We start from the raw sequence: 144,179 nt of genomic DNA, 5'->3' as shown, positions 1-144,179 counted from the left end.
TTAAATATTTGTACAAAAAAGAATGAAATTTTCTTTTTGTTTTTTTTTTCTATTTCCTTTACAAATTATGAAAGCTGGAAACAGATTAAAAACAATGAGAGTTATGTAATTAAAAATAAAAATATAGAAGTAAACATACCCTTAAGTTTTAAACTTTTTCTCCTTTAGTTTCATGATTAATTTTTATTTTTGGGGAAAAATGTGTTCACACATGTATTAAAAATTCATGAAAAAAAAATTATATTTGCTCTCACAGGAGGAATTCTATCACTGACTATGTAGACAGTTAGTCATCATTCTTGATCACTTCAGCTAGGTAGTCAACATTATTTTTCACTACAATTAATTGATCTGGTATTCGTTTTCTCTTCCACTAAAAGAAACATTCACTAACATACAAAAATTGTCAAACTTTAAGATTGTCCTTGTTAGCATAGGATATAGACATTATGAGTTTGTACTAGTAAATACTTTTGTCGGTGTAAAAATTAATATATGATCAGTAATTAAATTATTTGTATAATACATCATACCTTTAATGTAAACTCTGAATTTTAATACTAATATTTTAGTTTTATCAGATAGAAACTATATATATATATATATATATATATATATACACACTAAAGATGTAATCCTAATGCTATTTTTGCCTTTAATGGTAAATGTCTACATGACAATTTTTTTTTTTGTAATGGTATATATTATAGGAGTATAGGATATTGCGAAACCATTAGGGAATTTTCTCATATAAAGTATGATTTTGTAACAGGATCTTATTGTTGCTGGAACTGATACAACTTCCTACACGATGGAATGGGCAATGGCTGAGTTAATCAACAACCCGGATACAATGTCAAAGGCCAAAAGGGAGCTTGAGCAAACCATTGGAATAGGAAACCCTATTGAGGAATCAGACATTGCAAGACTCCCATATTTACGTGCAATTATAAAAGAGACCTTACGCATGCACCCTGGTGCCCCACTTTTGCTACCTAGAAAAGCCAACGTAGATGTGGAGATCAATGGCTACACCATCCCACAGGGTGCACAAATCATAATTAATGAATGGGCCATTGGAAGAAACCCAAGCGTATGGGAAAACCCTAATTTATTTTCACCCGAAAGATTTTTGGGGTCAGAGATTGATGTCAAAGGTCGACATTTTCAACTCACACCGTTCGGCGGTGGGCGACGAATATGCCCTGGCTTGCCGCTAGCTATACGAATGTTGCATTTAATGTTGGGATCATTAATCAATGGCTTTGATTGGAAATTTCAAAATGGTGTGAACCCAGATATTGACATGGGTCAACCCTTGCGAGCTGTTCCATTTAGAATAAACAAATAAGATGTAACATATATATATTTTTAATAGATACATTTGTGCCGATAAAACCACACATTATTATTCTTGGATTCATATTTCATATATACACCGAACAATTAGTTACATTTGTTGTACGTCTCTTTTCCTAAATATTGAGATATATAGTACTATAGGCTGCATCTTGTGCTGATTTATTATATCTCGAAAAACGAAATTAAGGAAATGTATTGTTTGTTAGAATTGTATAATAGCATGATAGTAACCATAAAATAGTCAAAATCCCCTTACTAATCTTATAGAGTAATTCTCGAATCTTAGCTTCTTTTTTTTTTAAGCCTAATACTTGTTTCTTAGATTAAATTATATTGGGGATGGAGATGCTATATATACTTAATCAAGGAATGAGGATCATTAAAAACTTTTTTTTACCGAAATGATCATTATAAACTACAACGTTAACTATTATACCTGCATCTTCAAAAAAAAAATACAGTATATATTATATCATTAATAATTTAATATAAAATATCATTTTTATCTATCCAATATTATATAATTATATATTATTTTAATTATTTGTGTTAAATTTATACTGCACCTGTTGCAATTTCAATTCAGCCTACAAATCAAATCCGTGAAAACCTTCTGCCAGCTCCGGTAAGTGTATGTAACAAATACATACAGGTAGTAAGTCACTCGTAGGTAGAGTAGAATGCAACTAAATCTGGACAGGGCAATATTACACGCTTTTAAATCTCTTCTCAACCTAGCGACTAGTAAGATATTTAGTGCAGGATCATATTTTGCTTTTCATATTGATCGTCTTTAGGAATGAGAGTGGATCACATTTTCATAGTGACACTTTCTTCATATATAGTTCAATACTATATTCATGAAATTTTTTATGGCATTCTGCAGTAGCTCTAGCTCAATTAGGATGAGATATATTATGATAATCTTAAATCTTTAATGACATTATATGTCTATTTTTTTAATGGAACATATGTTTATATTTTGCAATACTTCATAAGGGTCCCTATGTATTATTTAGTCATGAGCCTATAAAATGTCAAGACCCACCCTATCTTTAATTACTTGTCTATGATAAGTATATCTTCTTGCTTTGTTAAGAAAGCTTAGGAATATCCATAGTAGAAATATCTTCCTTTTCTCTTGAAGGAATTGTTGATATATAGAAGGTCCATTGGCAGAGCTACGTCTTCAACTTCAATCTTATATTTATCTATGATCCAGGTTTTATCAGTTTACGGCTTCTTCATATATATATAAGAAATGTAGATATCTCTTTTATCTTTGAATACAATCCAATATAATCTTAAACGCATTTTTAGAGCTTAAGGTAATTCCTTCACAATTATCCCCTTTGTTTATGAAGTATCATTTTCAGTGTGTTACGATTTTGTTGTACTTCATGTGGGATTTCTTGTGCAATTCTTCGTATCATATGAAGTTCCATTCTATAATTTCACTTGAGCAGAAGATGGTTCTTCTGACATGTGAATTATTCTGCACATGTTGCCTTTTCATGATAGCTTATAATTGTTCTATATATCAAGAACAATATTCTTCTTGTTCTTGAGCATTGATTCCTTCACATGGCTAAGACTTTCTTCTTCATGTAATGAACTTAAGGAGTTCATCTCAGTAGCCTTGGATATTCTGAATTCTTTTAAGACCTTTCTTGATTCAAGTCTGTCAGTTTTGTAAGTAACTTACATTATTCTTGAGTTCACTTCAAAAGTTGTTCTCTACTTAACATGTCTTTCTCAATGCACTCGAGGAAACTCATTGGTAGACTTTTACTCCCAAAGTTTATGATTTACCTTCAAAAGAATTGCCATAAATAAAACATAAGGGGTTTTGGACTCAACAAAAGATAAAGTAATTAAAATTCCATTTTTAACATATTAATGATTTTTTGTCCTATTTTTGCATGTCATATTATACCATGACACCAAAATATCATTATATTTATGCATGTCATCTATCACACTAGTGTCATGTCATCATATTAATGTTATCCTTTAATATCATATCATCAAAATATTTAACAAAAGACACCAAAATTGTTGGAACAGAAAACATTTAATATCTGATTTTTAAAATGTTTTATGATAAGGAAACATATTAAAATATATACATCTCCATCTATCATTACTCAGAATTATCCGTTATAATTATTATCCATATTTTACTCTTAACTAAAGACGTGAAAACAATATCAAAATCCAAATTTAAAATTACAATTTCAATACTCTAATTCAGGATAATGTGGAGGAGTCTCTAAACGTGTGTTACCGCAACTCAAACGCAAATAGAAACATGCATTAATTTTTTATAACACCCAGAATTTCTAAACAAATTCTAATAGTTTTTAAAAGGCTTAATTGTATTTTTTACCTTTGATTTTTTATTTTTTTTACAAATTTTACATTTAATTTTTTATTTTTAGCAAAATTTATCCTTAATTTTTGTGTTTATTAATGAAAAATAACTGAAGTCAAATTTGCAAATTTAATTGTGGATAAAATGTGCTAATTCAAAAAATTAAAAGTAAAATTTACAAAATATTAAAAAATTAATGATAAAAAAGTAATTAAACCTTTTTAAAAATTACAGCATTAGTATTTTGCTGGATTCACAAATGAGATGAATATTGTATTGATTGCCACCGTGATTTTAGGTGTTGCAGTGAAGGTGACACTGAGCAACACTTACCCATCCCATGGAATCCGCAACATCATGGAGTAACCCTCTCCCACTTTCCAGTCTCCCTTCCCCTTCGCATTCACGCCACCCCTCCGCCTTCAAATTTATGGCTTTTTCAACTCTTCACACTTTCTCACTCCCTTCCCTTTCTTCTCCCTCTTCTTTCCACCCATTTCCCCTTTCCTCTCTCTCTCCAAAACCCACTTCTTTCAACCCTCGCCCTCTCTTCCCTCGCACCATGCACGCCTCGCGCATCCAAGATGCCGTTGGAGGGGCACTGGCCCTCGTCCAATCGTCCCCCGCTACGTGGCAGTCCGCGCTTCTCAGCAACGCGCTGATCTTTTTCTTGGGGTCTCCGATTTTGGTCAGCGGGTTGTCTCTTTCCGGGATCGGTGCTGCGTTTCTGCTCGGAACGCTCACTTGGCGCGCTTTTGGGCCTTCTGGGTTCTTCCTTGTTGCCACGTACTTTGTTATTGTGAGTTCAGTTTTTCTTTGTTACTGAGCTTGTTTAGAAAGTGTTTTTTTTTTTTTAGTGTAAAGTTGGGTTTTTTGGGGAGTGGTTTGGAGTTTGGGAAATGGGTGTGCGGGTTTGCTCGAATTTTTATTCTGGGGGTTGGGAATTTGTGGTCTTTGGAAGTGAGAAATGAGCAGATCAAATTTAGTTATTCGTTGAAAGTGGTGGTTTTTTAGTGGAAAGTTGGGTTTTTTTGGGGAGGAGTGTGGGTTTTTTATTCCGGGGTGGGGAATTTGTGGTCATTGAAATTGACGGATGTTGAGATCAAATTTGGTTATTCGTTGAGTTGTGAAAATGGGTGTGGGGGATTTTCCTTGTTTTTGTGTCTGGGGTTGAGAATTTGTGTTGTTTGAAATTGACAACTATGGATTGAAGATCAAATTTGGTTGTATGTTGAGTTCTGAAAATGGGTGCGGGAGATCAAATTTTCTGTTTGACTTTATTTGGGGGAGATTAATTGAGGGGAAAATGGTTTTGCTTGGAGTTATGTGCAATTCTGAAAATGGGTGTGGAGATTTTTCTAGATTTTGATTATGGGGAAAGTGATAAATTTTGAGAGAAGGATTGGTTATTCATGGAGTTCTATGCAATTCTGAAAATGGGTTGTGAGAATTTCCCTTGTTTTTGCTTCTGGGTTCGAGGCTGTGTTCTTTGGATTTGATTTGTTTGGGGTTTGTTAGGGTACTGCTGCTACAAAGGTCAAAATGGCACAGAAAGTGGCTCAGGGGGTTGCTGAGAAAAAAAGAGGAAGAAGGGGTCCGGGCAGTGTTATTGGATCCAGTGCTGCTGGTTGCATTTGTGCTTTCCTCACGATTTTTGGTGTTGGGGGAGAGGCATTTTCTCGGCTTTGGAGACTTGGATTTGTTGCCAGTTTCTGCACTAAGTTGAGTGACACTGTCTCAAGTGAGATTGGGAAGGCATATGGCAAAACAACGTGAGTGGTGAACTCTGGTGTGAATATTGTTTGTTATGTTGTTATGAACATCTATTTATGAAGCATTGTCACAAATTTTTACTTGTTGGCTTTTCTAGAACCCCCAAGTTTTTAAATGAAAATTGCAGCTGATGTGGCCACAACAGTGGTCATGATAAGATCACAGACCCCGGAAACCATGACATTGCAGTTGAAATTGCAATTGCAGACTGTTTTTCAAAACCTTGGAACCCCATCCCTCCCCTGTCCCCTGTTCCCTGTTGATGTTCTGTTCCGTGAACTGATGGAAGCCCTTGAAGAAATCATAATTCTGTGTTGATGCAGATATTTTTAAGCTATTTTGTAATTTTGGTTGATAAATTTGCAACTGGAAACTAAGGGATACCACTCCATTTGTGGCAGTGCATGGATTAGGCAGGCAATATCTATTGCCTTGTGAATTCAATGCATCACATAACCTTGTATAATATTTGCTTGTTGTACATTTTACTTGATTGCCAATATTATTTTTGGTCTGAAATTATTATAGCAGTTTCTCATCATTCCTGGTAACTTGAGATCTATGTTCTTCTTCCAAAAGATGTACATATTTCACTTTATGTTTTTTCAACATTTCAGTTCTAAAATTCCTCTGGCTGTCTGGCATAATATCCAGGTACCTTGTTACAACATTCAAGGTAGTCCCAAGAGGCACAGAAGGGGCTGTTAGTGTTGAAGGAACCTTGGCAGGGATTTTAGCATCCATAGTTCTAGCATTTGTCAGTTTTCTCATCGGTGAGGTACTTCGCTAATTTTGACTTTGTACACATCTATGCTTATTTTGAATATGATATGTTTTTCTCTTGCAGTTTTGTAGGAGTTTCTGAAAGAAGAAAAAAAAAGATCATTTCCTCAAAAATAATCCCAATCAAACTTGCTAGTCTACAATTAATAAATGCTATATGGAAAAACCAATAAGCTTCAAGGCTTATTATGATCACTGTTTCAGGCGTTATTATGATCATCCCATTACCCCGAAACGGCTTTTAAATAACAAAACATTAAGCTCATCCCTTGAAATTAAATAATAAAATCAGTTGAATGATCTGTGAACGAATATTCAAAATTGTGGTAAGTGGTTAGTTTGTGATCTAGAGATAAGTTAGTTGTTTTTCTCAGAAATGCTTGCATAAGAGAGGAAGGTGGATTGGTTTCAGTCCTAAATGGTATTTGCGATTTTTTTGGGAAGTCTATTCCCTAGCTTTGCTATTTTTTTCTATGTAGTGTTTCTGTTAAGAATGTCCAGGAAGAGTAATTGTTACTTGTTGGTGCTAATAAATTAATTTGCTCTTATAATTGGCTGGAAAGTACAGTTTGTATGAGCATCTCATAATGAATGTGGTATAGATATGCAGAAATAAGTATCTTGTACAACCAAGCTGAAGAGCTGAGGTGCTTCTTTTCCTGAAATTTAGCTTACATTGCCAATCTAGAATCTACATCCTTAGAATATTTTATTCATTCCTTGTCTGCTAACTCTGAACTAATCAGATGAGATTCATTTGACATATAACATAAACATAGTTAAGCTGTTAGATCTGAAGTTGATTCCTCAGAAACACTTGACTGTTGTAAATATGCCTTGGTTTGGTTTCATAGTGAACAAAATCAAAGGAGTTTGGTGTTATGGAAAAGATTGGGAAGAAACAAAGGAGTTCAATAATATTGCATTTCCCTGTTTTGGTTTTGTGAGGCATAGAATATATATGATTTCTATATGCATAGAACTATGTGAATGCCTTCTTGTGTTGTGGAGTCAGAACTTTAACATAGGGGTGAAAACTAAAAACTGAAATTTAAACATTTAATGCAAGTTATGCATCCGAACATGATAGGTTCTACAAGTTCATGGAACACAACTTGTCTCCCATTTTTCCAAACTATGCAGAGATTAAGAATAGTGGTTCCCATAAAATGCTTAAATAAAAGTCAATGTAGAAATATCCCTCTTTTTCGGATTATGAAACTTATCAACAGATGACACCCTTCCCAACTGTATTTCTCCTCTTTTATTTAAATCACCTCAACTGCAATGTCAGTGAAGAATAATCCTTACACATGTAGTTACTACTTTAAGGTCAGTTGCTTAGGAGTTTATGAACTTAATTTGTGCAATTGTGCTTCTGACTTGCTTTATATTTTTATTATTGAACAGGTTGGTTCACATGAAGCAATTATATGTGTACTAGCTGCTCAGATTGCTAATCTTGGTGAGAGCATAATTGGTGCTGCACTTCAAGAGAAGGAAGGATTTAAATGGGTTGGTTCATAAAAGCAGTGTGATACTTCATTTTCAGAACTGTTATAAATCTGTCTGATCTTGCCTACTTAAGTTCTGTACTTCAAGTTTTATTATCCAAGACGGTTCAAAAATAAGTTCTTAAATGCCAATTTTCCTTAGAGATCAAATGTTGGTCTAAATTCTAAACAATTTGAGAGATTTGGCAAATTCAAAGTGAATACTTGAGCTCAGCTAGTATTATTTTTTTTTGGTGAAACGAGCTTGGCTAGTATGTATACACATACATGATACCGATCTACATGAGTTACTATGGATTAGTAATGCTCAAAGCTGGATTTCATTTTTACGCTGAGATTTGTTTCACCAGCTTAATATGTATATCTGGTAGCAAGTATCTAGATGTACTCCACTAGTTATTTATGGTTACTTTACTGTTTTCTGCAGCTTAACAATGATGCAGTCAATGTCATCAACATATCAATGGGCAGTATCATAGCAGTCTTCATGCAGCAAGCACTCCAGATCTGGGGTTCCTAAACTTGATGCAGGGTTTTCGAGGAGCTCAATCATATTAACATAGTGACCATCTTGATAAGTGCTTATCTAGGGCACGGATTTGAACAATGGAGCAGTTTGGATAAAATGATTATTCGTTTATTTGTCATTGAAAACTGACTTGGATATTTATACTCCTGGATGTTTGAGTGCCATATGAGAAGCAGCCTTCTCTGACACAAGATTCATCTGCAAATTTAAAATGGCTAGAAACCCGTCCTTCTGATCATACCCAAACCATGTTGGTTGTTACAAAGGTGTGGCAATGGAAACCACAAAACTCAGTAAGCTGTAGCCATGATTCAACTCTTGTATGGGAAGTAGTGGTTCTTTCAAAATGTAGATGTGAACTTCTTCTTCTTGATCTAGAACAGTTTCAACCAAGCATTTCTGTCTATCGTTCTTGTTTGTCCCTTTTATTTTCTGGCTGTTGGGAGGGTAAGATTGGGGGGGAGGGGTCTTTGTTTCTGGCCTTGATCCGTTTTTTTAAATGCATGCACTCACTGAAATACAGTCATTGAAAGAATAGTTGAAGATATTGGTCATACTTTCATTCTTGTATTGTTAATTTTAGATATTGATTTTTCTTTGTTCCTGGCCTTGACCCAGATATTTTAAATGCTTGCTCCAACGTTGAAGGATCAATGTTTTTGTCAAAACTCAAAATGGTTGTAAATTACATTTAAATGATTTTTAATTTGTGAAATTAATTTTGATTAAAATGGAGTTTATAATGAAGTGATTTATGTTTCAAATTTTCTACAAAAGATAAGTGGTAAATTTTAGTACAAAATTCCCAGGCAAGATTTTTGTCTTCAAGGAACATAAACCAAACATTTTATTTTCACAATTTTGTTTAAAGCCACAAAAAGGAAGTAAAATCAATTTTTTGGTCCTTCAAATTTCTCTTGTTTTGATGTGATCATCCTTATGCTTCATTTTAATTATATTTCTTTTAATTTAGTCCTTTTTTAAAATTATAGAAGCCTTTTACCGCTGAAAATTAAGGTGTTTTTCTCAATTTGTGGCAGTTTTTAAATTTTACTAAAATCAATATCTAGACAAAAAGAACCAACTTGAAACTAGAAAGTGAGAAAGAATAGGAATGAAAAAAAATCTAAAAAAATAATAGTAGAAGAATAAAATACTAATTTTACCTTAAAAATACGAAGATGATTACAGGCCTAATATTATAGCTTACAATCAACCAATCATAGTAACATGACAAGTTGCAGGCCATTGCTTCTTGCAACCCATATTTTTCTAACTACACCTCTGTTAAATTTATTGTTTTCTAAATCCCTAAAATACCCTTCACGTTCCTTTGCACCCTCTTCCATAGCCACCGACAGAGGAAGCTGAGATAAGAGGCACCGGAGACCGTCGCAAGAATAGACGGCCACCAACCCCTTCCATAGCCAACCAATTGCCTTCGAAGCACAGATTCTAAATCTTCCCTTTCGTTGGTTTGTATGTTAAACCCCTTCCAACCCTGGAATGTGTGTTGTTTTCTGGATCACATGATCCGTAGGTATCATTCCTACATTTTGGATTGATTAGGTGATCTAGAATGCTAAAAAATAATAATTGAGAATCCTATTATGGATTACCTAATTCGAAGAATTAACAATTAATTCCGTATTAGGTAATACAGAATATAAATTTTGGTTATGAATTGTTCGTTCCAAATTGTAAAAATGCATATTCTAGATTACTTGAGTAAAAATTAATGGTTAATTCACATCTTCTGGATTATGTAGTTCGTAAGTTCTGAGAATTAATGATTAATTTTTACGGAAAATCAAAACGAGTATCCAATGCCAACATCCATTCAAGAGAACCTCAGAACATGGTACCACTCAAGTATAAGCTAGTGCTATAGATATGATGTGCTCATATCCAACCATGTGTAAGATATGCATAAAACAGTTAATTGTCGAACAAAATTACCAGGTTTAAATTGACACCTAAAATAAGATATTCTATAGGACGAAATTGTTATTTAAGTTTTTTATATTTTTTTTGTATTCAAATAAATTTTTGCAACTCACGGATATTAAATTTAGTTAAGAATAGTTTTCCCTTAATCTACTGTGAATTAATTATTTAATGTTAATTTCGAATTAGAAGAATTAATCTTTAAGCTCATTTCGTGATGTTTTTGGTAATTTGTAATTTCTAATTTAATACTATTGTATAGTAGTAGATATATTCTTCTAGAATGAAAATCATTTATATCCAATCTAGTTTTTTTTTTTTTTACAGAATACCGAATCTAGTTAAGGGGTTATATAAAAAAGGCAATATTTTTTTGCAGCAATCATAAAGTTCTATCCATACAAACAATACATTCATTAGTAGAGGTGGAAATGAGGCAAGTCAAGTCAACCTAAGTTTTATTAGGCTTAAACTTAACTCATTACCTGACTTTTTTAAAAGGCTCAGCTTACATAAAAGTCTAGTTTGGGCTACGGGCCTATTTAAAAGTCTATTTAAAGACGTCTTTAATCAATTAATTGGTGAAATACTAACAAAAAAAAAACTTATAAAATTTCGTATAAGTAATGTACAAATCCAAAAATAATTGATAAACAAAATCATATTGAATTCAAGTTATTAAAACACAAAATATATCAAACGAAAATAAAAAAAAAAAGAACATAATATTAAAAAATATATGGATTAGAGATGATTTATACTAATATAACCAAATAAAAATATTTAAATTGTCTGAAAATGTCTTTACAAAACATTTTTTTCTTTGGAAGTATTAATCTGGTTGCATTATCCTTTTAATTTAAGTCTTTTTCTTTTCGAAAATTGTACACTTGCAAGTGAACTCTCTAACCACTTTATGTCACTCCATTCTCTCATTCATAATGTCATAAAAATGGATAATAGTTATTATTATTACTTAAACAAGTTGGCTTGTCAAGATTAACAAGTTTTTTTTATAGTTTGACTTGGCCTTTTTATCTAACAAACTTTTTAAAAAGTTTGAACTTGACATTTATAGTAAACAAGTCAAATCAAGTCTAGCTTTAAATTGATCAAGTCATAGATCCCTGACAAACAACTCGACTCATTTTCATTCCTATTTGTTTGGCTAACATCTCTTTAATAAAATTTAGCCACGGATTTTTAAGCTCCAATATCTGAATGGAAGTACAATTTTCACACAAGTTGTTAGATATTACGTCGCCTTAGTAAGGTCCATCATCATTGGATTTGTCTTTGTCGAGGAATCTTATATATTATTGATTATGGATATGAAACTGATTTACTCAGCCATATCCATATGTTTATGATCAATATTTGTGCACGACCATAAAAAATGATCAAGATTTTATGACCTCCAGGTGCATGTGTTCAAAATGTCACCTCTCGCTTTCGAATTTCAATATTCCAAATATGCAAACACCAATACTGCATTCCAGCTCTTTTTAAGGAAAAAAATATTTTTAGTTTAGATAAATGTAGTTATATAAGTTTGATCAGAATTCTTTCATTGTTATTTTTTATATTTTTGTGTTTATAAAGTTAAAAAATTGTCTTTAATATTACTTATAATGCCATGCATTTATATGTGTTACATGTTATCTCAAAATATACTATTATTATGTTAAAATTATAGTAGAAAGTATGTATGCTAACGCTGTAAAGAATTTTTATATTATTATTATTCAATCATAAACCTTAATATAAAATAAGTTTGTTTGTTGTAACAATTGTCTTGATAGTCATACCCATTAATAATGAATGGGTTAATTAAGTTTTTACTTCTTTAATTTTTTTAAATTCTGATTTTTAGTAGCTTGAAATTTTTTCATAACTTTTAGTCTTTTATTAATTCTTCGTTAGTATTTTTAGTTTTTCATTTATTTTTAATGTTCAAGATTAATTCATGTTTTCCCATTCTTATGCTCTCCTTTATTTAATATTTGAGATTAATTTTGAACAAAAATAAACAAACAAAAGACTAAAAATACTAATAAATTTAATGAAGGATTAAAAATTGTCAAAAAGAATTTAGGGATTAAAAATTTAATTAATTCATAATAATTTATGATTGATTTGTAGTATAATTCTTTTTTGCATTGATTATATATAGAAATTAAACTCTAAAATTATTGTTAGTGTGAAAAAAACTTGACAGAATTGTTGGTGTGACTTGATTATATATATATATATATATATATATATATATATATATAAGTGATAATAAAGATTAAAAAACAAATTAATAAGGACTATTGGACTAAAATTAATAATGAAATTGGGGTAAAATCTTTTTAACCATATTTATATTAACTATAAAAATATTTAGTTTTTAATAATAAAATGAAAGGATTTAAATAATTGGTCAAGCAATTCAACATGCATGCAAATCAGATTTAAGACACAATGATGTTTGCATGATTAGTCACTTTTTGCTCCACACATGCGGAATATGACTTGTAGACTACAGCTGCTTAGCACTGTATTTGTCTTGGTGTTTCATTCTCAACCACTCGATATATGAATATATAAGAATATGGGGCAAAAAATACTCATTTATGTATGGTTGCAACTATAACTCATACTGTTAAGGATTATTTTGTCCTACGACATGTAGGGTGTCAAGTATCAGCATTTATTATCTAAGGGATATTTTTTAGGTGAAATAACGTTATCATATTAATGGAGTTGCTCTAATTATTCCCAGGAATATCGTTCTTGTAGGTCCTGTAGACTGAGATTCACCCATTGCACATTCAATTTCAGATCTTTGATTAGGCTTTTTGTTTGTTTTTTCTTTTTGCTATTTCACATGGATCACAATACCAAATAGTAATGCAAAGAAAGAAAAGGATAATTTTTCCACTTGGTCGTGGTGATTATTTAAGCTTATTTTTCAAAACGAATATTTTTTTTAGAGTATACCCTTTTTCTTTAAAAATATTTAATTACATTACCTCTTCTTCTAATTTTAAGTTATATTATTTTTCCTTGAAAGTTAAATTATGATTGTGTTGCACTTTTTTTTTTTTGGTATATTGTGTTGCACTTTAGTTTATATCTTACTATAATTCTCAATATCATTGTTAGCTAATCTTGAACCTCTATTATTAACTTTAATTTATCTCTTAAAAAGATATAAAATAAAAATTTTAAAATCAACAGTACATTTGAAATTTCATTTCATTTTCTAAAATTATAAATTAATGGACACTACTTATCATGTTTATGAGAGAATTTATTCCCATAATAAGTTGTTTAAAATTGTCTACCATTGACAACAAAAATTGTATGAAAAATGCCTCAGAGGTTTTTTTTCATAATTATTTATTATTATTAAGAAATTTAATTGTATTAATTGAATTAAAATATTTAACACATTTTATCTATCAATGAAGGAAAGTACAGTTTATAAAATAAATAGAAATATAACACAAATGTTTCAGAAAAAAAATTATAATTTCTCATTTTTTTTCAATATATAGTTTATAGGTAAAGTTAAATTATTCTTTTGGTTCATTTTTTATTTAACTTATTCAATTTGATTCTTTTATTAATTATTATTAAAAAAATCAATTTGGACTCTTAGTTTTCATAATCGAGTCAATTAATATTATCACTTCCGTCAGACACTAACAACGTTAACTCTTAGAATATATGTAAATTTCATATTTTTTGTCGGTTAAGGCCGTAAATGTCAATTAGATAAAAATGACAACATTGACTCAATTAATTTTTTTAATAATAAAAGGAATAAGTTGAATAAATTAAATAAAAAGCAGAGAAAAAAATAATATAGCCTAAAAATTATCAGAATAGTTATTTCTTCAAAATAAAGTAATCCAAAAGTCAAATTCATCATGTAGTTGGGCACTTTGGAGTCCTGGAGACAAACTTGAGTTATCTTTCTCACTAGCAAGGTGCAATCAGAAATCAAAAGAGGTTTATAATCGAGTGAGTGGCTAACAGACAAGGCATCACTTTCCACAAATGATGAGTCGTAAGTTCTCATCTAACTTAACCTTAAGTCTTTCTCAAACTTTATCAATGGCAAACAAAGAAAATCATATAATTCAGACCTATGCAAAGCACATTCCATGTATAGCACTAAAGTCACCAAAATTATCAGAAAACCTTTTAGCTTACTCTCACATTTTTAGCAAAGTAAAATCTGGATTAGTTAACCACGATTAACTTTTTCAGCAAATATATTTTCCTTTTGGTGGAATCATATTCAAGAAATCCTTTTTATAGTACAAAAATTCTTGTGGTTAGATTTGGCAAACGAGTGGTGTCATTGTCATCCACATTAATTTGACACAAACTCAACCATTGTTACTTGTTTTATTAGGATTTCTGCCTGTTTTCATATTGTCCGTCATCCAGTAATGAAAATACTCTAGGTAAATAATAAACTATTATTATTATTTTGAAAAGATTATTATTGTTTAATTAAAATCTATTATAATGTCATTTAATCATAAATTATTATGTAATTAAGGAATGCAAATTTTTATAATAATCATTTAGAAAATCATGCCAAAAATATTTTTTAATTAATTATTAATGTAAAAAAATTACAATAACAATGTATAAAATTTAATCTCTTTAATCATTCTTGGCTTTGAGTTAATAATATCTCTCAAGAAACTCCATGCTTTTAGCCATACCCTTGGTGTTTTTAAATGAATGTTTACAAAATTAATTTTGAATTAAATTATTTTTAGAAAATTAGTACTAGTTAAAATTGAATTATATGACTGGATGTTTTTATCCTTAAAAACAAATTAATAGTAAAATTCAACATAAATTTAATTTATCTAATACAAAAATTACCTAAAGTTATCTTAACTCAATTATAAACTCAAAAAAAAATTTAATGTAAAATCAAGCATGTAAACATCTATCTAAAATCATGTTAATTAGTCTCTTAATGTAACTTTAAATGATTCGACATAAAATCAAACACACACCAAGGCATTGTAAGAAACAAGTTGGCATAGAATTAGACAGGATAAATAATTGTGAAGGAACAAAACTCTTGACACAAACAATCCAATATTGAATCATATCACTATTATAATCCAATAGATGATGCATCTACATAGGATCCTAGAGCGGAAATGATAATGTTACAAAACCAAACTTAATAGTAAAAGCCTTCTAAACTCCCATTATTTGTTGCTGCTTTGCTAGGAAAATTTCCAATGACATGTAGAGAGTTTGATTACTCCCTAGAAGAAACTGAGACAGCCAAGAATAGAAAATGTAACTAATCAAATGAAACTTCCACTGCAACATGAGAGAACTTATAATCATACCAAAAATAAAAGGAATAATCAATGCCTCTAAGTTATTAGCAAAGAGTAAACAAATTAAAGCTGCCTCCAGCGTCTCAAACAAATACTACTAATCTGAGATTGTTGAATGAGAGAGAAGCTTATGTCAGGAACAAACAGAACACTATCAGATGAATATTGAGGGTCTTTTGGCCAGCATAACCCAGAAGCAGTAGGTGGGGAAGGGATCTGAGGAACTGTCCACGACGAATCTGGAACACGTTCCAAATAGTCATCCTCCTCCTCCATATCCTCTTCACCAGACTTTAAAACAGGAGAATCAGAATCCCCAAGCTTACCACCATCGGCCTGCACATATGCATCAGAAAAGGAAGAGGTGAAAAAGAAAATTACAGTATCATACAACCATAGAGAGAAGACTGTATGTTACATGGAAAGTTGATGAAAATATGTTTAAAATGTCAAACACAAATAAACATGGACACTGATTTAGGCAAAAATATAGAGGTGGATATGATGTATGCCTATAGTAATTTGCCTATTTATCTGTAGATGGTGAGCAAACAAACACACAAGAAATGTAAAAATAATCAATTAAATAAGAATAGTCACAACGCCAATAACCGAGCGGAACAACGTTGTGTGGTTCATGTAGCTAACCTCATCTAATAAGATAAGGCTGTTGTTGTTGAATAAGAATAGTCACAAGGAAACAAAAGTTTTGAATAATTTGAATGTTGAATAAAAAAAAATAAAAAAAAAACTGCCTTTGACAAGTGTCTGTCAGTAAGTGTTTTTTTTAACAAATATGTCAGTAAGTTATGTACAATAACTCCTTTCCATTCTCATCCAAATAAGATCATGTTTTTTAAGCACTCAAATGCAAGAGGACTATTGTTTCTAGATCATGGATCACCATTGAGGATGATAATTCCCTAACGTCCTAGAAACATAATTCATTGACACCATTAAAGTTTTGATTTATTAATCTTCACAGCTTGCAATATTTAGTTTGGTAAAATGGGCTTACAAATAAGGGAGAGAAAGAAACCAAGCACAAGCACTTCAATCAACCAATCTGTCAAATTCCACTTTTTGAACTTTGGAATCTACTCATGTAACACCTTTTCTGACCACAAATATTCAACATATTTATAAAACCCGTACTAGATTCATCAGTTGTTTAGTCATGTGACCAACATGTTAACAGGGCATATACCCTTAGAAGACAGGATCGTCCCCATACCTGTCCTTTCTCTGGTATGTGGGTGTGTGTGTGTGTGTGCATGAGTGAGGGGGCACTACCATACAGCCTGCAATCTCTGACAAAAGATGAATCTGAACTCTGGAATACTAACCCAGTAAAAAAAATAAAGCATTAAATGATAGAAACTCTACAAAACCAATGATCAGGGGATACTTGCCTAAGAGGGAATATTTCAACAAATATGAACATACCCTTGATGATCCTTCCATGTAATCATAATGCTGACTGAACTCGTTTAAGCCAATAAATTCATCAATAGTCCACTGTGAGATATTTCCATCTGTAGAACCACCACCAAAAGACACCTTGGCTGGTGGAAACTCCCCAACTCCTCCAACTTCAATGGGTAGCACTTCATTGTAATTTGATGGCTGGGGCACTGTGGAAACCTTTCTAGAGACAGAAGAAGACTTTGTATCTGAAACTTTCTCCCCAGAATCTGACTTCAAAGAAGTTAAGGAAGCACCAGGGTCTATAGCTTCAAGGCCTACTCTTACACCAGTGAGAAGAAACCTCTGATGACCAGAGACATAAGCATTTGCAGTGTGTATTGCCACATCACATTTTCTGCAGAGCAGAGCCCGATCTTCTAGACAGAAAAAATAGCCTAATGCTTCCTGTGAAGAGTAGAAGACTTTACCATCATCACAAGATGATCCAAAATAAAAAATTTAAACTGAACCAGTACAAATAATAAAATAAGAAGGATGTGATTAAATGCTGACAATGGTTTCACTAACAGAGATATTTCAAATTTCATGTATAAGTCAAATATTTCCTATAACAATAAAAGCAAAAATGAGAACAGAACATTTTCAAACCTTTGATGACCTTAAATAAATACAAGGAATGCTTTATAACAATACAAACAGAAGTTATTATAAATCCTAAAAATGTAAAATATCAATAAAAAAAGGAACTCATTTTTTAGATCATCTTTCATCAAGACTTCAATTATATTCAATGTTAATGTTCTCCAATGAAATTAGCACTGGTTTGATGGTCAAAATAGGCTAAGGGTGGACAAGATAAGAGAACAGGATAAGAATAGCAAAGGATATGGCCAGGAAAAGCTCTAACTCTATCATGCGTTTGATGCACAATACATAATCTACGAAATAGTAATATAATTTTTATTTAAATGAAAAAATTACTCTTATAAAAAGTAATGGTAGTGGTGAGATTGGTGATAGTGGTAATGATGATGATGTCAATGGTAGTGATGGCAACAATAACAGGGGTGGTAATGATGGTGGCTGTGGCAACATTGATTGCGGCAATGGTGGTGATGATGGTTGTGACAATGACAGCACTGATTGCAGTCACAATGGTGGTGGTGGGGCCAGTGATGATCAATGTTATGGTTGTGAAAGCGGTTGTCGAGGTTGTTATTGCTGTAGTAATGGTGATAGTAACAGTGATCGCAGCCTACATAAATGGTGGCGATAGCAATGGTAGTGAATCTAGTGATAGTGGTGGTGGTAGTGATCAAAGTGGCAACAATAGCAATGGTAGTGAATCTAGTGATAGTGGTGGTGGTAGTGATCAAAGTGGCAACAATAGTTGTGACAGCAGTAGTGTTAGTGATGGTGTAACAAAGAGTTGTGTAATATGAGGTGGGGTAAAAGGAGAAAATTTTCTCTATCCTATCCTCTTTATTCCTAAACCAACTCCCTTCTAGGAAAACTTTTAAACTAATGAATAGGATATGATATGTAAACAAGTTAAGCTTGTCCTATTCAAACAACTCACCAAACAATACATTAAAATAAGATATGATAACTTCTTTTTTATTTTCCCATCCTAAGCACCAAACTGACCCTTAATTTAATGGATACCATTTATATTCAATTCAATCAAATTTGAAAGGAAAATAAAACATTAACAAAACCTGGAAGAATATATTTTTCACTAAACCTCACGAGCTGATATCACTGAGCTAAATAACGAGCAATAGTATCACATATTGATTGCAAAATCAGCAGAAAAAGTTATTCCAATCCTCAATAATCCCAACACTATTCATGATCAAACTTCCCACTTCCCAGCACCCTTTCCCACATATTTAGCACGTCTAATTGATTCCAAAGAGCAGAAAATCTCCCTTCTACACAACCCCACCAAACTAAAAACAGAGTAATAATAAAAAAAACCACAAAAGCAACACACCTGACAAATGTCACATTTGGGCATATGAGAGGAAGAGGTAGAAAGAGGCACTCTCTGGTGCTTGCTGGCAAGCTTGTTAGCCGCATGAACCTTCTCATCACACTCCCAACACAGCGCAGCCTCGTCAGCACAACACAGAACCTTGGCCTCCGCAGCCTCACACACGTTACACTGAATCTTCATTCTCTTTACCCCCAACCAAACCCAATTCCAGTTTCCACCCTCCCACACTAAAAGTTCCCTCCTTTCCCTCAAAAGCCACCTCCTCTTCCAAAAGGGTCTCTAACTCTACCCTCTACTCTACATAAAACAATCAAATTAAGGCAAACCAAAGTTAAAATTTTAACACTTTTGGAGAGAGAGAGAGAGAGAAAAAAAAAAAAAAAGATAAACCCCACTTGGAATTGAGAGAGGGTAAAGAAAGAGAAGAAGAGGTTTGGCGCACCACGAAGACGAGGAACAGGGTTTAAGAAGTGAAAGAAATAAAGAGAAAAAAATGAAGGATATTTTTTGCGGCCACGAGGTTCATGTACACGTGGCAGCAAACGGGTAGTGTCGTGGCAGAGGAGACCGCCTGTGCTGGCTTCAGTAATGTTACTGTAAGAAATCAAAATCTTAAAAAGAACAAAAATCTAGGATTTTTTATATTTTTTATTTTTACAATAGTGAAATTTTTGGCTGAAATTTTTTGGATATAGTTTTGGATATTTTTTCTTCTTTTTTTTTCCTATCTGAGGACTTTTGAGCTTTATATTTGTGCTAACCGGTGGAGGATACACATCCACTAATTTTGGCAAATGTTTGCATTCATGTGAACAAAATGAGAGGGGTATAGGGTTGTGTCATGTCCCGTTGTACCCTGAGAAAATGGAATGGGAGTTTTGGGGGAGCTTGCAAGGCGTGAAGTGAGACCCCATTGTTTAAGCAAAAGGAGGAAGGGGACGAAGATTATTGGTTCTGGCATGAGTGGAGATATTTTGAAGCACAAGAAGAGATACACCATTGTTTTAGGCGAAAGGGAGGGAAAGAAATTGAAGTTCAAAGCTTGGGATCTCAATGGGTGGAGTGGGTTGAGGCAAGAGTGGGATATTTTGTTACATTGATAGTGAATATTCAATGTTTTTGATAGTTAAATGGAACTAAACTTGTTTTGTACCACAAAAAGAAGATAGTTTAATCGAATGTTTCTTGAAAAGTTGAGTGTCATTAACATGTATTTTTTTTTCTAACCATTTGATATCTAAATAATTTTTGATATCTAAATAATTTTCTCCTATCTAACCATTTGATACCTTTAGTTATGATTTTATTTTCAAACTTTGGGATTAAATCCCGAATTTTGATTGAAAAACTCAAGAATCAAACCAGTTATATCAGTAACTTTTGATTTAACATTATGTTTGTTTGAGTTGAAAGTGAAAGACGATTGAAATGAGATGAAAGTTGGTTTTCATTGTTGTTTAATTGGAATGAATTAGAGATGAAAAAATAAAATCACGTTTGGAATGGCTTTACACACCACATCCGCTACAAAAACTACGTCCAAAGCTTCAATGATCGAGAAGTTGTTTCTTATTACTTCAAATGAATGTGGAGAGAGAATGGCGATCCATGTTGATTTTTTTTTCCACACACACTTAAAAAATTCGTGGGACTCACTAAATCGGAGAAATCGACAATATATTTCCTTCATTACAAAACAATCACTCCTTTATTTCTCATATGCTCGCAACTCTGGTGGCATCAACTGTTCACCCATGAGCTTTGTTTTATTTTATTTTATTTTCAAACCGTGATCTTTGTCTTCTCCTGGAGCTCTCTTCACAAACTTTGTTAAACAAAATCAGTTGTTTACAAAGGCACTTAATCGATTATGCCTGGCTTTTTATTTTTTTAAAAGTTTTCGTATAAAAAAACAAAATAAATACTATTTGTTAGTTGGGGTAAAATGATTTTTTTCTTTTCTTACCTACCTATTTCACTTCAAATATTTAATCTTTTTTCCATTTTCTTTCATCTAAACTAAACAATCTTACTTTTCACTTTTTTTTTTTACTCTCTTTCATTTCTTTTCATTCATTTTCCACACTTTCATTTATTTGATTTCCACTTTACAAAATACAAGCTAAGGGACCATTACATGTAATTTTTTATGATATTTTATTTTATAATAAAATGAGAAAATTGAATAGAAGATCAAAAGAAAAGAGAAGAAGGGGGAGGGGGGGCAAGTTTTTTTATTTTAAAAAAAGAGGCACATAAAGAAATGCTTTTAGGCCTTGTGATCAAGCTGTTTCTTTTCGGTTATCTGGTCAGCTTAAACTATGCACCATTTTTTCCCATAAAACTAGGCCTTAAAAGTCCCTATATCCCAGGACTAATTTTAGGCTGAAACATAGACCCATCTACCTCGGCTTAGTAGTCTCATTTACTGTCATAGGCCCACAGATCATAATGTCTCGGTTCGTTTTCTACATCCATTATGGCAACGGAGTGATGTCAATCAATGTGTATGCTAATTATTAAATCATAAAAAAAATTACAACAGAAATTGCTGGCAACTTTTTTCTTTTTTGGCGATAAATTGCTGGCTACTTAATAAGGCTTAATACACAGTTTTACCACAATTTTGAGCTGTATATATAATATGAATCTTTGGCTGAATAGTCATTTCATTGATGAGGTATAAGATTTTACGTAAAAAAACTTTGGAAAAAACACAACGGTGATCTGTCATATTATCAACATGGTCCAAATAAAGACACATTACATTAAAGCTCCTAGGCTGTGTTTATTGAACATGATGTAACAAACCAAATCCTGTCCAATCCAAACACGCTCGCACATCTCAGTTTACACTTCATTGCAAAATAGGGGCAAAGATTGCATTGACATTGATAATTCCAATGCCTTATGGTTGGGATTATGATGTACTCCTATATCAGCCTTTGAAAGGCATAAAAAATGTTAATCTGTAAGTATTATGTAAGTTACCAAATCATTAGGCAGTTGCAGGATTGGTAGGTGACTGGCACATTTGGTCATGTAATTCTCCATTGCAAGAACATTCTTTACAGCTAGCTATTAGCACCAAAATACAATAGCATGTTCTACATGGGCCTGTTTTTAACTTTAATAAAAGGGATATAGCAAAGCTCTCATTCATTATAAAGGATAAAAGATGAGATGCACTAAGTAGCAAAATGCCCTGGCTATCTGTGAACCACAGAATTTTCTTTCCATTATGAAATATACTCCCCTTAGAGCTTGAGTGATACGTACATTGGAATCTTTATGCTCCTCAATTTTAAAGTCTAGTCAGCTTCGAATTTATGGCCTGGATATTAATGCATGAGATTCTGAATTGCATTTGTAGCTCAAGCCTTAAAGAAGGAATGGAACACTGCAAGCTTACAGCCATGTCAGCTCATGTGGCCTTATATTTTTCATTACAACAGACTACTCCTCCAACCAAATTTGCATATTCTCCCAATGACGATATGCTGTGAAATTTACTTGACATCTCTATAAAAACTTATGAGGCAAGAGAACTTTCAGAACCGGTGCTTTGGAAGATATGGCAATGATATCCCCATCTTTGAAAGTATAATTGACATGAGAACCATCAATATATATCACACCTTTTCTACAAGTCCATGTGGCCACTATTGTCTGGTTACGTTTGATCAACCCATGCATATAGTTTGAGGTTGCCCCCAGTGAAATAGGTTCTCTTAACATGTATTGGAGATCCTGAGATAAAATGGGCATTGGAAATCCACCTGCTGATTGCATTGCAGCAGTTGAACCAGTGGCTGTTGAAACTCTTAGACCACTTGATCTGCAGTTCACAAGAGGAGAACATGGCTGGTCACCCTCTTTGATTCTGCAAAAATACATGCTTAATTGGCTTCTTTTCTGAAAATTAATGAACTGATATGGAAATAAGATGTATGAGTTGAAGGGTTTTTTTTTTTAATTTCTCATAGTGAAGCTCTTACCTGAAGGAGAACCTAGAAACTGAAGCAGGACATGGATGCGCAATTAAGATATCATTGAGAGCATATGTTGACAAGTCTAGTCCATTCACAGACATCATGATCCTCGTTAGCTCAGAAGGAACAATTTGACCTTCAAGTATACTGTCTAAAACCTGAAAAAGATTTTAAAAACTAGATAGAAGAAACATTATACTGAAAGCAACAAAATCTAAAGATAAAAATAATTTCTAATTCCTAATTTTAACACAAGTCACAAGTTTTGTCTATATTTTATTTATTACACTTTGTCCCATTTTCACTTTTCAATTCCCCATATAAGTAGGACTGTAGGAGAATGCTCGGCATAAAATTCATGTGTAGAGACAGAGAGAAAATCCCTTAATTTGCATATATCATGTTATCATATTGGGGAAACAAAAAATTGTATGTTTTAGGACATACAAATTTGAAATTTGATAACTTTTATTTTATGAAGAGATTCCCATTCAAAAGATATCACTTGTGCTGCAGGCTTGCAGCTCATCAACTTATGGACTACCTTGGTATCAAATTGTAAGTTTTGTAACAAAATTGAAACCTGCATCAAAGTTGAGTAGCCAAAAAAGTATTTATAAAGGAGGGAAATGGATGCTGGATACACATCTATGAAGGTTTTCTCATTTCTCACCATTGATTAGAAGTACATTCTGAACCTCTCAAATCAGTCCTATCTCTATTCCATGCTAAACTGGCTTTGACAGGTAAGTCACAATATAAGGATTAAATTGGTTTCACAGGAGTAATTACTGGTTCATCATTATGATAAATTAACAATAGTGTCATCAAATTTTAACATTTCAAGTTACTGCATATTCAAACTTTCATTCAACACATGCTTACTGCCACACCTGAAGGAGTAGCAAGGAAGAAAAAAATCATTACTGTTAGTATTTCCTCCACAGGCAGAAAAGAATTAATCTCACTTGTTCAAAGTTTTCAACAGTAGCAGCACAAAGATGGCCCGTGCTTCTGTGAGCATCAAACTCACTGCCGAACTCTTCCACCTATTGCAAATGAAATATGATCAAAATAGGCCTGGTCAGGTTGGTTATTTATCAGCATAATCCAAATGATGATCAAATAAAATATTTGAACAATGAAGCTAATATATCAATATTAAAACCAAAACTACATGTATATATACCTCATCAATCTGTGTAGGGTCAGAATTCACTCCAAGAACAGGAATTTTGTCATCCATTAAATGGCTGGCCTGCAGAAGAGTTCCATCACCACCAACTGTAACAACTAGGTCAACATCATTGATGGGCTGTGACAAATTGTTACGGTGCACAGCTTTCCATTCAATTGACTTTTTTTGCAGAATGGCTTGACAAAAGTTTATTGCATCATGGTGCACCTTTCTCCTATTCTCCAAGAACTGTAAGATCTGCAATTTTTCCAACAGCATTCAAATTTCAAATAACACTAGTAAGAACTACAATTATACCAAACATCCAAGTAAACATGCAAGCCCCAAACCCTGGAAAAACCCCTTATTAACTAACACATCAAGTAGGAATCAAAGCATAAAAATCAGTTTAGTAGTATACTATATTCTTGGAGAAATGCTAGCAACATGTTCTTTGACACACTCTTTCTTATTGGATGAAATTTATTGAAAATGACAATTTTGTGGGTCTCACATCATATTTAATGGTTCTCTCTCCTGATGTTGTAGTTTTCAATAAATTCTAACCAATTAGAGAGAATGTGTTTGAAGAAGGGTGTTAGAGAGTGTGTTCCTAGGACTCCTCATATTCTTATCCTTTTCTTCTAACATACACACACATAGCAATTTAGAAGAGCTAATCTTGACCATTCATGTATGGCTAGTTATATAGTCAACATTAGCTCGTCTGATGAGAGCGCACTATCACCTGATATCCTTCACACGCACGTGCACAACCACACACACACACAGTTATTTTCATGATTCTAGTTCATTCATAAGAAATTACTACCCCATGTTTTACCGATACAAACAAACACATAAACAAGCATTGAGCATTGAACTAAAGCTTTACTCAGTAGAGACGCAGGTGGGCAGGAGGGAAATGACAATGTATCTGCAAAGATAAATAAAAATGTTTGATCTTTACATTTCCCACCACAACCCATTTCACATTCCCACAAGCACATCCACACCAACTCCCCACATAGGCATTTCATCAAGCAATATGTGTGCACAAGGGAAAGTGCAGAAACCCTTCAGGCTTCAACCATGGTCTCCTATAAGAAGACTCAAAAACGCAAACAAACCCATCACGGGAAGTGGGTAACCAAGAATTCGAAAGCCGAAAAGGAACATGGTGGATGAAGCATCCGATGATGAGAAGAAGGCATTACCTGAGGGTTGATGTGGGAAGGTGGTGAAGATACACTTAAGGGTTTTAGTAGCAGTAACAGTCTCTTTAGGATCATTTGCCTTTGCTTTTGCTCTTTTGATTCTCCTCAAAACGTCGGCAACTTGAAAATTGCAATCGCAGGAACATACAAACTAGCACTACACCTTTGCTCGTTACCTCGTTAGTTATGCATAAAGATCTTTTTTTCTCAACAAAAAAAAAAAAAAAACATATATTATATATTTTTTTTATTACTTGGACTAAAACAGAATACAAATTTTTGAATTAAACTATAAAAAGTGTGATTTTCACGAAAAAAAATGCAAAATTCCTTTCAATTTGATTCTTTTGAAATATTGATTTTTTATTTTATTTTATTTTAAGATACAATTCTAAAACTTTTTATTTATTTATTTGATATATAAAAACCTATCTCATTAGATTTATCATACATAAATCTTAATATCAAACAAGTTTCATAAAAAAAATATACTTCTATTTATTTATCTTTTCATTTAGATTCAATTTGTTTTTTTAAAATAATGATTACCTTTTATTTGGAGATACAATGTTAAACCTTTTTATTTATCTATTGGAGATGTGAAATTTGTTTTATTAAATTTATAATACATGAATCATTGAGCAAATTTAATGTTTCAAATCAAAAAAGGATTTGTCTCAAAAATAAAATAAAAATGATAATGATTTCAGAAAAAACTATTTTTTTTAAAATGACTAAATTGAATATTTTAAAATAAACATCAAATTGAATTTTAACAGATAAAGTACTAAAAGTATGCTTTAGCATATTACTTTGTGTATTGAATATGCTTAATATTTTTATATAATTTTATTTCCTTAATTTTAATAGTTTATATTTCATTTTTATAATTTATTCATTACTTAAATTAAAGGGGTGTATTGTTATGACTTAAAAATTATTTTTCAAAAGATATTACAATATTTTGTGATTGGGATTTAATAAATTTATATCATAAGAATAAGAATTTTAAATATTTAAGAGAATTTTATGAATTTATAAGATTTAAAAATATTTTATAAATTTTTACATCAACACGACATTTTTTTAGGCATCAACATGACATTTTTTTAAGAAAAAAATTATGAAGTGTTGCACATAAATATCCTCTGTATTGTCTTTAATAAAAAGAGAAGAATTATGTGTGGGAGAAAGAAAATAGGGACTTAGATTTCTCAGCATAATGTCGAAGACCACTCAAGATGATGTATGATTCATTGTGCACGAGTGTATCTTTAAAATCCTAAACTTGAATTTTAACTTCAACGTGATTTGAATTGATGCAACCTTTGGGCTGAGATAGCTTAGTTATTTTCACTCCTACTTTTGTCTTTCAACCCTTTCTTTTTCTTTTCTCCCTTACTCTCAATATTGAATGCCATATGCATTTAATTACCCAGCACCAAACATACCAAAAAGTTGCATCGAGACTCATTTATTTGTATAACATGTTTGGTCTCACGACATCATTTTTCTTGTTCAATGGGAGAAATAAAATCCACGTTTAGTAACATAACTTTTTTTTTAAGAGTTTAGTAACATAATTGACGTGATCTATTATCTTATAGTCAATTTCCAAACACACATGTAATATAAGGTGTTGTTATGCGCTTCTATATATTCATTCTTAATTGATATGCATCACGCGCATTTTTAGGACCATAATCATTGGTCAATTTTAACTAAAATAGAATAAAGGGAATCACAATTAACTGTTGTACTGTATCCTGAAGCATTCCATTATTCATGTCACTCTTCCCTCAAGAAACTATAATTATGCTCCCACTCGACATCTTTTTAGTACTTCCCAGTTTCTGCTCCATACCTAAAGATTATTGATTTGTGGCTGGTAGGCCCGTGTGAAAATTATCAGAATGAAATGGCCTCATAGTACTAAATGGTTATATGACAGGACTATAGAGCTTTTGAAATAGGATACACTGCACAGACTTTTATGGAAAAATGATGCTTTGCACTCGATTTTTTTTTGCAATCTTTTTATTATACCTCCTTTATTTAGAAAAAAAGGTTTGTGTCTGGTCAAGTATGTGATTCTCTATATTAATGTAAGAACGATAAAAGAGAATAATGTACAAATAATAATGTTCGACTTGTATGTAATGGTACAAGTGATTAAGACTTCCTAATAATATCAGAAAAAGGAATAATGCACAGTATGGTAAGAAATGTATAAATTAAAGAAATACATAAGCTATGGTTAGGAATCAATTGAAAGAAAGAAATGATTTTTTTAAAGTTTTTTCAAAAGTTATCTTTTAGAATAAATGAATCCAAGTTCACCAGCACTTCAATATAATTAAGCTATTGATTTTTCAATAATATTATTAAGCATTCATGTCTAGATAAGAATTTTGTGATGATAAAATATGGTGAAGTCCTACATCGAATAAAGACAGTGTCAAAATAAATTATATAAGTGAAAGTAATCCTCATCTTATAAATTGATTTTATAGCATTGAGTTAAGCTCATGAAAAATCTGCTTTTGGCATAGTATCGTATAAAGAGAATTAAAACTCTTTTTTTTTAAGGTAGAAAATTGAAGCTCCCTTGAAAACATATTTAAGTGACAAAACATAAATTAAGGGGTAAATTCTGATTAAGTTTGGTTTTTTGTGTCTTACTTTCAAGTTGCCATTGAGCTGTGGTTTCATCCAAAATCTAAATCATCCCTTTCAACTAGAAGAACATTTCAGCCAAATTGTCAAAAAGGGTTTGTGCAGTGAAGTAGGTGATAACAAGAAATAGCGGAGAATAAAGGTCACATTTGGCTACCATGAAACTAACTGTTACCAGAAAACGGTGGCAAGATTGAATGGAAAACGATTAGTATCCATATACTTTTTTTAAAAAAAAAATCAAACAAACTAATCACATATTAGGATCCCATTTGTCAAGGATATTCTGAACAAAGTTAGAGGCTAGGTGACTGCTAACTTTGAAGAAAAATTAAAAAATGACCCTAAATACATGACGTGATTTGGTTACCAGTCTCTCTTTTGTTTCTCTATCTGCTTCTTATGTTCACTGTTCAACTCTTGTCTACGACTAATCGACTACGTACCATAATTTTGTTCAAGGCTCCACTCGAACCTTATCCAGATGCCTAACATATGGAAGGTCCATTATGATAGTGGTGTACTTTTTCAATGTTTCTAGTAAAATTGTTTGGTTTCTTTAAGCAAACCTCCGAGTTTGAAAATTCTATGGTAAAAAAAATATAAATGGCATAGAAAGAGAGACTCAATTAAAGGTGATAAGTTAAATTTTTTAATAATATTAAAATTAATGGATACTCCACAATGTTGTGGTCATTAAAAAAAAAATCTTGAACACTATTTATTTTAGCTGTTTTTTTTTATCATATACTACTTATTATATTTATATCTTTATATCTTTCTTACTAGGTGTTAAGTAGGTTTTTTGTTGTTAAAAAAACATTTTTGTAATTAATGAAAAAATCAACAAAGGAAAATTTCTCTTTAGATCAGTACATTGATTGACTAAGACCTACTGCATGTGAAAAGTGAAAACCACTGCATTGATTAAACAATTAAACTACTCTTAATACTTGAATTGAACACAATTTATAATTACTTTTTCTTATTATTTTTAACAATTAGGCATGCCTCTTTTGATTCATAGAAATAAATGGTTTTAGCTTTGAAGTACTTGTAAAATAATCTTATTTGTATCCAATTATATTATTTCATTCATTAGATGTTGAATATAATTATTTGCATAATCAAACTTATGAAACAAAATTATTTTTTATTATAAAAATTAAAGGGTTTTTTTTTCAGTTTAAGATAAATAAAGCTAGCTCAATCAAATTTAAAGAATCCTTAAAAAAAATATTTATATTTATCGCGTCTCAAATAAGAGAGGAGTTTCATTCTATCAATCTCTTATATTTTATTATAATATGCAAACAAATATTAAATACATCAACAACAATTTATACAAGTGGTGATCATTGTGTATGTGTCTCTTAACAAAAGGAGAATATCTATTATGTGTGTACTTAGGTCTCCGGTAAAGACTTATCATTATTTTCAGTGGAGACAACTTCTTATCAATTTCATGATTAAAAAAATAAAAATATTAATTAGCATAAAATAAAAAATTTATTTCGACGTAAAACTACCAAAACGCGCTATGGTCAATTGGTATTGTACGATCTTGTTTGTTGGTGAGGAAGACCTAAAGTTCTGGTAAGGGTTCCTGTCACTTCAAGCAGCAACAGAACATTCCTAAAATCCCTATTAATTACTTTGGTTAAGAATGATGATTCTCATTGTTGACTTTCGTCGATCTATCCATCTCCACCACCCTCAACCTTGTGTCTGTTTTTCAAATTAATGGCTAGTTTTTTATCATGATCACACTATCTTGAATTTTGTATAACATTCTACATGATGCCTTGTTTTACCTAATTTCTACTTTACACCTAATATGTCTTAAATCTGAACTTCTAGAACAAAAATGTCTGATATAATTCCCTTTCAGATTTTCTTGAAAGTTGTTTTTTTTAAATTTTCAGAAAACTACTAAAATAAATTTTTTTGAATATTTTTATTTTTCTTTGAAAAATTACATAATTATTGTAATTTTTTAGATATATATTTTAATTAACAACACTTTCTGTTTTTTTTTTAAGTAAACAGTCCACTAAACATATGAAAAAACATGAATCTCAATTTTTTGAAAGAAAAAAATAATGTCCACAGCTATCTCTTTTTATTTTTATCTTTGAAATAATGATATAATTTTAAGTTAGCATGATTAATTTTTTCGGTTCTAATAAATACTAGGTTATATTATATACTCATTATAAAACAAACCATCAGTTGAAATTTCTGAATAACAATATTGCTTTTGATGATATATGCATGATTGAATTATTCACTTATTTAAAATATATTTTAGTCTTTGTAAATTAATATTAATTTTGTTTTAGTTTTTTAAAAATATTTTAATTTAAGTATAATTTAACTCTTATTGACATATATATATATATATATATATATATATATATATATATATATATATATATATATATTTTAGTCCTTATTGTTAATGATAATCTATCCATTAATGGTGTTTTGGAATTTGGTTGATATATAAATCTATCATTATTCAATCTTCACTATCTCACAAGTTTTGAGGGTGGGACAACTACTACAAGACCATCTCATTAGGAATAACAAAATGAGTTGGTATGTTCCGTCTTGGCCTGCCTTGCCGTTGACGCACCAAAAATGGGGTGAGACCGTCTAACCCGCTTAAGTTTGACGGATTAAACATCTTAACCCATCCTTTAAAAGAAAATATGATACATATACATGTAGAGTTTTCACTGTGAATAATTAAGTTTCATTTTCCTCTCAGCAAACAAGAAAAAAAAAAGTAACATAAAGTATTTAAATCACACAAAATACCAATAATCTTTAATAATAAGTCTACCAAATAACTAAATCACAACACAGCCTACCAATTAAGTAGTCAAATGCCCAAATCAAACACAAAGTGTCTTTTTTTCTATTATAACTTAAACCCTAAACTAAAGTCCCTATCCTTTTTTTATTTTTTTAATACTCATATATTATAATTATAATATAACTAATAACTATTATTTTAAACAAACTAATATCAAGAACAAGCAGACTGACATGCTAGCAAGTTTGGTGGGACAGACACAGTGAGTTGGTGGGCCGAGAACCCCACCCCGCCCTACCCAATTAATAGAGAGTCACCAGGTCGGCATGTCCCATTTTGTCATCCCTACACCCCCAAAGTCAATCTGCATCAGGATTAACTTTACATAAATGATATTCACAAGTTGGTTGGTTGATTTTAATCTCATGATATTAGTCGTGAAATCATATACAACAGTGTCATATAAATCACATGCATCGTAACTATCTAAAGACTTTCTTGCCAAAATCACTCATACATAAGGCGAACTCCCTCACCTCACCTAGTATGGCACTAATCCTTATTTTTTACATTGCTATCATCTTTTCTCTAACTAACTCAAACATCAAATTCTTTGTAGGAGACTATTATGAGAGAGTTCACCATTGCCATATTGAAGTCCTCCTCCACCACATTGAATGTTCACAACAAATCACATTAGTCATGCATGTGTGACTGTGTTCACACCTTTGATTCGAAAATTAGACATTGTGTAATAAACAAAATATTTATCATTTTTATATCATATGTACTATATATAACTTTAATTAGTTTAAATATATTGAGTTCTTGTAAATATATATATTTTTTATTTTAATGCTTGTAAATATTTTGTTTGATTTTAATTATTTCAACTTTAAAAATATGCATTTTTAGTCTCTACCATTAATGGTAATTTGTTAAGTGATAAAGTGATTAATAAAATGTTGTATTATCAATACCATATCATTAAAAAAATATCATACGAAACAATAAAATGATAATCTTTTTTATTGCACTTCACTCCTAATTGTGCGCATCTCTCCAACTGAAATTGTCCAATACTGGAAAGGATATATACTCATTCCAATCACGCCACCATTGAAGGGAGATTTAATTTCCAACGAAGAAAGCTTTTAATTTGAATTTAAGCTCATTTAATGCAACGTAAAATTGTAATTTCCTTGCAAGTAGATTATTGTTAATTATCAGACATATAAGTAAGTTGTTTCCGAGTATTTTTTTGTACTTTGTCGACTAAATAAGTGAAGTTTCCATTCTGATGAATATATATATATATATATATATATATATATATATATATATATATATATATATATATATATATATATATATATATATATATACACTGACTTTTTATCCGAATAGTTGTCTTGTTTGCGTCTATTTTTGTGTCAAAAGTGTTGTTCATGATTTCTTTTAATCGATGTCGATACTTATCAAATTTCTTCAACCATTTTGAATCATTTGAACTCCTTCAAAGCTTTTGAGCTACAATTGCTTGTATTACTTTGAACAAAATATTGATCAGATGAATGAACTTAATTTAAGTAAAACAAATTAACTACAGTCAAATCTTGTATTTCTGTGTATTTTAGATCATGGTAACCGTGCTTAATAATATTAGAGGCTTTTGTTCCAACAATATATTTAAGATGCTTGGGAGTGGTGGTTTGAGTGATGATGGGTTGGAAGAAGAAGATGAAGCTAAAGAAAAAGGAGTGGAGTAGGAAGGGTGATGGGCATGAGAATGATAAAACATAAAAATATGGTGTCACATGAAACTAAAGATGAGGTGAATAATGTTTTAATGATGTGATAGTGATCGTATGTCATTCTATTTGTCACATTATTATTTAATAAATTATTATAAACAATAAAATTAAAAATATTTTTGAAAAAAATGTCAAAAGTAAATTAAATAAAAATATTTGTAAGGACTACAACCAAAATTAAAATGATATATTCTTTTTATCCTTTATTATAAGATTTTTTTATAAATTTATTTTTTTTAAGATTACTTTCTAATTTCTAGATGCATTATCCTTCTTATTCTTAATTATTTTCTTTTCAAACATTAATGAGAAACAATTAAGTGTATAGAGAGATAAAAAAAATTATAATTTTGGAATGATAGTACAAATAATTAACATATTTAACATGATTAACTAAACTAATTATTTTAAAAAAAATTAAATTAATTAAAAGAATCTTATAATTAGAAATAAAGAGAGTAACATTTACATATATTAAAACTATATTTAAATTAAATTTATAGAGATGGTGATGTAACATTTTATTGGTTACAATTATCAGTAGAATGAGTATCAAGGAGATTAAAAACACATTTTTTTAAATGTATCAAAATAAAAATATAAAACACGTTTATAAAAAAATACATGTACAAAAAATAAAAACATATTTACTAATTCATTTTTAAATATTTTTTTATAAATTTTTAAGAGAGGTTTAAAATATAATTTATGGGTTGAATTTTTCTATTCCTATAAAAAAATTATTTTATTTATTATAGATTCTGTAAAAAAAATGCTCATTTCTAGTCTTGTTTATTTTTCATCATCAATATACTCTTCGGGTGTTAAAATAAACAATGGACTAAAAATGAGTAAGAGATGTACTATAAATGGACAAAATCTTTAATAGAGATTAAAATCAGAAATATAAAATTTTATAGGGATAAAACATATTTAACCTTAAAATAATTAATAGCCATAGGTTTTGTTAAATGTTTTCAAACAAACAAAAACTATATTATTCACACACAAAAAAGAACTATGTATATTAATATTACCAACGCTACGTTCGTAAGTGTGAAATGATTTTATTCGTTTATAATATTATTTTAATTAATAATCATTTGAATAATTTATAAAAATATCAATTAAAAAAATAAATATATTTAATATTTTAAATATAGAAATCATATATAACATTTATTCGTTTAAAAATTAGGAAAATTGTTCATAAAAAATATATCGTGCTATAATTTTATATTAATAATAATAATAAATAAAACACATTGGTCGACATTGGTCAGCAATGCAAGAATAATATCATAAGCATGTAGACATATAGGATAAAGTAGGATTGTTGGGCATGGAAGGGCAGAATGAATTGGATTAGCAATGAAGCGAAGATTATTGATAAATGTATATCTGCATCGATTGCATGAATCTTGAGTACGTCAGAGAATCCAAAACAAAGCTGAAAGAATCACTACACTACGTGCATGGAATATGGAATATAATCTATCCTGCGCCTCAAATCAAGGTCTCTCATCATAGTGTCGTCTCCCCTTTGGGTACGACTCAGCTCAACTTGGTTTTTCTTGCTCTTTTAGTCCACAACATTACTAGCACCACCCATGCCAACCAAATCAATTTTTGGCGAGACATTTTCTAGTGTATCATTGCGATGCATTCATGCGTGTTTGGTGTGTCCTTTGTATTTAATTTGAGGAAAAATAAGTCTTAAAATTTTTAAAAATAACTTAATTGTATTTTCCGTCTCTATAATCTTCGATCCTCAATTTTGTTCTTTTATACTGTTAATTTAATCTTCTCTTTGGTATGTATGTATTTTTTTATTGGGATTTTTAGTTTTACCATAACCAAGAGGGATTAGTTTTTTCTAATTCGGAATTATGATGTAGTCACTACTACAAAATAAGCATTTAACGATGGTTGATTGGGACATTTAACGATGGTTACAAATTGTCTTTATATTAAAAGTTGAGATTTTTAATGACGGTTATAAAATAATCATCGTGGAAAAGTCAAACTTTCTAAGACGATTAAAAAATATTTTTGCATTTTTTTTTATTTTAATGAAACATTCAATGTTTTGTAGTTAATTAAATTTCTTTTTTATTCTTTATTGTTGATTTGGAATTGAACACTCCAAATTTTAATATATTATAGGATAGTGATCATATGCGTGTAATTGATTGACCTAGGAAAAGATTATTTCTAGGTAACTTGCATGATTGGTTATCAAAAATTCCAATAAATTAATTAATTGATTTCCCTTGTTTTGATTTTAATCGTTTGATCTAATGCGATATTTTTATGATCGGTTGAGTATTGATTAGGACAAAGAACGTTATTAAATCATGACCAAAGATTAATAATTGAATTTGGAAATACTTGTAATTGACATTATTTGGGGTTTTGTTAGAGCTAGAATTGGGGAAAATTAAAGTAAGTATAAAATCACAATCCTAGGTGGTTTATTATAACTGTTTTCACATCAATTATTTTATTTTTTTATTCTTATTTACTAAATTGAACAATTAATCACAACTATCTTTCATTTAATTTAATCTTAAATGCTTATATAGTTTTACAAAATTAATTATTTGAGAATATAATTGATCCTTTATGTAAGATACATTTATGCTTGTGCAAGTATTATTTTTACATCATGAAACTTTGATATTGTTTTTACTCTTTTGTTTTTGCACATCCCTATTACAATGACTAACCTGAATGTGTAAAATTTCCTTATCATAAAAACAAAACTAATATAGGAGTTGATGTTTTTATAAAATTTATTGAAAATTAAACAAGGTGTAGGAAATTTTCTACATGTAGCCCGTGATAACTAGAAAATATAAGGTTCATGTGTTATTCATTGTGTATGTGGAAATAAACAATTTAAGAAGAATGTTCTAACATTACTTCCATATGTCTTAATTTGAGAACTATATTTTTCATGAACCTAGCTTCGAACATTACTTCAGCGCGCCACCTACAAGAAGAGATAATGATGTTGGGGTTTGAAAACATTAAAAGATAAAGATAACAAGAGAAAGAAATAACATTATCTCATGAAGTAATAATGTTGGGATGCAAAATAAGAAAACACCGATGAAAAACAAACAAAAAAAAGAATGAAAACAAAAATAAGAAAGGAAGATCCGAACAAATTAAAATAAGAGATGTATAATAAGAAAACGTAGATTGAAGTCATCCATATATAAGAGAGGAAGATTGATGGTTGTCAGTTTGATTATCTTTTCTATAAGACATCTTTGAACTTGAGAATGAGAGTTTGAAAATTTGAGCAAGAAAGAAAATTTGAATGTGCTACTAAAAACGTCAAGATTCTACATTATTAGTTGATGGAAAAAGTGAAAAAGTAATTTTTTATCTGATTTTTTAGATAAGTCAATTTATTTAACCCATTAACATGTGATAGGTTGAGTTGAGTTATTTTTTTTTAGCTTACCACAAAGTAAGTTAGGTTGAATTAACTCTTTTTGATCCATCTATGACGAGTTAATCCAAAAATAAATGAAATTGATCAATTTTAACATCTCATGAAGAAACAGAAAAGAATAAAAAGGAAGATTATTATTTGAATTTGTATTTATAAAGGTTAATTTTTTTATTTTATTTTCAACTAAACTATATATATATATATATATATATATATATATATATATATATATATATAATTTTTTGTCTTTAGTCTCTTCTTTATTTTTTTTAATAATCCAAAGTAGTCGGTAAAGTCATAAACTATGAGCCACACAAGTTCCCATTTAACCACGCACAAATTTAAAAAAATGGTGCAAACTCTTTTGGCTTTTGACTCAAAGTTCATTTTAGGTAAAGATGAGAAAAAATAAAAACAACATCACCTTTCTGTTTTTAATAAAATAAAAGTTGTAAAGCACACGACCTAATATGTATTATTATAAAATGATTTTCTTTAAACTCATAACTTTTTACCATTGATGGGTGTAGTTTTTTTTTGTTGTTGTTAGAATCTTTAAATTATGGTTTAGACAAAACCCCTAAAAGATAAGATATTCAAATCGTGCTTTAGGGCTTTTAAAAATAGAAAGCGAAACATGCACTGTATTGAAAACACATTCCTAAGCAAGAATCAAAATAAAAGTTAGAGTCAAATTTATACTTTATGCATGGCTAAAGTTATGAAACAGAAGTGGCACTAAGTAAATTAATTGGTCTGAAGAAACGCTAGTCATACATAAGAAAACGTAAAGTTTCTTGATTGTGGATTAATTAATTATATAATATGCTATATGTAGATAGTAATAGGGAAGGAGAATTGAGAAAGTAGTAGGAGACACGAAAAAGTGGAGGGGCTGGTGACCTCACGTGAGGGGCGAACAAAGAGTTTGAAAGGCCATAATGAGATGTAAAGGCAGAGAGGGAATTGAGAAATGCGAGGGGGAAAGGCTAAGGGCAATCACATCGTTGCGATATGGCGTATCCCTTTGCTTTTTCCCTTAAAAGCTAGCTCCACCATACACAACTAGACAAGCTCTCAAGTTGGAGGAGCATTTTCAAATCCCATGAATAAAGATCCTCCTGCAAATCCAAGTGGATTCCAGACACCTCACCTCCTCAATGCTGCACAACCCTCCTCCTCATCCTCAAAAGCTTCTCTACAAACTTTGCTTTCATTAAACACTTTTATTTTCGACAAAAGGTGTTCATTTTTGTTATTTTTTATTTGGAATTAGGCTTTTACATGCTAATTTTCATAATAAGACATTACTAGTTTCTATTTCAGCTAGAAACACGCTCGAACGGACATTCAACTCAATTCTAGCTTGTTCTCACAAGTTTTCTCCTTCCATGAACTTAAGATGTGTGCAAACAATAAATCAAACACACACTAGGGAGATTATTAAGATGAAACTTGAATGTTAATTGAAGAATAATACATACAATTCACAATGATTTGTATGTACGTAAGTTGTCCTTTAAATTGTTTTTTTTTTTGTATTTTTTAGATTGTTAATTTATTAAAAATTAACAAATTTGTTACACATCATAATTTGTAAGTAAATTACAATGTACAAATAATTTATATTATCAATACGCGCGTCGTTTACTTTTAGTTAAAATATTTTTTTTTTGCTGAAAATAAAATATCTTCATGAGACTAATTTTTCAAAAAAGTATATTAACATTTAAGAGATAAATTCTATTTCCCACCTATTGTTCTATTCATATAACCAAGAATCAAACTCATGTGATATGTTTAAATTAAAATTTTAAGTTACTAATATCCTGCATCACACTTTTGTGAATCTCTTATTTTAAAATATATTACTATAATTCAAATACAAATCAGAAGTCATATATAAGATAATGTCTAATTAGTCGATAAAATAAAAAATTTCATATTAAAAGTATGTGAAAATTAAATCTTATATTAAATTAATTTTTAAAGTTACAAGTACGAGTATTGAGTGACTTAGTTTTTAAAATTTAAAAATATTTGTTTTATTTTTAAAATTATGAAGTATTAGTTATTTTAGTTTGCATTATTATGTATAAAAAATCATTTAGTAATATTAAGAATTATAAATTTATAATTTATTTTTGAAACTTTTATAAATAAATATATTTTTAATAAATTTATAATTGAGTTGTGTTTAATATAAATCAGAACTTGAATAAAACAAAAAAAAAATTGTTTAAGTCAAATATAATTTGGAGACAATAATCCAAACATGTTTTAAGATTCAGACTTTTTTGACAACTTGGTAAACTTTGTGTTTTTTTCTTTCTTTAGAGGTGATTTCTTTTGCTCGCTTTGTGGGTCTAGCACCTTTTTGAATGTATCCCCATCTCATTATAACACATGATCTTTTTAGTGTAATGGATTGTACGTTTGTCCTTCACCCTGTTTCACTTACGATTATTTTGTAGCATGTGACTAAACAAAAATTTATTTCTCTCGACATTCATTTGGGATTTGTATACTAGGTTCTTGAACTTCCTGCAAACACAGATAATTTCCTCTTTCCCCCCAATAATTTTTGTTTTCTTTCTCTTGTTTATGAGAATAGTCACACGCTGACCAAGTTTCCCAATTTCCCACAATTTCTATTGGGACAAGTTTAGTTTGAAATGGCTAGGGATGAGAAGACATCCCTTCATATATATTGATTTATGAGTTTAAGTTTGATGTGAAAATTTTTATATGATCAACTAATTAAATAATATTTATAATGGTTTTAAAAGTAATTATTATAGATGTAAAAAAGTAATTATTGTAAAAATGAAGAATTTTTCAAGATAAGTTTTCATTAATTTTTTTTACATTTTGAATAATTTTTTTAGAGTAAGTTACATTCATATTCCCTCAACTACGGACTTATTATATGTGGACTTCCTTAATTTTTAATTACCATAAATCAAATTATGAGTTGAGTTAAGTTGTATGTATCCTTAATTCTTAATTACCAAGAATTAATTATGAATTGAGTCAGGTTGTATACTTTAATTTTAGACTCATCAATAAAGTAAGTTGAATCGGGTTGACTTATTACTTTTTGAGCAACTTATGGTGTGTAAACCCTAGTGAGTCAAGTTGTTCACTTTGACACTCTGTACTTGCTTGGCAAATTAGGGGGTTTACCCATTATAACATAATTCATAAAAGAAAAAAAAATATTTTAAAAGAATAATTAAAAAATGCATGCATACAAACATTATCTACCATCTCTAGATCTACACCTGAATATAACACACTTTTAATTAATTAACACTTATAAAAAAAATTAGTTAATTTAGTTTGCACCATTAAATTTGTTAATCATATTATTGAGATACCCTTTTCTAATTATTTTTTACCTAATTAATTAATTTTTGTTAGTCATATTATTCAATCTTCATGAAAGAGAATACATTTATCTTATTAGTTATAATAGTTATTGTAGATTACTTAACAGTATTTTGATAAATAAAAAAGTAATTAATACAAGAGACAACCTAAAAATCTCATAAAAACTACTAAACAAATTTTAAAAAAGTATCATCTAAAATATTTCTAAGAATTTTAGATATGATAAATTTTTTTATAAATGCCATATATATATATATATATATATATATATATATATATATATATATATATATATATATATATATATATATATATATATATATATTACTCCTTAAATGGAGTTACTAGTAAATCTTTATTTAAGAAAAAGGTTAATGGGTTACCCTTAACTCGTTTTCTTGGCGGATCATACGAGACATGTCAAAATGAGTTTGTGGGTTAGAAATCCCTTGTTATTATTTTTATTATTATGTATAAAAAAACCTTAAATGAATAAAATTTATGAGTAACCAATTTTTTCACTCCTAATCCTAACTTTGTGGAAAGAAGAAAACGACATATATATGTTAAAACTTAAAAGATAACAGGAGACAATTTGGAAATAGTATACAATTTAAAGCACTCCTATGATAGTAAAATCAAATTTGTATCGAGTTGTTTTTGTTATTTCTCTACTTTGTTAGGTTGTTTCACAACACCTTTCAGTTAGCTGAAAGTTTCTTTTACCAGTTATTTTCTTTTTCTAAAAAATAGATTCGTTGATATAGCAACAATTTATTTTTAATAACTTTTAAACATTTCTAAAATTCTACTCTAAGCATCATTATAGCTTACCTAGCTAGCACCTAAATAAGAATATTTCCTATTTTAAAATATTTTTATTTAATATTTTTTTCATAATTATCTATTTATTTTTAAAAACTAATACGCTCACTTTTTTATATTTGATTTTTCTAGTACTTGTTTTTATCATTCTCTCACTGTCACAACGATGTTTCATCCAATTGCCTCATTATTTACTGTTGCCAAACTATTTTTTTTTATAATTGTTTCAGTAATACATTAATTATTACTATGTTTACTTTCATTTTTAAAGAAAACATTTATATATATTGGAAAAAAATCAAATTATAAATAAAAAAATATTTTAAAGAAATACTATTTTAAATTTATTACTATAAAAATAAATCTTTTAAATTATAAAAATTAAAAGTTTATTTAAGTAAAGTTTAATATTTCTTTAAAAAAGGAAAGAAACATGGGGGCAAGGCTCCCCACTTCTTCAAGTATATCTGATATGAAAGCACACCTATATATGCAAAGCCAAAGATGGCTATGGAAAACCATAAAAGTAGCGAATAGAAAAATGAACAAAGGTAGAAGAGATAGTGTGTGAGAAGTTACAAACTTCTCATTAGCCTTTCTCATTAGAAACAATTACAAGCTTTGTAGAGCTTTAACAGCTTATCTAATTGCCAACTAATTCAGTTATATTCTTCTGTTATAAGGAAATAAGTAAATAACAGAAGCTACACTAAGCTAATTCCCTAAGACATAAGGTCCTAACCTAACTATTAACGATATCCATCCCTTCTGATTGTGCCTATAATCACACATGGACACTCCCATAACTAAGATATGGTGATATCGTTGGATAGTTCCTAAAATAGCGGCAAGAACAAAGAGTGTTTGGAACCACGTCTTGCGCTAAGTGACGTGTGTTTCAGCATAATCAACTTATACATCTAAATGCATTTCATGATCTGGGTTTGTCTGATTGCGCAGCATTTGTAAATTGAGTTATTAATAATCAGTTAGTAGTTAGTTATTGACTTTCAGAAAGTTGCATTTGGGCCCAATTTTTCATATTTATTAGCTAGATCTCAGTTGGGTCATTGAGATTTGAGAATAACTGAGATGTTGATCCAGAAGAGGAAAAATTTAATTACAGAAAATGAAACGGTGGTTGAAAACCAACTTTATTTTATCACATCAATTTTCATTCACTATATACATACATACAAATTTGGTGCTTATTAATATCTCACCCCCTCTGGTAAGTGAAATCTTTATCAAAAACACATAACTCAAGATCCATTCCCATTCTTCCAACTAGAGCAATGCCCTACGAGGCTATGAGGCATCCCAAGGCACACCATAAAGGATGCTGAAGTTGTAAAGCAAAAGAATATGCCCTAAACAAATTGTACATAGCTCCCTCTTTGGAATTTCCAATGGATGAGTTCTGGTATTTTTTGTTCTTTTGCCGTTCTTTTACACACTAAACAAACTAGTAGCTAATCAGTAGACTAGAGAGAAAGAGAATAAATTGAGTGGAGGAAAGTGCTTGTTTTTGAAACAATAGTAATACGTGACATTCTATCACTTTAAATATTTTATTAACACTCATTATTATTTTTTATTTTCCATGTTGGCACTTTATAATTTTTTGCTTTCTGTGAGTATGCTTAGGTGACGTTTTGTTTTCTATTTTTATTTTCTCAAAATAATTTTTATTTTAAAATTTTTAATATTTAGAAAATATATCAACAAGAAAATACTTTAAGATGCTCGTGTGTTTTTATTTTAAAATAAAAGACTGAAAAGGTTCATTTGTTGTTTTCAATTGGGCATGTTTTTTAAAATATTTTCAAAAAAATATGCTTTCTAAATTTAAATGAAACATATTTTCATTCATATTTCTGTTTTATTTAAAAATGAAAAGAAAAAACATTCAAACCAAGTGTCAACTAAGTTATTTAAAACATGGTTAGACACTAAATGTCCATGCCTTGGTGAATAAATATTAAAATCTCATTGCATGTTTGGAAAAATGTTTGAGACATAAAAGTCACATACAAAGAATAGAAGTCACATAAAACTAAACCTAATAGTATTTGCACAGAGGTAAAAATCACGTAATTGACGTACAAACAAATATATCGTTAGACTTCTCTTTGTTGTGTCACATTTTTCACGTATTTAGATACACATCAAACTATAGATCAAAAAATTTGATTCGACAACTGGGATCTGGTGGCATAATCAGCCCAATTTAATTATTGGATCAATTATGCATATGGCTCGGGATAACCCAATCCATTTGAGTTAAACTTGGCAATACGGATTGATTTTTAAAATCCGTTTCGCTTGAAAAAATGCTCCAAAAAAATCCAGGACTTGCGTAATTGTATTATTAAATTATTATTTTGTGCATTTGTGTTATCAACTTTAATATTTTAATTGTTATTTTAGATTTTGGAGTATGAATGAATTTTTCCTAATCAAATAATGTTAGTTATATACTTATATATAATAGATACATATATAATTTTAATTTTTTTAATATATATCAAGTCAAACCGGATTACTTACTGATCCACTAGTTGGACTATTGATCCATTACCTCAACTAGATCACTAACTCGATCGAATTTCATAGCTTTACATCAAATGCACTTCGATCCACTCCAAATGAAAGCTCATTTATTTTTGAAATTTGGAGGTGAAGATTATATTATTTGTCACATTTACACTTTTCTATTTTATTGTATCTCTCTTTCTATCAAATCATGTCACACATATTATACTTACACTTTTCTCTTTTAAGGTGTTTAATAACACATGGGTGGTGTTCATCCATCTTTATCCTTCTTTCTATCGACCATTCTTTCTAAAACCAGATGTCACAGCCGTAGGTGTGTGTTAAATTAAATAACAATATTGTAATTACATTATGATTAAGAAAAAGGAAATTTAAACTTTTAAAAAACAATAAAAAGCAGAACAAATTCCCTCCAAGTGATTGGGCAGGAACAAAGCAGGGTTACTCTCTACTCCTTCGCCCCCCCACCCACACCTCTCTGCCCCTGCCAAAAGAAATGCGTTCGTGACCATGCCATGTCTGCTACTAAATGCGCTCTCTCTCTCTCTACTTTTCTATTTAAAACCCTTCCGTTTCTCTATTCCTCTTTCAGAAGAAACCTCAAAAACAAACCTCTCTTCTCTTTCTCTCTCTCTCTCTCTCCGCAAATTGCTGAACCTCTTCCGTCCTCACTTCAACGCAGAAGCGTTCGTACTTTCTAGAACTTGGCGTCATTCAGGTCAGATTCCTCTCCCTCTCTCTCGCTGTATATCTCTGTTTGTGTGATATTATTGGGCGGTGTTTGAATCAGAGAGTTAGATCCGTCGAAGTGCTAGAGATTGTTGCGTTTCTTAATTTTCTTTTTAATTTTTTGTGTGATGATCTTGCTTTGGTTTTCTGTTTGACTTGAATGAATTCTGAACTAGCAAGAGAAGTTTCTGTTCGGTTGCCGTGAAAATTTAACGAAAATCGAAAAGGAAAGAGAGAAAACATAAACGAAAACGACCTCTGTTTGTTTGCCGTATCTCTGTTTTATTTGCAAGCGTTCTTCAGTTTGATTTTCTCGGTTCATTGAAACGCAATTTTCATGCTCTGAGCTAGAAAATTCTAGTTTCTTTTTCTTTTTTAATTTCATGAATTTAACTTCTCCCATGCGTCATTATCACTTCTAGAAATGTGATAAATTCGAACAGAAATGTGAATTTTCCAATTAGAATCAGAAACATCGTTGACGCGTTATTTAAGCTTCTGCGAAGTGAAGGATGAAAAATCCAGAACTCAGTTTATTCACTTATTGTCAAATTGCGTCGAAATTGTGTTTACACGAGCTTCTCCGGGTAGATATTTTTGGTAGATATTGGAAGAAGGAGTACCAAAAATGACGTCACGTAGAGGGTTTGTGGTCCCCAAGGGTGTTTGTTAGTTTGCTTCTTTGGCCTCTGAGCGTTCGTATCCGCGAAAATTCGCCCACTTGTTCCTGGAAATGCCCTTTGAGACCTTTTCTCAGTTTACTCTGTGAAGCTTGTTTCCAAAACTTGTTTTGGCTGTCCTGTGAAGGATGGAATGGGAACTTGGAAAGAGAAAAAAAGAAGAAGCAAACACCATATTATTATGATGCTGAGGATAAGCTTTTAAGTTAAAAAAGATGATGGCTCTTGTAATTTCTCTGTAGATCGAGCAGCACATGTGACTCACTCAGGGCACCCATGTGGTGCAGTTTGTGGATGCCAGGAATGATGGACCCTGAAAAAGTTATAGTTGAGGTTTCTTCCGTTTTCTATTTAAGATATAGATTAGTTACAAGTAGTTTTCTCTCGAGGTTCAACACACTGCCTGGTCAAATCATATGTGACCATGCATAATCTGCCTGTCTATTGTTTATGGTAATGGGAATGCTTTTATAGAAAATACTTAGGAATGTTTGGATTTTTGCTTGTTCTAAAAGTATGCTTGAGAGTAAAATCATTATAAGAGTATGTTTGGTTATTCTCCAAGAATATGTTTGAGAATAAAACTTTGTCTAAAAACTTAATTTTTGAGAAGTATGACTTAGGATTACAAACTTGAGTTTAATCCAAATTTAAATTTATAAACTTTAATCCAAACATCTAGTAACAAGATTTTAAATTATGGTTATTGTTTCCTTTCATTTTTTTATATTACAGGAAATTATAGACAAATACTGTTGATGCAGTGGCAATTATTGTGGTTGCATGAAAAAATCTTCACATTACTGTCGAAATTACAGTCGCAGCTCTTTATAAAACCCTGGTTAGTAGCTTAATGGTTTTAATACAGTAATTCAGCTTCATCCTCGTCATTAGAGGCTAAAGTCTTATAATATAAGAATAAGAATTCAACTTAGGTGATCGATAAAGGTTAGGATGAGGTTAGTCATCCTCAAAGTTTTAGTAGTCAAATCAGGAAGCTTAGATATGCAAGCTATCATTGGAGGGGAAAATGGTCATACTTATTGGAGTGCTAAGCTTCGTGTGCTTGGTACTGAGATATGGATAAATTTTACTGGGCCTCTGGATTTTAGTTCCTCCCCCTTCAGCTTACTAATTACTATTGGAGAGATGGTACGTACTACGTAGAGATGAACTGTTCCGTTTGATTTTGGCTTCCACCGGGGGCTTAGTTTTCGTTATTATGCTCTGCTGAGTTTTCTTTACCCACCGTACCAAAAAGGCTGTTCCATTCGTTCCAATTCATATTCGCTTTGATAATTAATAGGGCATGATGGTGAACCATACTGCTAGAGAGAATAAAAATCTTGAGAGTCAATTATCAATGGATCTTTTAGATCTGTACTGAGAGTATAGACACAAGCAAGTTGACTGCCACTGGCTCAGAAGAAAAAGTATAACTGATGAATTAATGTACCAGCTTAGTATCTCTTGGTCCAGGAGCTGCGGGGTGAGGTATAGCACTATAGCCTGTAGACTCATGAAAAGGACATGAGCTGGTGTAACAATCAACAGTATTTTCATACAAACTTTATACAACTTTTTTTAGGCTATTAGTATTTTTGTTCTCACTTTTTTCATTTTTTACCCCACCTTATTTTTTCCTCGTTATATTTTCTCCTTCTGTCAACTAATATTTAATATTTAATATTTAATAAAATACTAACGTGATAGTATCATCTTCACTGTGACATAAGTATTTCTATTGAATATTGAATTTTATTTAACCAATGTAAAAAATTACACGATTAAAATATTGAAAGGATTAAATTTGAGAAAAAGAAAGAAAGAGATGAGTTTTGTAAAATTGAGAAAAAATTTTATATATAAATAAAGCAAAACAAAAGTAAAAGAAAAATGTGAAATAAAATGTTCCATCTGAAGAAAAAAATATAAAAAACAATATTATACAAGTTGTATAATTTTATTATATGAGTAATCTTTTCATAACTATTAATTATGCACAACTGTGGACTAAACGTATGTTTTTACATACACATATTTAAATATGTTTTACAAACGTTTTAAATATTTCATTTCACTTTTTTTTTTAAAAAAATCATTTCATATTGGGTATGATTCTCCTAATATTAGCATTTATTTATTTATTTTTAATATTTTTTCTCATAAAAAAGTCTCACTTAGTTTTTTTTTGTTTTTTTTTAATTATTAATTTTATATATTTTTTATTTTTTATTTTTTAAAAAATATTACGAGTTTAATATGGAAATATTTTGGTAAAACATTTTAAAAAAATAAAAGAATTAAGGAATCAAATAGAAATTTTATGAATTTATTAAGGAATAAAAATAATTAATTATTAATAATAATTTCATTTCAGCATTTGAGTTCACAAATTTTTATTATATAATAAATACCTTTCTCACAAAAGGACATAAAAGGATAATGCGTATGATTTTTATCACTTTATTTTAAATCATAAATGAGATAAAATATATTTCAACATCCATTATCTGCTTCTTATTCAAATTGGGACATAGTTTTTTTTTTACGGTAAAATTGGGACATAGTTAAAGTGTGACATTTTTATGTATAATAATAATAGTAATAGTAAAATAAATAATTTTCAAAAGAGAATGTGAATTTCTTTTTTATTATTGTATTCATGTGAATCATTTGAGGATTGAATGCTTCACAATAGATAGTTCTGTTCCTCTTTTCTTTCCATTTCAATCCACTGCAAAATGTGACATACATTTATCATGACTCAGTGAGGTTATAAGATAAAGGAAGTATTTACCAAGAGTTTTGATTTTGGAATACCTTGAACAGTATAAACAATGCGTTGACATTTTTTTTCCTCCCGCTCTTCTTGAGGTGTCTAAGTACTAACCTTGAAATATTTTTCTTTTCAAAAAAGGAAAGGAAGAACTTTCTCTTTCTTGGTGTTGGTCATCATACGTGCAACTTTCTGTGTTCGACTGTTGTGCTAAAAACTGTCATTTAAACTCAGATGCTTCGACTAATTATCATGTTCATAAGGAAGTCAAGTCAACTTTTCCCGAGGATAGAATGCAGTCGCATTCCTATTTCGTCAGCTCATTCTTTCTCATTATATTCATTGACCGAGGGAAGCTTAATTCCTGAAATTCTCTTGAAAAAAAGCTGTACCGTAGCTTGGTTGGGTTAATATCCAAAATATATATGGAATTAGAACGGTTTTTCCATCGTGAAATGTCCTTTCCAGTTTCCACGACAAAAGTGTACTTGTGTTAAGCTTGTTAAAGTGCTTTATACGGTTCTTACCAAAAAAGGAAATGCTTAAGACGGCTTGTTTTTTTAATTTTTACTAGAAAGATATACCCTATTGTTCGGGTCTTGACGCATCCTTTCTACAATTTGGGATACATATAAACATATTAGTAGATATGTTTTTGTTATTTTGTTTGAAAGTGAGAATGCTACAGTTGCTAGGGGGAATTGATACAAGGACATTGATGTATTCAACATTCTGTGTTTTACACATTCCGATTCGAAGCATGTATATCACTTAATTTGGAAATATCTAATAAAGGCTCACCCGATTTTAAGGTGAATCGTAGTTGAGGGTGAAGAGAGTAAAATAGGATGAAAAAAGAAAAAGTAAAGAAAGTGATAGCTATAAATTATGTGACAAAAAAGACGATAATAAGATGGAATAGTAGGAATCCATCCATTTTGTGAAATTATCATTGGATGAAATTCTGACCCTTTAATAAATTTTATTAATATAATATATTTTTATTATAGAGTAGAGATTTAAAAGAATTGACAGAGATTTTAACACTTGAGAATCTCAAATTTGTTTTTTCACTTTAGAGGATTTTTATAGCAAGAGTACTTTAATTGTTTGGTTGAACATCATTCAATAAGAGGTGCATCCGAACGCACTTATATCGATCCGACCATCAAACTTGTCGTCCCAGGAATTACTAGTAACCTAGCTAGTATGTATTGCCCATTAGCCCCATATTAGATTGTCGAGATAATGATCTCACTGGGTGATGAGATCTTCGGCCATGCTGTCTACATGTCTTTTGTATGGGGCCATAAAATTTGTGGTGCCTACCCTACCTGCATATATCTATGACAAAAATCAGTGGTTTATTGGAATTCCCTGGTCACCATGTATAGCTTTTACGGGTGACCATTCCTTTTGAAAGTTTGATTTCACGTATCTGGCTACGGCAATTTAATAATGCGAACTCCCTTTGCCTTCATTAGGAGAGAAAAAATTGATAGCCCTGCAAATCTTTCTGTTAATTATTACTACTTTTGTCGTTTTTCCCTGAACCAGTGGACCTTTTTCGCCCTTTTTGTCACATGTAATATGTTTTTTTTTTGTTAAACATGTAATATGTATTTCTCAAAAAAAAAAAAATGTAATATGGTTTGTTATCGTGGTTTTCGGGTTCGTTGTTTTGTTAAGATTCTAATTTTATTTCTCTTGGATTAGTATAGCTCTAATATTTACACTAGCTTAGTATAAGACAATGTTGCATTAAGTATTAAAAACTAATATCGTTTGGCGGTCGGTTTCACTTATTATGATGAACATTGGTTGAGTCTTCCCCTAGAAAAAAAGATATTTGTTCCTGGAGGCTCTTCCTTTCTGGAACATGCTCACCTTTTTGTTGGATATACATGCATTTTTAATAATATGTCTGATTTGATATGACTATATATAATTCACTTTTTGTTTATCTGAAATACAAATTCATTCATACTTTTATATAAAAAAGGTACAGACTTAAATTAAATGTGCATGTTGGTAACTATTTATTGGTCGGTGTACATAGTTCCCGTTATGCTTGTGACATCTTCCTGACCTTATCGTGGAACGTGTCTCCCCTCAAAACAATTCTTGTTACAGCTAGTTAAGATATTTGAGTCTTTTTTTTTTTTTTTTTACCAATCAGATATTTGAGTCTTATGCAGTTATATTGCACGTTAAAATATTAATTAACAAGTAATTGCCAAAATTTCAAGGTTTATTTTTAATAAAAGAATAATATAGTTGAATAAACTAGTTAAATTGGTTAAAGATTTACAACTGCAAAAAACAAAAATATTTAATTTATAGGATTTTGAACATTTTTAAAGTTTTTATTATTTTGTAATTCAAGTTTGTACTTAAAATTATTGAATTTGCATATTTAATTTCTCTTGTTTCAAATTCTTTAGCCATCCACGGACCACGGTTTCTACTCATTTAAATTTTCTCGTAACACATAATTCTGTCGTAGTTTTGTTATTAGAAAAAAGTACAAGAATGCTGAGAAAAGGACAGGGGAAAAAATTGTTAAGTTTATATTTCTAGTATATACAAACCAACATAGTGGAATATGATTAATAAATAACTTTCTCTAGCTCAAACATATAATTAGAAGTTCAAATTCATATATGTGTTAATTGAAATTGGTTAATACCATTTTTAATAAGTTTTATAAATAGAGCACCACTTTTGTTTGCACATTATTCAATCAATTATATAATGTTTTTCTGTGATACTTCTTTACTTTGATTTTTATGGTGTATGCATGGTCACATATTGATGTTACATGTATCTTTCCCTAAAATTTTGTCAAAGATTATTTTTAACCTTCAGCCGGAGTATACTCTTCATATACCCAAAAATATTTATAAAACCCTTTTAAAATTCCGCTTTGACGGATACTATGTTTATGTACCATTGGTGATTATTAGTATTAACTGACGTATGTCAGTCGTTTTTCATGTGCTGGCATGACTTGTTGGTAAATAGTAGTAACGTAGTAACAGTTTTAATTTATTATATTTAGTTTATTAAAAGAAAATTAGAATATATATTTTTCTTTGTTCTAAGATTTTGGTATGTCAAAAAAAGAGGGAGGAGGTTTGACGTATTCTTTTTCTTTTTAATAAATAAAAACCCCTACAGGAACCTGAAATTCATTTTGGGTCTGTTTAATAAGCAAAGAAGAGGTAAGAAATAGAGTGAATGTTAATAGGAAAGAGAGAAAGAGATGAATAATATAGGTAAGAAATAAAGTGAATTTTGAGGGGTTTGGTTTAAGAAAAAGAAAAATAATGAAAGAAAAAATACAAAAGAGAAAAAAAATCCTTTTGTGAAAATCGATTATTATATGCTTGGGGCTGTTTTAAACATCTTGTAAATTTTTTATTTGTGATGTGTAATTTATGATGGTTTTGACCTGAAAAAAAATCATAAAATATGTAATATGTGTTTCCCCTTATCCATTATTGTGCATTTCAATACACCTTTTTATATTTCTTTCCACTTATTTTCATACAACCAATCTCACCTTTTCATTTTTCATCTATTTCTTTTCTTTCTTTCCTATTTTTTCACAATTCTCACTTTACCAAACAAAAAATATAACAACATAAAGTGAATATTAACTTTTTTTTCTAGAATTTTATTTGGTGTAGATCAGTCATATTGAGATTTGACCCTATAAATTCATGTATACTATCACAATCCTTCCCGCACTAGCCCAACCTAGTAGATATCTTGAATTTAGTTTAGATGTTTGGAAGTCTATATTTTTTTAAATAACTATTTTATAACATTATTATTATGTAGGATAAATTTATTAATTTTTATAATAATTATTTTAAAGTCATCTTAAATATGATTTTTAATTAATTAATAATAAAAAATATTTACATAGAAATACATGTCAATTAAGCTTTTAACAAAAATTAATCAGCACTATCGACATAAATTATTTCAGATCAATATCATAATAAAAAAATATCAATTAAGCTTTTTTTTCTAGTTAATGGAGAATAAGTTTGTTTAATAAACCCATAGAATTTTATTGCACAATCACAGTCTAAATACATTTTTTTATTAATATATGAATAATTATAATTGTACTTTCTTTTCCACTTTATTTTTTTTTCATCTATTTTCTTTTTTCTGTCACATCATTATTACATTTGACATTTTCTCTCTTTATCCTCTTCTCTCCCCAACTCTCTTCTTTCCTCCTCAATCAATCCCAAACATTCCATTTTGGGGTGGATAATAATCAATACCCTAACTTAATCATCATCTAAGAAAAAAATCATCCTATTTTTTTTACAGATAAGGAAAATGATTTTACATTTCTGAAAATGAAGATACTGTATTTTAAAAAATAATAATAATTATCTACTAAAAAAAGTACAATAACATATCATTAATATTTTCTTTTAAAAAAATATTATTAATTAAAAAATAATAATTAAAATTGTCATTAATGTTCATTAACTTGCAAGTGTGAGTGTGATTTATTCTTTAAAGAGGATATAAAAAAGGCCAGAATACACGTAAGTGTGATGGGGTTGGAGGTTAAGGGGTTGGTTCTAGGATCATTTTCACGGTGAGGAATTTATCCATTTTTCCGAGTGAAGTATTTTCTTTCTGTTTGTTGGGTAATTTATCTACTTTTCTGAGTAAAATATTTTCTTTCTGTTTTCAACACAATCTTGGGTGTCACCTGCATGGCCGTGAGGCTATATGTGCCTTATAAAGCTTACACGAGGATTATACCACTTTCTCTTTTATTTCTTCTCTCACTTTGTTATTTCTTTACCATTTGATTCTGCAGATTGCCCACTCTCTACGTACCCGCATTGTCTGACTTATAAGCCCTTTGCCCCTAAGTAACCCAGCTGGAAATTGACACACTAAGCCAGAATTGTCTGTTTGCTTTCAGCGTCCGCTGATTTCCGAGGCGTCTCCTTAGCTGGCCTTTTGAACTTGTTCCTGTAATTTTCACTATTCTATTAAGTTTTCGCATCAGATGGACAGCTCTTACTTCTCGACTTTTTTCGATATACTACTACCATTCGGGCAATATATTTGTTTTTTTTTTTTTTATCAAAAAAACTACACGGTATTTCGACATCCTCCTCTGTTCCCATTTCTCTGCTTTGTTTGTATTCCATTTCCATGAATGTACCAACCCCAGAGATTCCGGTAATTCCCATTTGCATATATAAACTAGTGAATGTGAAAATAATTTCCAACTCAACAGGCCACCCTGTTGACCCCTTCTTGTTGCCTTCTGTAATTTCGTGAATTCTGTTTTCTCCTTATAGTCTATAATTCATTTTAATTTTCAGTAATTAGATTCTTAATTTCTTTCACTACTGTTATACTTTTATTAGAGGCTGAATTGGGGATGTTTTGTCATTTTGATATTTGCAAACAAAATGCAGGGGAGGAAGTTTGGCTACTTACTACGATATTGATATTCAACGCCAATGGTTGGATTCCAGAGTGACCATAAGCCCGGGAACAAGTGCAATGGTAATTCTAATAGTTTTCCGGTTCCGGATCGTCATGTACGACTTATGAGAGGAAGAGAGCTAAGAAAAAGCAGCAAGGCATCTCCTGATAGTAATAATATTAGTAATGTGGTTAGTGAATATTCTGAGCATAACCTGCGCTTAAGAGAAGATAATAGTAACTCTGCTGCTCCCTTTGAACGATACCTGGAAGGAGTGGCAGCAGCAGCAGCAGCAGCACGGGGCGCAAGGGAAGATGGGAGACCTTTCAGACAACGGCTTTTGGTGGTGGCCAATAGGCTGCCAGTCTCAGCAATAAGGAAAGGCGAGGATTTGTGGTCTTTGGAGATAAGTGCTGGTGGCCTGGTGAGCGCTCTCTTAGGTATGTGACCATATAGTACTTGTTCTGTGCCTTTACCTTTTTAGTTTTATCATTTTCAGGGTATAATGTATCTGCTCTGAAATTTCCATATGATTTAAAACTATAATTGGATTTAGAAAGTGGGTTCGAAAGTATACAATTATTTCATTTTTGGGATGAACTTGGTCCCCTAATTTACAAAGAATAACACCACCAGTTCTTTAAACAAAGGTGTGAAGGAGTTTGAGGTGAGGTGGATAGGTTGGGCTGGGGTCAATGTGCCCGATGAGATTGGACAAAAGGCACTTACAAAAGCTTTGGCCGAAAAGGTACTTCAGTTTCTCCATTACAATGTTAGAAATAACTTTTGCATTTACTATTGTGCTGTTTCATCAGTAGATTTTACTTATTTTAATCTTTCTCTTGCTTGTTACCTGTGTCGCAGAGGTGCATTCCAGTATTTCTTGATGAAGAGATTGTTCATCAATATTACAATGGCTATTGCAACAACATTCTGTGGCCCCTTTTTCATTACCTTGGACTTCCACAAGAAGACCGCCTTGCTACCACCCGGAGTTTCCAATCTCAGTTTGAAGCATATCAGAAAGCAAATCAAATGTTTGCTGCTGTTGTAAACAAACACTATGAAGAGGGTGATGTTGTTTGGTGCCATGATTACCATCTTATGTTTCTTCCACAATGCTTAAAGAATTATAACCGCAAAATGAAAGTTGGCTGGTTTCTGCATACCCCGTTTCCATCTTCTGAAATTCACAGGACATTGCCATCTCGCTCAGAGCTCTTGCATGCTGTTCTTGCAGCTGATTTGGTTGGGTAAATTGCAGTTTGCTCCTTTATTTAAGATTTTTTTTTTATTTGTTTAATTTTTGTCACTTAAAAGAATGAGTTTGATATGGGCATGCAGCATGCTTTTGCAATAAGATTGTTTCATGTGGCCCCTTGATGGTTTTGGCATGGGGAATTGTGCATAAAACTCCTAGAGTGTATGGCTATATGCTTATTTGGCAATAAGTAAGAATTTTTGCATGTGCTGAATTCACTGTTGGGACAATAAACCACTAGTTATGAATGAGGGGGCAGTCAACCACCTACCTAACTTGAAACATGAACTTCCATGAGCCATGGAGTTATTGTGAAATTCTACAGCATAGTTTCATTATTAATTTCCTTTCTTACTAATCAATGGGGGATAAACCTAATAACTGCAGTTGAAATGTTGGTAGTTTCCTTTTTGAGGTCAAACCGTTGGTTAGAGTAATGCAAAACATGTGATTTGAAACAGTTTGATGGGGCCTGGTTTGATTTTAAACTAGTTGAAGTCAAGGTGGAATAGTGAATATACATTGGTAATAATGCCCCAATAATTATGTTGAAATGACAGTATACTGCCTCTATGACAATTTCCAGTTTTATTTGACACACTTCTCATTTCTTAGGCTCTAACTTTGTGATTCCTTTTATGCTATATGTTGTATTTTCCAGTTTAATCATTTTCATTTTCTTATGTTGCCATTGCTGCTGACTTGGATAAGTGTAACTTTTGTTGAGTAGTTTTCACACCTACGACTATGCACGACATTTTGTTAGTGCATGTACACGCATTCTTGGACTTGAGGGCACACCTGAAGGGGTTGAGAATCAGGGGAAGCTGACTCGAGTTGCAGCAGTATGTGCTCACGAAATTCATCATTAATGCTCATGCTTCATATGTAAATTGAAAATTAGTTATTAAAATTTTTATAACAAACTTCCATAAAACATTTTGATTTGAATGATTCTTCTCTATATTTAACCAATTAACATGATGAGCTTTAAATTAGAACTACTTATTTACTTCTTTTACCCCTGTATGTCAGTTTCCAATAGGTATAGACTCAGAACGATTCATACGTGCGCTTGACCTTCCTCAAGTGAAGGAACACATCAAAGAATTACAAGAGAGATTTAAAGGAAGAAAGGTGCATCTTTCACTTTGTATTAACTGCTTTTTTTGGTTATACTTACATCTTATATTGTATTGTTCATCTAGGTCCTATTAATTGAGATTGTCCCTGAATTTTTTTTCTATTATCAATTAAAGATTATATAGAGTAATGAAAATTTGGGAGAAATTAAATACTATTAATTATAGATATGGAATTAGGTGATTTGCACTGGAGTACATTGTTATCATTTGAAATAAATTAGATAGAAAGGAAACAGAAAAAGGCTTCTAGGGGCATATTGCTGGCCAGTGGCCACAAAGAACCACCATCCTTATAATTTATTCTCATAGAATCATGGGAAATGCAACTTCATCTCAGAGTCCTTTCGTTATACACATACTTTTTACCAGTTAGAACCTCCATTTGCAGGGTTTGCAATGACTAGTTTCCTGTTGTGTTTTTCTCATGTTAATATAAGTATAACTAAAACCCAGCCTTATTTCAATAGGTGAGGTTGGATACAATGATGGATTCAAGGGAGGGCAATCATTGGTCCTAGCCCCCCCTTACTCCATTGGGTTTATATAAAATTACTTAAGATATATGAGTTTGAAGGAAGAAAAACTATCCTGTGAGAAAGAAAATTAATAAAGGCTTTGTATATATAAGTTTGAGTTCACATATACAATGAAAGTGAATATGTAGTTGCTTCTCACACTTCCAACAAAGATGTATTACATACTCTCAATTTTCTTTTTTAACATTGTCATTCAAACAAATTTAGTATAAAATAAACAAATACACTTTACTATCATTTGTATTACATACAACTATTTTCCATGCTATCAGGGGTGATATTAATAAGGATTTCTGTCCTTTTTATTATTTTTAAATCTTTATTTATGAAAAATATGTTGCATTCTTCCAGTAACTGAGCATTAATATAGGAGTGACTTTGTTATAAAATTGTATTTGTTTGGCTTGACATGTCATGACATTCTCTTTTGGCCCGCTCTTAGAGCCAAGTGTTACTTTAATTTGGTTCTATACAATTTGACTAGCACTTAACCTTTTTTTCCTGGCTTTACAGGTAATGTTAGGTGTTGATCGCCTTGATATGATTAAAGGAATCCCTCAAAAAATTCTAGCATTTGAAAAATTTTTGGAAGAGAATCGTGATTGGCGTGATAAAGTTGTTCTGCTTCAAATTGCTGTGCCGACAAGAACAGATGTTCCTGAGTGTATGCTACTTATATTATTTCATTTTTTTCCTTGTTCCATCCTTAGGGTAGTAAGGAAAATAGTATATGTGTGTGTGTGTATTAAAGTTGTTTCAAGAATTGGAAGATAAATTTTCTGTTTATATGAAAAGGAAAATCTATTAGGTAGAGATTCGACAGTGGACAGTTTGGGATAGTTTTCCTGTGGGAATATGCCTAATTGGTTGTGACCAACTTTACAAAAAATATTAAGTAGTTTAGGTGGATGCCCAACAGCCCAAGAATAATTTTATATCTTCAGCAGCCATCACTTGCCCATAATTTTTTTCTTTTTTCTTTTATTTATTTCTTGCATATTTACAGATCAAAAGCTTACTAGCCAGGTCCATGAAATTGTTGGTCGCATCAATGGCAGATTTGGAGAACTGACTACTGTTCCCATACATCACCTGGTGCGTTCTTAAGACAGTGATCATCTGATGATCCATTGTATCAATGCTGATACACTTGTCACATACAATTCAATATTTATCTTTTCTGTATATATTATATCTTGTTAGATTATCTATTTGAGCAGTAATGGTTGCAAATAAAAAAAATGTTTGAGACAACATATGAACTGTGGGTCCTTTTTTTATGTTCGACTTTATCCTGGGTTCATTTGATGTGCCCAGGTCAAACTATTGGTACAAACAAACCTTTGTTGAGTTTGCATAAGTTGCAAAACTGAAAATGAGTAGAGATGAATTTCAGGTTGGTCTGAACTCTAAAGATATTAAGCTATGTCAAATCAACTTGCTGATTGGTGCAAGTGCAACTGTATAAATTACTTAACTGACAGACAGCTTTGAATTGAAAGAATGCTGATTTTTGTACTTTCAATGAGTGAAAAGTGCATATGTCAAAATTATGCTTTTGGGCTTCTTTTTTATGCAATATAACAGCTATGAACATAATTAAAATTTTCAATTGTACCTATACTCTATCTGTGTTGGGTATGTATCTGTAGATTTGTACCAGAAACCCTCCATGGGTGCTCTTTTTAATATTATTTTGGTTGATCATGGTAACCAGGCAAACATTTTTTAACTCCTTTAAAGCATTTAAGTTTGTTGCATATTTGTTCTTAGTATATGAAGCATATTAACGTATTTTTACACTAATTTTGTGTGTGTAAATATACTTTTAGTTGTTTTTTGTTTTTATCCTAAAATTCTTCAGACACAGTGACTTGTATCATATTCTCTTGGTTTCTATACTCGCAACCATACCTTTATAAATTAGGATAATGGTATCTTTTAGATATGAATATGGTGTATATGTACTTTCATTTAATGTGGTGTCTAATTTTTAACTGTAAAACATGAGAAATTGATTCAAATGGATTAATAATCAGCTATTGACAACAGGACTGATTGCAAAGTTGTCTTTTTCTCTTTATTGAATAAAATTTGAATTCAATTAAATAAAATTTTTCTTCCCTGTTTATATTGTGGACTTTACACAGTTGATGTATGAAGCTAACAAGGACCAAGGATAGAGGTTTAATTCATAGAAAAGGGTGTAACAAGTTGATGCAAGTTGAGCACTTGCTCAAGCTTGTCTCTTGCCATTATAAGAGCCAAATCTAAAGATTAGGCTTGACTTGTTTACAGATATGAAGTTTGAGTTTCACTTGTTTAGTTTGTTTTTGGTTTTTGGTTATTTTCTTTTCCTTTATTTGACAATGAACATCTCCTCTAATGTTTTAAAAGTTTATTAGTTCTATATTTAGTAGACATTTTTATGCCAGACTAGAAGATAAGAGAGTAAAAGACTCTTTCAATACTAGAGTTAGATAAGTAGTAGATAGTAATAAATAAAATTACAATACTCTAGATAGAAATACAATTTACCGAGTAACACAATAAATAACTTATTATCTAAAATTACAGTTTTTGTTGTTGAATATATATATATATATATAGAGAGAGAGAGAGAGAGAGTGAGAGAACTTTTAATGTTAAGCTTGAATTTCAATTTTACTTGTGTTTTTTAGTTAAACAAATAAGTTTGATTTAGCATTTACCAAGTCAAAAATAGTCCAAGAATAACTCAATTCATTTACACCCGAATTCATAGCTATGTGCTTTGAATATTAGAAAGTCATGACATCAAATGTAAATAAAATTTGACATATTTTATGCTTATCTGATGATCAACCTGCATCCTTTATTAATTATTAATCACATTAAAATACTACAGCTTAATGAGTTTGCTATGATTGCAGGATCGCTCTCTTGATTTTCATGCACTATGTGCTTTGTATGCTGTTACGGGTACACTTTTTGTGCTTTTAGATTTCCTTTCCTTTTTAACGAAGTCCAGGGAGTAGCTTCTGATGTCAACTTGCCATTAATCAATAGTCAGCATGTGCAAAGATAGCTTCATGCATGTGTGAATAGTCAGCTTGTGCTTGTAAATGCATACTTATTTATCTAAAATGGAGTGTGCTTGTTTCAGTGTTCTTTTGGACATGATTCTTAATGTCATATATAGGATGTCACCTTTCCTCTTAAGCTCTTCATTGCAAATGTTATTTACATTTTTCTGTCTTTTCCCCCCTACATGTATGCTGTATGAAGTGTTAGAAACTGCTTTATGATGCTTCATTTGCTAATGGTTGCACTAGCACTTATATCATGGCTTGTACATGTCTTTTAAAATTTTATCTCCTATGTGAAGCATCTCTAATATTCTACTTGCTTGATCACAGCCTGAATGCATTTTTTAATTAATCATGTTCTTTTCTGAGTTGTGTTGTTTTCTCTTCACTTAATGACGTATAGTTGTGCTCATTTCGTTTTGTAAAATTTATAAAATTTCAGTAATTTCTGGTGTTTTGTGCCCTGTTTGCTGACTGTGGAAAAGTTGTTTATGGAAATAACCATCAAAGAGAAATATAACAAAATGGAAGCTATCTTTCTTAACAAACTCAAGTCACACATACACCACATTTACAACCAAAAATATGCTTTGACCGCTTTCACTGGCCGCTAGTATTTTTTAATTTTTTTTTGTGTATACACCCTGTAGATAAATATAAAAGCTTTTTCAACATTGTGTGAAATGAAGATAGGTTTAAAATATTATATTTTAGGACAATATATATTGAGAAAAGATGAAAGTATACCAAATAAGTCTTGAGCACCGCCCTAAGTTTATTAAACCCCAATTTATTACATATTTCCCTGTATTCTCAATTGTTGTTGAAGGATTAAGTTTGTTTGTTGATGATATTCATTTATTTTATTGTAAACTTTCTGCTAATAGTGTGTACATTCTCCCTGTTTCTTACTCAGATGTAGCACTTGTCACATCTTTGAGGGATGGAATGAATCTTGTAAGTTATGAATTTGTGGCCTGCCAAGATAAAAAGAAAGGGGTTCTCATTCTCAGCGAAGTAATTACTGAAACTTCATAGTGTATCTGTCTACTTTTAATTTCTCAATTCAGGCTTTGTAAATTTTGAATAATTAAGAAAGAAAAGATTCAACAGGTAGTAGTTGGAACTTTCCTCCTACAGTCTGTCAGGTTATCATCGTACAAAAGTTCATGAATCTGTTGCCTGAAACAACCCACCCTCCTTATAAACATATTAGTATTCCCAAAATCTGGTCTTATATACTTATTAGTATTCTCTGCACTTATCTTAAACTTTTAGCCATTTGAAGTAATTTGGACAAATTAGATACAATGTTTCATCTCTTTATTCTTGTCAAGATTATAGAGTTCTTTTTTATAGAAGGCTCTCAATGCCTATGATTTGTTCAATGTAGTTTTTGCATATTTCTTCCTTTTAACTAGATATCTATATTCAGCTGGATGATTCTCAATTGTTTTAAATAGACAAGTATCCTCTTGATCTAACATTTGGGATTCTTCTTGTAGTTTGCTGGTGCTGCACAGTCACTTGGTGCTGGGGCTATTCTGGTCAACCCTTGGAACATCACAGAAGTTGCTACTGCAATTGCCAAGGCTCTGAATATGCCATCGGCAGAACGAGAGAAGAGACATAAGCATAACTATGAACATGTAAAAACTCACACTGCTCAGGAATGGGCAGAAACTTTTGTAAGGTATACATTTACATAGTAATATTCCTGATATCTGGTCTTATACATTAGAACTTTCAACTTTGTGATTTATACTGAAGGTGATGTATCTTATTACAGCCTGTTTATTTCATATATACTGATTCAAAATTTTGTCTTGTGTCTCTGAACCATCCTGGAGTTGTTTTTCTTTCTTTTTTTTAAACATTACTGGAAGTTTTTTGCTTGATTTGACTAATTAATTATATTCATCATTTTGATTGTATCTTAAGACTTATGTTGGTTGTGGGAAATCTATAAAACCATGTAGATAGAATTATACTCAAATATGATGGTTATTTACTTGTGATGCTGTAATTTTAGGAATAGTAGAAAGACATGTAGATACCTGATTATGATTATGAACCAAAACATGTTCTTAAGAAGTAGATCTTCTGCTTGTATTTTTAATATAGATTCTTATCTTTTCATATGTGCAGTGAACTAAATGATACTGTTGTCGAGGCACAGATAAGGACAAAACAAGTTCCACCACGGCTCCCAACAGAGACTGCAGTTGAACGTTATTTGCAGTCAAATAATCGGTTGCTTATTTTGGTATGCTGTCTTATCATGAAGCTTATAACTTCTTTGAATACTAATCTTTAAGGAACCCTTTTAAACCTTTATCTCTTCTCCAAGTATTTTAGTACTTGTCTGAATGTTCCCCTACTAGGCCTAGCTACTTTAGAAAGACAGAAAAACACTAATTTGTTTTATAAATGGTCTTAGATGACAGGTATGTTGAAAGTGAAACAGACTTAGTTCTTAGATGAAAACTAGGAAGGTTGTAATGGAGACTATATCTGAAGTGTATTACTTACTGGAATGAGTCATCCGTTGAAAAGGGGAAACATTATTAGTAAATTAAGCCATTTTCTCCTGAAATCAAACAAACTGCATGTTCTTCCTCTGTCTTTTGAACCAAAGCAAACTCAAAGTATTTAATAAAATGACCACATATTATAAAAAAACCATGTTAAATGACAGGGCATGGCGGAATGGTGTGGCAGATTTTTTGCCAACTGCCATAGGCTATTTGTGAAAGGTGGTACCATAGGCTGCAATGTCGTGTTTATATGGCGCAATTTTGGCCTTCCACCATATTATTCCATCCACCATTGATAACACTGATAAAAAAATAACTCCGTTGTAAAATGTGGATAAATTTAGCTTGAAGATGACAAAAGTTATCAGACATGGAACAGTTTTATCTCAGGAGAGTCTAATAAGGAAATTTGCAAGAACCTGACAATTTTTTTTTTCTTGACCTGCCCAATTCTTATTGTCTAAAAATTCGTAATAGACTTGGCACAATGTGGTTGTTTGTAGAAGATGAACAAGATGCCTAATGAGTGAAGATAATGGTTGTAGTATCTCAGTACAAGAAGTTGTGAACAAATACAACACCATTTTAAGATGTAAAAGTAGTTGGGGAATCAAGAGAAATTAAGAGATGAATGAATGCCATATTAAGTGTGTTTCTGAAAGACTGGTTGACCATGGGATCTATATTATCAAAATATTGAGTGTCATGTTAAGTGTGTTTATGCAAGATATTTTTAGACTTCATCAGAGTAATGAATCTAATGCCAAAGTTGTGTTTCCATTATTTTAAAAACCCCTAAATAAAAACTTTTCCATTCAAATACTTCAATATATTTTATTATTTATTATTTTTCAATGTTTCACTAATATTAAATCATGAACTCTATCATTTGTCATAATTTTTAACATTTTCCCTTCACATTGGTGATACACACTGCAGGGTTTCAATGGAACTTTAACTGAACCAGTTGAGAGAGAAGGTGATCGGTTTAAAGAAAGGGAACTCACTGTGCATCCAGAACTGAAACTGCCCTTGGCAGAATTATGCAGTGACCCAAAGACCACAGTTGTTGTGCTTAGTGGAAGTGGTAGAGCAGTTCTAGATGAAGTAATTCTTGGTACATTTATTACTTCCTTCTTTTTGAACTACTTGATCCAATTTTAACTTATCGCTATTACAGAACTTCAAAGAATATGACATCTGGCTGGCAGCAGAGAATGGGATGTTTTTAAACCCTTCAAAGGGAGAATGGATGACAACAATGCCAGAGCAACTGAATATGGAATGGGTTGACAGTGTGAAGGTGCTTATTTGATGTTTTTATTGCTTTTCTCCTTCACAATATTGACTTACATTGATGATCCTATGCTTGCAGCATGTTTTTGATTACTTCACGGACAGAACACCTCGATCATATTTTGAAGAAAGGGAAGCTTCACTTGTATGGAGTTACAGACATGCAGGTGCTTGATTTGTGTTTAGGGAGACTATTTTTTGTTTTGCCTGCTGTCTTTCCAGTTACTGATCCTGTCACCATGATATAGATGCTGAGTTTGGAAGATTGCAAGCGAGGGACATGCTGCAGCATCTCTGGACAGGTCCAATTTCTAATGCATCTGTTGACGTTGTTCAAGGGAGCCGATCTGTTGAGGTGCGAGCTGCTAATGTTACAAAGGTAATGTCTTGTTAATAGTTGATTTTTCTCAGTTCTGTTTTCACCTGAAAATTTTCATAGTGATTTGAAATATATACACTTATCTTTTATTTAATTTAATCAGGGAGCAGCTATTGACCGCATTCTAGGTGAGATAGTCCACAGTAAATTCATGACAACACCAATTGATTACGTTCTGTGTATAGGACATTTTCTGACAAAGGTGAATTAAATCTTCATTTGATATTTGTTGCTGTTTTGTGAATTACTTTTATTATCTTGTTGGTCTAATGAGAAGTTGTGTTTGCTTTGATGTTCTTTTGAGCATGCTTTCATATGCGACAATTGTCAATTGTAATTTGTTTCCATAGCAAGCAAGACTAGTTAGCATATGATTTAACTTTTACCTCAGTAAGCCTTAATAATGCTCTATACTGCACAAAACTTGTGATAAAATGGAAAAAGTGGAAGCTCTAAAATTTAGTGAAAATTCTGGGTTAAAATTCAAACCTTTCCTGAAGTACGAAAGCATAGAGTATTTTACACTTGCCGCCAATTTGCTAATTAGGCTACACTTGAGATAACATTAAGAATCAGTGATGCTTATAGTGTAGATGTTTTTGAAGGAGTATTCTTGATCTCTGTTGCTATTGCTATGTTTGGTTCTTGAATTTAACACTAACAGTTGCAGCAGGATGAAGATATATACGCCTTTTTTGAGCCAGAGCTACCTTCAATAGGTGTGGGTCTTCAAAGAAGCAAGGGAACAGAAGGAGTAAAGTTTCCAGTTGAGAGGGTATCGTCATTGAAGAACCCAGCAAGTAGAAATGGAGCAGCAAAGTCGTCATCCCAAAAAAAGGGACAACGCCCTGTGTCAAATAATGAGAAGAAAAGAAACAATCATGTCTGCCGCGGGCCACGTCGGCTGGCTCCCGAAAAGATATCTTGGAATGTCCTTGACCTGAAGAAGGAGAATTACTTCTCGTGTGCCGTTGGACGAACACAGACCAATGCTCGGTATACGCTTGGATCACCAGATGAAGTTGTTGCATTTCTCAAGGAACTAGCCAATGTCTGAGACTTACCCAGCTTCAGAAATTCCCTATATTGCCAACATTGCAACTTGCCAAATTTACTCTCTTGTACACGATTTGCTTTTATTCTACGGGGGCACCCCATAATCATAACTTCACATCCTAACCTTTTTAGACAATATAATAATCAAATTAATTATCGTAAAAATATTTTTTTTTAAATTAGTTATGATATAACTTATTCTTTTTAACATCAATCAGTAATCGAGTTAATTATGATGTAAGTTTTTTATTTTTGTACTGCTATTATTATGATGTAAGTTATTCTTTATAGTATCATAATTAATTATTAAAACGAAAATTAGTATTATAATTAATTCAATTACCATTAAAAGATTAACTTGTATTGCTATTAATTCTATTTCAACTAAAAATAATAATTTTTATAAAATTTAATTTGATTACTATTAGAAATAAATATCATATATTTAAGAAAATTTTATCTAAATATGCATAACAAAGTATATTATCCATTTTTTAGGTTATATCATTAAAGTAATAACTACATTAAATATTTTTTTTCAAATCCTCCATCTTATCATTATCCAATTCATTCGGAATTTAATTTTAATTTAATATCTGTATAAGTTTTACATTAATGTTTAATAATACATTATCACATCTTTTGATAAATTTAATATCATACGATTGTTAAGATAATTAAACTTGTTAAATGATAATAATGTACCACCACCACCTCAGATTTTTCAGATGTCACGTAACTAGGCACAAAGTCCTTAATCATGACATTATCCTACTTGCTCGTGTCTTTGTCTATTTCTCTTCCCAAGACCTTGTCGTGTATTAATTTTACTTTGTTTCATTCCCAATCCAAATACTTAGCATTTTCCACGTCAAGAGCTATACAACAATATTTTTGTACTCTAACAAAAGGAAATTAAATGAATATTTCAGTAGTATCCATTTCACTGCATAATATACAATGCAAATACGATACATGCATAACTGCATACCCCACAAAAAGGATATAATATATGAGCAATAAAAGAATACATGTCTTCCAGGATGCAAAAGCTTTTAGGTAACAAAACCCTATCTAAGGCTGCTCTTAACAAAGGACACTACAAACTAGAATAAAGCTACAGAAATGTTAACTTAGGAACCATATCTGGCCCAGTTATAATACTTGTCACCCTCTAAACACGGTAATATAATGGAAATATGCTGAAACAGGAATCGCTTATAGCTAAGAGAACAAGAACTACATGGCTAGCTTTTGTAGTATGGTTCTTATCAAAACCCAACAAAATAACAATGAAATAATGAGTGATCTATGTAGCCCGCCACAAAAATGCATAATCTGTGATGTCTAAAACATGAAACCGCTTTAATATATTTAAGCAGTTTTCTTGTTTGGCTCAAAGACATACTTGATCAGTGATTCCTTGATGGAAAGAAGCTCAGGGAACTCGTTCTTCAGTTTGGATGCATCCATCTCGTTGTTGCTCCGTGCAGCAATTATCACCTTGGCTTGCTCTTCAAGATTGAAGTTAGCCCACTTGAAGCTTGGATCGATGTAATCCCTGTACATCTCAAGAATCTCATTGTGGCTCACGGCCCCAGGATTTGTGAAGTTCCAGATGCCCCTCAAGTTTCGCTTTGCCATCTCAATTGAAATAGGCAGAAGTTCATCCAAAATGGTCATGCTGTTTGGAATGTTGACCACTTTGTTATAACGAGAAATCTTGGTGATGAAATTGCGTGGATTGCTCAAGTCAGATGAAATTGGCATGCGAACCCTGAGGGTGCACACATTGTCATATTCTTTTAAGAGCTCCTCAACCTGATAAAAATTAACATCCAAATTATAAGATATAATTATAATCATAATGGAAGGGAATAAAGCAATAGCATGTAAGTAAGCTTACCATAGCCTTAGTTTTGGAATAGAAAGAACCAAAGAAGTTGGGTCTGTCTTCCTCCTTAAAGCCAATGCCAGAACCCTCTGGATGAGCTGCATCATACTCAAATATGCACCCAGTAGCATAATTTATCATCAAGAGTCCATGCTCTCTGCTGACATCAGCCAATGTTAAAGTCCCAGCAACGTTGGTGCGAATGGTTTCCGTCTTATGAGATTCACACCAATCGACATTGGGTCTGCCAGTTACTCCAGCTGCATTAAAAATGTGTGTTGGCTTCACATTCTGAATATCAGCCACAAGTGATGATCGGTCCTCCAGGCGTCCTTTTCCATATTCATAGGGAATTCCTTGCTTTTCACACAACTTCCCCAGCAAACCCCCAATCCAACCTGTTCTGCCATAGATCAAGAACTTGAGAGCAGGTTTCTGAGAGGAGTTAACATTCTTGGATGTTGGAACCACCATTCGAGTATTAGTTGAGACATATGATGCAGGTTTTTCTTCATCAGATCCATCAAAATGTCTCTCCAATCCACCAGGCATCATCAGCATCCTTGGATGAGGAAGCAATGCACCACTGACATCACCCCACCAATCAGGATTGTTGATATACCAGTCCATGGTTTTCTTCAAGCCCTCTTCCCAAGTGGTCCTCTCAGACCAACCCAAGATCTTAAGCTTTTCATCATCAAGAAAGTATCTCTGGTCATTAAATGGTCTGTTCTCCACAAATTTTATACTAGTCTCTGGGTCCATCTTAAAAAGCCTGCACATATCTTTGGCAACATCAATAACCCTCCTTTCCTTCTTAGTACCAATATTGTAAACATGCCCGACCTCTCCCTTGTGAAGGATAAGTTCAAAAGCTTCTGCAACATCTTCACAATACAAATAACTCCTCACATTAGAACCATCCCCGTGGATTGGAAGAGGCTTGCCTTGCATAGCCAGGAGAATGAACTTTGGAATTAACTTCTCAGGGAACTGATTGGGCCCATAAACATTGTTCCCACGAGTCGTGATCACAGGTAACCCATACGACCTGCCATATGCCATGACAAGCATTTCTGCCCCAGCTTTTGTTGCAGAGTATGGATTCGTGGGGAGTAACTGAGAAGCCTCATGGTTTCCAACAACAGCATCTTCATCTGTCTCTCCGTAGACCTCATCAGTGCTCACATGGATGAACCTCTTGATCTGGCCAGTTACCTTGCAGGCTTCTAATAGGACATGAGTACCATAAATGTTGTTCTTGGTGAACTCAAAGCTGTTGCCAAAGGAGTTGTCAACATGGGTTTGAGCAGCAAAGTGCATTATTGTGTCAATGGACTCAGTGATGAGAAGGTAGTTGACAAGATCAGCACTTCCAATATCCCCCTTCACAAACTTGAAGTTAGGAGATGATTTTGAAGGAATGAGATTCTTCAGATTTGAACAGTAATCAAGCTTGTCAAGAACAACAATTTTGTACTGGGGATAATTCCGGATAAGCCGATTCGCAACATGAGATGCGATGAATCCAGCAGCTCCAGTAATGAGGATATTTTTTGGCGTATGCGTAGCCATGTCAAGAGCCTTCTACAATAAAAATAAAGGAAAGTCCCAATATACAAATCAGAATCACAACACATTCACCAAAAAAATAAAATAAAAAATCAAAATAAAACAACATAGCATACTACAACAATTGTCATCTTATCATACACAGAAAAGTCCATTACTATATTAAAGGAAAGCCAACTTCCGCATAAGAAGTTCATAAGTATAATATGAGGAAATCAAGCAACTATGACAGAGGATTGGGATAGGGTGCAGCACTGCAGGAGGTGATAATTTGAAACCTCCCTGCTTTGTGTGCACGATTAAATAAATCATGAGGAAATTGTCCATCTGCAGGTAAATGATCCACAAACTATTGCTACATATTTTCTTGATCCAGTTAGTTAAGATGAAAACTGTAAAAACCAATCCATGATATATCATTCTGCAGTGATTACATCAACATCCAGGAAAAACAAACAAAGGAATATCTACATTAGTTAGAAAACACAAGCAAACAAACAAATACATAAATAATGTTTAGAAAGAGATAAATGAAAAAAAATAAAAACGATGACTCAGATTCCACACAAACACTACGAAATGCAATGAATTTTGCACAGAATCAATTACCGTAGCTTCAGAATCACAAATCCAGCACAGATCTGATTATATCACAAGCTTCCGCTGAAACGATCACGAGGATCACGACACAACACAATCACCAAACAAAAATATCCACACAATCATCACAGATTCAACAAAAAGGAGCAACACCCAGATCACAAAAACCACCCATTAGTCCAAATTTCAAAACTTTCCACATCAAAATTAAGAAACACCAAATGGGGTAGCACCCAGATCATCATCCACAACAACAGATAGAAACAAAGAAAAACAGAGGAATGAGTATGAGTGGAGAGAACAACTTACGAATTGGCAAGCGGTGAAGCAGAGAAGAGGGAGAAAAGACGAAGACAAGAAAGAAAGGTTTTTCAGACACAGAAGAAATGGAAAATGGTGGTTCCCAGATTTAGATTTGGACTCTACACACTTTCTATATATATATATATATATAGACGCGGTTTTTATGTATGAATATTTGATCAACTACGAGTCTGAGACAGTTAAGGGGAGCCAGAGGATCATTTCAAGTGGCGAAAATACCCTCCCAAATTTACGTGGGACCCATTCTTCATTTAATTTTTTAATTAAATTCCCATGTGATTTATCACATGATTGTGGCACCAGTTTTTTATAATCGTGGCACCATAATTTCTTTTGTTTGGAAAAAAAAAATTCAACAATTTATTGATAATTAATTGCAAATAGTTCTCCATCGATTTTAATTTTAAGGAATTAGCTGACGATCTCCCTTTGACTATGTGACTGGTTGTTAGAAAAAAGCTAAGGAATATAAATGTGTCTAATTTTTAAATTCATAAGATTTTTCTTATACATTAAGTTCAACATTTAAGTTTGCATTGATATATGTCCTTTTCAAGGTTTGAGTTAATTGTTTTACATTTTTTAATACTTTTTTATAGTAGTAGTAAATGCACATTTTTACTTTTATCAAAAATAGTATTTTCAAACTTACTCATCTTTACTGATATATTTGTATTAATATCTGTTTTTTTTATTAAACGTGGGATCAAATTTATTGATAAAAAGGACAAAAGAAGGTCACAAATGTAAATGAGTATTTTTACTTTTATCAAATATAATATTTTTAAATGTGGGACTAACCTTCACCCAAATCAATTCCACCAAATTACTTTAAAACAAAATGGTTATCGCTGCACCCCAAAATCGACCTTGACAAACACAAAGTAAATTAAATTTCAATAGTTGTATCAAAAAGCTTATCAATAGTTTTAAAAAATTACAATTTAAATTGTTTATTATAAATATAAAATATAATGTAAATATTATAAATATTTTTATTACAAATTTATCAAAATGCTTATCAATAGTTTTAAAAATTACAATTTAAATTGTTTATTATGAATATAAAATATAATTTTAATATTAGAAACATTTGGTTATTATAAATTTTGATTAAATAAAATTAAATACTTATCCTATGAAATGCACATGATAAAATTTATAACAATATTCTCATTCCTTTCCAGATTTATGACATTTAAAAAAAATTATTCCAAAATATATGTTGTTTTATAAAATCAATATTGCATAAATATTTTTTTAAGACTACCATTAATTAATACTTAGTGGAGTAGTATATCAAAAAATTAAATGAGTTATTAATTAAAAAATTACCTATTATTTTCTTTGAAATTCAAAAAATTTATAATATGTCTTAGTACTTACACTACAAGCTTAAACCACATGTAATAAAAAACGAAGACAGAAGAGAATATAAGTGAATACTTCTTTTTTATCTCCATATTATGTCTAGACTTTTTACCCTCCAATTGTTCTCGAAACTACCACTAAAACTATCCGTTACTTTTTATAATTCCTCTCATGTTCTATCTAACCTCTATTTTTTTATGAAAAATTTTGAGATATTTCATTTTCTTTGTTACTAATATTTTAGCATGTGCATGGTCAAGAATATCAAATAGATAGATAAAATATATAAAAGAAAAATAAATTGAAATGATTTAAAAACAAGTGTCTTGCTTAGTTATCAGGTAATTTGAAACTGACACCAAAGGAGGCAAGAGATAACATTGAAATTGTAAATTAGAGAGTGAAAAAAATAGTAAGAATCTCAATTTCTAATGTGTATTATACAGATTTGATGTAAGAAAATGTGTATTGTATATATTAAGATTTTTAATACAAAATTAGATTAGATTTTAAGTAGTAATTCATAGTAAAGGAATGCGATGGAATAATGATATGAAGAGCATGTGAAACGTTGCTCTGGCAGCATCTAATTGGCCCACCGACAGATGGAGGAATGCTCATTGGATGAACTGAACAATATAAATATAATTATGGTGACTATTGTACCTACTCCATCAGATATTATTTATGTATCACTTTTTTTATCCTTATTATTTTTGTATAATTGTTGAATTAGCATTTAGTAATGACAATACAACGTGATGTCGAGTCAATTCAATTAGTGAATTCATGAGATATAATTATAAATTATAAATAAAGAATTATATTTGCAAGACACATTGTCAATGTTAAAAGTATTTATTAACTTTATAGCATAAAAATTTTAAGCATTTAAGGTAAATTTTTAAATAAGTAAAAGTAAAAAAAAGTTTTTCTGGTTTATATTAATCTTTAATACTATTTTTAAAAAATAACTAAAATAAAATATTTTTTAAAAAAGTATATATTACAATTGCTGATATTTTTTTAGGATTAATTAAATTTGTAGTCTCTTAACTTTTTCAGATTTCAATATTTAGTCTTAAAAACTAATTTTTAGTTTTATATTAATTTTTTATCAACATTTTTAGTTTCTCTAAAAAAAATTGTTCATTTTTAATTTTTTTTATTGCTCAAAATGGTCTCTAATATAAAATAAATGAGAGACTAAAAATAAAATAAAAAATTATAAAAACTATGAACGCTATGAGAAAATTATTAAAAGATTGAAAGTTGTCAATTATTCTTAAGGGACTATAAATACTTATTAACCAATACTTTTATCCTATGATTCAATACTGATCATTATGAAGTGTATGTTTAGTACGTATTTTACCTTCTCCAAAGTTTTTTTTTTCTTTTCAGAAGTTACCTTCTCCAAATTGAATCTTGTAACTTTACATCAAAATTATCTAATCATTGTAATTTGTTAAAAAAATATCAGTTCTTTAAATAAAATTTAATATTTTAAAGGATTAAAAAAAACAGTTGGAAGCAAGCTATGAGTCTGTGACTAATTCAGGTTATCGTGAGTGGTAAAAATTCTTTCCTCTTAAAAATAAGTTAGGATTCAAATGGAACAAACCTAGTTGAGACTTGAGAGATCTACCTTTCACTCTTATGTTTAGATAATTAGAAGAGATAAGATCCTACACTCAATAGGAGGTACTCTTAACTATAAAAAAAAGAAGTGTGCAAGCTGTGGGCCTCTGGCTGCAATTAAGACTGATGCAGACTTTTTCCCTAAAATAGAGTTACTGCCTTAATGGAATTTGGAAACAGGCCTATCATCTGTGGAAAGACAACTTCCCAGTAAGTGATTAGGTACAATTTGTGGTTCAAATTCGTTCAACTTGTTCAATTTCGTTCAACAATTATAATTTGCACAGTTTTTTATTAGAAATATTTCCAAACTGAGTGTTCTGTTTGAATATAATTTAAAACTATAACTGAGTAGAAGTAAAACTAAAAGGAATATTCAATTGATTTAATTATGTTTTATAAACAATAATTCTATTATATATTTTAAAAAACAATTAAAGGGCACTAGTAAAGTTTTAAGGCCCTAATAGAGAATTGTATTACTAACACACACGTGTGTATGTGTGTGCCGCTATAATAAGAATAGGATTTTTTATTATTATTCATAGAAATTAAGCAATTGTCTCAATGATTTGCTTTCATGGGTATCAAGACACATATTTATAAAGTGAAGAGATTATCAAGAAAATGAAGAGAAAACTTACTCTCTTTTTTCTTTTTACGGTAAGGGAACTCATATCATTTCATATATTGGTTTATACTTTATCCACACATAAACATTATAATGATTTCATTCATCATGAATTCAATAAATTATAAGTTATACTACTATTGATACAAAGTAAATTATAGTCTACTCTAATTTCTCTAATCAAAGCAATAAAGAGGATAAAAGGGAAATAATATAAATTTTATTTATTTTTTATTGATTGATTTCCTCGTAAAAGAATATATTTATATATCATAATTAATGCTAATAATTAGATATATACTATCTATTTAGGTATTAACATCTCATTATTTATAATAATAACAATGATAACTGATGTGCATAAGTAGATTATGTAATTAAAACATATAAGAATTAATATTTTTTTTTATTCTTTCTTTTTGTGTGAAACATTGGAATTTAGGCATTTTCTAAATTTTTGTGCAGTAGGTACCTTAAACTGCCAATTCATACTATTATGATGGTTAATTTATTTTGTAGAAATACAAACAAGGGATAGAAAGAGAAGTTGAAACTTAAAGATTCGCACTTAGCGGAAAGGTTTTCGCTTAGTGCAAAGAAGCAGCTTAGAGAATTTGAAGTCATGCGAATGGGCGAAGAAGAAGAAAGCCCTAGAGCTTGAGTTAGAAGAAGAAGACAACCATTGAGAGTCAATCATTTTCCACTGATTCATCTTCATTCCTTGTCCCTTCATCTTTTACACCTTTTTTGTATAGTTAAGCCCTTCATAATCATGAAGGGCTAAACAACCCATTGTTGGGGAGCTTCCCACTAAACTCTCTTAATGTAAAGACTTTCACTATCTATTTAATATTATTACTAGTTTCATTGTCTCTTTCTGTGTTTATTTCCATGTATTTGGTTTGATTATCAATTTATATGCTATGTTAGAGTTTAAGCATTGGAAAATGTGGTTAATCCTTAGAACTAGGAAGAGCATCTAAAATGCTTCATCGCTAGGGATAATGTGAGGTGGTTTAGCTGAATTGTATATCTTTATTAATCATGCAATTCAACTAGTTTAGTTCTTGAGGGATTAAGAAGGAAACTAAGGAAATTAGGCTATCTCATGTGAGGAATCACGGTTAGAGTACTTTAATCGTGATAACTAAAGTACTATTAAATAGAGATAAATTAATTAATTTACGTCAAGAGAAGTCTCGATAGGAAGCCCCCAACATAATACTCATGCATTCATATTTCTTCGTCATTCTCAGTATTTGTTTTCTTCTCTCAGTCTTAGTTTAAAATCACATAATTGTCTAATTTACAAACAAAATGACTCAATTCGCATTCCTTAAATTCATTCATTAATTGCACACAAATTGGATATACAATAGTTTGAGTACAAACAAAAATTTTGCAGAAATGATATTCGATCTTACCGTTTTAAAATACTACTTAGACGAATTGATGCATTTGTCAATGAGTTAACAAATAATAAAATAAATATCAACTATATCCTATATAATATTTTACCCATTTAATTTTGAAAATATGTTTTAACTTCTTAAAGTTCATCCTAACAACTGTTCAAATACACTTTACAACAAGAGAAAAACGGTTATATACATTAATAGTATAAATTTTTTTACATAATTATTTAATTACAATCTACCATATATGGTAAGTTTGTTAACTTTGAAAATAATTATCTTAAAATAATTTAAATAATAATCTGTGATTGAATGAACATGTAAAATTATTTTATATTGTCAATACATAAATATTAAACTCTTACAACAAAATAAATATTCGAGTCAAGATATTAATCAACCAATGTTCTATTAAATTTAGAAATATAAATTATAGAAAAGAACATATTTCAAACACAAGTGACATTTAAAGTTGAGCATAAAAGAGCCATGTTAAAATCTCACATAAGCCACATATCTATATATGGACAGAGTATTGATAGATAACTTGGAGAATCCCTTCGAACTAAGTTTGAGTTGCGTAAATCATATAATGAGTTTTTTCAAGTTTTGGTTTATATGTTGAAATGGATGTTTTTCCTTTTACTAACATTTGGTAAATTTATCTATTGATGGTAAAAATTTGCTTCGAGTCTAAATATATTTTGATCTGCGTTCTTTTATTGAAAATATATTTTCTACATCAATTCCAACAATAAATAATTTTTTATTTGTAGAAAACTTATAATTAAATATTAGTTGTGGGTTCTTTTCTAGTAAACCAACAATGTTGTGCTTTCAACATGAACAGATGAACCAAGTTAAAATTTCAATTCTATTATCTTAAATGAGATTTCAATTAATGAAGAGATTCAATATTAAAAAAAAAACAGGGAAATCCTGTTTTGGTTGTGTTTTTCTTAGAATTAAAAAAATATTTATTATGTTTGATTAAGACTACACCGAATAAATATATAATTTAGATTGCATCGAAAAAATATATGGTTAAACTATTATTAATATGGCTGTTCTATGAAGTAGGAAAAACAACAATCCATATTTGTCCTACAATATCAACGATCTATAAGCATTAACTGTTCACATGATAGTAATTACAATATCGAACATTAGATATTTTGTTGTCAAATATCTTTTAAAAATTAAATTAAAAAAAGCGCACACACAACAAAATCAAATTCTCTTTGTGTATAATAGGATGAAATCATCATTCCATTCTGGATAACATAATGAAATCAGGATTTTACTGTGTATTTGGGGGTGAAAAAAAATAGTGTAATCGAACCAAGATTCCATTGTATATGTTGTGCAACAAAAGCATAATTTTCTGGGAAGGCCATTTTTGGAATAATGAAAAAGTCACCCACATGGGTGGGTGAGTATAGCAATTGTGGGGTGAGAATAACAATTCCTGAAATAGAAAGATAAAACCCATTTTTATTGATTCGTAAAGAGAAAACAATTAAGAAAGTTGGCAGTGCAATGTGCACATAATATTTTCGGTTCAAAAGTGTGCGTGAATCACTCTTCTGGTTCCCACAACTAGGCCACCCTGTCTCTAGTGAAATTTTTTGTCCACTATTCTTCTCTATGTAGCAATGAACTTGTTATGGACTGGTATTCGAGGCCCAGGACTCCTCCAGAAAGAGAAGATAAGAGAGAATGAGATTTTATTTCTGCATGAATTTGCATTACATGAGTTCGTTATTTATAGGCAATGAAATGCTATTTCTTCTGCAGATGCTAGCACTAACGGATTGTGGGATTATCCTAACAGAAAGATGCCTCTATAGCAGACAGGATATTCCCTAGCTCAGCAACCCTTGTCAGAGTTAGTTATGAAATCCTTCAGGTATTGTGGCCTGGTGCTCTCTTTGTCTGATAATTCCTTGTCTTGGTCTGTGCTGTCTATGGGCTGCTTCATAACAGAACTACTTTGACAGTTTCTTTGATTAAGAATTTATCGAAGTAATTCATGGCTACATATGGGAGCAATAGTTGATAATTCATTAGAATAGAATGAAGTGATCAAAATAATCTAAAAGGTAAAATGCAGTTAAATATCATATTTCCCAGCATGTTCAGTTTCAAAATTCTCTTTTTTTTTTCTTCTTTTTTTTACACAGTTCAATCATATCATTAGCCTTTGAAAACAAAAGACGAATTTCTCTTGGAACCAAGATAGATGAAGATGATTTGTCTAAATACATTGATCAAGTCAACTTGTTTGTCACATACCACAGTAGTTCAGCATGCATACAAATAGGATTTAGTCTCTACATTAGTGTAATGGTCTTGAATAAAGGTTGAGTGAGCATGTTATTTCTTAACATCAGATGAATATTTATCCTTTCTTTGTGTTAGAGAACTATGAAGTCCTACTTTGGACACATGTAATTGGTCATCATCTTGCAACAAATTTTTTGAATGGCTTCTTTTGAAAGAATTCAAGCAGCAAAGTCTCTTTTGTTAAACTGTGTACTGGCAAATGTGATCTAAAAAAGAAAAACGTTTAATACTGGAAGTTATTATATAAATCTCTTTAACTAAATTGAAATATTGTGATTTTGGTACTGCGCCTCATATTCCAATAAATAGCAGGAGTTTTAATTTAATTTAGAGAGGTTCTAAAAGCCTACTTTTGATTATGTATTGCTACTGTTCTTATTTGTGTTTATATATGTTGTTCCTACTTCCTTGATCGTGACATATGTGTATGGTTTTGGTGATTATTGGTTTGTCTCTTGTAGAAAAAGATGCCTCTGGAGCTCATTTTAGGAATAGGAGGGAATCATCTGCATCAATTCCTTGTCCAATTATGTTGCAATGAGCCAATGACATTGATCCCTATCTTGTTAGGCATTAGAGCATGTTGCCAAGTTCCTTAGACATTAGTATTCGTTTCCTTCCTGTGAGTTTGTTGTGTTAAGAATAACAGTAGGGATATGGCTTTGATTGTTGTTTTATGCTTTTTTACTCTTTCTTTCTGGGGGTCTTTGTCCTTTCATTTGATCTCCTTAATACTGTGACATTTATAATATTGTGACAATGATGTTTTTATATAGATAGTACCCTAATATAACATTCAATGACAACCACATAGTTTTTTCATGATATAAATGGAATATGGTAAACTACCCCATATTGCTGTAATGCTAAGAGGATCAATGTTGAAGAGCATGTTCAATGCAAAGCCTGTCCCAATTACTGCATGTGTACAATAAAAAAATTCAAGATTAAGATAAATAGAAGTTAAAGAGAATGCAGAAAAAAGAAATGGAAAGTTATGGTTTGTTTTAAAAACTAGATAATTTGTCCATCTGACTTTCATTATTGTCCTCTAGTAGGATTTCTATTTCTAGAAGCCCTGACCAGCATTTTCTTTTTGAGTGTAATTCTGTACTATTTGTAGCTCAAATGACTGAAGGAAACAAAAGAAAGGTGAAATTTCATCGCTTCCTTAAACTATAAAACTTAACTGACCTTGATTTAGTGAGTTAGTTAACAATGAACTTATTGAATATTTGAATCTATTCATGACAGCTGTGAACCAATCAACACAAAATGTATTGAATAAAATGTAATCATGTACGAGGAATATATGCATACATTCACAACAAATTGCATTGTTAAAGGTAAAAGCATTTTTGATCAAACACTAAAGATCTCCGGCCACTAACCAAGAAATTCATTCCAAAAGATCAAATTGCATTGTTAAAGGTAAAAGCATTTCAGATCATATTTTTCATATAAGTTCTTCTGTTTAAATAATTGATTTCCAAGATCAATGTCCACTTGGGAGATTGTTATTGCAAATAGCATTTGGTCAAGCGTGATTTCCAAGTTAGTACACGTTTGAGCTTCATTAAAGATTGATCCTTATGTATTTTATATTACCTTACTGCACACTTAATGCTTATGTAGTTCAAGTGCGCTTGATAGTATAAGGTGATTTTAAATTTGCCTCTTTTTTTTCATTGTGCAGATAGGCAAAACAAAAAACTTTATAACATTAAAGTTTATCTATATCTTTTCTTTTTGGATTGGTATGGACTTTCTTTTTAAATATTTTGTGCTATCTTATCTCTTAGAAGTTATATGAGGAATGAATTCTAAATTTTCCTGCAGGTTTATGTTCTAGGATACTCATAAACTAATGAAAAATGTGATAAAAACCCAAAAGTGGGTGCCATTTTGACTCCAATCCCTTGCTTAATTTTTGAAAATTAGGGGTGTATCACCAATTTTCTCCTATTAAATACAACTGGTGACAATTATAAAATTATCATGTTTATTTATTTTTACTTATTTTTAAGTTTCCTCCCGTCATAATTTCGCAACAAGATCTGGTAATAATTAAAACCATATTACATCAACTGAAATTCCACTTATATAGGATTCATGTTCTATGTCCCTTCTCCATAGCTTCTAAAAATTTGAAGCACAAATCATGGTGGTCTCCACTTACCTGGAATTATGTTTCCATGATGATTCCTTGAAAACTACGGTCCCAAACATAAAGCAAAGTCCCAAATTATTTATATACTATATTGCTGGGTCCAAAGTTCTGATTTGCTTGTTCTTTTCAAACTGTAAATCTGGACAGCCAGTTATATTAGTCTATCTTTGCATTTGAAAGCCCCATCAATTAAGTGATGAAATATCAACATTATGTGCTACATAGATAATAATGTTTTTTTACGTACGTGGTTAAAAATTTGATTCCTAAATATCATTTTAAATAGATTGATTAGTTTCTAACTTTCAGCTGAAGATGTCTAAGATTCACCCAAAAACTATGCTTTATGTGCGTCTATGGTCTATCCTCTCTTGAGAAATTTACTAATTTAGTGGTGGAAGCAACCATATCCCGAAATTACGTGTTAACTCTTTAAATGAATTTGATGGAAAAGCGTAAACGCAACCCTTTGGTCCGCATGCGCACTTGGAGTAATTTAGAATTTTATTTTTAATTAGTGTCACATTTTAATTACCATGTCAAAGAATACATTTAGAATCAAGGATTTGTGGAAGCTTGCTCCGAAATAACCTTTTTTATGAAGAAAAAAAAATGTTTATATGTTATCGTTATCCCTTATACATGACTCTCATCCCTCTCATGAGCACAAATTACACAGATTGAATTTGTCTTACATTACTGAAATCTCAAACTTAGTGACAACCTTCCTCAATTTGGTACCACGGGCTAACTAAAATAGCTACCACTAAATAAACTTGTTTGTAATTTAGGCTTATACGATAGTCTTCTGGATGAATCTTTAGTGACAACTCTAACATATTGTAGACACACCGATAATATTAAAGTTATCTCTTCATCTTACCACTTTTTAATATTAAAAAAATATTTTATATTTTTTAAAATAAAAAATAGCATGAACATCTTCTCTAATTTCTTGAAACTATACGTAATACCTTATATTTCTAACGTTTATAGCAACCCCCAATGACCCAATGTATGTGTTTCTTAGGTAAATAAAAAAAAATGTCAGTGTAATGTATTTTAAATAATTAAGAAAGGTTATAGTAATAGTTAAAAAAATTCACAAACTATGTTTTATACTTTTCCATTAGAAAAAAAATGAAGAAAAACATAAAAAAATAAAAGAAAGAAAGAAACATAATAAGAAAAAAGAAAGGAAAAACATAAATGGAAGCATAAAGGAAATATGTAAAAAAATGAGAGGATTTTTTAAAATGTATTATATCATATTTGGAAATATATAATTGGTGACATAAGAAAGAATATATTTATTGGCATAAAAATTAATTTTAAAATAATAAAAAATAACTATATAGAAATTTGTAATTGAATAATAAAGTATATTTAATAATTAGTTATAAATATAATTTTAAAAAAATATTAATATAGTTATTATACAGAAATGAATATTAATTTTTATATTTATAAAAAAAAATTATGAACAAAAACATAAAGAAAAAGAAAGGAAAAATATAAAAAGAAAAATATGTAAAGGAAGAAAGAGAAAAAGTTGCAAAAAAAAATTGATATGTGGCACGTTTCTTGTCTCATAGTAGATAGATAGATCATTTATAAAAAATAGTTTATTAATTTTAAATTTATAAAAACACTAAAATCAAATAAAATAAAAATTCATATTTTTTTAAAAAAATGTCAATTCAGTTCGAAGGAGAGTACATTGACGAGGGTGCCCTTCGTCCTAATCCTAACAGCTCAGCTGTGTTCCAAAAACACGCACGCTCTCATAAAATTCAACAACTTACACTCTAATATGTGGACGTACTCAAATCCCAAATGCTAATTGGTTTCTTTTTCGTGGCTCCAAAGTCATTTTATTTTATTTGTGAACTCCTTTGTTACAACCCCTTATAAATAAATAAATAAATAAATAAATACAGTATATATGATATAATATATGAGGTTAGCATTATTCATATTTCATACTTTGATTATAAAGGGTGAGAAAGAGGGGAACTTGGTGGGAGGAAGCACAGACCACAGGGGCATATCTCAAATTTTTTTACAAAGTGGATAATATAATATAAATTGAATAACTGAGGGTTTGGTACTTAAGTTTAATTTAGTTAAAGTTGTTTGTGTCTGGAATTGGTGTTTGAAAATGGCTCTCTTTGCTGCATTTTCCATTTGTAAAGTTGCCAAGGATGCAGCTGGAGTTGCAGGTACTTTCTCTTTGATAAACCAAAAAAAATAAAAATGACCCACTTTTCTTAGTTGATTAATTAATCACATTTCACTATATTAATTTACTTATTTGCAGGAAATGTCTTTGCTTTTGGGTTGTTTGTGTCTCCCATGTAAGTTTCATTATTATGGATTTTGAAGAATTTGTTGTTTATTTGTGTTCGTTGTGTGACTCTTGTTCTGTTTTGAAATCTAGACCCACATTTAGGAGGATTATCAGAAATGGGTCAACAGAGATGTTCTCAGGGTTGCCATATATTTATTCCCTTCTAAACTGCTTGATCTGCATGTGGTATGGCACACCTCTGATATCTGCTGATAATTTGTTGGTTACAACTGTTAATTCAATTGGAGCTGTCTTTCAATTTGTGTACATAATCATCTTCCTGATGTATGCTGAGAAAGCAAAAAAGGTCAACTTTCTGATACTATTGGAAGCTTATTTTGTTGATATAGGCCAAAGTTCAGTGATCAGTTCCTAACATGTTGTATTTTAAACTGCCATCGGATAGGTGAGAATGATTGGATTATCGCTGGCAGTTCTTGGCATATTTGCAATCATATTAGTTGGAAGCTTGCAAATAGATGACATTATAATGCGGCGGTTCTTTGTGGGATTCTTGAGCTGTGCCTCTCTCATTTCAATGTTTGCCTCTCCATTGTTTATAATTGTGAGTGTGTTGTTTCCTTCATATCCATCTATAATATGAGCATTATCTGTTTGTGGGGTGAATTTGCTTACATTACCTATATTTCTCAGAAATTGGTCATTCAGACAAAGAGTGTTGAATTCATGCCGTTTTATCTCTCACTTTCCACCTTCCTAATGAGCACCTCTTTCTTACTTTATGGATTATTCAACGATGATGCCTTTATTTATGTAAGCTTCCTTCCAAGTCCTTTCTTTATGTATTTATTCTTGAAATACCCATGTTAGTTTGACATGTTCATTTGCTGGCTTATATTTGAAGTATAAGTTTGACATCTTTGCTTGATTTGTAGGTGCCAAATGGGATAGGAACCATATTGGGATTGATACAGTTGATATTATACTTCTATTTCGAGGGTAAATCTAGAGTGAACTCCAGAGAACCTTTGATAGTGTCATATGCATGATCAGTTCTGCTGAAAAGACTGGAGGTAAAAGCAAATATGTAATATTTGGTTAAGATTTCTGGTCTTTGCCATGGGCATTCTTTATGAGAATTCATGCTCAATGTATGAGAGTTTTCCTACTATATCAATATATGGATTTTATAGATAAAGTATTTTATTCCAAATAAGAAAAGCAATGATGTAGCATATTCCTTTTGGTGTTTAGTAAATCAGAGTTTATGATTGGTTCCCTCCCATTCACGATCTTTTTAGTTTCATTTATGTGGTTTCCTTTTGTCTTCTTGTTACTAGGTAAGAAAAAATGCTTTTCATGAAACTAGTGGATAAAATCCTTGCAGCAGAGGGTGATGTTAATTTCTTCCTTGATCCCTAATAGTTGAAACCATGCTACTAGTGTCATCAAAATTCCTTTAACTTCATATTGCAGATATTCAATCTCTTCTGGTACCTATGTACTCAAAATTTTGCCCATCAACATCAGTTTTTTTGAACAATAGATCATTTAAGCATAATAGTAAGTTTAGTCGCAATTGAGAAAAATGAAAACAGTCATTTCCTTTCCATTTTAAAGCATTAATTAAAACCTACCTCAGGTATAAGGAGAGATTAATAACCACATAGTTAAAACTTTTTCCATTGTGTATATGTGGGGATGGGTTCAGTAGTTGGTAAATCTCACAGGCAACCCCTGAAGATGGTGGCCTTCTGGCCATCTGTTCTACAGCGGCCTGATTGTGACTTTTACATAAAGAGTATTCTTGAGCTTGGTATCTAAGTTGATAATCTATAACTTATAGTTGAATTGCATGTGAGCGAGAATTATCCAGTTAAAATTATGTGATTGAAGAGAGGCCGTATACAACAATAGTTTTAATTTGTATGGATGTTTTCCTACCAGACAACATGCTAGTTGACTTCAAGCAAAATCCATGTTGTATGTGTTTCCATATATTTCAGCTGACCTACTAACTTGTGTGTTCTTTACTTTTCTCTTTGTGGCTTCACTTCTTCTGGTTTTGACTGTCTGAAAGCTGTATTTACTATTTTGTAACAAAATGTCATTTAATGTAATAAAAAAGGAGAAGGAATGGTTCATCCATTATAGAAAGAATTATTACTATTGAACGTTTGAACTGGAAATATGTTGTCATGGAGCAAGGACAAACCTGCAATTTTGTAAATCAACATTACATCTAAAATCTCAATGTCTATCTGTTAATGCTAATAAGAAAAGGCAAACTTCATTAATCTTTGAGACTATTCTTACAGTGACAACTTCTTGTTCCTGCACAAAACAGAATCAGAGTTAGAAATGACCTTTTGCTGCTAGATGTGGTCTGAAACTGGAGTTGGCAACATCCCTGTCTGTTTGATTCAATTTATAGGAGAGCAATTACCGTTGCATCTTTGAGAGAGACCAGAAGTTGTGATAATGAATAACTTGAAATTGTCTATATCATAGTTACCATATATCTGGTACAAGTACTGGTACGTGGTACTTGTAGTTGTAGGTACAGATGGCCAGTTTTTACATTATTATTACTAGACTTTCTTTAAAGAGAACACGGTATGCAGTTTGTGGTACGTTGAATACAGCACACAATATGCAGGATTAACTATGGTCTGTATATTTATGCAAGCCTTGAGAAGGTGAACCATGCTCCGAAATGGGACTATTTCAAGAAAGGCACATCGCACCTCTCCTGCAGTCGTTGGTGGTGCTCTAGGCTGGCTTCTCTTGCAGTGAGGCCATTTCCAAGTTCATCAGATGTTTACAGACAAATATGTACACATTATTTGAGTGGCATATATTATTTATTATAGTCTGATGTTGATCACCAAATAAATATTGAGTCATTATCTCCCTTTTTCATTAGCTGCTTTATTTGATGCCGTAGATAGGAAGAGCCAATCTATATGCTAAAAAATGAATTTCACTATCCTATTTGAGTGCCAAGGTGGTTCTTCATTACTTATTTTACGCCATCTCCAACCCAACACATTTTTTTTACACATTAAATGACTGTCCTATCATTTCATCATACTTGTTATTACTTTTTATAATTTAATTAAGTTTTCTTTTCAACTCACCAACGTTAATATTTTTACTAAATAAGTCTTACAAGTGACTCCATATCTCTAAATTTAATCAACATTATTTTTTATTATATCATATTTATCTTAATTATGTAACAATAAAATCATAAAAGAATTAAGAAATTCAGTTGTACTTATATAGAGAGGGGAGGGATGCATCTCCTCTAGGGTGATTCTCAATATTTAGTTAAGATTAATTATTTATTATAACCATTAAATTTTAAGAAGATGAATAATGATGATGAGAAATAATTTTAAAAAGAATTACTTTTGAATTAAGTGGATCCCTCCTTCATATAAAAGAAAATTAAATAAACATAATTTAAAAGAGGTTTTTTTTTATCAATTAATTATTACATGACTAAGGTGACTATAATTTGAGATGTAATTCATTATTATTATTATTGGGTCTCCAACTTTAATTCAAGATACATAAGTAAAAATAAATACCTTATAACCAAATAATAGGACAGAAGTCATTAATATATTAAAGTTAAGGATATGAATCAGAAAGTTAGGATAAAAAGCATTATATAAAAATATTTTATTATAAATTTTTAAAAAAATAATATATTACTTTTCATGATAAATTATTGTTTTATGTACTCTTTCTACAATGAAAATATAATATTTAAGAATGAAATGTTTGAAATGGCTCGGTTACAATAATAATAAATATAAATGAACTATTTAAAAATTGAATACATATTAAATTACAAAGACCCATCAAAAGTTACATGTTCTTATCAGTTCTATTATTTGAGTTTAAAATAATTAATATCATATTTAACGCTATTAAACTATCTTTATTTCTCTCTCTGTTTATTTTTTATCCTTTTCTTGATTCACATAATAAAAATGTTTAAAAAAGTCAAAGGATAAAACAAAAATTAAATAACATTAACGACAAAAAAAGAAAAACATTTTGATTTTCTAGTTTTCATTCATATATCATAGCTGGTCTGTTGTCTTCTTTCTCTGGGGGTTGTAGAACAAACAGAGATTGTAGAAAATGCAATCATCAATTGCGTTCTTTCCTCATATGTACGTATATGGAGGAGTTGTCAGAGTGCAATCACACTCACACACTAACTTTGTTCCAACAACAAACTCTGTTCCAAAAACCATTACCCCCAAACCCAACCACTTTACTTCAACTCAAATCAAATCAACTTATAGGATCACACTCAGATGCAATTCTCAACCTCAACCACTGCCAAACCTTTTTGCATCAAAATCACCAAGAGTCTCCGGTTCCAATGTTGCTCCACTTCGGTGCGGCATTTCTTCGAACGAGTACAGCGCAAATGAAGGTAGGAGTGTTGGGGAATGGCTTGTGCTGGCCGGTGAGGTCCTTTCGACGGGATTTCCATTGTGGGTCACAATTGCGTCTGTTTTGGGGTTGATGAAACCAAGTTACTTCAATTGGGTCACTCCCAAGTTGAGCATCATGGGTCTCAACATCATCATGCTGGGTATGGGTATGACTCTCACTCTTGATGATCTTCGTGGGGTTCTTGCTATGCCTAAGGAAGTCCTCTCTGGTTTTCTCATCCAGTATTCGGTTAGTGTCCTTGCACTGTGGTGGTTATTTGGAATTTGTATGGTTTATTACTTTATGCTATTTTATGGAGTATTATGTAGTAAACTAGTAATATTTTAAACTTTTGATAATACTAGCATGTGATTCTATGTGTTGAATAATTTGGCAATATAATATAAGTTTATAACATTGATAGTAAGCTCTAAAAAAACATTGATAGTATATGACTAATTGATTATGAATAGTTTGTAATGTAATTCCCCAAAAAAAGAGTTTGTAATGTAATTTTTTTATAAGAAATTTGTAATGTAGTTATATAAATGTCATTTCTAAGTGTTGACTATGACTCATTTGGTTATTACTTATTAAATTATGTTTTATTTTGTTAGTTGTGAAATTAAAAATAATTTTAAAAGTTATATAAGTAAATTTAAAAGAATAAAAAATTGGAGCAAACCAAATTATAAAAGATGGTTGTGATTTGATGGTATACTTAAAGGTTAAATTATAATTTTGATTCTTATAATTTTCTAAATTCATGATTTTAGTTTCTTTAAATTTTAATTGTAACATTTGATTTTGTAATTTTATAAATTTATGGTTTTGTTCTTCCTATAAATTATTAACTAATAATTATGATTATTAGAGATATTAAATTAATTACAAATTAAATAAAAATTATTAATTATTAAAAACTTTAATAAAAGATTATTAACCTTAATATAATGTTATTGTCGGTGGAGTCGCATGCGACAAGAAAATGTAAAAGAGGTGTTTGAGGAGAAGCACAATATTGTGAAAAATTATAATTAATAATTTTTTATTTAATTTTTAATAATTAATGATTTTGATTAATTTATAATTAATTTAATAACTCAATTAATCAGAATTATTTGTTAATAATTTACCAGAAGGATCAAAATATCAATTAATAAGATTAGGGAGACCAAATGCTACAATTAAAATTTAGAGGATCAAAATCATAAATTTAAAAAATTAGGAGAATAAAAATTATAATTTAATATATATTTATATCAAACCAAATCATGTATTAATTTTATGTTTAATTCATATTATTTTTATCTAAAAATCAAATCAAGCTAAATTGCAAACACTGTTAAGTATCCACATACACCACCATACATAGATTTAACTCAATTTTGATAGAGCCTATAGGTGTCATCCTCCTAGAAGCAATACTATTTGAATTAGATAGAATTACTATGAATAATAAAATTGTTTCTTTAAGAGACAAAATTTTCCTTCTCCATATTTAATTCTTATTCAAGTAAATACCCAATTCGAATTTAAAATCAAGTTGGAACAACATTATATCATCTCAAATAATATTTAAATTAATATATGATGTATTAACAATAATCAAATAAAGTCTATTAAAAAATTGTAATTATTTATTTAAATGAAAAGTACAAAATTAAAGTAATATATAAAAAAAATAATTATAAAAAATTGTTGTTTAAATATTTCAAGTATGATATTGTTAAAAAAAACTGGATATTATTAAAAAATGTTCAAAATAATATTGAAAAGATAGCAAATTCATATTTAAAATACGTGGGTACACAATCTAGTTATTTGAAAAAAAAATGAAGCCAATATAATGATTTCTTTTACAAAATGGGTATTTTGTTTGCCTTTTTCCTACAGTTCTAACAGTTTGCCCTGATGAGGTATCCTTGTTTTGTTTGTGTGAATTGCTGACAATTTTCAGGTGATGCCACTATCTGGATTTCTTATAAGCAAACTCCTAAATCTTCCATCACATTCTGCAGCAGGTATAATATTACTCGGGTGCTGTCCAGGAGGTATGAATTTTAATTTTGTGGTCTCAATTTTCTCTCCACTCTGCACTTATATTTTAAATAGTCTATGTCTGGTTGCAGGCACAGCTAGTAACATTATAACTTATCTTGCACGGTATATATAATGACCCTCAGAACTGTTATTCCAATTAATGCTTTTAATTGACTTGATAAACTAGGTGATCTGATGAGCTTTTTGTTTTGCTAGTGCAAATGTGGCGCTTTCTGTGATAATGACAACTGCAAGCACCATATCTGCCATGGTTGGTACCACGTTTTGAGTTGAGTCTTGTCTTTGGATTCCCTATTTGATGTGCAATTAATGACAAAATGTGATACTCAGGACTAATCTTTAATCTTTAAATAACACGTAATCAAATGTTAGTGATTGCTTTTTCTTAAATTAAAAAACTTAATATCTATCATGTGGAAATTTGTTGAGATCAGGAGCACGTGATAGTCCAGAATTACCAAAGAATTTCTCAGTACTGGGAGGCATTACAACGATACAATACAATCAATTAGTTTAATGGTTTCATGTGCTCAGGTTTGAACTATGGCAGTGACATTTTTTCTCTTTCACAGCCTTTTGGCCTTCCATATGGTATTGTGAAAGGCTTAAAATAGAATATTATTGCTTGTTTTGTCAAAAATAATTTAGTGTATGCATAATCTATAGATTCCATACATGAAGTGCTAAATCAAAAATCATTCTTAGCTCAATAAAAAAAAAATGATTCTTAGCTTATATATATTTTTGTCTCTAATAATGTTATTCTTTTTATTGGTTCTTCTAAAAGTTGCAAAAATAATGTGCTTTAGATATTATTTTTCTCACATTATTGCAGATAATGACTCCTTTACTGACAGCAAAACTTGCTGGTAAATATGTAGCAGTGGACGCACCAGGCTTATTGATTTCAACATTGCAAGTAAGCTTTGTTTCTCAGGTTAATGTTGTCTCTGCTTCTGATTTGTTGTAATTGTTACTCCCTCTCTCCATGCAATATCTCTCAACAGGTTGTGCTTGTTCCTGTGTTGGCTGGTGCATTTCTGAACCAGTTTTTCCAACCTATTGTTAAATTTGTGTCTCCATTGATGCCACCCATAGCTGTAATAACTGTGGCAATTTTGTGTGGAAATGCTATTGGCCAGAGTTCTTCAGCAATCCTTGCATCTGGTGGACAAGTGATTTTAGCCACCTTCCTTCTTCAGGCTTCTGGGTTTTTCTTTGGTTACCTATTTGCAAGATTGCTTAGGTTAGATGTGTCATCGTCACGAACCATATCCTCCCAGGTTGGCATGAAGGTAAAGTTAGTGCCCCTTTTTGAATTACTTTATCACTCAAAATACCTTATTCGTACTTATTATTTTCCCTTTTCTTAATTATTACATCGTATTAGCTATTATACTTACAATTTTTTCTCTTCTCTTTTTCTCTAAGTGTTAACCAATAACCAGAGTAGAGATCGATGTCCAAGAATCTCTATTCTTAATTTTATCAAAATCAGTTTTACTCAACCACAAATGTTAACCTAGCCTTTTATAAGTTATTTTTTCTGGAGCCAACTTACTTAAAGCATTTTAAGTGCTTTTAATATTATTTTTAATTAAAATTAAAAATTTATTTTAGTAAGAAACTCAAATTATCAAGCAACTAATGGTTTGATTAAAAAATAGTATTGAAAGTACTTACAATATTATGGTTAAATTTTGTCCTTTTTAAATGTCTGTCTATAGAGATTGATTAAAAATATAAAAAATATAATTTTACTAAAAATATTTATTATATTCATTAAACAATTAAATTTTTAAATAGAATAAATTATATTTTTAGTACTTGAAATTTGGGATAAATCTGTTTTTGGTCTTTCAAATTAAAAAAAATATATAGTTTTCATATTTCAAAAAATATGTTTTAGTCCTGGGAGCCCGACCACGTTAACTAAAATGATGATGTGTCATTTGGAAGTGAACATGTGTCAAATGGTAGTACGTTTCATCAATTTTGTTAACATCCTTCATCTCCAAGTTTTTAAACATCAATATTAATTATTAATTTATTAGTTTTTTATAAAAGAAATTTGAATCCACATCTTTTTTATTTCTAGAGATTAAAAATATATTTTTGAAATTTGAGGAACTAAAATGATTTTTTTTTCAAGTTAGAAAATCAAAAACATATTTGTTCCAAATTTTTGGGACTAAACATTAACAGCTTTTTACAACTCATTTGTGATCATTGGTTCAATTCCACGTAAATTTACCAGTTATTCCATGGGATTTTGCAGAACTGTGTTCTCCAGATTGTTCTGGCTACGAAGCACTTTGGAGATCCCCTAAGTGCAGTACCTGGTGCTCTTGCAATTGTGAATCAGTCAATCATTGGTAGTATCCTTGCAGGAATTTGGAGACGCATTGTGCCTGTTTAAATGAAGGAGTGAAAATATCTACTTGTATGAGCCTTTGCTAATAACTAGAAATTGTACCCTGATATTTTGTTCTTATTTTTTTATCTACAATTTACTAACAATTATAATAATAAATGAAACTGGTTGCTATTATTTACATCATCAGACTTCATTATGTTTTTGGTGATAATTTTGATTTTGAAAATTTCAAAGATTTTAGTTTCCATGTTTTAAAGTTATATACTTTTAATTCATCTAACAATTTGACGTTCAGTATTTTAATTAAGAAAGATGTTGACGTGACTGTAAAGTGATAACACGGGTATGTTAACATAAAACTGAATTGTTAAATCCATGAATCACACATGTATAGATAAATAATACAACCATTGTTAAGAATAGTCTTACATCGGGTAATTCATGAACATGATAAGTGTTTATATAGCTAGGTAGACCATTTCTTATGAATTAGTTTTTAAGTGGACCTTTCGGATGCATTTGCTCATCATCAAAGTTTAATATTTGATGATTAGAGATAAGCGAGCTCTATATAAAGAGCACCTACATATATATTTTCATTGCATCTTTTATCATTTCAATCAATGAGTGTTTTCTATATGAAACTCCTCTCTTATTCTTTGAATTGTATACATGATGCGTGACCACATCAAATAGGCCGGTGTTACTTGCATCGCCCATCAAGATTCTGATAAAGAGGAAGATCTCATAAGTCATAATATAAACAAACAATAGGGAATCTAAAACTTGGGTTTGCTCTAATGAATTCGAAATTCCAAAAGTCACCTCACATTATATATAGGTGCTTGTGGTCATCTTCTAGTTGTTAAGCATCCATATGAAGGATACACTACATGCATATATAGATACATAGCGACACGTGTAAACAAGAGGAGTAAGACAAAAATTCATACAAGAAAACACATCCTTTTTGTCTAAGAATGTAAATACTCACAATGTCCCTAAATGATCAGTGTAGTTTAATGAGGGCTAGGGGCAAGCCATTTGACATTGACGATTGAGACGGGTCAACGAAAATTGGTGACGAGGGGATTACTATGGGTTGGTACCATGTACGGCTTATGGCGATGGCCAGATGACAATGATGGATGGAGTGTGACATGGATAACACATAACAATCAAATACATATCTGGCAACTAACACTGCATATGCAAATGATAAATGACCCTCGAGATATTATCATTTTTATTAAAGTTATTAATAAGGTTAGAGTTGTCTTCCACTTTTATATATATATATATATATATATATATATATATATATATATATATATATATATATATATATATATATATATATATATATATATATACACGTAAATACACTTTAATTTGATCATATTATTAGTTGATATAATTAAGATTTTAACTGGCACTCCTCACATTGAGGATTGAATATCTCAAGCATGAAGTTTGTATTGTGTTTGAACATAACTCAACCATGTAAAAATGGTTTGTAAGATCAAAGCTGTTCCATTTTTCTTATACTTTAATTTGATCATGTCACTAGTTAATGTGACATCTCTAACACCTTTCTTATGTTAAGGATTAAATATTTGGAATATGAAGTTTGTAAAACTGGACATTTATAGATGGTCCAATAACAATCCAATAGTGGGTGACACAACATACCTAAGAGCATTTTTAAGAGAATTTCTTGAGTTCAAGAACTCTTTTCGATCCACTGTATGTACTACTATTCTTACTTACTATTCTTACTTAAAAGAAAGATTTTATTGTTTTTTGTTTATACAAGTAAAATCCAAGAACTCAAATTAAGTTCTACCACTAAAATAAAAAATGACAAAAATTCTTACATATATGACATCATATAACCCACAATGTACTAAATAAGTTTTAATAATAATCATCTCAAGATAAGTTTTGATACCATATCAAAATTTGAATTTATATCTAACTCAATCTTATAAAATTAACCTTTGTAAGAAGAGAGTTGTTTCTATACTTTAATTTGGTCAAGACACAACTCATAATTTTAGATTTTTTTTATTTGATTTGATTTTTTGGTTTTTTTCCACTTTCCTACCAAAAGAGAGTAAACCCTACCCTCGACACGCTGCATTTGGTAGCATTGCCATATATACCTAAACTAGAAATCATGAAATGCTTAAAAAAATGTAAAAACAATTCATTTATTATATTTTAACCTTCCAAACACCATAGTCGTCTCACCCTCGATAGAAATTTTGCCGGTACAAGCAATGCTTTTGGATAAGTCATGTTAGACTTTTATTCATCAATCCAAAACTAATCTATCTCCAAGACATGCTTGCCAATGCCACCTACCTCATACCATATATATCCTATAAATACCTCCCCATTGCTAAAACACAAAACACACAGCAACACTGTTACGAACCAAGCACAAGGGGGGAAAGAACAGACTAGCTTCGAGGGCTAGGAACCCCCATAAGAGAGAAAGATAAAGAAGTAACTTGTATTAATTTTCTGCTATTTCACTTATTTATAGCTAGCTCAGGGATGAATACAACGAGGGTGCATGGGGGAGTAACAGACAATAATGGAATATCATAACAAAAATGGTGCACGAATGAGGTAAGGAGCAAACAGCAGACAGCACGATCTCTATCTTCCAATGAGGGCTTGCCAGCTCATGATTCCGTTAGACGTAATCCACCAAATGCCGGGGTGGGTGGCTCTTGCATTTGGGACGTTGGTGACCACCTTCCATGGTGCGTTGCAGGATAAGGACTTGTTTCCTAACAAACACACATTGTTAAAAGTTTCTATATTGCAAGTGAAGTTATAGTTAGTTATAATATACATAAACCATGTCAATGTGATCAATTGGTGCAAGCCTTAGCCTTATGGTGTGGCTTGTAATTGCAACATCAGCATCAGCACAATCTGATAATGACCCCAGTCCTAGACACACAAGGCCACCCTCTTGAGCTGGCAAAGATTACTGCATCAAACCCGCCATAGCTGACGTTGGAGGCCGCGCCACTTTATTAAGCAGAAACAATAATCCATGCCCTCTATATGTAGGTCAAGAGAATTCTGATGCAGAAGAGGGATTACCCATTTTCTTCACCCCTTTTGCTGAAGAAGATGATGTTGTGAAGGTGAATAGGGAATTCAAGGTGACATTCTCAGCTGCCTCAATATGTGTGCAGGGCACAAATTGGAATTTGGCTGAGAAGGATAGTCAGAGTGGAAGGAGGCTCATTGCTGCATCAGGCAGTGATGATTACCTTAGAATTACCAAGACACCAATCAATGGTACATATTATATAGGTTGGTGTCCTACATATGAGTGTCCTTTGTGTAGGTTTGACAGTGGCATTGTTGGTGGTTAGCGTGAGAATGGGAAGATTTTGTTGGCCTTGGATGGTAATGTACTCCCAGTTGTGTTTGAGAAAGCATAGTATATATGTGTGACTAATCAGTTTAGTTTGTGTGTGTTTCAAATTTCTGTTCTTGTAACAGTTGGGAAATAACAGGAGCTACTGTAGGTTCATATTGATAGGACCAAAGGAAAGATGCATGCATGTCTCTTTGATTTCTTTTTCTTAATTATAGTATAAAGCTCCAAATTGTTGTGTGTAATTTATAGGATAAAGTTACGTTGTATTTATATATTTATATATAGTTTTATGATTTCATTCAAAACTCACTGCACGTGTGTCTAAACTCATCATTTGCAAAACATATATATATATAGGTGTGAAAGTGAAAGTTCCTGGTCAAAAGTATAATTGGGTGAAATAGCTTAGTTTCTTTGATAATTGTTTTTGCCATTTGTTATATGTATGACATTGATAATTGTAATACAAATTGTGAGTTTGTTATTCATTTCCAACAGATAGGAGTAGATATAATAAGATCTATTTAATAGATGAAAAACAGAGCTGACAGAGAGAAAAATATTTAAAAATAAAATAACCAAAGTCCCGACACTAGGAAAAAAAATTATAACTCCAAGGGAAGGCGACGCATCTCCAAGGCCTTAGAGTCTGCTTTTGGGCGACACTAATTGCATGTTTTCTTGTGGTGGCAAGTTTCACAAAGTTTCAGTTTTATTTGAGAAACAAAAGCATAAATAGTAGCAAAATGAATTATGTGAAAGTTTCACAAATTAAGTGGTATGAGAGGTGATAGTAAAGTTGAAATTCCTTAGTTTCTTGCACATAATTTAATGTGCATCTTCGAGAGTACTTGTGAAATAGTTTATTTATTTTCTTTTTCTTTTCAATTCCTTGAGTTTTGGTGTCTAAAAAGACATTTTGGAAAAAAAAAACTTGAAATTGAAGTTTATAAAAATAGTCTCTCTCTAACTAACTTAATTGACTAAGTCTGTACTATCTTACTATCTTATTATTTCTTAATTTTTAAATTAAAGGTCTGTAAAGATTTTGTCATTTTAAACGAAAAATAGAAAATATAATTCAACCTCTGTTTGTGTGAAAAAAAACCCTCCGTTTTTAAGAAAGTTTAAAAAGAATGTTACTTTATTTAAAATAAGTTAAAATTGAATATGTAAAAATACATTATTTATAAATAGAATTGATTAAAAACTTAACATAATATTAAAATAATTTTTTAGAAAAATATATTTATTTTTATATTATTCAATATATTTTACAATTTTAATTAATTGTATACTGTGTTGGCGTTGCAAAATCAGTGGGAGAGATGATGGTAAAGTTGAAATTCCTTAGTTCTTCTTTGTTAAGTGGTATGACATGCATAATAAATTGATTACGTCATAGATGAATGGCACAAATTCGATCTTCCTTAGATTCTGGTAGCAAACTAGAGGCGCAAAAATGCTGCTACGATAAAAAAAAAAATCTAGGTACATTACTTTATGTGGATCCAGTCATCGATTTATATCATTGCCTTATAGGTCAAGAAAAAGCAAAAAAGAAGTCGTCAAAAAGAAATAGAAATAAATGCTAGTCGTCGTACATTTTGGCAAGTTGCTCCAATAATGAATGCGGTACTCTCTCAATTATCCAATCAAATCAATATACAAGCAACCTAGCTAGAGACTTCCCAGAAGGAAACAAATAAATATTGTGATATTGTTATACAAATAATCAATTCAAATCAATATACAAGCTACATATTTAGAGACTTATTATAAATTGGGTTAACATTAAAATCAAAATTAAAAATTTAAATTTATTGTGTTTTTTATAAAAAAAAAATGTGTTATTTTTTCATTTCATTTTTACAAATATATGAATCTCGTCTCTTGTCACTAGCTTTGCCAATAAAAAGTGTTAACCTAGCAAACTCTCAAAATTTGTGACAGCCTAAGATGCAATTTTTTTGTAGTTTAAAACTCACAAAACATGTCTGATATGCATAAATGAAGATTTTACATGAAAAATTTTGGGAGTTTACCACTTGAGCACAATCATTGACAAAGTTAGTAAGAAAAGACTAAATTCTTGTATTTTAATATATATATATATATATATATATATATATATATATATATATATATTAAAATCTGATTTTTATTTGAGTGTGGGAGTAAATCTGATTTTTTATTTCTTACATTTTCAAAAAATAAAGAAAATATCCATTACTGTGGAAAAACGAATTAATAATATAAAAATTCAATTTATAAATTATGCCTTAATTTATAATTTTAATCAAATATTATTAGTTTTTAAAAAAAGAAATCAAAATTACTTTAACCATCCTTACGTCAACAGAAATTAATTTCTTAAAGTAGTATAGTTAAAAACACCTTTACTAAACAAACAAACAAAAATGTTACCCCATGAAGACACGTCACGGTCAAGGGAACGTGTTTTTTTCACTTGTGTTGGCGCCAAACGTTGTCCATGTGTAAGTTTATGTCCATAGAAAAGGACACGGAGGATGATGTGTTTTGGTTGTTTATCCATTCATTTCCGCATATTTCAGTTTTTGTACCAAACCTTACCTCTTCTTCTCTCATCATATTAATTTCCACTGATTCCATCTTCACTTTCTCCCTTCGTTGGGGGTTAAATCCATAGCCACAACTTCCCTTTTGCTTCTTTCATTCATTTCTACGGCCACCAAACTCAATCATGTAAGCTCTGGTCTCCTGATATTAATGCATTCATTAGTTTCTCTGATATTGCAAAACAGAATCACGGTTTATATTTGTAATATTGTGTTATTGGTTCTGTGAATCTAATAATTAGTTTATCACCACTTTTCACTGAAACTGTGATAATCAATTAGCACAAATGATAATCTGTTTCTGACAAATTTGAGCCTCTATGTTCAATTTTGGTTGCTAATTTATTATTTTCAGAGTTTATGGAAGCTGTAGAGGCAAAAGCTTCATCTGGGTATGGCAAGCCTCCATGGGTATTTAGAGGCAGGCAAGTGTAATGAATCTTCTATTTAGTTACTATTTTTGCTCACTGAGAGTGGGGATTTAGCTAACTAGTTCTGTTTCTGGGTTTATCAGTGCCTGGTATCAACTCCATCTTGTGAAGGCAGAGAAAGCTCGAGCTTACATTCCAAAAGAATTCAAATTGGTTGAAGCTTTTGGGCAAGTATACTTGTACTTGGTTTAGAAGGGTGTCTTTTTTTGGTGTTCTTTACAAGGGTATCTAGAAAATGGAGAATAAATTTCATTACCGATTAGTTTTTTAATTAATTGCCCCTAAGATTAGTTTGTGCGGTTAAAAAGGAAAGTGATCTTTTGTGTCCTACTTTAACCATATTATCTTGCCTTCAAACAGAAACAGTTCATTTCATATATAAATGAAATAATGAGTGAAAATTGTTTGGTTGGAATTATTTCAAGAATTCAATTTTTTTTATACTACTTTGTGTGTATTATTTGATGACTTGTAAGTTCCATCACTTTGATAGGATTTGCAAACTATTTCATTTACAAATAAAATATTTTCAGTTCTAAAATGAAAGAATTCCCTTCATGAGGCTGAAGAGTATAGAGTGGGAGGAAGGTGGTTAAAATAGGACAAAACTTACAACAAGTTTGGTAGATACTTTTGGTACTGATTAGAATTAGAGTTTCACGTAGATGATAAAGATTTGTAAAAAAGTTAACATAGTTTATTGAGATGAAATTTTAATTCTGATTGAAGATTAGTGCCAGAAACACTGAAGGAACTACATCTAAGTTTTGTCTATGGTAATATAAAAAAATTATTTTTGAAACTTGTCATTTCTGATACAGATACACTCTTGGTGGTTTCTTTCTAGCAAGTTATGAGGACAGTCCAGTTGGTGTCTTTGATGAGGTTCTGTTATATTTTTACTCTCAACTTTTGCTTCAGATGTTTTTTTTTAAATTATATTTTTGCAAATTGCGGATTCCAGAAAATTTGAAGACATTGTTGTTTTTGATTGATGCAATTTGTTGCTGACCTTATAACTTTGTGATGGGTAGCAGCTTGTTGTAATTGCAGGACTTGTATGGAACCGCCCAACATCCTGCGCGTATGTTCTCATTTACTAATAATTCTTTGACTATATCACTGAAACTTTTTCATTCTTCCATAATTTAATAAAATATGGAAAATAATAGGCTGAATAGCACTGAAATGGAACGTGCATGGTTCTAGTTCCAAAGTCAGAATTTTTTTTTTTTTCAAAATATGTTTACCAGAGTGTAGGGTTGTAGTTTTTTTGCATGTGATGCTTGGTACTACCTACTAGTTGGCCAATCAAAATTGGTCTGACTTGTATTGTTGGATAACCTCCAAACAAGCCTATATAGTAGCACGTTATATTGATTACATGTTTAATTGATGATTTGGTTTTTATATTTAGGTCAATTTTTCATTTTAGTTTCTATATAAAAAACTTTACGTTTTAGTTTTTATATAAACATTTTTTTTTATATTTTTTTTTATAAATGTTAAAAAAAATTGTAATTTAATTTCTATTATTAGTTTTTAGACAGTGTGAAAATTTGCTCGTATAAAAATTAAAATCTAGAGTTTTTAATTATAAGAACTAAAACAAAAAGTTAAAACAGATATAAGAACTAATTAAACCTTGTTCAGCCTCCATGTTTTTAATTAGTTCTTATATCTGTTTTAATTCTACTGGTCCAATCAAAACATGGATAGCTTATGTGGTGAGGTAAGTAAGATTCATGCCTTGTTCAGAATGTTCATTATAAAAAAAATTATAATATTCAATTTATTACAAAAAAATATTTAATACTATCAAGAAGTTAAAGGTATAAAGAATCTCTTCTATGTTAATATACTTCTCTAACCAAAGTATAATATATAGCACATTAAAGTTCATAATACTTTATAATAAAAAGTGGACGCTTGCATGAGTACATAAAATATTTATACATTATATTTCCACTAGCCATCAATCATGTCGTAATACCTGTTGAGGTGATTCAGTAGACTCGAAGCCGTGTCTTATTCTTTATGGTTTTTATAAGCATATGACATTTTTCTTTTTGGAATTATTTATTAGTCCAAATTCTTGCTTGCATAAGATTAACTCACTGCAGCTTGTGAAGAATTAAATTTAGTTACCATAAATGATTTTGCATTAATATTTTTTTTCCTTTTTGATATATAAAGATGTTCTTAAAATGATTTTTTTTCTCGTTTTCCAAAGATGGGCAACGAGGGTGTACGTGAACAACGATGAGGCCTGTTATCACGGAAGAAAGGTAGGAGAAAATGCATAATAAATAACGTTTATAAAATTGCTGAATTAGTTTTACCTTATCCTAGAAGAGGAGAATTAAGTTTCATCTCTTCTGCAAAATAACTCATGGAAGATGAATTTTTTTTTACTCGGTGAGAGATCATGGGTGTTCTTCTAATTCACTCGGTCAGATACTAATCCCTCTTGCAATGTGTGACTATTTCCAAATAAGAGAATTTTGTATACGTTTAAATTCAAATACAAATTTTCCTACCAAATAAATTATTTTCATACATGTGATTGTAATAGGACCTTACATCTATTATTTTGGCATGTGGTTAGAATGGAATGGAATGAATTGTTGTGTTCTGTTACCCTAGATTTTACCCTCAAAATGTACCATTTTATTATAGTATTAATTTGTCATTGCTGTAATTTTTTTTTCAGGAGGTGGGACTTCCAAGTCAGATGGCTAGGTTTTCCAAGGTTATTGCTTTGACCTATTGCATCATTGTAGTTCAATCTTTTAGCTTCATATATTGCTCGTAATTATGGAAACTGAACCTATGAGTTATGATTTTGTATGCGAGTTATGAGTATTTAATCAAAAGCCTTAAGTTTAGACTTTAGACCACAATCTTGGTGCATAATACTATTACTTGATACAGTACTATAACCAGTATAACGAGAAAACATGGGAATTTTGAAAGTCTAGGCCATTTTGGGCATTCGTATATTGATTTTTGTTCATTCTTGAAAAAGACAATTACAGCAATCTCAAGACAACAGAGGGAGATAAAGAGTGGATTTCTTAATCGGATTGGAATTGGTGCCAAGTACTCTACTCCAAAGGATCCCCTGAATGTTCAAGTAACCAAAATCAAATGTCTTGATGCAGAAGACACTTGTAATATTAATATCAGTCTCACCAGTCCTGGTGAGTGAATTTTTTTTTATTTGATTCCACTATCCTCCATAAGTTTCCTACATTAATATTACTTGAAAATGTGTTTGGTATATTAGTTGTTGATTTTCTTATCAATGTAGTTACTTTCTTTGGCTTTACTTTAGAAAAGCCAAAGTATACAAAGATTTGACACCTCTAAAGTGAACAATTCATTTTAAAGACTAAAGTAAGTAATTTTTTAGTCATTGATGAGAAAAACAAAATTTAATACAATAACAAATCATGCGTGTGGTTGACTTTCTTGTCAACTAACTTACCCTTACTCACTTTAGAACAGTCAAAGTATATACTAACTTGGGACCACTAATCAACAAACATTTCCATCACAGGCTGTAATTCTGCATATAGAATTATTCAAAACGCTTGCAATAAAGTTATTTGTGCTAACAATAACATGTTAGAGAATAAATTGCTCTGCTCCATAAATGTTGCTATTTTTTTTTTTCTGTAGTTTGCCCTCTTTAATTATAATTGACACTACAAGAGTACAATGCTTTACTGATGACAAACATGTTGATTGCAGTGTCTGCTTTGGGCATTGGCCACTGGATGGGCCCAACAACGAGAATGTCACTTCCAAGTTTTAGGTAAATTAGTGCAAGAAGCCATTATGTCCACAATATGGTACCAAAGTCTTCAGTTTTCCATTACTAATGATCACAAATTGTTCCAAATTTGTAGTGGAGCTACAGAGTATAATCCTAACCTCCTCAAATACTCTTGCCAGATTGAATGCAGGTTAGAATTTAATCTTATATATTGTAAGTGTAAAATTTTTTTACTATCAATTAATAAGAATAAGAAATTATGTTAGTATGACTTTTAAGATAATTATCATAAAAAAATCAACAAACTTATTATATATGATAGTTTATGATTACATGACAGTATAAAAACCCTTTACTTTGGATACACGATTTACTCTTTCTTTTAAACTTAAAAGGCACAAAGAAATTAATCAATATTATGTTTTTTGACATATGAGCCTGAAAGTAGTCTAAAGTATCTTATCAATCTAAATATTGAATAGGGTGCAAGCATTGAAGCCCTTGAAGGTTTCAGGAGCATTCCCTTCAACAAATGATGACACTGAACTGTCATTAGAAGATTATGGAAGCAGTAGCCATGTAGCTAAAGATCACAAAAATGATGCACAGAATTTCAGCACTTGTGTGATGTTATCAAAACCCATATTAGCGCTCAAGTTTAATCAAATGATGATGCAGGTTGAAGCTCCCCTTGTGCTTTCCCAATGCTCAAATTCTTTAGAAACTACAGTTAGTTCTGTTCCATAGGCAATATTTGTTAGGGGATAAGTGTGTATGCTGAATACTTAATCCATCATGTAATCAGTTCCAGTTCTAATAATGAAGTATCAGTAGAGTTATATTATCATATTCTATTATAAAGTAGTTTATTTGAGTTGGTTAAAATTATTTGTTATCATAATAAAGATTACGATAATGAAAAATAAGTCATTTATAATTTTAATTCAAATTATTCTTAATCATTTGTTTTGGGTAATAATGATGACTTGATTGTATACATTTTCCTGGTACGAAATTTTTTGGATTGTTGATTGGTTTGAAGTTCAGAAATATTTTGAAGCAGGAAGCCACAAGAGAAGTCTGCATTTCACGAATACAATTCTTTATGTATAGGCTGTTTTCTTTTGTTTACTCAGATTTTAAGCTGCGGTTTTTGCACTCTGATATTTGTACTTTGGCTTGGTTTCTGCACTTGTGCTAAAACTGAGTTTTACTTTACTAAATACATTCGTTTTACCTTTTGAAAAAAAATTAAGATAGATCAATATATATATAATATTTTTTATTAGATAAAAATTAATAGATCTTATTTATTAAATTACATATATAGATGATACACATGAAAATGTGATCATTAAACTAACTCAATTGAAAATTTATAATGGTTAACATTACCTTAAGCCGTCAATAGAAAATTCTTAAGAAGAAACTTAATAGTTTTTCTTGATCTGAGATTATCATAGTAATTAATAAGATATTTATTGTATTTTAATTTTGGACACGTAATGCTTTAGGTATTAGTTGAATGAACATTGATTAAAGACTTGTAGAATTAATGATTAATCAAGAAGAAATTTATTAATTTTAGGTAATGAATTTGAACTTTAGTAAGACCTTGGTCAAGACAATTAAATGAAAGAACCATGTAGCCGGCCATGTTTGGATCCATAAGCCTCAAGTAGAGCTTAAGCTATTAACCACGATGGTATGATGATGTCTTACCCTACCCAGGCGTAGATGAAGGCATTCGTGGATGCGTCAGGCCTTAAGGGCCTTTGTAAGGCGCGGTATAAGTCTGCGAATAAAGGCATAGTAAATGCCTTCTTGAGAGATGATATGAGGAGACATTCTTCTTCCACCTGTCAGTTAGAGAGATGACTATCATCCTTGATGATGTGTCTTCTCTATTACATTTTCCTATCACATGCACGCTCCCCACTCATTCCACAACAACCTTCAACAATGAGCATATTAAAGCATTGTGGAGGTCTAAGCTTCACATTATGACGAACCAGGAAGTAGATGTTGCGATTTCAACAAGACCCGAAGTAGCTCTGGCTTGGTTAGAGGAGTTGTATGACAACTATGTTGATTTTGGGTCCTATGTATGGGTTGCCAAGGCATATATATTACACTTGCTTGACAATATAATATTTGTTGACAAGAGCTTGATGCATGTACACATATACATGTTGGTAGTAATGAATGTCAAGTAATATTTTGTTATCTTAGATAGAATATGTAATTGTTTTTTCTTAAAGCAACAAGTGATATGTCCTTACCTATTATAATGAATTTAGGATCATTAGAACATTCAAACAATACCCATCAGAAGTTGATTTCATGTTACCATTGTAATACACAAAAACAAGGATTGTCTCCATCTTTCAAGCAATATGGTGAATATGAACCCAATGGATAAAGTTGTCTTAAACCACCATTGATGTTTTATATTGAATGATGTATTTTTCACTTGTGAGTCAATTATCACATTGTTGATAAATCATAATTTGAGTGATATTTTATGTGAGTTTTCATACTATTTCATGTATTTTCTTGACATAACTCATGTTTGGACATTAGTTTTTACCTTGCAGAAGTATAATCACTTAATCAAGTAAAAAAGTTAAAAAATGCATAATTTCATGAAGATCTGATATTATTTTCACTTGATAATGGTCATGATCAACTAGGAAGGTCATGTCAGTCATGAGGATCCTCATCATTTCATAACATCTTAAGCTTCAGTTTCAAGATTTCGATAACGACCGTGATGAATATCATAATGACCATAGTGAGCTTAATTAAGGATAACTATCTTTAGGCATCTAATTAAAGTAATTATCTTTAGATATCATATTAGAATATATATATATATATATATATATATATATATACACACACACACACACATATATAGTGTACCTAATTGAAGTAATTATTTTTAGAGATCATATTAAAATATCTATTTATATTTGTATTATGTTTAACAAAAAACAACAATTACGATTGCATTGATTAAATATACAACTTAGATTGCATTGAGCTTTACAAAGGTACTATTCTTGTTAGATCATCATCAATATGATTGTTCTCTAAAGCAAAAAAGTAACAATCTAGATTTTCCCTAACTTATCAATGATCCACATTGCATGGATCTATACACATTAGATATTTATTTTTTCATCAAATAGATTTAAAAAAAAGAATAAACATAATAGAATCATAATTTTATTGTATTATGCATAAAAGAATCATATTTCCATCGCAACAAAATCAAGCAACAATCAAGTATTAAATTTTAAAATAGGGGCACTTCGAGATAACCAATTATACTGTTAGATAATTGATTAATTTGTTCATTCATTTAGAACTTTTGAATTTTAAAAACTTGTTTCAATCCAACATTTATCCTAATTATATGTAAGTTCATTTTATCAAGATGGTTCTAGGGTTAGCCTAAATGTTTCACCTAGAAGGCTTTAAACAAGAAATAAAATAAAAACTTGCAATAGATGCAAGTGTTTCCAAAAAAACCAATAATATGTTACAATTGTAGAAAGTCAAGTCATATAGCAGGATTTTGTAGGCTAAATAAAAAAAATCAATCTTTAAACCTTGTTCAATTGAAGAATATATTAATAATTTATATTGGTATAAACATTCAAAGAGAAATATGACAAAGAATCTTCCTCCCAGTACTCTAACCAAATCGAACATGAAGATATTTGTTTCTAATTAGAAAAAGAATATCATGAAATCAATGTACTAACAAATAAATAAAAATAAAAATAGGATCATTTGTTTGAGACAATCAACTCAATTTTTCATCCTCAAGAAAAGAAAACATATTTAGAAAAACTAAATTATTAGAGGAAAAACTCCCAAAACAAAAGATTACAAATATACTTTCACTCATTTAAAAAATATATTAGAAAATTTTACTAAATGATGTTTTAAAAATTTAAAAAATATTAAATAATGATAAAATTATATATTTTGAGGATAAAAGAAAATAGGATAAACAATTATCCAGTTCTAAAAAAGAAGTGCTTTAGTTTATGAGAAAAAAATCATGCATAAAAAGTTTTTATGAGAAAAATAGGAAAAATAATTATTCATTTTTTAAAAAGTTCTATACAATCATTTAATCATAATCCATTATATATGATAAATTTGTTGATTTTTAAAATAATTATCTTAAATTAATTAAAAGATGATTTGTGATTGAATAATAGTTAAAATTATTTTACACTGCATAGATATTAAACTCTTATTTTATTATATTAAAATGAATAAATTATATCATATTAAGTTATTTTAATGTGATCCAAAAAAGAATTTATAATAAATACTTTGTCACTTTTTAAAAAAATAAATGAAAAACCAAACAATTTATATTTTTCAACGTGAACATCAATTAATTAAATGTATCAAAAGCTGACTTGACAAGAAAACAAATAAAAAAAGAAAATATCCATCCAATAACCTTCGTTATATTATATAAAATAAAACCTTGTTTGTGTATCTGCTTAATTTTTAAGCTACGCGTCGTTTATATTTATATAAAAATAGTGTGTCACCTTAAAAAAAAACAAATCGAAAACCGAGCAACTTCTAGTTTTTAAAAATGAACATTAATTATTAATTAATATATCAAAAAGTGTAAAATAGAAAAAGAAAATATCCCTCCAATAACCTTAATAAAACCAATCAACTTCTATTTTTTCAAACATTAATTATCAATTAATATATCAAAATTAAAGCTGACTCAACTGGTAAATAAAGAAAGAAAACATCCCTCCAATAATCTTTGCTTTTGCTATATAAATATAAAAATAAAACCTAGTTTATTTATCAGCTGAATTTTTAAGCTACGCGTGGTTTCTATTTATATAAAATTGTTATCGTTTACACTATATAAGACTGGGCCCATTTAGGTGTAGGCCCAAACCGTTCTCATCCAAAAACACTCACGTTTCGACACACAAAAAAAAGGAAAACCCTTCTTAGCTTAGCTTCTTCTTCTCCGATCAACAGTCGCCTCCTCTCCTCCTTATTTTGCGTCGCCTCGCCGGAAAGACACAAAACAGAGAGAGAGAGAGAGAGAGAGAAGGGTCCGTATAAATTAGGGTTTCTTTCACCTAACAGAGCCATCGAACCTAGCCTCTTTTTTCTTCCTCTTTCGCAGAGCGAGCGACTCGCGAAAATAAGATCCTGCTCCTGATCTAGGTCGCAAAATCGCAGAATCATTCGATTTTGCGATTCAGATCCTGATTTTTACTACCTTGCCTGTGAGGAACGATGTTTGGTTCGAACCGTAAGTTTTTGCCTCCTCTTCTGTTCTATTATGCTGTTCGAGCGTTAATTTGCTTTCTTATTAGGCTAATTGCATATTTATTCAAGTATCGTGGTCCCTTTGTTGAAGTTGGAGAATGATTGTTTAGTATTGCTATTATTCTTTGCTGCTTTTGTTGTTATTAAGTGTGTGAGGGTGAGGGCGATGTTTATTTGATTATTGGATGCTTCCACAAAGCATTAATAAATGAAAATTACTCTCTCAACAGCTTTTGGGCAGTCGTCGTCGAGCCCTTTCGGCTCTCAATCGGTTTTCGGACAGACCAATTCGAGTAGCAATAATCCTTTTGCCCCTAAGCCATTTGGTAGTACAGCTCCATTTGGTTCGCAAACCGGCGGTTCCATATTTGGAGGTACTTCCACGGGGGTGTTTGGAACAGCTCAACCGTCTTCTCCATTCGGTGCTTCGTCATCACCGGCTTTCGGTAGTTCACAACCCGCTTTTGTGTCATCTTCAACTCCTGCTTTTGGTAGTTCCTCGTCGTCGTTTGGTGGTATGTATGCATGGAATTGAAGGAATCCATATTTCATTTCATTTACTGCTAGTTGTTTTTCTAGTTTATTCATTAGATTGTCATTGTTTTTCTCTTTGAATGCCGAAAATCACACAGCTTAACAACGGATTTATTGAATTCCTGAGTTTTATACATCTATAGTGATTATTAGTAGTATCATTTGACTCGCTGTCTTCCTTTTTTCATTATGTTATCTGACAGTTTTGTAATTAAATCTGAGAATTGATTCTCTTGCTTTCTAGGATCTTCAGTTTTTGGTCAGAAGCCTGCTTTTGGAGGCTTTGGATCTACTCCTACTCAAACAACTCCATTTGGTGCTGCTCAGCCATCACAACCAGCTTTTGGAAGCAGCATATTTGGTTCCTCAACACCTTTTGGTGCATCGTCTCAGCCTGCATTTGGTGCGACAAGCAACCCAGCATTTGGTGCTACAAGCACTCCTGCATTTGGTGCAACGAGCACCCCTGCGTTTGGTGCAACGAGCACTCCTGCATTTGGTGCTACAAGCACCCCCTCATTTGGTGCAACTAGCACCCCTGCTTTTGGTGCTACAAGCAGTCCTGCATTCGGTGCAACCAGTGCCCCTGCATTTGGTTCAACCTCAACTCCAGCTTTTGGTAGCACAGGGAGTGCATTTGGGGTGTCAAGTACTCCTGTATTTGGTAGTGGGGGAGCATTTGGGGCTTCGAGTAACCCTATGTTTGGTTCATCAAGTACATCTGCTTTTGGCACTTCAAGCAGTCCATTTGGGGCTACTAGTACTCCTGCTTTTGGGGCCTCTAGTACCCCAGCATTCAGTTTTGGATCCACTCCTCAAGCTTTTGGTCAATCATCTTCTGCATTTGGTAACAGCAGCCCATTTGGGAGTACAGCCTCACCCTTTGGAGGTCAGAGTTCAGCGTTTGGTGAGTTCAAGAATCATTAGAATTTTGACTGTGATATTCTATTTTCAGGATACAAGGAACTGCAGTATCTTGTGCAAATGTAGTTGAAAGTCATTGCATATTTTTTCTTGCAGGATCCCAAACTCCGACATCAACTTTTGGAAATACTGGTGGGCAGTCAGGTTTTGGAGGTCAACAACGGGGTGGAAGTAGAGTAGCTAGTTACACAGCAACAACTGAAGCAGATAGTGGTACCTCTGGACAGACTGCAAAATTGGAGTCCATATCTGCCATGCCTATTTACAAAGACAAAAGTCATGAGGAACTAAGATGGGAGGACTATCAATTGGGAGATAAAGGTTTTTTGTTTTTATTTTTTTTATAAATTATAAATAATTTGATAATTCTTCTGGCTTTCATTGTGGTATGATGATCTTAACCTAATCTATTATATAATTCAAATTTAGGTGGATCACTTCCCTCTACGCAATCAACTGGTTTGACAGGCTTTGGTTCGTCTACAACACAGACAAATGCCTTTTCTCCTTCACCAGTGTTTGGTCAATCATCAGCCAATCCTTTCTCTAGCACAGCACCTAATTCTAACCCTTTTGCGCAAAAGAGTTCACCTTTTTCTTCTGGATTTGGAACTTCGGCTGCTCCTGCCTTCAGTTCATCAGCTTTTGGTTCTTCAACGTCAGCAGCAGCACCTTCTCTTTTTGGCTCATCGCCATCTCCATTTGGAGCTAACTCTTCTTCAACACCCGGCTTTGGGCAATCTCCATCCCTGTTTAATACTGCTCCTGCTCAGGCTACATCTTCACCATTTGGCAATAGCATTTTTGGCAACACACAGTCATCTCCATTATTTAGTTCTGCAGCCCCTACAGGTGGACAGACAGGTTCAGCTTTTGGGCAGAATACCTCCCCCTTTGGACAGACTACTACACCTTCTTTTAGTCAATCAAGCCTGTTCAGTTCACCTTCTTCTGGGCTTGTTGGAAGTATTTTCTCATCAAGTGCACCTCTCACTTCTAATAATCTGACAGGTTTTGGTCAAACAGCGGTACGTAGTTTCATTTGAATTTGATGTTTTTCACATACAATCTATTTTTCTTTTAAATCACTATTTGTTTGAGCCAAGATAAATTGGAGTCATATTTGAGCTTTATACTTTACAAACTTATTAAACATTATGCAAGTATTCTATAAATATTGCATATAAATGATGAGTAGTACAGCAACTAAAATAAAGCCTTATCTCATTAGGAAGGTTGGCTATATAGATCTGTCAACTCGATTGTGCTCCATTAAAAAATAAAATTGCAGTAAAAGGGTAAAACCATCTCTCAACTAGTGGCTGTACGAAATATGACTATACTATTTAAACATCAAACAAGTTATTTGAACCCTAAGCAAATCAAATATTGTTGGTGTTAGATATAAAACCATACTGGTGTCACTACCCAACAGCTTGTGCTTTTGTGAGAATTAAAACTTAATAAGGTATTGAAGTCTCTATGATCAAGATTTTAGGAACTCAATCTCTAGTTACTCCATTCTTCTGATAAAAATTAAGTTTCAGCACAATTCGGCATGTGTGGTTCAAACTTTCTTTCTGTAGGGTATGTGTTAGATATAAAACCATTCCAAGGTCTCTCTACCTTGCAGCCAAAGCATTTGGGAGAGTTGGTTGTTGGAATTTTTCATATACTGCAATTCTCAAACAAACTTCAGTTGTGAGGATATTTCAACTTGATTGATTTACTTACACCTGTAGATCTGGCATAGAGCATTGTTTATTTCAGTACGAGGAGCATATTGCACCATCTTTGAATTTATTTGTGCTATTGATATGTGAATTTACAGAGCAAAAATGAAGATCCTTTAAAATAACTAATTTACCTTGGGATATTTGTGCTTAAGCTTAGCATATTTTTGTCCATTTTCAAGTTTCCTTTGTATTATGTATGCATGTATAGTGGATTTCCACTGTGAGATAATAAAAGCTCAAGTTTGAACTGCATTTTGACTTTCTGATACTTTTGTTTGACTTTTATACCTGCAGCCATCCATTTCAACACCTTTTCAACCTGCACAACCTGCTCAGTCGAGTGGTGCTTTTGGCTTTAGCAACTTTGGTCAGACACAACCTGGTCAGTTCAATATATTATATAATGCTTGTACTATTTGTTTTGTTTCATGCAATGGTTGAAGGATTAATGTTTTGAATGACTGTTTTATTATACGGTCTTAAATAGTTGGTGCAAGCAGCTTCGGTGGCACTCCAGGCATATTTGGTCAGAATAATTTTGGACTCGTGTAAGTTACAATTATTTTTAAGTCTTGCATTTAGTTCAAATTGTTTTACAATTTACCTTTTGGGGGTGACCAAGGGACTGTGACTTTTGATACATGAAGCCCCCATATAATTAATACGACACAGGTATTAATGTGGCATGGATACAGGAAATTCTTAAATATTCAAGATATGATATATGACCTAAATACGAAGACATGAGTTTAAGAAAAAATACTTAACATAAATCATAGTGGTCAATCATGAGAAGTAACAAGTACTCCTTGTATAGACGTCTTGGCTCTATATAAATGTCTACTATTTACTATAGCTTTAAGGATACAATCTAAAAGATAGAGTTGTATGTAATTTTAATCCCTATTGAAATTATGGGAGCTGTATCCCAAACATCAGTCAATAAAAGAAAAAAATTGGAGGATACTCCTTGGATATGCATCTAGGAGTATCATATGTGTATTGTTATTTGAGCCGATTTGTGTATTTGTTTTAATATTTTTTGTTTTTAAACGCTAAATAACCATTTTAGTCTTTTATCTTATTTATTTTGTCCACTTTAGTCCTTTATCTTATTTAAAAGCCTCAAAATGGTCCTTTATCTTTTAAAAAGTTTACTTTGGTACCTTATTAAAAGTTTCAAAATTGTCCTTCAACTATTTTGTCCTTCAAAAAAATACTCAGATAAAGGACCATTTTGAATATATTTAAATAGTAGAAGGACCATTTTGAACCATTTGAATAAGATGAGACACCAAAGTGAAACCTTTTAAAGGATAAAGGATCGTTTTAACCTTTTAAATGAGATAGAGGACCAAATTGAACTTTTTAAAAGATAAATAATCATTTTGATCAAAATAAATAAGATAAAGGACTAAAATGGTCATTTTAGCCTTTTTTTAAATGAGTTTGCATATTATTTGAGAGAAGTCTTGGCTCTATAATAAATGTCTACTATTCACTATAGCTTTAAGGATACAAAGGAAAGGATAGAGTTGTATGTAATTTTAATCCTATTGAAAGTTTGGAAGCTGTACCCCAAACATCAGTCAATAAGAAAAAATTGGAGGATACTCCTTGGATATGTTTCTAGGAGTATCATACGTGAATTGTTATTTGGGCCGAGTTGTGTATTTGTTTTAATATGTATTTTTTTTAATGAGATTGGAGATTGCATTGTTTTTTTTATAATTATTTTGGATTTCTTTTTGTTTGACAGGTCTTCTACCCCCCAGAGTTCAGTGGCTGTACAAGCAGTTCCGAATACAAATCCATTTGGAACACTTCCTGCGTTGCCTCAGATGTCAATTGGTCGAGTTGGAACCACTCCTTCAATTCAATATGGAATCTCTAGCATGCCTGTAAATGCTCTCTCTCTTGGTTTTAACTTTTGATTTTGTTGATTTTTATCCTGGTTTTGTTTAAACTCAAGACAGAAATTATTTAATATTTTGTCCATCCAAACTATCAGCAACGTTTGAGTAGTTTGAGTTTCAATAAAGCTAATGGCTTCAATATGACACCTCATTTCAGGCTCTAGACAAACCTGCTCCTGTTAGAATATCCTCTTTATTGACATCTCGGCATCTCTCTCAAAGACGAATAAGGCTTCCTGTCAGGAAATATCATTCTAAGAATGATGGTCCAAAGGTGAGTATTTGTAGCTCTATATATGATCAATCTAGGTTTCTAGTGACATGATCTTTCATGGAGCTAAATATGGTATGCCTTAACTACCTTGTTCTCTTGCAGGTTGCATTCTTCAGTGATGATGAGGATACTCCAACGACACCCAAGGCTGATGCTCTGTTCATTCCTAGGGAAAATCCAAGGGCATTGATAATTTGTCCCATGGAGCAATGGCCAGGAAAGGTTTCCGAGAAGCCATCAACATTTAAGGATAGATCCATCCCAGTGAATGAGAATGGTAATATCTTTTATATTGATTGTATTTTGTGTTCTATCCTACTCCCACTCGAGTGTTAGGAATAGAGTATTCATTCAGTACATTGGTTAATGTGTGCCATCCAAAGATTCGTGTTCCAGTGTTTGCTATGATGGAATAGAGTATTCAATTTGTTTTTGAAAACCTGGATGAATAGTGTCTAAATCCTACAACTGTAGTTAGAAGTACTTCCATAAATTACTTTATGCGCATGCACATGTGTATGTATATTCAAAAGCTACTCTTAACCTTTGTTTTTCTTAATGAAGTTATCTAACTATCTTCATTTTTTTTAATATATTTTTTAATTAAAAAAACCTTTTACCATAAAATGTGCTGACAAACATGCCCTTTTTTTCCTTTCAAATGCCATGTTCAGGAAATATCTCGAAAGATGCATCTGTAACACCTGATAGAACCACTTCACAGGATAAAGATAAAGAGAGTATGTGTTCCTTATGAATTTCAAGTATTTAGTTTATTGATCTTCTTCAATAGTGTTTTTTTGAATTTATTGAACTTTGGTTGTTGTGATGTTAATGGTAATGCAATTATTATCCAATCATTGTGATTAAACTAATTTATAAATGATGGGTCATTAAAATGCCCCCTCACTACTCCCACAAATTCCTGTGCCATAATTTCTGCAAATGATTCCAGAGAGTGCTGTAGAAAATGGTGTTGTCAAGGAGCAAGCTCAGCCTATAACGACAAAGCCAACATCCAATGGGAGCAATGAAGATCATTCTCTACAAAAGGCGGACGTGTACAAGACACTCAGTGGTCACAGAGCTGGTGAGGCTGCCATTGTCTATGAACATGGAGCTGATGTTGAGGCACTAATGCCAAAACTACGGCGATCTGATTACTACACACTGCCTCGTATACATGAACTGGCGGCCAAGGAAAGAGCTGAACCAGGATTCTGCAGTCATGTTAAGGACTTCGTGGTTGGAAGGCAAGGTTATGGCAGCATCAGATTCTTGGGTGAGACGGACGTGCGACGGCTCGATCTTGAGTCCCTCATTCAGTTTAACAACCGGGAGGTGATTGTATACATGGATGATTTAAAGAAACCTCCTGTTGGACAAGGGCTGAATAAGCCTGCTGAGGTGACACTACTCAACATAAAATGTTTCGACAAAAAAACTGGCCATCAGTATACAGAAGGACCGAAGATTGAGAAATACAAGGAGATGCTCAAGAGAAAGGCTGAGGACCAAGGTGCTGAATTTTTATCATATGATCCCACTAAAGGAGAGTGGAAGATCAGGGTCAGCCATTTCAGCATCTACAAGCTAGTAGAAGATGAAAACAGTTGGATAAATGATGACAACTAAGGTTGGTCCGTCTGGTTTTGATACAGTGGAAGACCACAGTAAATTTGATAGTTTCAGAACCAATGTTCTGCTTTAAAATGTATTTGTTTTTTTCCTGTAAATTGTCACTGTATTGTGTGGATATAGCTTGGGCCAATGTTGTTGATGTGGTTCTTATCTTGCTTTGGGGATATTTGATAGATCTTACGGTTGGGGATGTTCAAATATGGGTTTCCTAGTATCATTTTTTTACGTACTTAAATTTTGATTCGCATAGCTGTTATGGTTATTTCAACTTTTATTTTTTTGAATTATGATGTTTGATATGATTTTTTTTATTTCAATAAGTTGATTAAGAGTTCAGTCAAAATGTGTTTGGTTTGCTTAAGTATTTAGAATTTCTTTTGCAGAATGTAATATCAGAATTCAGAATTGAATTTAACCTTTCGAATAAATTTTAAATAAAATAACATGTTTTGTGTATTTAAAAACAGGAATAATATCTTGTAAACTATTTCCCAACATAGGCTATTCCGCTATTGAATTTAACATAAAGGCTTTTTACGATTAATTTACCTCTTCATGATTACTAATAACTGATTTTGAGCGGTTTTATCTTATCGGACTTGAAATGTTAAAATGTAAAATAAAGATTATAAATGAAGTTCAAAAGCCATTGTACTAAGAGTGTTGCAGTAATTTGTTTTATTTTTATTTTTATTTTTTATCTATAGGATATCGAAGATAGAAAAAGGAAGTTTATATCATCAGGTATTCTATTCAATCAATTGGGCAATAAATATTTAACTCGAGCAAAATTGTTTTGCATAAAGGATACCTTTAGTCTATAAAAGTGAACTTTTAAATAAGGTATCATTTTGGAGATATATTTAAATAGAAATAAGATAAGATATCAAAATAAATTTTTAAAAAATGATTTTAAACATATAAATGACAAAATTGATTTTTTTAAATAAAGGATCATTTTGAACGAAAATAAATACGATAGTTTAACCTAAAAAAATACATAATTATGAAAAAGCATTCTAAAAATGCTTTTCTCTTTTCTACAACCAGCAAGATTACCAATAATTAATTTTGAATGTCATATTATCAATTTTAAAATTTAATGGATAAAACAATATTTTTTCAGAAGATAAAACAATATCTTAAATATTCATATTTGTTCAAGTTGAGAGTTAGATTAGGAAAGTAAAGTTGTCTCTTTAAATATTTTATATAACTACATATTTATGACTCAAATTAAGATATCTTATTAAATTTGAAGAAAGTCTTACTGATAACTGATCCACATTTTTGACCATTATTCTAGTATATCTTCACTGATAATACATATTAATCTCTAATAGAGAGAAGTATAATTAAAAAAAAATAGAAAATGGATAATTATTTTTGTAAAGGAAGAGAATATAATTTAATCTCTCTCTTTTTTAAAAATACTAATAGAAACTTTTATATCTGTAAGATTCTCGAGTGAGAGATCGAATAATATCTTAATTTTTGTGGTAAATCTTTTAAAATAATCCGTCTTAAATTTTATTAAGAAAATTGTAAGAAAAAAATTAAAGTTTATGGCACTATTTAGTACTTAAGAAAAAGGAGGTATGGAGTATCGGAAAAAAGAAGTATATACAATCTCCATCTATTTTCTTTTTATATACTATGGATTTACTTTTCTTTCTTTATTTTGTTTTTTTCATTTGATAACAGGAAGATATATTACATTAGTCTCTTTGGTCTAAGAAAATATATTGCATTAGCTTCGACGACAGGAGCAGAGAATCCAGCGACGCTCGTGCTGCTGCTTCGCACCCTTTCTGTCTCATTTTGTCAATTTTATGGCTCACTGGCGTGTACGCCATACGGAAAGTATGATGGCAAATTCATAAATATAATAAAGAATATATAAAAGTGATGGCACCATGGACAACCTAAACCTTCAATACATCCAAAATACTTCATGAATTTCACCCTGATGGTACTCTCAGCCAAAAAATAAATAAAAATACAAGGAAACTAAGTTAGTTTTTTTTTTTTTTAGGTCAGATGTATTTTTATTGGAGATAATCTTGTTGGAACAGAATAAATTTGTGATGAACAACAGTAAAAAAATTTCTTCATGTAATTGCATATCCAAGATTAAATCGAGATATCTGATTAAGTTCGACCCCTCGGGATAGAAAATTAAGTTGTTACAATAAAAAAAGGAAGTCATTGATGAAGAAATACAAACCACTAATAACTTACTTTTACAGGCATGTTGTGGCATATGCTGCTCAAATACGCAAGCCATACACTTGATGTTTAACAATTTACATAACAATCACGCGAGTGGAAAAAATTACATATTGACGAAAAATAAATCTACAAAGTGATCGTGGATATCCGGTCTAACAAATTTTACTTTTCTCTATCGAGTCGACAATTTGGTGTCGTTTTTTAATCACAGCAAACAAGTGTCAAATTTAAGACCCATTCCTTAACATATTGTGCTAAAAAATATTCCAACTTTCCAAGTCAGTGCCCAAAAGTCCTCACAGACCAATGCCATTTTACATAATGTATCAATCCTGCTAAATTGAGATAACTTTGGGTCTGTATTTAATCATTTTGGGATTGGTGTGGGGAGAACAAGAGCAAGACTCGAATTGTTGTTTTGAGAAAAAAACATAGGACAGAGAGATCACTAAGAACCTATCAGGGACTTCACTTTTTGTATCATCAGTGCAAGAGTTGGCTAAAGAGAATTTGTCTAATGTTCCACAAAGATACATTCAGCCTCAACATCAAGACATGGTTCTCATCTCTGAAGAAGCTAATAGTAGCCTTGAGATTCCAGTTATTGACATGCAGAGGTTATTATCTGTGGAATCTGGGAGTTCAGAATTGGATAAGCTTCACCCTGCTTGCAGAGAATGGGGATTCTTCCAGGTCTCTTTTCTCTCTTTATCCTTCAATTTCTTTGTAACTCTAACACAACTGTCTGTTTGATTCTGGACTCTTGAAATTGTAGATACATGATAAAAATCAGTCGAATCATTTAAAAGCTAAAATTATATATGTATTAGAGAAAATTTAGATATAGTTTCTCAAGTATTTTTCGTATTGTTCTCTAATCAGAATTGGAATTTAATATAAAAGTAGTTTTCATAGTAAAAGTTTGAATTAAATAGTAACATGAGTTATCAAAATAAAATTCTAATTCTCACAAGAGAACAATACCAAAAATACTTAAAAGAAACTGCATTTAAGTTCTGTCCATATGTATATGTTAAATTTGAAATTTTGAATTTTGATTTGATTTAGTTGTTAATATCCATTGTAGCTGATAAACCCTGGTGTTAGCTCTTCCTTGGTGGAGAAAGTAAAGTTGGAGATTCAGGATTTCTTCAACCTTCCAATGTCAGAGACATATGTAATTAGTATTTTTAAATTTTCGTTTCATTGAAATTTGATATCAAATATAAAAAAATCTTGGGCCTTATGAAATTAAGAATATTTTAGATATAATCTGATTAAATAAGACATATGTAATTAGTATTTGTTTATATTTACAAAAAATAAAAGCCTTTTTGTTATTTATATTTGAGACTAAAAGGAGTATGACTTAAAAAAATTTCTAAAATTTCAATAATACTACATAATTGAGTATGTTGAGTACGTATGGCTTTAATTTAGTTAAAAGGACACACATAACATAACTCTAGGTCAGAAGCAATCAGACGTTTGAATTGTGGTTGCTCAATCGACATAGTAATTGGATGTCACCAATTAGATGAAAATTCAGTTTTCGCTTCCAAATTCAAGCTTACCTAAGGCAATCTAATTCTTTATTATTTTAAAATTGTAATCTTGTTTAAAATTAAATATAAATAAGAAGACTTTGTTAGCTTGAATCAACAAGTCATTCATATAATTTATTTGAAAACTATATTAACAAATTTAAACTTGAATTATCTTAAAATATATTTAAATTAAGTGTAACTTGATAACATACCTTAAGATAAGGGTATACGTTAACCAATCTCACTGTATATAATTTAGATTGATTCTGACTGCTGGTGTCACATGAATTAAACTATGGTCATACTACAAAGTACAAAATCAGTAGATAAAATTAATTAAACTTGATCCAAGTTAATTAACTCGGGACCCCTGGTTGATTTTGGTTTTGATTGCATTGTTTTACATGGCAGATTATAAGTAATGGAATATACCGAAGTGTTGACCATCAATAGTGAACTCTGCAAAAGAAAGGATTTCAATTGCAACATTCCACACGTCAAAACATGATGGGGTGATAGGTCCGGCAAGGTTCAAAAGAATCGAATTTGGACTAGCTCAACATACATGATCAACGCATTTTGTTACCTTTATCAATACTCATTAAAATTTGCAGTCAAGTTCCAAACCCATCCTCATAGATGAGTATTTACCCTACCTATTGCAGATATTTTTTTAGACACTTACAAGGTTGAGTAGAATTGTCATTCTTATCTCCGAATCTTTTGATGTAATTATGAGCTCATGGTGGCATAATTCTTTTGAAATATTATGCATTAGTTAATTTGTGTTTTTTTTGCAAGAGAAAATTTATGATTTTTGAGCAATCACAACCCATACATAATAAAATAGAATTAATAAATGTGTAAAAAAATTCGTTGAAGTAATTATTTTCTTTAAATATTTGTCTCAAAAAAGTGTTCTAAGATATGGGATTCATATTGTTTCCTGTCACTAAATTTTTTCAGTAAGAAAAAAAATAAAATAATGGGTGTGTGTTTTCTCGTAAGGGAAAAAAATAATAACTGAGTGTCAGACATTTATTGTATTTTTCTCTTTCCTATGGATAAGATCCATTACTAAAAAGGAGTTTAATTCCTAAGATATTATTAAGTTGTCACAATCTCTATTCTAAAACTTTAAGATCAGTAACATGTCACATCTGATTAATCCTTTCACTACAGAAAATCTCATCATTATTATTAATTTATTTTTAATCAAATTATAAAAACACAATTTTAATAGTTGATTATTTATTTTATTTTAAGAGTCTTAAGATATCAACCTTTCACAACTTGCGTTTCAAAAGGTTTAGTCAATAATAAAAAATGTATTCATAACTCACAAAAATGTTATAGAGAATGAAATACTAACATTTATCTTACAAAAAATGAAATGTCTAAAATCAATACCCATAGATGCATGATGTGCTTATGTATGATTGCTGTTATAAAACACTTCCCATCTTTCATGTGAGAGGAAAGGTTAGGGTGAGGGAAAGCAGAGGAGAGTAGTCAGTTGTTAACATTGAGAACAACATAGGACGAAAATGAAGACTTTAGCCATGGAAGAGACCATCAAGAACCTATCAGGAACTTCACTTTTGGTATCATCAGTTCAAGAGTTGGCTAAACAGAATTTGTCTAGTGTTCCTCAAAGATACATTCAGCCTCAAAATGAAGACATTGTGGTCTTATCTGAATAATATAATAGTATCCTTGTGATTCCAATTATTGACATGCAGAGCCTGCTCTCTGTGGAATCTTGTAGTTCTAAATTGGCCAAGCTTCACCTTGCATGCAAACAATGGGGATTCTTCCAGGTCTCTTTTCTCTCTTTATCCCCCAATTTATTTATAGAAGTAACACATCTTTTTGTTTGATTCTGGAATTAGAAATTGTAGATATATAAAAGAAATCACTTAAGAGTTGAAACTATATTTGTACATGCTAAATTTGTAAATTTTGAATTGTGAATTGATCTAGCTGTTAAATGTTGATATCCATTTCTAGCTGATAAACCATGGGGTTAGCTCTTCCTTGGTGGAGAAAGTGAAGTAGGAGATTCAAGATTTCTTCAACCTTCCGATGTCAGAGAAGAAAAAAAGTTTTGGCAGAGTCCACAACATATGGAGGGTTTTGGACAAGCATTTGTTGTTAGTGAAGAGCATCAACTTGATTGGGCTGACCTTTTTTTTATGACCACTCTTCCAAAACATTTGAGAATGCCCCACTTATTTCCAAAGCTCACTCTTTTATTCAGGTTATCTTCCCTTTTTTTTTTTTTTTTCTCTTCTCTCTCTCTCTCTTTCTTAAGTAAGTGTAATCACTGATCAGACCTCATATGTAGATACTCTCTGAATAAACTTCTAAGTAAGCATTTATAATATAAAATAATAAAAAATGAAATTCTAAAAACAAGTTTTTTTGCATTAGTTAAAATTAATATAAGCATAACTAATTGTTAGAAACTCTCTTATATTTACTAATCCAAAATCTAAAACTAATTTCAACTTATGAAAAGTTTATTTTATTTTATTTTTTCATTTCAAAGAGCTTGCATGCCATGCTAGAGTCACTTCTCTTTGTAACTCAGGAACACCTTAGAACTCTACTCACAGGAACTTAAAAATCTAGCCATGGTTGTTGTTGAAAAAATGGGAAAAGCTCTAAAGATGGAAGAAACAGAAATGATAGAGTTTTTAAAGATCGTATGCAGACTATGAGGATGAACTATTACCCACCATGTCCTCAACCAGAGAAGGTTTTTGGCCTCACTTCCCATTCAGATGCAGCTAGTGAAGTAGAAGGGCTTCAGATAAGGAAAGATGGCATGCCCTCCGAATCTATATCCACCACTTGTCCCGCCACAACCCCTTCCGTACTGATCGATTTCACTAACTCCCCAGTCACGCCAACCACGCCTATTTGCTTGTAAACTTGATGGAAAGTCTTACCTAGACATCATGAGAATTCAAAAAGTAGCCAACATCCTGCATGTATTCGTCCTAGTAATACTGTCACTAATTTATTGAAAATCCCAAATAGGCATGATAATGGAGTCCGAACCGGAATGTATTTCGGACTCATCCTGATTTTGATGAAGAAAATCTGAATTGATGAGAGCCGAGGTCGGGTTCAAATTTGTCTCGATAGCCAAAATTAGGTTTGGAATCTAGGACGTGATTATTAATATCTGAGCCAAACCCCGCTAATAATTAATTTAAAAAAATATCATTACATATATCTAACACATTAAAATATAAAACTATTGTATTGAATTTTTTACTAGTGTTGGATTGAATTTTATGTTATCATATATAATCTAAAAATATGTTATGGTTGTTATTTAAAATTATATTTTTCATTCTATGAAAATTTAAATTTTTTTTTATAGAATTTTATAAGTAGGACGGGACGAGAAAAATCCGACCCCATCAGGAACGGGGATGGAAAGTAAATTTACATCTCCATTGGCAGTGGCGGAGCCAGAAAAATTATAAAGCCTGGGCAAAAATTTAAAGATAGCAAATTCATAAAATATGGATAAGTGGTGAAGGCACGCAATTTCTGTTAACATGTCAAAAGTGCCAAGGAAATTAGGAATCATTTCCAGTCAAAAGAACATAAGGCGTGCGTGACCTAAGTCCGCGATATCCCTGTTTGAAACAGAGAGACAGACAAGCCAGAAAGTAACCAGAGCAGAGACCCAATTGGCAGAGTATATTTCTACATTTTACTAAATCCATGTGAGGATAATGTCATATTGAACATATATATATATATATATATATATATATATATATATATATATATATATATATATATATATATATATATATATATATATTTGTAAAATTAATTTTGAATCAACGTGAATTTACGGAAACGGGAGTTTTGTAGTAACATAACTTTTGTTTGGATAACAAATAATATTATCACACAATACTGTTTGAAGTTTGAACCAAGAGTTGCCATTTATCTGTACACTGTAATGCCATAATTTGATGACTGAGGCCACATTAGGATATCCAGTGACCTGCCAAATAGAATGTCATGCAATAGATAAAATTATAATTATTATTAGAATATTCTTTGATAAAAGTGGAGAAAAATTTTAAGTTTTTATTCCATTATTTGAGAAAATAAAATAGGAAGCAAATTACTAAACAATTAGTCAGGTTATTTCATTTCACAAAATTTTAAACAATTTCAAGAAAATATAATAACTAATAAGTGAGATGATGAGGAAAAAAGAAAAAAAAATAGAAAGGAAACAAGATGGAATCGATTTTTTTGATATAAAAAGTAAGTAAATCTTTACAATTATCCTTTCATGAATACAACTATAAAAAACAATGCATAATAGCAATGAAGAACAAACTTAAATTCCTATGCATCTATTTCAACCCTTCACTACTAGACTTATCTTAGTGGATTAAAAAAAAATGATTTGAGACAACATTTCCATGAGCAAGGAAAATAAAAAAAAGAATAAGAAATAAAATAAGAAGGCATTGGAACTATTTGAGCTTATCTTTTTGAGCATCTTAGCTCTGAAAAACGTGAAGAACGACTTGTATGTGCTAGTATTGCAGTTACGTTAATACAGCCCATTAAGAGCCCGTATACCACAAGTTCAATCCTCGGTCTTTAGAATAATAGCCCAAAATATGTTGTTACAACTTACAACTCAAATAATTTTTCACTTTTACAATTCACTTCTCAACTTACTAAGTATGCCCCCCTTTTTTATATTTTTTATTGTAAAAAATATCATTTTGTATAAAAATAATAAAATTCCTGTCTATGTCTTTGGGCCAGAGCCTGGGCAATTGCCCAGGGTAGCCGGGCCTTGAAACCGTCCATGTCCATTGGATTTCGAGGATGAAGGAAGAGAGAAATAGAGAGTCAGGGACGAGAATGGGATAAGCAAAACCCGATCCCGACAGTTATCATGTCTAACCCCAAAGTGTTACACAAATAATTAATTTGACACCCATGTATAGAATTAAGACCCAACATTGTACTATTGTAGACCCAAGAAATCAATTTAACATATTCCATTAGAGTAGTGATATTATTACCACTGTGTTTGTCCACCCAGCATCCACCCCAACATGTGGTTGATTGTGCTTAATTTTATTTTTAATAATTATTATAACAATCAATAAAATGTCAGTTTACAAAATATTTACATTATCATTATATTCTAATTCAATTTTTAATAGTTTGACTTTCATTTATATCATCATAAACTACTATTCATGATTTAACTGGAGGGATTAATTTTTTTATGATAATGCAAGATTTAAAATGTTGTATGTTTCAACCATCCTTAAAAAAAATGTTGTAAGTTTCAACTACAATTCATTAAATATTTTCAATATTTAAAAAAATGTTTTTTTTTGTCTTTTATATATTACAGAAATTTCTATAATTTTATTTTAAATTTGAATATATATATATATATATATATAGAGAGAGAGAGAGAGAGAGATTGTCTCTTATCAAATTTTGCTTTTAGTTTCTGTAATTTTTTTATTTTTGTTTTATGATTTGTATAATGTCTAAATATTTCATTTTTTTTATCTTTCAGTTATAAAAACTCTTATGTGACTTTATTAAATACATGCCCATGTGCCACGTTATAAAATTACGTACTTATGTGACAATATCAAAAGAAGTCACGTAAGTAATTTTTTGTAATGAAGATTGATGAAAAAAAAAAGGTTTGAAAAATATAGAGATGATAAACCAAAAGAAGCCAAGAACTAAACGAAATTTGATATTTTGCAAAATCATTTTTTTTTCAAAGACGTGAATCGTATTATCACAACATATATGAACGGGAACCAGGACATGTAATCTGACTTTTGTTAATTAGATGGAAACCATCACCGTCCCTTAATTCCCACTGAATGGTCAAATTAAAGCATCAAAACAAAATTAGAACCAAACATTTTGAAATATCAATCAAAATATATATACGATATACCACTGTGTTAAAGTAGAATCAAGAATAACACATGTGAATGAATGAAATCTAATTCAATTGGTTGAAAATAATACATGAATTATTATAAATTATCTTACATTATTTTAAATTCCTAAAAAAAAAACATGTGAGTACAAAAAAGAGAAAAAAAAAATAGAATAACCCAAGACGACAAGTGCGATTATTTGACTTGTAGCCTAAGTACAAAGGCAAATTGATGCAGTTAAGTTTCAACTTTCAATATGGCAATTAATTCCTGCACAAAATTATGCTAGCATCACTCGCTCAAAAGTCATAATGCAGAATTCCTCAAGATTATCTATAAATTATTGAAACTGGCCGGTGGGTCTGCTAACCAAGACTTTCTAGCATAATTGCTCTGCCAAAATTATTTTATAAACTAAGTGGAATCATGTACAGTGTCTTTCAATTTATTAGACATTAAGCATCAAATTTTCAATTAACTAGCTAGCAAAAAATGACTAGAAGAATCCAAAAGAATGCAAAAAAAAAAATTCAACATCGTGCCATGGCTTTGGGATAGTCATCGCCTACAAATTAATCTATTATTGGTTGATATATAGAATATAGTCATAATCTATACACGTCTTAATTTTATAATATTAAAATTTTAAAATTAAATACACATGCATGTAAGTCATGATTAAATAGTGTGCATGATTTTAATAAACAAATATTTTATTTTTATTTTTTTTGATTAAATATTTTTACAATTTGACATATGAGCTCTTTTCTTTCTGGGAGATTTCATCATTATTATATTATTAGTTCTTTTTTTTCTTTTCAAAATGAAACTTAATTTTAATAGTTAAAATATTTTTATTTTGAGAATAATAGGACTTCAAGTTGTCCCAGTTTATCTCCTAAGAATTTTAAAGGTTAAGATATCAATTTAATTAATCCTTTTACTTAAAATATTTTTCAATAATGACTATTATAACAAATTGATATGTTAAAGCAATGATGTAATTAGATATAGTCACAAACAATGAAATAATAACAATAATAATAATAATAATAATAATAATAATAATAATCTTTATGAGGTAAATAGACATTTTTATTTTATTTTAAAAATTAGACACTTAAGTTGTATCCCAAATTCACGAAGAATTAGTATAAGGTGTCACAAGTAAATTAATATTTTTTAGTTTTTTTTTGGAAAGTTTAAAAATAACAACAACAACAATTATTCAAATTATTTGTTTCTTTTAGTTATCTTTTTAGCTATATAAATAATTAAAAGTATTTTTTTATTTTTCATTTCTTATTTATACTTTTTCCAATATATATATATATTTATTTTATTTTTATCTCTTATATTTCATTTCTTCTTGCTTTTTTGGTTACGCTTTATCTAAACAAAGTTTTAAATCCTTTTATTCCTTTTCAACCCACTTTTTCCACTACGGACAAAAAAAAGAAGAATAAAAAACTTTTACAACCTAACTGCTGACAGTATCATATTTTTCTCTCGTTAACTCAAGATGTCTAGTCTATATTTATTTAAACATTACAAAACTATACTATGTACAGTTATTTTATTTATATTTATAGTATAATATAATTCAGAATTAAAAGAAACTATATTTTGTAATGTTTATAAATCAGTTCCCCTCTTTCATGTGGCACAAGCAAGTTAGGACTTCGGAGGGGAAGAAAGAAGAGTTGCTATGGAAGAGATCAACAAGAACCCATCAGGGACTTCTCTTTTGGTACCATCAGTGCTAGAGTTGGCTAAAGAGAATTTGACTACTGTTCCACAAAGATACATTCAGCCTCAACATCAAGACATGGTGCTCATCTCTGAAGAAGATCATAGTACCCTTGAGATTCCAGTTATTGACATGCACAGATTGCTTTCTGTAGAATCTGGGAGTTCAGAATTGGATAAGCTTCACCTGGCGTGCAAAGAATGGGGATTCTTCCAGGTCTATTTTATTTCTTTATCATTCAAATTAATTCTTAAATGTATAATACTCGTCTTAATTTCTGTTGGTTTCTGGATTCTAGACTTTAGAGGTATATAAAAAATAATAATTATAACTCATTGTCTCACATAAATAATAATGTGATCTTGAACCAATAGTTATCAATTAATTTAATTTTTAATCTTGTTATAGCTGGTTAACCATGGAGTTAACTCTTCCTTGGTGGAGAAAGTAAGGTTGGAGACTCAGGATTTCTTCAACCTTCCAATGTCAGAGAAGAAAAAGTTTTGGCAAACTCCACAGCATATGGAGGGATTTGGACAAGCATTTGTTGTGAGTGAAGACCAAAAACTTGATTGGGCAGACCTTTACTATATGACCACCCTTCCAAAACACTCTAGAATGCCCCACTTATTTCCACAACTCCCTCTTCCTTTCAGGTTCTCTCTCTCTACCTTATTTGTTTGTATGTTATGTTTAATTGTACGTTTATGTTTGCATAGACTATATACTCATATCTTATGGAGTTTATCAAGAGGTCGGTCTAATTCATTTGATTGAATAAAATACATATTTTTTTTTTAAATTTTTTTATATTTATTTTTTATTCCTACAAATAAAAAAATATATATATATTTCATATATTGAGTTTGTTTGTCAAGCAGAGACACTCTAGAGGCTTACTCACAGGAAATAAAAGATCTAGCCATAGTTATTATAGGCCTTATGGGAAAAGCTTTGAAGATTCAAGAAAGGGAAATAAGAGAATTATTTGAAGATGGAATACAACTAATGAGGATGAACTATTACCCTCCATGCCCTGAACCAGAGAAGGTTATTGGCCTCACTCCTCATTCAGACGGAATTGGACTCGCTATTCTTCTACAACTCAATGAAGTTGAAGGTCTTCAGATAAGGAAAGATGGCTTGTGGGTTCCGGTTAAACCCTTGATTAATGCTTTCATTGTCAATGTTGGTGACATATTAGAGGTAATATCAATTCATATCTTGCATTTAATATTTTCAACTGCTTTATGAAGACTTGTCTCTTATTAAATATATTTGCACGAGTCAACTTTCTGTTTCCTTTTATTTATTGTTTAAGAACACAGTAGACAGATAAGAAACTTATTAATATTTTATTTATATTAAAAATATTTTCTTGTCTTTATTTTTTAAATCTTTTTTTCATTAATTATTTATACATTTATACATTATTATTATTATTATTATTATTATTATTATTATTATTATTATTATTATTATTTATTACGTCTCTCTCTCTTTATTTAACATTTTAATAATATTATCTTAAAATTAAAATGAGAGATAAATAAAAACGAAAATCTTCTTCAAAAGTGAGAAATAGAAAGAAATGGAGATAAGATAATGAATATCTTTGTCACAAGCACTTAATTAGGCGTTTTTTGGTTGCTCACTTAATTATTGGGCGTTCTGTACAACAAAAACAATTATGTACACCAAGAAGAAGAAATTTTTACTTAATTAATATTTCAAAATTTAGATGTATATATTATTCATATTTATGTAGAATATTGTCAAACTATATTCATGATTGTACTAAGGGAATTCAACAAAATATAATTTGAGATAAACTTGACCAAATTTCAATTCATCATATGTAACTCACTTGAATGTTTACTATTTTGCACGTTTTGCATGATAGATTATAACTAATGGTATATACCGAAGCATTGAGCATCGGGCAACAGTAAATGGCGAAAAAGAAAGACTTTCATTTGCAACATTCTATAGTCCAAGTTCAGATGGTGTGGTAGGTCCTGCACCAAGCTTGATCACTGAACAAACACCACCACGATTCAAAAGCATAGGAGTAAAGGACTACTTCAAGGGCTTATTTTCTCGCAAACTCGATGGAAAGGCCTACATAGAAGTCATGAGAATATAGCATCACTGTTCAAGATCACTTCAATCCATGCATTAAAATTAGTGTCATTATACTTTGTTAATTGTATCCTCGTGTGCCATTGCTTGGTTGTTATTTCCATATGTTAGGGCATTGGTAGAGTGTGTAGAAGAGTTTAGAGAGTCTGTTTGAACCTATATATGTAAAAATAAATTGGGGATCACCTAAACTCTTTTTAAACTTTTTTCTAATAAGTTTGTATAACTTGTTGAAAATTTATTTTTAATAAATTCATGATTAAATGTATAGTATAATTTTTCTTATAAAGCATGTTGAATGAGTATTCAATATATTAAATTATTTATTTAAATGCACTATTATAAAGTAAAAAAAAATTAAATTTTTGTAAATAACAATCATCGGATCAAGGTATATATATCACAATTCATGTTAAAATATTTTTTCGTGTAAGAATAATTAATAACAACCATCAGATCAAAATTCAAAATAATAAACGATTTAAGTTAAAATATTTAAAATTTTAAATTAAAATTTAATATATCACATCAAATCTTTAAAAGATTAATCAAATAACAAAGAAATTAAAAAAGATTACAGTGAGGGTATTGGACTCCATGATTTAAGGGTTATTTGGATGGCCGACGGCTCCAACAAAATAACTTTAATGTGAGGAAAAAAGAGTTTTTAATTTTTTTGGCATTGACTTAATTTTGTTAGCTTTTTCAAAAGTGTTTCAATTCTTAATTTCAACTTATCAAAACATTAAAAGTAAACTAAATTGTTCGTTTGCATGTAATATTTTATGTGCAATAAAATATATTTATATTCATTCCTAAAGATAAGATTTTTTAAATTAATTTTTACTTTTTAAGAAAATAGGTTAATTTAATTAATAATATTAAAAAATTTAGAAATTTATACTATTTTTTTTCAAAATTACTCTTAAAATTATTGGGATTCATCATCTTACTCTTTCACTTGATTAATTATTTGTTATATAATTAATTAATGTATGTTAATATTCTTCTCTAAAATACTTATAGGAGAGAGAATGAATTTATCTTATTTGTTATAACATTTATAGTAAATTAATTAAGAATATTGTAAAGTAATTAAGAGTAAAAATATAACTAATGTAAAAGTCAAGTTAAAAGAGTCTTAAAGCATTTAAAATCCATGATTATTTAAATAATTTGTAAGTTCCATAATGTTATATAAATTTAAGAATTTTACATAAAATATACTTTAATGTTAAAGTTATTAAAATATAACTACATTAAATTTTGGATTAAATTTTTTTTTTTATAATAATTAACTAAGCAAATGTTACTTATCCGAGTAAGATGTGGATAGAATTGAATCAATTGGCCCAGGTCCTGTCCCGGTCGCACTCACCGTCATCATGTGCACAAATTTGCTATTTATGATAATATCTAATCAATTATTTCAAAACTACAAGATGGAGCAAAGATATTCGCTTAAAAAAAACAAACAAATTATGGAAGTAAACTACGTGGGAAAAAGGTGGTCTCACCCAATATGGAATTGCAATTTATTAGTTCAGTCGTACGTGGTAAAACATGTAGTAATTAAGTTAAGGAAAATTAAGACCATGGAAGAGTTCTTCAACCCATTAGGGACTTTACTTTTGGTACCATCAGTTCAAGAGTTGCCTAAACAAAATTTGTCTAGTGTTCCTCAAAGATGCATTCAGCCTCAAAATGAAGACATTGTGGTCTTATCTGAAGAATCTATTAGTATCCTTGTGATTCCAATTATTGACATGCAGAGCCTGCTCTCTGTGGAATCTTGTAGTTTTGACTTGGCCAAGCTTCTCCTTGCATGCAAAGAATTAATGGGGATTCTTCCAGATCTCTTTTCTCTCTTTATCCTTCAATTTCTTTATAATTTTAACACATCTTTCTGTTTGATTCTGTACTATATATATATATATATATATATATATATATATATATATATATATATATATATATATATATATATATATATATATATATATATATCACTTAAAAGTTAAAACTATATTTAAAATTCAAATATGAAAAACGGTATGTTGAATTAATTTGAATCCATTGAGTATTGATTATACATTTATTAAATTTTGAAAAATAGTGAATAAATCGTTAATCATCCATAAAATTAAATGATTGGATTGATCCAATCCATTTAAATGGATTGATTTGTCACCCCTACTAATTGATTTAGTTGTTAATCCCCTTTGTAGCTGATAAACAATGGTGTTAGCTCATCCTTGCTGTGGAGAAAATAAAGTTGGAGAGTCAAGACTTCTTCAACCTCCCAATGTCAGAGAAGAAAAAGTTTTGGCAAACTCCAGAGCATATGGAAGGATTTGGACAGGCGTTTGTTGTGAGTGAAGATCAGAAACTTGATTGGGGTGATTTGTTCCATATCACCACTCTTCCAACACAATCGAGAATGCCTCACTTATTTCCACAACTCCCTCTTCCTCTCAGGTTCTATTATATTTCTATATATATGTTGTATTTTAAAGATGTTTCAAAAAACAAGAATCCCACATTGCCTAAACATGCTTTATTTTACGTTTTATATAGCAACTTGTTTTTAAAACGTTTCATGTTATTAATTGTAAGTGGAATGAGCATTTGTTGATGTGGCCCTCTTGTGCATGAGATGAGATAATAGGTCTTGCCAGATTTTTACTTAATTTGTGATTTATTTAAATTCTCTTTTAGATTATTTTGAGTTCAACTTTTAAAATCAAAGCTTATATCAAAACGTTGATTTTAATGTGGCTGTTTTTTAGTTTCGTTGAGCTTTCTCTTTTTCTCTCTGTTTCTGGCCAGTTATGTTGCCTCACTTAATTTAACTGAAGTTTTTGTTGCATCTTTGGAGGCTTGTGTGAGATACTACGGATAATGATTAATTGATTATCAACTTCATCAACTACACTATATATATGACACGTGTGTGTGTTTATATTTACATTTTCATATCTCAAAGAGCTTTTGCATGCTTATTCAATAATTGCTTTTTGTCATGATGTAGAGACACTCTAGAACTTTACTAACAAAATGAAAAATATAGCCATGGCTACTATTGGCCATATGAGAAAAGCTTTGAATATAGAAGAAATGGAAATAAGAGAATTATTTGAAGATGGGATACAAATGATGAGGATGAATTATTACCCCCATCTCCTCAACCAGAAAAGGTAATTGGACTCAAATCATTCAGATGCAGTAGCTCTCACTATCATTTTACAAGCCAATGAAGTAAAAGCGCTGCAGATAAGGAAGAATGGCATGTGGGTCCCTGTTAGGCCCTTGCCTAACGCCTTTGTTGTTAATGTCGGGGACATCTTTCCAAAAATTTATTAATTTATTTTTGACGGAAGTATTTTTTAAAATTTAGAAACTCTTCTAATTGTTTTTCATAAAAATTTGTTTTTTAGACTTAAATGTATTAAAAAAAGTTACTTTTATGTTTTCAAAAGTTTTTTAATTTAATATTATGTTTAGCACTTGTAGTAGAGAATATAAGCTAAAAAAAGTTAGATCAAGACTACCTCTCGTGGTGTCTTAAACTTTCAATAGACCTATGTAAAATTTTTATTTATATTCTTATATATGATTTCTTTTTCTTTTCTAGGTGGTCTATCCCAAATGACATTTACTTCTAATTTTTCTTGTTAGTATGTTTTACATGACAGATTGTTAGTAGTGGGACATATCGAAGTATTGAACACCGAGCAACGGTGAACTCTGAGAAGGAAAGGATTTCAATTGCAACATTCTATAGTCCAAGACAAGATGGTGTGATAGGTCCTTGGCCAAGCTTGATCACTAAACAAACACCAGCACAATTCAAAAGAATCTGAGTAAATGAATACTTTAAGAATTTTTATGCTCGTAAACTTGAAGGAAAGTCTTACAGAGATGTCTTGACAATAGAGCATCACAATTGAAGTTCTTAAAATTAGTAAGAAAATAAATATCTCCACTAATTATAAGTGTGATATGTGCACAGTAGAAAATATAGATTGATGACCTAAATTAGTTTATATATGAGTAATGTGTGTAGTGCACCATTACTCTAAAATTACTGACGGAATTAATGTAGACTACGTGTACTGTTATTTAGGAGATAATACAGATTTGCATTAACTAAATATATAATTTAACCTTATTTTACTTTTACTTTTATTCTTTGACCAACAAAACCTTTTTAAATAATGTAGAGAAACAACTCAGTTCATTTTGTATAGCTACGTGAATAGTTGAACAACGTGGTTGGAGAAATATACTGTTACGAATATTATTATGGGCCAATAGAGTTGTGCACTCTTAGGTTCACTATCCTTTATTTGTCTTTTAACAATAATAGATAGATATGGATAATAGTTTAGGGAGAGTTTAGGAAGAGTTTGTTATAATTATGTTAGAGGAGATTATAAGTATCTTCCTTTATACTATGTAATCACCATGAAATGATATAAATGAGCAATAAAAAATATTATCTCTATCCCTTTTAACAGTAGAATTAGAAACCTTACCTTATCAATTGGTCCGACCTGACCTGGGCACAGTCAACATGTCGAAGCTTAATATGTGTCTGAGCACCATTGAATGCCTAGAGGAAGCGGTGAACTGCCTCACCCAATGCGCTTTGAACAACAAGCTTAACGCCATCTTGGATCGCCTTGCTACCCTCACTCCAGCACCCATATCGACTCCGCTTCCCATGGCTGCTTCCCACCTCTCTGCCAACAGCAAGCCCCATGCCCCCTCCTTCGATCTCCATCGCAGTGGCAACCACTCAGACCATTATGCCAACTCCACCTCCCATAGCTGCTTCCCATCTCCCTTCATCGATCACAATCCTATTTTTTTCTCTCTTTGTCTCTCTCGCTCTCGCTCCTGTGACGACCAGAGGAGCGTTCGAGATCACGGCCTCTCTCTCCATCTCTGTCGTGATCCTTCTTGGACCCTCCGTTCTCGTCGTCGCCCCTCGACCTCTTGCTCTGTCTGTCATCGGCATCAACGTTCGCCGCCCCACCCACCACCATATCCACCGCCACCGTAGTTGTATCCATCGAAACCACCGCCTCCACCACCACCATGGCTAACGCAGGTCTGAGTTTGATCGTAGCTCTCATTGCTTGCTTTGCGACACAGGTCACAAACCCAACCCTCTTGCCCTTCACGTTTGTTGATAGGGTGTTGCTAGGTGCAACCAGCAATTTTTCATTTTTCCAAAATTGCCCTTCCATAAACCCTATATCTTTGAAAAATATTTGTGTCAAATTAATTTAAAATTAATGACCCAAATAAAACTTGAACCTATGACTTTTAGGTTGTTAGCGCTCTAATAAACTCAGCTAATGCATTATAAAATATATAATGTTGTTATAAATAACACTAAAATTTTCTAATGCATATTTAACACGCATGTAAATTTAAATAATAAATTTTGTGACAATTAATTTTGATATAAATAATGCAAATTATTTAATATAACTTTTAAGGGATTAAAAGCAATATTAGATGATTTAGGCTCTCATGTAAGAAATCATGGTTAGAGTATGTTAGAAGGTGTCTATAATAATCATATTCATGTTAAAAAAAAGAAAAATCAATTATAATTACATCAAAGAGTAGTTTTGGTACGCGGAGCCCCCAACACATTCCTTAACTCATCACAACGCCATTTCACAACTCTGAGCATTTATTTTCTTAACCTTTCATGTTCCTTGCTTTGTAGTGATATTTATAGTTAATCAATAAACAAGATTCGATTTGAATCACAAATTGTTTAAACATTAGATATATATAACTCAATGTACAATCAAAGTCCTTGTGAAATCTATACTCTTACCATGTTAATACTCCTTGTACAACTTGATACGCTTGTCAAGAAGTCAACAAAAATGTGAGATTTTAGATAATGCTCAAAGGAGACAACAATGAAACCTTAACTGCAGAATGCTAAAAATTGGCTTCAAAGCAAAGTCATTTCCTCAATCACCCGATTTTCTTTGCTTTGTAAAAGGAAAGGGTGTATGAATATGCCTTCAATGTAGATAAAGTGTATCAAAAGGCAAGAGTGATCATGAGGGGAAGATTTTATTGGTCATAAGACTTCAATGTTGATGCTGCAATAGTAGTTGCTCACATGAACGACACCTCTTATTATTTTGTGACTTGTTTTAGACAATGAAGTGGGTAAAGAAAGCTGAGTCTTCCGCCATGTGTTGATGAAGACATCTAAATATTCATGGCTTATGCTCGATATGGGATCAGATGCTACAACAAGATTTTCGGGAGGGTACCATTACGAAACAACATGCGTTTGAAAAATCAGTTGCTTTATAACTTGTCATGGTTTTACAATTTCTGGTATGCATTGACAATTTGTCATGTTATCTCGTTTACAGCACAAGATTGTGCAGAAGGCAATAACTTATTAAAACTCCGTTGTCAAATTTTATTGACCAAACATTGTCAAGATAGAACTTTATTTACAATTTCTATTTTTTTTCCTCAGAAAATATTTGCACCAAAAAGGAGAGAAACAATCATTTTTTTATTAATCAATTAAATGATGTACATATAATTACAAGGATGGTAATCTGAATGCAAAAGTGGAAAAGCCTTACCAGACCTAAACCCGTCTTAAATTTGATCAACTTCCTTCCTTCCTTCCTTCCAACCCCAGGCAATTACATAAAGCATGCATATTTATTGTATGCATCTCTCTAAAACCTCACAACCTATGACAATCCATACTGAAAGGCCCCTGAATGCCTGTGAGCAGCAACAGCTACTGCAGCAGCATCGACAGCACCAAATTGAGATTGTGCCTGCAGCAGTTTCGCATCAATGGAAGCAACAGGATCATTTAAGTGATCGCTCTTCCCCTGCATGCTACACTGCTGGGATGGGAGTGGATGTTTGTCTTGTTGTGAAATACCCTTATATGTTTCTGAGGTAGTTTTTATGTTAGTGGGTTGCTGCACTCTATGGAAACAATGTGGAGAGACGAATTGAGGAAGCGACCCTTTGGTCATAAGCGTCTTTTATGGTTCTCCCATTGTCATAGTGCAAAACTGGCCCTGTGATTCGACCTGCTTTGGCTGTGGCAAGGAAAGAAAACCATTAGTACCTAGATCAAATTCAGCTAATAGTACGTACCATATGGATTTATGAGCTTTCCTGAGCTAGTGTTAATCATTTTTGTTTCTTTTTTGTTGTCCTACTCTATTCTTGATTCTAAATTCTAATTTTATTAAGAGTTAAGGTTAGCACCACATTTATTATATAGTTTATACCTGCTGGCACTCTTGGCGGAGGTCACGAGCTCCTTAATTGACTTCTGGAATTTGATTCTACTGATCTCGAAACCTTTGATGCCTCTAATGCCATTTGCTTGTTCTCGTATGAAGTAAAAGATGGTTGTGAACTAGGAGGAATTGTACTAGAGTGAACAATGGACCTTCAAAAATTAAAAGGAAATTATTATATATAATATATATAACATATCCATCAGAAAATATTTACTTAAAAATAAAGCAACAAACTTGACATATGAACCAACATTAATAGCCAGAAATTAAATATCGTAATTAGAAAGCATTCCATGGTTAGTGCAAGTTAGTCTTACCTTGGAAGGGAGACATGCTTCCTTTCTGGAGGAATCACTGGGCCACTTTTACCATGATTTTCCTCAAGATAAGCAAAGTGCTTTCTGAATTGATCTACTGCACTGCAAGAGACATATTTCCGTAAATGATAAGCATTGCATATAATGTATACATAATATGGGTATTTATGTTACATCAGTAAAAAAAGAAACAGGAATTACGGTTCAACCTAGGGTAAAGGAAGTGAGTGCCTTCAGTTCCATTCATGTAATCTTTAAGCAACTGGGGATGATATTCCAGTATTTCCCGATATATTAGTTCCCTAACATCATCTTTTGTCACTCGTCTCCTCTCAAACTCAAATTCTAATTTTGAAATTGGCTGACAAGAAGGTTCTCTCTCAACTTTGGACAAACCCTTAAAGAAGGGATCAGCCAGTGCCTGCCAATAAACATGCAGAATGGTTTCATTTCAGATTTATATTGAATAAAAAATTATAACTTTCAATACAGAGATCCTGTAATATACTTCACTAGATACTCCTTAAATGGGACACTATATGAAAGTGAAATCATAAATAAACAGATACCTCTTGAGCAGTTGGTCGATCCTTTGGATCAAATGCTAAAAGCCTTTGTAATAGGCGAAGTGCCAATGGATCTGCATTCTGAAATTTCTGTTCAAATGGCACAGGAGATTTCTTCCGCATTTCCATCAAGTACTTCCTTGCCTTGTCATTTCGAACCTGCATAAATTCAAATGAAATTAATTCCTGAATACTTCTAAAGTAGTTTTTCATGAAAGAAACAGCATTAACAGGCACACAAGTATAACATCAAGTGAAAGATAAACAAAAATGAAATAGTGGTCCATACTCCTGCAATAGTTTCAGGTGATGGTGTCCCGAGAAGATCAGTAATCAAATCTAATTGATGCACGACACTTTTACCAGGAAACAGTGGTTTTCCTGTCAACACCTCTGCAAAAATGCATCCAATGCTCCATACATCAATTGCTGGTGTGTACTGCAAACAAGATTGCAACAAAATCGGAATACTAAAAGAGAAGGGTAATTACACATCCCAACAAAACCACTTCAGAGAAACAGACAAACTGACACGGTTACCTGAAGGACAGATAAAATCAACTTCCAGGAGAGATCAATAGTCCTCCCTGAACAAGAATTATTATAATCTAGGCATTACTGTTTACTATAAAACACAATGCATTTCTTACAGAAATAACAGCAACATCTTTACAAGTCAGGCAAGCAAACTACATTTCTAATTTCTCCTTTCTGGGAGAATAAAAGATAAACAATAAATATTGCTAACGTCAAATTGTGTGAACTTTCAAACCATTCTATACCCAGCAGCTGCCAAAGTCTAATTTCCTCCACATGCCTACATAGGTTTCAGGAGTGGGGCCGTCCTAAAAAAGTTCTCTTGGAAAAATCAACCAAATTTCCCATCATCAACAATTACTCAACCTTTATATTTCATGCTAGACACCAACATGAACATGATACTCAACTCCATAGCTCTAGCATACTCTCAAACCACAAAATGCAGTTAGACTTTTCTCCTTTAGATAAAAATTTACAGGGGAATCACCCTTGAATCAAGGCCAATTAAACTAAGATTATGATATGCAACGATGATGTCCAGAAAATTCGTATTTATTTGAACGCACATCTCAATAGTAATGTCAACAATGTAGCTTGTAACTAAAAATAACAGATGTCTCCATAGCAGATAGATAGCCAAACTATACCTTTGAAAAGAAGGAGCCACATAGTTCTGGGGCTCTGTACCATCTTGTAGCAACATAATCCTGCAATATGCACCAAAAGAAAAAATGAAAAACTCCAATGCTACTAATAATTAATTAAATATTAAAAATACAGAAACAGTCACAACTTCCAAATGCTCAACTTTAAAAAAAAAAAAAAGTACCGTCCAAAAAGTTGTTGTTGGGGCATCACTGAATGCAACTCTTGCCAATCCAAAGTCACAAACTTTGAGTTTGCAGTTTGCATTTGCCAGTATATTCTTGGGCTTAAGGTCTCTGTGATATACATTAGCTGCAACCACACATAAAGATCATTTAGAAGCAATTCAGTGCAAAAATTTAGGAAAACACAACAGTGTAACAACACTGCATATCAAGGCCAAAAAATGAAAGGTAAAAGACCTGTATGCATATACTTCAATGCACGTAGCATCTGATAAAGAAAAAACTGATAGTGTTCGCGAGTCAAGTCGTCATTAGCTTTAATGACCTGATGGAGATCAGACTCCATGAGCTCAAAGACTACATAAATATCTTTAAACTCCCTCTTTGAAGGCGGCAACACGATCCGCTTAATCTCAACAATATCAGGGTGTCTTAAAAGTCTTAGCAACTTGACTTCCCTGAGGATTCTGATGGCATCAGAGATATGTTCAAAAATATCATGAATCTTCTTTATTGCAACCTTTCCTCCAGTGTGTGTATCAATTGCAGAACAAACAACTCCATAGCTACCCTTCCCAACCACTTCAAGAATCTTGTATCTGTTGGCATCCCCGTACTCAGTGAAAAACTCTACCTCCTTAATATCCTGCGCATTAATAAATCCCTCAAAATCTCATACTCAATACAACTCATAGCCACCAATTGAAAATAATCAGAATCAACAGGAAAACATTTATAAAGGAACCAAATCAAACCATAGTACATATACTTACTTAATAAAATCATTCAGATATACAAAGCAAGACACAATGCAATTTGACAACTATTACTCAAGTTTCACTTCAAACAAGACTCCGTCATTGAATAAAATGATAATTATACAAAAACTCAAATGGACTCCAAAAGATGTAAAATTTCTTATAAATACTGAACAAGATTCAGTCACAAGATCCACCATTAATCAACAAAACCAATCCAACAGTGATGCTCATTCAAAATTGAACCCTCCAAACCAAAACCACACAAGATCCACCAACCGCAAAAAAAGAAAAACCTCTACTTCACATCTAGAAACCAGAATAAAACGAAAAAGAGAAATTTTTTTTACAACAAACGCCTCATCACAATCCATTTTTTTCAACAAAATTTATGTTTTTAATTTTCCATTTCCTGCCACCCCAGTTTCCAAGTTTCAATTTTTTCAACACCTCCGTGTGCCAAGTCATCTCACAGCACCGTAACAGACTTTGCAGACAAAAGGGGCAATCATGGAGAAAGAAACAACCTTCTTGAGCTGATCTTGCTGCATCTTCTTCTTTCTTCCTTTCTTTCTTTGCTCCTTCCTTTTTTTTCTGGGAACAGATCCAACACAAAGCAACGTCACCGGCTACCTACCGTGTCGGTCACTTCACCCGAAACCCCAGATCGAAGATCGAGCTGCGACTTCAAAATTCAGCACGAAAACAGAAAAAATTGAACCGGTTAACCGGTTTCGGAAATGGAGATGAAAACCCTAAGCGAGAAGGAGAAGAAATTGGGGGTGTAGCGGAGGCAGAAAGGCTCCACAGCAGAGGATCTGAGCTCAGAGGAGACGCAGAGAGAGAGATCCAAAGACGCAGAGAAGGACAATTGAGAATGAAGTGGGTCAAAAATCAAAATATTCTATTATATATTTATATATTTATTTGTTTATTCGTCTTTTTCTGTCTAAAGAAATGAAAGTATAATAACTGTATAATATAATAACCTCACGCGTAGTATATAAATTGAGGAATAAAAATAGGTTATTTATTGAAATTTGAAAGGCTGTTACAGTTACAGTATTATCTTCTTTTTTAAAGGCTGTTACAGTATTATCTAAACATTGAAAATTGTGTTTTATTTATTTTTATGATTTGAATTTTTATAACAATAATTACTTTAGAAATTATATTTATCAATTGATATTTTTTAAATTTAAATTAAAAAAAAGGCCACCGTATATCGGAGGCTAGTGGGAACGTTTTACCTTCCTTTTTTATTTTTCTTTTCTTCCTTTCTCTTATTCATGTTCCTTCTTCTTCAGATCTTCTAAACCAGATCGGTAAAATAAAAAAATGAAACCCTCACATACAAAATGAATAAACCAAAAACAGAGCCTTGTGTGCCAGCACAACAAGAATGAAACCCTTCATCATTGACAAGACACACTTACCAGAGCTATGCACAAAGATGAGTAGTAATGTTGATGAAATATATGGCAGAGTCATGGAGTCAAGTTTGTGTTCTCATAAACAATGGTAGCATAGATCAAAAACAATAAGGGCATCGTGCGTAACGTTTGAAAAACATAGGAGGTGTCTACGCAATTATGTAATCGGGAGTAATTTAGGATTTTAACTTTTAAATCTAAAACTTAACTTGACATCATTATATGAGGGGGTGTGAAAGAAATGTTTTCAAACAAAGGGGTGTATTGCGTAATTCGCGCAAAATACTGAAAGTTTCATTGTGATTTACTCTTCATTTTATTATATTGTAATTGAGCCATGATTAAATAACAAATTACTTATATTGAAAATTAGCTTATTTAATATTTGATTGATTTTTGTGCTTGGTTCAATTTAAGTTTTATACTAAATTATTATCACAACTTCAATTTAAATATTATTTCATATATTCATGATAATGTTTGTTTCTACTGTATATGCTTTACACATATATAAATTTGATATAATACTTGTGGAAATTTGTTTAAATTAGATTCAAATATATAAAATTATCTTAAGAACTGAAATTTTATTAATTTACTATAAAATATTTTCATATAGTATCTATAATTTTATTAAAAATAGTAATATGATTTTTTTTTCATTAGATATAATAGTCATTTATTAAATTCATATGTTAAAAAACTGTTTTGTCTAAGGATGTAGTACACTAACATGTATCAACATTAACTTTAAATATTCATAGTTATTAATATTTTTAAATGACTTATATTTTTACATGAATTTAAAATGACTTACCAAGACTTCAAAATTAAACACAGCTATATAGACAAAGTTACAAACACAAATAAAATAAAATAAAAGCCATATATTGTGCAATGAATTACTCCTACACTTTTATGTGTGTATGTTATCAAGTTCCTTCTAAAAAGTTAAGAATATACTACTAATTTACGCGTGCAAGTTACCTGATTGCTAGGTAACTCACCTGGTCACCGTCCAAAACTCAAATGGTTGAAAGTAGTACTACTAGCTAGTTATAATAATATCAATCTATTAATCTTAACATTAATTCATTTGTAGTTGTCTTCTCACTTTGTATTTTGTAAACACGTGTAATAATAAATTGTAGTTGTCTTCTTACTGGAGTATATTATAAATTATAAATAATAAATAAAATAAAATGCCATTTCACGAAATTGTTACACCTTAGTAGCCACTAGTTCCTAGAAGTTGCGGGTCCAATTCTATAATATTCTATATTCTTAGTTCTGAATACTATTTCCTTTGAGGACATAATAATTTATAAAAGGAAAAAGAAAACGAGAATAGATAACTTATCTTGGAACTATTTGTTAATAAAATAGATACACTTTGAAAAATATATAGATAAGGATCACTACTTACTATTACATTCAATTATTCAAAGAAAAATATATTCAAATAATATGGAAAAAAAATTACAGCATAAAAAATACGAAAATAATAAATTTAGGATTAGTCTCTAAATGAGTAATAAATTCTTAATTTGTTTCTTGTAATAAAAACTTCTTAATTTGATTTCTAAACACTTAAAAAATATCAATTTGATCACTGTCATCATATATTGATTGTTAACTCTTTTTATGTATTTTTTATTTAGTCTCTATTCTATGTACATTTAATACATTTTTAACTTGCTATTTTTTACATGTAATGCATTCTTCATTTAATACATTTTTAACTTGCTATTTTTTTTTGCCTAGTCTTTTTATTCTTTTATTTTCTATTCAACTTTTTTTTTTATCATTTTGCAAGAAAATGTTTCGAAAATAATAATTAATTTTTTAGTTTGATTCTCGATAAACAGAATTATTAAATATAACAAAATTAATTTCCTACAAAAAATTAGTTAATTTACACACTATTTTAGTGAGATTTAATTTAATATTCATATTCAATACACATTAAAAAGTTTAATTTTGATACATTGTTAATATAATTTATTTTACGCTATTAACCAAATAAAAAATATCCTGAATATAATTTTTAAGATAGTTATTATATAATGAATAATTTTATAATATATGATGACTTTTGAATGATAATGTAAACAATATTTACACTATCAATATACTTAAATTAAATTCTTACTAAAACCTCAATCCGTAGATTAAAGAGAAGGGGATTTTTTAATAACTTAAAGGGAATTATTTTATATATTTATCAGCAGTGATTGTAATACTATTGCTATTATACAATTATATATTTATCAGCAGTGATTGTAATACTATTGCTATTATACAATTATATATCTCAACTAGGTTTTTGTCTTTTGAGTTGAGAGAATAAAAAAAAGACAAAATTAGTCCACGTCGAAGGAACAGCGTATATACCTTGAATAATTTTGAAGAGACACGAACCAGCTTCAACTTGGCTTCCTCAACCGTCGAGTTCTCATTTTCAAAATCTTTAATGATTAGAGATAATCGATTATGTATTTTTTTATATTTTATTTACGGAGGCTTTTCTTTTATTTTGGAAGTTGGAGAACACAAGGCTTTTCCTTAATTTTACAACTCACCTCTATTCTCCAACATTATGGTCCATGTGACACAATCTCATTAGCTCTTTTGGGCAATCTAATCACATGAATGATTATAGTCCTTTAAACATTGAGTCTAATCACATGAATGTTTTAAGAGTGAGTCATCTAATAATTATACGTTGACGCTCTTGGGATCTCTATCCTAGACAACATATAATCCTTCAAGTATTCAGCATGATCACGTACATAAATGTTTATGAATAAATCGTCCGAAAATCATGCATAGACACTCTAAATTTTCATCCGGACTATGTACAATTTCAAATATATATATATATATATATATATATATATATATATATATATATATATATATATATATATATATATATATATAGTTAGTATTGCAATCAAATTGGTTCCATTTGGTTGATATCAGTCCGTAATTGTAATAGCAATTCTCCAAGGTTTATTAAAAAAGGTATTATTATAATTTTGCATTCTATAGTTTTCAGAAATTTATACTGGGTATTATATTTCATCATTTTATATAAAAAAATAAAAATAGAAGTGAATTCTTTAAGTAACGAAACTATTTTGTATAATCAATTTTTGCAGGGTATTTTTCAAGGAAGCAGAACGATGTGTCCGTGTCGTGTGTGTATACTTTATTATTTTTAATTTGGTGGTTTAAAATTTAAATTGAGTAACCTTTACTTTGTTTTTAAAGTTATACCTCCTTTACTTTTGAGGTTGTATGCCAATGTCATACCATCATATATTTATCTATTTATTTCTTAGACGCATTATGGGAACATATAAAATCCATTTTTCCTTAATTTATATCAACTTTGTAATTATAGCACTCCAAAAATACATAAAACTATAAAAAAACATGGTTTAAGACTCACTTTTTTTTTTCTTCTTTCTATATTGATTTGTCTGCTTCTATAAGATTCTCCCGCCGACGCCATCACATATTGGGGGGGGGACAATGTTTCCATCACAAAAAACGTGGTTGGAATAAAGGATGCTTTTTTAAAAGTTATTCTGCCTCTTGAATATCTTAATTAAGATACAAATAAGTTATAGTAAACTAAACTTTATTAATTATAAGTCGATCTAATTTGATTTTTTGTTCTTTTATAATGCCGCTTATTCCCTATTTTTTTTTACTTAAAAATAAAATAATTGAGCCACACACATGTTATTACTATTTTTTTACAGGACACCTCTTTGAGCAAAGATTTAAACCTTGATTTACTACTTTGTGGGAGACTAGCTAATCTTTTTTTAGACCAATCCCATTGATAATTTACTGTTTGTAATAAATTAACGTGGCCTTAAATAGGAGTTAATTTATGTCAACTAAATAAGTTTTAAGTCTATTTGATACGATTTAGATAAATATCTATTTGTATAGATATTCATGTTGTTATCGGCGAATAATGTACTGGTAACCTAATTGATCTTTATCGACGGAAATAATTGTCATTAATTACCAACAAAAGTATTTGTCAATAATTACTGACATATATTTACAAGGAATAATCCTTTAAAACTTATCGACATAATATATAATTACCAATGGATTTTTTCGGATGACTAATTACCAACATAAATTTGTCCTTCCAAAATTCATATTTATCAATGGATTTTCGTACTTATCGAAGGATTTTGGTCGTCGGTAGTTAGGCTTTTTTTTTTTTGTAAATTACTTTATTTGGACGAAGTAATTTTTTTCTTTAATTTTCAAAATTGCCTATTTAAGAAGAAAATAAGAGTAAGCAAAGATGTACAAAGTAATTGAAAAGAAATGCACGTACGAAGTGCAAATCAAAGAACATATTAAATAATGGCTATAAAAAAATATTGAATAAAATTTTTACACCTTCGTCAATAAGAGGGAAGAAAAGAGTGAATAATGGAGTAATTAAAGAAACTTATATGCAGGACATTACAATAATAGTTGACTTCTGAACCTTATTAATATCATTGTTGTAGGTCGGTGTTTATAAACCGCATATGAAATGTTCGTCATTATCTCCATGTGAGAAAAATCTTACACCTAATTAAATACTATTGAAGTATTTCAGCGAATTTTTTGCCTTTTTTAACTGAAAATAATTTTTGACTGATAGTTAAGACTCATTTCTTTGAGCAATAAAACCTACTGAAATACATTATAAGTATATGTTTTCTCCTAATAAATTTAATCTTTTTTTTCTTCTAAAAACATGGTAAAAAATTTAAATCCTTCTCAGCATATAGGCCTAGTCATTCTAATTAGCATATTTAAGAAATTTAATTAATTATTATTTTTTTCAAATTTTATTGATCCATTAAATTTTATCCTCGTCATATGATAATTAAACAAATAAAAGAAAAAAACATTTAATCACATGACTAGTTATTTTTAATAAGATTTTCATTTTTAATCGTGTTTTTTCTACCTACAATAATCAAACTTAAAATCTTACCGAAAAGATTTAAACTTAACTAGTTAAATTTGAAGTAATGGCATGTTATTGAAAGAAAGAAAGCAAAGTTTGGAAATATTATTTCTGTGGAAGTAATTAGTTTAGGATATGATTCGACAAGTGCTCATTTTTCAACTAGCGAATAATATTATTGTACATTCTCTCCCTCTTTCTCTATGACTGTCCCTTTCGTTAACCTTTCAAGTTTCCAATCAATATTGATATCTTATTAGGTCTTTCATTTTCATCTCCCTTTGTGCACTTGTGATCCCAAGTTGTTGGGGCAGCTACAAGCAGGTGCTCCATGCATATATCTATTTTCTATTTATGTAGAGTTTTAAGTTATGATTATGGTGATTTCATGGACCACATGATTTTGTTCTATTATATGGTTGTAGGGCATGCTTCGCTGTTCACATCACAACATTTATATCTGCATGATATGACAACGTAACAACGTATTATGGATTCATTTCACACACTAGTAGCCCAATACACCAGCAACTCCCATCATATGAAATGGGTTTAATGTCCAATTATGAAACCCTTCCAATAACGCAGCAAGTTAGGTTGGCAGGTACTGTAGAATATATTCACATTTTAAAATCAAATTGTAATTCGAGACAAAAAAAAAAAGATTGCGTTCTAGTTCTGGAAAGCCCAAATATCCAACTGATTGATTTTTTTTTATCTAAGCCCAAATGGGAGGAACACTTATTACTTTTATTCAAAGTATATATAGTTACATTCATAAAAATATTATTAGGGTTTAACAGTGATACAGTAAAAGTGCAAAATAATTTTACATTGATATTCAATTATAAATTAATGTTAGTATGACTTTTAAAATAATTTTATAAAAATCAACAAACTTATCATAAATAATAAATTGATAGTTTATGATTTGATGGCTTTTAGTTTTACATTTTCAGGTACATAATCTTTTTTCTCATATTATTAGTTACAAACTGTGCTATTGGCAGAAAAAATTAAAAATATGTTTGATAAGTATTAAATATCTAAGGGGATATTTTAAAAAAATTTAAGTAGTAGTTAAAAAAAGAGTAAGAGTTGGCATGAAAGTTGCTGGAGTTTTCAAGTCAACAATAACTTCTCATTTTTCAAAGGGAAAGTAATATGTCCAACTTTTACCGTGAAAGTAAAATAAACCAAAAAATGAAAATGTCACTTTCCTAAATATCAATAATAATCAGATTTTTTTTCCCAAAAAAACTCCTAATATAGGAAAGCCACATTATTCTCAAGCTCACTTTCTCTCCATAAAAAAAAAAAAAAAAAACTCACTTTCTCAAAAACGATTTGTGAATCTTTAGACAAAATTAATCTCCGCATGCAAGGTGTCTTGGTTTACTTGTGTTTGGTCATATGGGCTATAGAGGCATTGCCGGTTGGGCCTAATGGACTTTAGTTCTTTATTAAAACTCTACAAAATATAAAATCATTTACTACCAATATTATTAATCAATAAAAAAAATCACAATACTTAATGTCTGGAGTTAAGTAAAATTTGTGCTTAATTTTAATCAAATTAACATGAAATATTTTGCTTATTAAAAAAATAAAAATATTAATAAATATAACTTTTAAGATAATTATTATAAAATTAACAAAATTATCATATATAAAATATGTCAACATTTTCAACATATTTTAGTAAATTAAAAAATATTTGACAAAAATTTAAAAATTTAAGAGATAAGGACCTGTTTGATTTGAGATTTATTTTTATTTTTATATTTTATTTAATTCATTTCCTATATGTTTTCAAAATTTTATATAACTTATTTTTTTTTTATTTTCACTTTATTATGTGTATATCCTATTTACTGTTATAATTGAATAAATTATTTAGATTTTACAGTTAATATTCTATGCACAACATTATAAGCTTACAACATAAATAATACCATATATTTAACCTTACGGCAAAGTGTACTTCGGCAATTATCAATTTTCTGTTTTAAATTTAGCATGCATGA

The 144,179-nt window shown here is 30.8% G+C and overlaps 12 protein-coding genes and 3 pseudogenes across 24 annotated transcripts in view; 11 read left to right on the top strand and 4 right to left on the bottom strand.

Moving 5' to 3' along the window:
- The window catches only part of LOC100792017 (geraniol 8-hydroxylase), a 2,685-nt gene extending 1,134 nt beyond the window's left edge, over positions 1 to 1,551 (top strand). The window contains exon 2 of the mRNA XM_003543141.4: positions 773 to 1,551. Coding sequence (XP_003543189.1) covers positions 773 to 1,351 — 579 coding nt within the window. The 3' untranslated portion in view covers positions 1,352 to 1,551. The remainder of the gene's footprint in view (positions 1 to 772) is intronic.
- A 2,448-nt stretch (positions 1,552 to 3,999) lies between these two features.
- Positions 4,000 to 8,938, top strand: LOC100791489 (protein VTE6, chloroplastic). 2 transcript variants are annotated; one of them, XM_003543140.5, is made up of 5 exons: positions 4,000 to 4,535; positions 5,255 to 5,508; positions 6,164 to 6,287; positions 7,703 to 7,807; positions 8,234 to 8,938. In XM_003543140.5, exons 1-5 carry the CDS (start codon positions 4,077 to 4,079, stop codon positions 8,324 to 8,326), a joined length of 1,035 nt encoding a protein of 344 aa, XP_003543188.1. In that variant the 5' UTR covers positions 4,000 to 4,076; the 3' UTR covers positions 8,327 to 8,938. The 2 variants fall into 2 exon arrangements, with proteins under 2 accessions (XP_003543188.1, XP_040864326.1); XM_041008392.1 differs by lacking the exon at positions 8,234 to 8,938 and having other exon boundaries at positions 4,015 to 4,535; positions 6,164 to 6,282; positions 7,703 to 7,813.
- A 6,445-nt stretch (positions 8,939 to 15,383) lies between these two features.
- On the bottom strand, positions 15,384 to 19,569 carry LOC100790959 (B-box zinc finger protein 22). 3 transcript variants are annotated; one of them, XM_006594652.4, is made up of 4 exons: positions 19,477 to 19,569; positions 19,079 to 19,378; positions 17,101 to 17,526; positions 15,384 to 15,990 (listed from the first exon to the last, which is right to left on the bottom strand). In XM_006594652.4, exons 2-4 carry the CDS (start codon positions 19,259 to 19,261, stop codon positions 15,718 to 15,720), a joined length of 882 nt encoding a protein of 293 aa, XP_006594715.1. In that variant the 5' UTR covers positions 19,262 to 19,378; positions 19,477 to 19,569; the 3' UTR covers positions 15,384 to 15,717. The 3 variants fall into 3 exon arrangements, with proteins under 3 accessions (XP_006594715.1, XP_006594716.1, XP_003543187.1); XM_006594653.4 differs by adding an exon at positions 16,889 to 16,995 and having other exon boundaries at positions 19,079 to 19,536; XM_003543139.5 differs by having other exon boundaries at positions 19,079 to 19,534.
- A 2,545-nt stretch (positions 19,570 to 22,114) lies between these two features.
- On the bottom strand, positions 22,115 to 25,672 carry LOC100790441 (NADH kinase). 2 transcript variants are annotated; one of them, XM_003543138.5, is made up of 5 exons: positions 25,468 to 25,672; positions 24,263 to 24,508; positions 24,042 to 24,122; positions 23,080 to 23,231; positions 22,115 to 22,964 (listed from the first exon to the last, which is right to left on the bottom strand). In XM_003543138.5, the coding sequence occupies exons 1-5, from the start codon at positions 25,540 to 25,542 to the stop codon at positions 22,604 to 22,606; spliced, it is 915 nt and encodes a 304-aa protein (XP_003543186.1). In that variant the 5' UTR covers positions 25,543 to 25,672; the 3' UTR covers positions 22,115 to 22,603. The 2 variants fall into 2 exon arrangements, with proteins under 2 accessions (XP_003543186.1, XP_040864328.1); XM_041008394.1 differs by having other exon boundaries at positions 22,115 to 22,919; positions 25,468 to 25,656.
- Positions 25,673 to 43,269: 17,597 nt separating this feature from the next.
- LOC100789554 (alpha,alpha-trehalose-phosphate synthase [UDP-forming] 1) lies at positions 43,270 to 64,127 on the top strand. Of its 7 annotated transcripts, none has more exons than XM_006594648.4 (19): positions 43,442 to 43,739; positions 52,068 to 52,227; positions 52,681 to 53,131; positions 53,342 to 53,439; positions 53,556 to 53,944; positions 54,683 to 54,797; positions 54,988 to 55,089; positions 56,147 to 56,297; positions 56,640 to 56,728; positions 58,546 to 58,594; positions 59,618 to 59,718; positions 60,207 to 60,394; positions 60,850 to 60,967; positions 62,178 to 62,345; positions 62,419 to 62,541; positions 62,614 to 62,701; positions 62,783 to 62,913; positions 63,017 to 63,115; positions 63,584 to 64,127. In XM_006594648.4, exons 3-19 carry the CDS (start codon positions 52,726 to 52,728, stop codon positions 63,968 to 63,970), a joined length of 2,802 nt encoding a protein of 933 aa, XP_006594711.1. In that variant the 5' UTR covers positions 43,442 to 43,739; positions 52,068 to 52,227; positions 52,681 to 52,725; the 3' UTR covers positions 63,971 to 64,127. The 7 variants fall into 7 exon arrangements, with proteins under 7 accessions (XP_006594710.1, XP_006594711.1, XP_006594712.1 ...); XM_006594649.4 differs by lacking the exon at positions 52,068 to 52,227 and adding an exon at positions 45,166 to 45,271; XM_041008377.1 differs by having other exon boundaries at positions 43,443 to 43,739; positions 63,587 to 64,127.
- Positions 64,128 to 64,884: 757 nt separating this feature from the next.
- Positions 64,885 to 68,506, bottom strand: LOC100789909 (trifunctional UDP-glucose 4,6-dehydratase/UDP-4-keto-6-deoxy-D-glucose 3,5-epimerase/UDP-4-keto-L-rhamnose-reductase RHM1). Of its 2 annotated transcripts, none has more exons than XM_003543137.4 (3): positions 68,345 to 68,506; positions 65,876 to 67,450; positions 64,885 to 65,790 (listed from the first exon to the last, which is right to left on the bottom strand). In XM_003543137.4, exons 2-3 carry the CDS (start codon positions 67,436 to 67,438, stop codon positions 65,344 to 65,346), a joined length of 2,010 nt encoding a protein of 669 aa, XP_003543185.1. In that variant the 5' UTR covers positions 67,439 to 67,450; positions 68,345 to 68,506; the 3' UTR covers positions 64,885 to 65,343. The 2 variants fall into 2 exon arrangements, with proteins under 2 accessions (XP_003543185.1, XP_006594709.1); XM_006594646.4 differs by having other exon boundaries at positions 65,876 to 67,447; positions 68,345 to 68,492.
- An 11,409-nt stretch (positions 68,507 to 79,915) lies between these two features.
- SWEET34 (sugar efflux transporter SWEET34) lies at positions 79,916 to 83,158 on the top strand. Of its 2 annotated transcripts, none has more exons than NM_001357967.1 (7): positions 79,916 to 80,155; positions 80,254 to 80,290; positions 80,374 to 80,590; positions 80,690 to 80,848; positions 80,938 to 81,057; positions 81,180 to 81,317; positions 82,592 to 83,158. In NM_001357967.1, the coding sequence occupies exons 1-6, from the start codon at positions 80,095 to 80,097 to the stop codon at positions 81,291 to 81,293; spliced, it is 708 nt and encodes a 235-aa protein (NP_001344896.1). In that variant the 5' UTR covers positions 79,916 to 80,094; the 3' UTR covers positions 81,294 to 81,317; positions 82,592 to 83,158. The 2 variants fall into 2 exon arrangements, with proteins under 2 accessions (NP_001344896.1, NP_001237496.2); NM_001250567.2 differs by having other exon boundaries at positions 82,563 to 83,158.
- Positions 83,159 to 84,325: 1,167 nt separating this feature from the next.
- LOC100788854 (probable sodium/metabolite cotransporter BASS1, chloroplastic) lies at positions 84,326 to 89,329 on the top strand. Its single transcript, XM_003543135.5, has 7 exons — positions 84,326 to 84,954; positions 86,666 to 86,759; positions 86,838 to 86,871; positions 86,965 to 87,019; positions 87,605 to 87,688; positions 87,777 to 88,064; positions 89,048 to 89,329. The coding sequence occupies exons 1-7, from the start codon at positions 84,403 to 84,405 to the stop codon at positions 89,186 to 89,188; spliced, it is 1,248 nt and encodes a 415-aa protein (XP_003543183.1). The 5' UTR covers positions 84,326 to 84,402; the 3' UTR covers positions 89,189 to 89,329.
- A 2,690-nt stretch (positions 89,330 to 92,019) lies between these two features.
- On the top strand, positions 92,020 to 92,775 carry LOC100788330 (kunitz type trypsin inhibitor 104-like; annotated as a pseudogene).
- Positions 92,776 to 95,103: 2,328 nt separating this feature from the next.
- On the top strand, positions 95,104 to 100,211 carry LOC100306249 (protein NEOXANTHIN-DEFICIENT 1). The gene is made up of 11 exons (XM_006594645.4): positions 95,104 to 95,282; positions 95,511 to 95,580; positions 95,670 to 95,753; positions 96,408 to 96,471; positions 96,624 to 96,670; positions 97,820 to 97,874; positions 98,300 to 98,338; positions 98,615 to 98,789; positions 99,343 to 99,406; positions 99,501 to 99,557; positions 99,850 to 100,211. Exons 2-11 carry the CDS (start codon positions 95,516 to 95,518, stop codon positions 100,112 to 100,114), a joined length of 915 nt encoding a protein of 304 aa, XP_006594708.1. The 5' UTR covers positions 95,104 to 95,282; positions 95,511 to 95,515; the 3' UTR covers positions 100,115 to 100,211.
- Positions 100,212 to 104,311: 4,100 nt separating this feature from the next.
- Positions 104,312 to 111,964, top strand: LOC100786534 (nuclear pore complex protein NUP98A). Its single transcript, XM_003543131.5, has 12 exons — positions 104,312 to 104,687; positions 104,935 to 105,219; positions 105,483 to 106,145; positions 106,259 to 106,483; positions 106,592 to 107,190; positions 108,193 to 108,280; positions 108,386 to 108,446; positions 109,658 to 109,799; positions 109,972 to 110,088; positions 110,191 to 110,365; positions 110,763 to 110,828; positions 111,044 to 111,964. The coding sequence occupies exons 1-12, from the start codon at positions 104,672 to 104,674 to the stop codon at positions 111,721 to 111,723; spliced, it is 3,117 nt and encodes a 1,038-aa protein (XP_003543179.1). The 5' UTR covers positions 104,312 to 104,671; the 3' UTR covers positions 111,724 to 111,964.
- Positions 111,965 to 114,088: 2,124 nt separating this feature from the next.
- On the top strand, positions 114,089 to 116,290 carry LOC100789025 (protein SRG1). The gene is made up of 3 exons (XM_014765871.3): positions 114,089 to 114,654; positions 115,049 to 115,138; positions 115,920 to 116,290. Exons 1-3 carry the CDS (start codon positions 114,517 to 114,519, stop codon positions 115,959 to 115,961), a joined length of 270 nt encoding a protein of 89 aa, XP_014621357.1. The 5' UTR covers positions 114,089 to 114,516; the 3' UTR covers positions 115,962 to 116,290.
- Positions 116,291 to 117,055: 765 nt separating this feature from the next.
- LOC121173283 (protein SRG1-like) lies at positions 117,056 to 118,729 on the top strand (annotated as a pseudogene).
- A 4,385-nt stretch (positions 118,730 to 123,114) lies between these two features.
- On the top strand, positions 123,115 to 125,645 carry LOC100786017 (protein SRG1). Its single transcript, XM_003543130.5, has 4 exons — positions 123,115 to 123,455; positions 123,648 to 123,895; positions 124,121 to 124,445; positions 125,143 to 125,645. Exons 1-4 carry the CDS (start codon positions 123,198 to 123,200, stop codon positions 125,383 to 125,385), a joined length of 1,074 nt encoding a protein of 357 aa, XP_003543178.1. The 5' UTR covers positions 123,115 to 123,197; the 3' UTR covers positions 125,386 to 125,645.
- A 6,284-nt stretch (positions 125,646 to 131,929) lies between these two features.
- Positions 131,930 to 136,615, bottom strand: LOC100785489 (mitogen-activated protein kinase 19-like; annotated as a pseudogene).
- Positions 136,616 to 144,179: the final 7,564 nt, after the last annotated feature.

This window comes from Glycine max, chromosome 13, assembly GCF_000004515.6.
Source record: "Glycine max cultivar Williams 82 chromosome 13, Glycine_max_v4.0, whole genome shotgun sequence".
NCBI classification, from domain to species: domain Eukaryota; kingdom Viridiplantae; phylum Streptophyta; class Magnoliopsida; order Fabales; family Fabaceae; genus Glycine; species Glycine max.
The sequence above is the reverse complement of the archived record's forward strand: the minus strand, read 5'-3'. Positions and strand labels throughout refer to the sequence as shown.

Bases quoted from the DNA above. Each gene is read 5' to 3' on its own strand.
- LOC100306249 (XM_006594645.4), top strand. From the start codon at position 95,516: ATGGAAGCTGTAGAGGCAAAAGCTTCATCTGGGTATGGCAAGCCTCCA. The intron at 96,671-97,819 runs GTATGTTCTCAT...CGTTTTCCAAAG, and splicing joins AACCGCCCAACATCCTGCGC to ATGGGCAACGAGGGTGTACG. The intron at 97,875-98,299 runs GTAGGAGAAAAT...TTTTTTTTTCAG, and splicing joins CCTGTTATCACGGAAGAAAG to GAGGTGGGACTTCCAAGTCA.
- LOC100791489 (XM_003543140.5), top strand. From the start codon at position 4,077: ATGGAATCCGCAACATCATGGAGTAACCCTCTCCCACTTTCCAGTCTC. The intron at 4,536-5,254 runs GTGAGTTCAGTT...GGGGTTTGTTAG, and splicing joins TTGCCACGTACTTTGTTATT to GGTACTGCTGCTACAAAGGT. The intron at 7,808-8,233 runs GTTGGTTCATAA...TGTTTTCTGCAG, and splicing joins AGAAGGAAGGATTTAAATGG to CTTAACAATGATGCAGTCAA.
- LOC100789909 (XM_003543137.4), bottom strand. From the start codon at position 67,438: ATGGCTACGCATACGCCAAAAAATATCCTCATTACTGGAGCTGCTGGA. The intron at 65,791-65,875 runs GTAAGCTTACTT...AATTTTTATCAG, and splicing joins ATTCCAAAACTAAGGCTATG to GTTGAGGAGCTCTTAAAAGA.
- SWEET34 (NM_001357967.1), top strand. From the start codon at position 80,095: ATGGCTCTCTTTGCTGCATTTTCCATTTGTAAAGTTGCCAAGGATGCA. The intron at 80,849-80,937 runs GTGAGTGTGTTG...TATATTTCTCAG, and splicing joins CCTCTCCATTGTTTATAATT to AAATTGGTCATTCAGACAAA. The intron at 81,058-81,179 runs GTAAGCTTCCTT...CTTGATTTGTAG, and splicing joins ACGATGATGCCTTTATTTAT to GTGCCAAATGGGATAGGAAC.
- LOC100786017 (XM_003543130.5), top strand. From the start codon at position 123,198: ATGGAAGAGATCAACAAGAACCCATCAGGGACTTCTCTTTTGGTACCA. The intron at 123,456-123,647 runs GTCTATTTTATT...ATCTTGTTATAG, and splicing joins AAGAATGGGGATTCTTCCAG to CTGGTTAACCATGGAGTTAA. The intron at 123,896-124,120 runs GTTCTCTCTCTC...TTTGTCAAGCAG, and splicing joins CAACTCCCTCTTCCTTTCAG to AGACACTCTAGAGGCTTACT.
- LOC100789025 (XM_014765871.3), top strand. From the start codon at position 114,517: ATGGTTCTCATCTCTGAAGAAGCTAATAGTAGCCTTGAGATTCCAGTT. The intron at 114,655-115,048 runs GTCTCTTTTCTC...TATCCATTGTAG, and splicing joins GAGAATGGGGATTCTTCCAG to CTGATAAACCCTGGTGTTAG. The intron at 115,139-115,919 runs GTAATTAGTATT...TTTACATGGCAG, and splicing joins TTCCAATGTCAGAGACATAT to ATTATAAGTAATGGAATATA.
- LOC100786534 (XM_003543131.5), top strand. The intron at 105,220-105,482 runs GTATGTATGCAT...CTTGCTTTCTAG, and splicing joins TTCCTCGTCGTCGTTTGGTG to GATCTTCAGTTTTTGGTCAG. The intron at 107,191-108,192 runs GTACGTAGTTTC...TTATACCTGCAG, and splicing joins CAGGTTTTGGTCAAACAGCG to CCATCCATTTCAACACCTTT.
- LOC100789554 (XM_006594647.4), top strand. From the start codon at position 52,726: ATGGTTGGATTCCAGAGTGACCATAAGCCCGGGAACAAGTGCAATGGT. The intron at 59,719-60,206 runs GTAATTACTGAA...TTCTTCTTGTAG, and splicing joins GGGTTCTCATTCTCAGCGAA to TTTGCTGGTGCTGCACAGTC. The intron at 62,542-62,613 runs GTGCTTATTTGA...CTATGCTTGCAG, and splicing joins AATGGGTTGACAGTGTGAAG to CATGTTTTTGATTACTTCAC.
- LOC100790959 (XM_006594652.4), bottom strand. From the start codon at position 19,261: ATGAAGATTCAGTGTAACGTGTGTGAGGCTGCGGAGGCCAAGGTTCTG. The intron at 17,527-19,078 runs GTGTGTTGCTTT...TACTCTTCACAG, and splicing joins CCAAATGTGACATTTGTCAG to GAAGCATTAGGCTATTTTTT. The intron at 15,991-17,100 runs GTATGTTCATAT...GCATATGTGCAG, and splicing joins ACATGGAAGGATCATCAAGG to GCCGATGGTGGTAAGCTTGG.
- LOC100788854 (XM_003543135.5), top strand. From the start codon at position 84,403: ATGCAATCATCAATTGCGTTCTTTCCTCATATGTACGTATATGGAGGA. The intron at 84,955-86,665 runs GTTAGTGTCCTT...GACAATTTTCAG, and splicing joins GTTTTCTCATCCAGTATTCG to GTGATGCCACTATCTGGATT. The intron at 86,872-86,964 runs GTATATATAATG...TTGTTTTGCTAG, and splicing joins ATTATAACTTATCTTGCACG to TGCAAATGTGGCGCTTTCTG.
- LOC100790441 (XM_003543138.5), bottom strand. From the start codon at position 25,542: ATGATCCTAAAGAGACTGTTACTGCTACTAAAACCCTTAAGTGTATCT. The intron at 24,509-25,467 runs GTAATGCCTTCT...GAAAAATTGCAG, and splicing joins CTTCCCACATCAACCCTCAG to ATCTTACAGTTCTTGGAGAA. The intron at 24,123-24,262 runs GTATATATACAT...CATTTGCAATAG, and splicing joins ACCCTACACAGATTGATGAG to GTGGAAGAGTTCGGCAGTGA.